Genomic DNA, 125,000 nt, shown 5'->3' on the forward strand with positions numbered 1-125,000 from the left:
GGTTTCTGTGGTTTATCCTTTATCCGTTATACAGTGCTCAATATAGAGCAGAATATACGTTAGGTCAGAAAAAACATAGAGACTATATTAGGGGATTTTATAAAATTGTATTTAAAAAAAAGGGAAACCTGCGAAACAGGCTTGTAGGGATGATAGAGCCTCTGTGTTTTTTCCTGACTTACCCTTTTGACCTCCGTTACACAAACGTGATTGTTGGTCTTCTTGCTGGTCTGCTCTCAGCTGCATGAAGCACTCCTCTGATAACTAGCAGTTCAAGACTTTTCAAGCAGGCCAACGTTTGAGTTGATTGTTGTTGTCCTGCGGGAGCATCTTCATGCCAGCAAGCTGCTGAGAGCTGGCACCCGACTTTACTGCTCCATTATGCTAATTGATCATCACTAATTGACCCTCGCTTTGCTCATCGGAGGAGCTGACTGGATGCTTCAGCTTCAACCCAGAAACGGGTCAGAAGTGATACACACAGTCGCGGTCCAAAGTTGACATGTAAAGAACATCATGTCATGGCTGTCTTGACGCACCAATACTTGCTACAACTTGGTGATGTAGTGATTGGAGCACATACTTGTTGCTCACAAAAAACATTCATGAAGTTTGCTTCTTTTATGCATTTATTATTAATGTGAGGGTGAAAAGTATACATACAGCAATGTTAATATTTGCTTCCTTGGCAAGTTGACCTGCAATAAGGTGCTTTTGGTAGCCATCCACAAGCTTCTGCTTGACCACTTGACCACTAAATTGCTGCAGTTCAGCTAAATGTGTTGCTTTTCTGACATGGACTTGTTTCTTCAGCATTGTCCACACCTTTAAGTCAGGACTTTGGGAATTCTAAAACCTTCATTCTAGCTGTCATGATCCGTGGTCTGGATCATGTTTTTGTTATGTTCTGTTAGTTTTGGACTCTTTTAGTTCCTGTTTGACACCTGAGTTTGTTTTAGTTACCAAGGCTACTTATGATGTTCACCTGCCTCTGGTGTTCGGGACGCGCACCTGCTTCTAATCAGAGGACTATTTAAGCCAGCCTTTGCCAGTCAGTCGTCCTGGCGTCATTATTGGTTTCATGCCACAGTTCAGTGTTTGTTCTATGCCAAAGTTAATGCTATTGGTTACATGCCACAGTTTCGTGTTTGTTCTATGCCATAGTTAATGCTATTGGTTTCATGCCACGGTTCCGTGTTTGTTCTATGCCATAGTTAATGCTATTGGTTTCATGCCACAGTTTTGTGTTTGTTCTTTGCCATAGTTAATGCTAGTTGTTTGCCTCATGCCTGGACTACGTAAGTCTTAATTGTTTTATGCCACAGTTTGGTATTGGTTTCATGCCACAGTTTGGTATTGGTTTCATGCCACAGTTTGGTATTGGTTCTATGCCTCAGTTTGGTATTGGTTTCATGCCACAGTTTCGTGTTTGTGTCATGCAATGCCATAGTTTATGCTAAGTGTTTACCTCATGCCTTGCCAAGTAAGTCGTGTTTGTTCCATGCCATAGTCCATGCTAAGTGTTAGCTTCTATGTTTCCTCCGTTAAGTTTTTTTGTTCTCTAGCTTCTCGTGCGAACGGCGCACTTTCCTTTTGTTTGGTTCCTGTCTTTTGTGATGTGTAGGATTAATTGAGGAATAAATCATGTTTTTACCTGCACGCCTTGTCCGGAATAGTCAGTTTGCATCCCGGGGGAACAAACCTTGTAGTAAGCTGCGAAAACCTTGTCATGACACTAGCCTGATTTAGCCATTCCTTTACCACTTTTGAGGTGTGTTTGGGGTCATTGTCCTGTTGGAACACCCAACAAGACCCAACCTCCGGGCTGATGATTTTAGCTTGTCCTGAAGAATTTGGAGGTAATCCTCCTTTTTCATTGTCCCATTTACTCTCTGTAAAGCACCAGGCAAGACAATTACTATGAAGCCTAAAATACCACAACGGTTATTAAAATAACATAAAAAATAACATTTTGTGACCGGCTGAGTCATATATAATACAAATTGAAATTTTTGTTAAAAATTTTAATATAAAACATTTTCAAAAAGTTTCAAATAACTGAAATTTCCTGTCAATTATTTAGTGGTTTGGGCTTTAAGGGGTTAAGCATTTTAACAAAAAAGTGTTCAAAGGGAAGAAAGGAACATTTTTAATTGACTTTTAGCTCCACTGGCAGTCTGCACGTGTTTCAATTCTGTGTGTGTGTGTGTGTGTGTGTGTGTGTGTGTGTGTGTGTGTGTGTGTGTGTGTGTGTGTGTGTGTGTGTGTGTGTGTGTGTGTGTGTGTGTGTGTGTGTGTGTGTGTGTGTGTGTGTGTGTGTGTGTGTGTGTGTGTGTGTGTGTGTTTCTACCCTTCTTGAGACATGAAGAAGGAAAAAAGTATCTTCCATATGAGGAGGTGTCCATGGCGACAAATAAAGTGAGTGTCTTACAAGAATAGCTAAACAGGCGTCACTACCCACCGTAGGAGGATACAATAGCTCACCGCTAACAGCGAGCTGGCGCTCCTCAATGTAAGCAAATGGTTGGATCTACACTTGACATCCACTGTAATGATACCAAGTACAAGAGCGTGTATGTTTTTTCCATGTGTTCTTGTTTTCAAAAGTTTTTTGTGTGTTTTTTGTATGTTTTCCATGTTTTTTGTGTGATTTTTGAAATGTTTTTTGTGTTTTTTGTATTATCCATATTTTTTGTAGGATTTTTGCGAGTTTTGGGTGTATTTTCAGTTTTTTATGTTTTGTTGTATGTTTTCCATGTTTTTTGTATGTTTTTCTATGTTTTCTATGTTTTTCTATGTATGTTTTTGCCATTTTTGTAAAAATGTTTTTCGTTTTTTTATTTTTTTTTCCCATGTTTTTTGTATGTTTCTTCCATGGTTTTCTTGTATGTTTTTTTCCTGGTTTTTTTCTGTTTTTTGCATGTTTTTCCATTTTTTTAATTGTTTTTGGATGTTTTTTCCTTTGTTTTTTGTATGTTTTTAAAAGTGTTTTGTGGTTTTTGTATGTGATTTCCATATTTTTTGTAGGATTTTTGCAAGTTTTTTGTTTATTTTCTGTTTTTATATGTTTTTTCCATGTTTTATGTGGGTTTTCCATGGTTTTTTTGTATGTTTTTTTCCTATGTTTTTTTTCTGTTTTTTGCATGTTTTTCCATTTTTTAAATTGTTTTTGGACGTTTTTCCCTTTGTTTTTTGTATGTTTTTAAAAGTGTTTTGTGGTTTTTGTATGTGATTTCCATATTTTTTGTAGGATTTTTGCGATTTTTTTGTGTATTTTCTGTTTTTATATGTTTTTTCCATGTTTTATGTATGTTTTCCATGGTTTTTTTGTATGTTTTTTTCCTATGTTTTTTTTCTGTTTTTTGCATGTTTTTCCATTTTTTAAATTATTTTTGGACGTTTTTCCCTTTGTTTTTTGTATATTATTTAAAAGTGTTTTGTGGTTTTTGTATGTGATTTCCATATTTTTTGTAGGATTTTTGCGAGTTTTTTGTGTTTTTTCTGTTTTTATATGTTTTTTCCATGTTATATGTATGTTTTCCATGTTTTTTGTATGTTTTTACTATGTGTTTGTATGTTTTTGGGGTTTTTTTTGTATGTTTTTTCATATTTTTTGTAGGATTTTTGCGAGTTTTGAGTGTATTTTCAGTTTTTTTATGTTTTTTCCATGTTTTTTGTATGTATCTGTTTACAAAAATATTTTGACATTAAGGGCAGACAATAGATATATGATTTATGTGAATATGATGTAATGAATAGGAATGTCTGATGCTGGATGTCAATAAAAATAAGATGAAAATAAATAAATAAATTATTAACTAAAATCTTACCTTTTTTATATTTGCATAGTATGTATGTATTATTAATGTTGTAAACACAAATCTTTATATATCTAGCAAGGCTGGTCCTAAAGAAGTAGGAATTATTCGGAGGTCTTATGAAGGTAGAAAATATAAGAACGTGTGTGTGTGTGTGTGTGTGTGTGTGTGTGTGTGTGTGTGTGTGTGTGTGTGTGTGTGTGTGTGTGTGTGTGTGTGTGTGTGTGTGTGTGTCACAACGTTGGTTTGGACAGAAAGTGTGCTTGAATTCATTCAGCGGCTGCCCGACTAATTGCATTGATTGGTCACTCCTGGCACCTCCTAATCCAGGATTATGATGATGCATTAACAGCTGCCAGCGACTGTTTACAAGACATTTATTAGCCGCTGTCAACATAACGAGACAAATTCCACCCCTGGCATGAATCACCTGATTGCCGGGAGCACAGCTGACGAGTGGAGGAGGCTGCTTCCCATTTGCTGGCATTAGAGAGATAGGAATCCAACTCGCGCCCCAGGATTATAAATCAGGAGGAATTATTGGAGGTTAAGTGAGGAAAATGAAAAGTGGAGGGAGTAAAACCTGGTGAAATGTTTACGGGGACTCTGTCAATCATCACTAATGCCAACACACAATGTTGTGTCGGTCCTGCAACACAAACTTGGCAATATTGTTAGCATTTATTTCACACATGTTTGAAAAACAGAGGGAAAGAAAACAACATAGTTTTCACATTGAAAAGGAGTAGGAAGAAGCAGAGCTGATTGGAGAGCTAGCTTGCGTCGCCAGCGGGTCCATGACGATGACTTCCGTTTTGTTTGGTCAGCCCTTTTACTGCCGTGTTGCAGACACAAATAAAACGTATCGTATTTTCAGCAATATCATGTTATAATGTTTTGGCCTGTGGATGACTTAGGAGACTGATTGATTCATTGATTTGTTTTGGAGTCTGTTCATTTTTAATGGCAATATAGCAGGGGTGTCCAAAGTGCGGCCCGCAGGTCATTTTTTAACGGCCTAAAAATACGATTAAAAAAATAAAAAACATAAAAAGTGGTATAAAAACAGCAAAAAGGTGAAATGTAAGAAGAACATGTTGCAATGTTTACTCTAAGGACACAAAGCTGCCATGCAGGCTGTTTCTTTCTTTAAAAAATAATAATGAATCAAAATCAATGTCATTATGAATTATTGGCCTATTCAAAGCTCCAATTACGTCACATTAAATATTCCACTTTGGAATATTTTTTGGGGGAAAATATTTTGTGTCTGCCATGTAAAAAACTAAGCTGTTTTGTTTAAAGAAGGGCCTAAAACGAACAAACAAAAAACATAAACAACAACAAAAGTAATAATTGACGGATAGATCTGAAGTTGATCTTGAGACTATTGTGTTAAAAGTTTTTTAAAAAGTATGATTTATTTTTTAATACTTTACTGAGCAGGACCCTTTTGGATCCCCAATCATTTTAGTGGGACTTCTTTTTTTTTAAAGTGTCTATTTAAGTTGCTGAAAAATAATAATGAATTATTGTTGTTATGAGTTATGCTTTGAACTGCATTTATTATATAATCTCAAATATTCCACGAAAATATTGCATATTTTGTGTTTTTTTCCATTAAAAAAATGGGTTTTCTTTGACAAAAAGAGCATACAACTTAAATCTTGAAGAAACACTTCATATTGACAGATAGACCTAATGTTGATCTGGAGATTTACACCTTGAATAATAATAATAATACTAAATAATGACACATTTTTTATATTTTTTTTTACCTAAACCCTTTGGGGTCCCCAGGATCAAGCCTGAGTGGAGGCCTAAATGTATATTTTTGTATACATACATTGTATTGTTTTTTAAAATAAAAAATATCAAAATGGCTTTCATATTTCAGTGTGCGGCCCTCAGTGGAAAAAGTTTGGACACCCCTGCAATATAGGATTATTAAAGGGACAAGCGGTAGAAAATGGGATTATTAATAATGTATCCCTTATGTGACAAAACATTTCTTGCCACATGCATTTTCTTGTGCCTGGCTCATTCCAGCACACAAATTATTGTTTGTGTTTTTGGCACAAAGGTGCTACCTAAAAATGGTGTCAGCTGGGCAGAACGTGCTTCAATTTTGCCTGGAAAAGATGTTCCAGATTAGATGTGTGTGCATTAGGGTTCTACTGTATACTGGTACTAATAAAGTACTAATTGATTGAAATCGGTACTATACTGCCTTTGGAATGTACCGGTATCGTTCTTTCATGTGCACACAAGTAATAACATCTTGGTGTGTGTGTGTGTGTGTGTGTGTGTGTGTGTGTGTGTGTGTGTGTGTGTGTGTGTGTGTGTGTGTGTGTGTGTGTGTGTGTGTGTGTGTGTGTGTGTGTGTGTGTGTGTGTGTGTGTGTGTGTGTGTGTGCGTGCTACTTCTCAATGGCAAATTCTGGCCTCCATGGCGACAAATAAAGTGAGTGTCTTACAAGAATAGCTAAACAGGCGTCACTACCCGCCGTAGGAGGCTACAATAGCTCACCGCTAACAGCGAGCTGGCGCTCCTCAATGTAAGCAAATGGTTGGATCTACACTTGACATCCACTGTAATGATACCAAGTACAAGAGCGTGTATGTTTTTTCCATGTGTTCTTGTATGTTTTCAAAAGTTTATTGTGTGTTTTTTGTATGTGTTTTCCATGTTTTTTGTGTGATTTTTTAAATGTTTTTTGTGTTTTTGTATTATCCATATTTTTTGTAGGATTTTTGCGAGTTTTGGGTGTATTTTCAGTTTTTTATGTTTTTTGTATGTTTTCCATGTTTTTTGTATGTTTTTCTATGTTTTCTATGTTTTTCTATATATGTTTTTGCCATTTTTGTAAAAATGTTTTTGGTTTTTTGTATTTTTTTCCCCATGTTTTTTGTATGTTTCTTCCATGTTTTTTTTGTATGTTTTTTTCCTATGTTTTTTTTCTGTTTTTTGCATGTTTTTCCATTTTTTAAATTGTTTTTGGATGTTTTTCCCTTTGTTTTTTGTATGTTTTTAAAAGTGTTTTGTGGTTTTTGTATGTGATTTCCATATTTTTTGTAGGATTTTTGCGAGTTTTTTGTTTATTTTCTGTTTTTATATGTTTTTTCCATGTTTTATGTATGTTTTCCATGTTTTGTGTATGTTTTTACCATGTGTTTGTACGTTTTTTGTTTTTTTTTGTATGTTTTTTCATATTTTTTGTAGGATTTTTGCGAGTTTTGGGTGTATTTTCAGTTTTTTTATGTTTTTTCCATGTTTTATGTATGTATCTGTTTACAAAAATATTTTGACATTTAGGGCAGACAATAGATATATGATTTATGTGAATATGATGTAATGGATAGGAATGTCTGATGCTGGATGTCAATAAAAATAAAATGAAAATAAATAAATAAATTATTAACTAAAATCTTACCTTTTTTATATTTGCATAGTATGTATGTATTATTAATGTTGTAAACACAAATCTTTATATATCTAGCAAGGCTGGTCCTAAAGAAGTTGGAATTATTCGGAGGTCTTATGAAGGTAGAAAATGTAAGAATGTGTGTGTGCGTGTGTGTGTGTGTGTGTGTGTGTGTGTGTGTGTGCGTGTGAGTGTGTGTGTGTGTGTGTGTGTGTGTGCGTGTGTGTGTGTGTGTGTGTGTGTGTGTGTGTGTGTGTGTGTGTGTGTGTGTGTGTGTGTGTGTGTGTGTGTGTGTGTGTGTGTGTGTGTGTGTGTGTGTCCACTAATGAATCTCACAATGGGTTTGCTAAGATCCGCCTTCCAGTTAGAATTTGAGTCCGCCGATTTGTGACAATCTGGTTTCTTTATTATTAGTTTTGCAGGACACAACTGGACCCGTTCGTCACTCTACTGCGCAGTGCATGCGCTGCCTCTCTCTCTCTTTACTCGCCCACTCACTCACTGACGTCACTCAGACAACACGTTGCCGTTCTCACAAACTCACGTACTGTACATATTTAACATGTAGATACGTAACATGTAGAGACGTAACATGTAGATACTTAACATGTCGATACGTAACATGTCGATACGTAACATGTCGATACGTAACATGTCGATACGTAACATGTCGATACGTAACATGCACATACATAACATGTAGATACATAACATGTCGATACATAACATGTAGATACATAACATGTAGATACATAACATGTAGATACATAACATGTAGATACATAACATGTAGATACATAACATGTAGATACGTAACATGCACATACATAAAATGTAGATACGTAACATGCAGATACATAAAATGTAGATACATGACATGTAGATACATAACATGTAGGTACGTAACATGTAGATACGCAACATGTAGATATGTAACATGTAGATACGTAACATGTCGATACGTGACATTTTTAAAATGTTTTTTGTATGTTTTTTCCATGTTTTTTGTATGTTTTTAAAAGTTTTTTGTATGTGTTTTCCATGTTTTTGTGTGATTTTTAATGTTTTTTATAGGATTTTTGTGAGTTTTGTGTGTATTTTCTGTTTTGTATATGTTTTTCCCATGTTTTATGTATGTTTTCCATGTTTTTTGGATGTTTTTACCATGTTTTTTGTCTGTTTTTTTCCATTTTTTATATGTTTTTGTATATTATTGCATATTTTTGCTGGTGTTTGGGGCACGTCCGACCGGCAGGAGGCCACGGGGAAGACCCAGGACACGTTGGGAAGACTATGTCTCCCGGCTGGCCTGGGAACGCCTCGGGATCCCCCGGGTGGAGCTGGACCAAGTGGCTGGGGAGAGGGAAGTTTGGGCTTCCCTGCTTAGGCTGCTGCCCCCGCGACCCGACCTTGGATAAGCAGAAGAAAATGGATGGATGGATTGTCAGAGGCGTTGAGGAGTGTCTGCTTGACAAAAGACATTCCAAGTGGCCTTTTCCATGTTTTTTGTTTGTTTTTTCCATGTTTTTTGTTTGTTTTTTCCATGTTTTTTTGTTTGTTGTGTTTTTTGTATGTTGTATGTATATTTTTGCCATTTTGGTAAAAAAAATTCGTTTTTTGTATTTTTTTCCATGTTTTTGTATGTTTCTTCCATGATTTTTTGTATGTTTTTCCTATGGGGTTTTTTCTGGGTTTGTTTCTGTTTTTTCAGTTTTTTGTATGTTTTATGTATGTTTGATGTATGTTTTTCCATTTTTTAAAATGTTTTTTGTATGTTTTTTCCATGTTTTTTGTATGTTTTTAAATGTTTTTGTATGTGTTTTCCATGTTTTTGTGTGATTTTTAATGTTTGTTGTGTTTTCCATATTTTTTGTAGGATTTTTGCGAGTTTTGTGTGTATTTTCTGTTTTTTATATGTTTTTTCCATATTTTATGTATGTTTTCCATGTTTTCACCATGTTTTTTGTCTGTTTTTTTCCATTTTTTGTATGTTTTTGTATATTATTGCATATTTTTGCTGGTGTTTAGGGCACGTCCGACCGGCAGGAGGCCACGGGGAAGACCCAGGACACGTTGGGAAGACTATGTCTCCCGGCTGGCCTGGGAACGCCTCGGGATCCCCCGGGTGGAGCTGGACCAAGTGGCTGGGGAGAGGGAAGTCTGGGCTTCCCTGCTTAGGCTGCTGCCCCCGCGACCCGACCTTGGATAAGCGGAAGAAAATGGATGGATGGATTGTCAGAGGCGTTGAGGAGCGTCTGCTTGACAAAAGACATTCCAAGTGGCCTTTTCCATGTTTTTTGTTTGTTTTTTCCATGTTTTTTTGTTTGTTGTGTTTTTTGTATGTTGTATGTATATTTTTGCCATTTTTGTAAAAAAAAAATTCGTTTTTTGTATTTTTTTCCATGTTTTTTGTATGTTTCTTCCATGATTTTTTGTATGTTTTTCCTATGGGTTTTTTTCTGGGTTTGTTTCTGTTTTTTCTGTTTTTTGTATGTTTTATGTATGTTTGATGTATGTTTTTCCATTTTTTTAAATGTTTTTTGTATGTTTTTAAACGTTTTTTGTATGTGTTTTCCATGTTTTTGTGTGATTTTTAATGTTTTTTGTGTTTTCCATATTTTTGTAGGATTTTTGCGAGTTTTGTGTGTATTTTCTGTTTTTTATATGTTTTTTCCATGTTTTATGTATGTTTTCCATGTTTTTACCATGTTTTTTGTCTGTTTTTTTTCCATTTTTTGTATGTTTTTGTATATTATTGCATATTTTTGCTGGTGTTTGGGGCACGTCCGACCGGCAGGAGGCCACGGGGAAGACCCAGGACACGTTGGGAAGACTTCCCACCTTCTACCTTCCTAGTCACGTCCGTTGTGTCCTTGGGCAAGACACTTCACCCTTTGCCTCTGATGGCTGCTGGTTAGTGCCTTGCATGGCAGCTCCCGCCATCAGTGTGTGAATGTGTGTGTGAATGGGTAAATGTGGAAATATTGTCAAAGCGCTTTGAGTACCTTGAAGGTAGAAAAGCGCTATACAAGTATAACCCATTTCATTTATGTCTCCGGGCTGGCCTGGGAACGCCTCGGGATCCCCCGGGTGGAGCTGGACCAAGTGGCTGGGGAGAGGGAAGTCTGGGCTTCCCTGCTTAGGCTGCTGCCCCCGCAACCCGACCTTGGATAAGCGGAAGGAAATGGATGGATGGATTGTCAGAGGCGTTGAGGAGCGTCTGCTTGACAAAAGACATTCCAAGTGGCCTTTTCCATGTTTTTTGTTTGTTTTTTCCATGTTTTTGTATGTTATTTTGTTTGTTGTGTTTTTTGTATGTTGTATGTATATTTTTGCCATTTTTGTAAAAAATGTTTTCGTTTTTTGTATTTTTTTTCATGTTTTTTGTATGTTTCTTCCATGATTTTTTGTATGTTTTTCCTATGGGTTTTTTTCTGGGGTTTTATGTATGTTTGATGTATGTTTTTCCATTTTTTTAAATGTTTTTTGTATGTTTTTTCCATGTTTTTTTGTATGTTTTTAAAAGTTTTTTGTATGTGTTTTTCATGTTTTTGTGTGATTTTTAATGTTTTTTGTGTTTTCCATATTTTTTATAGGATTTTTGTGAGTTTTGTGTGTAGTTTCTGTTTTGTATATGTTTTTTTCATGTTTTATGTATGTTTTCCATGTTTTTTGGATGTTTTTACCATGTTTTTTGTCTGGTTTTTTTCCATTTTTTGTATGTTTTTGTATATTATTGCATATTTTTGCTGGTGTTTAGGGCACGTCCGACCGGCAGGAGGCCACGGGGAAGACCCAGGACACGTTGGGAAGACTATGTCTCCCGGCTGGCCTGGGAACGCCTCGGGATCCCCCGGATGGAGCTGGACCAAGTGGCTGGGGAGAGGGAAGTCTGGGCTTCCCTGCTTAGGCTGCTGCCCCCGCGACCCGACCTTGGATAAGCGGAAGAAAATGGATGGATGGATTGTCAGAGGCGTTGAGGAGCGTCTGCTTGACAAAAGACATTCCAGGTGGCCTTTTCCATGTTTTTTGTTTGTTTTTTCCATGTTTTTTTGTTTGTTGTGTTTTTTGTATGTTGTATGTATATTTTTGCCATTTTTGTAAAAAAAAAATTCGATTTTTGTATTTTTTTCCATGTTTTTTGTATGTTTCTTCCATGATTTTTTGTATGTTTTTCCTATGGGGTTTTTTCTGGGTTTGTTTCTGTTTTTTCTGTTTTTTGTATGTTTTATGTATGTTTGATGTATGTTTTTCCATTTTTTAAAATGTTTTTTGTATGTTTTTTCCATGTTTTTTGTATGTTTTTAAACGTTTTTTGTATGTGTTTTCCATGTTTTTGTGTGATTTTTAATGTTTTTTGTGTTTTCCATATTTTTTGTAGGATTTTTGCGAGTTTTGTGTGTATTTTCTGTTTTTTATATGTTTTTTCCATGTTTTATGTGTGTTTTCCATGTTTTTACCATGTTTTTTGTCTGTTTTTTTTCCATTTTTTGTATGTTTTTGTATATTATTGCATATTTTTGCTGGTGTTTGGGGCACGTCCGACCGGCAGGAGGCCACGGGGAAGACCCAGGACACGTTGGGAAGACTATGTCTCCCGGCTGGCCTGGGAACGCCTCGGGATCACCCGGGTGGAGCTGGACCAAGTGGCTGGGGAGAGGGAAGTCTGGGCTTCCCTGCTTAGGCTGCTGCCCCCGCGACCCGACCTTGGATAAGCGTTAGAAAATGGATGGATGGATTGTCAGAAGTGATGTGAGGAGCGTCTGCTTGACAAAAGACATTCCAAGTGGCCCTCGGGGCGTCTAATGTTGCATCTTCACACCCACAGAGGAATATCATCAACACTCATTTTGTCTCGGCACTAAACTCTTTTATTGTTTTTCCTGATTTATGACTAAATGTGAGGTCTGACATCACTTCTGGGTGCAACGTCTTGTTATTGTCAGCGTAAGACGAGCGGCACCACAACAAGACCACTTTGTCGCAGCAGAAGAGTGAATCTGAACGTTGGTGACGTATCACTCCCGCAGATGGGAGGTCATCCGTAACAATTTGCAGAGAAGCATCATTATGACGACACGCATTCATAACCGCAGCCTGCCTTGAAGCACGGCAGGAGTCTTCACTTTTATGCTGACGTGCCGGGGACTGGGTTTTGAAAAGAAAGTGTGAGTGTGTCTGCTTTAGCGATAAGAAGCGCATGAGAGATATGACACAATGAAGCAGCACATCTGCCAGACAAGCTGTTTCACTCCTCACTCGTCGGCACTACACAACTCTGCTGGCCTGCACCAGCATGCAAATATTATTAACACCTTAACGCATGTCTTTAACACGCGTGTGTCTACAGGAGGCCTTCTCTGCTGGCCTAACATAAATCATGATCATAGATTAATGAAAATTAATTTGAATCTACAAACCCCAAAAAGCAGTGAAGTTGTCACGTTGTGTAAATGGTAAATAAAAAGAGAATACAATGATTTGCAAATCCTTTTCTTTTTTTTTTTTCTTTTTTTTTTGCAAATCCTTTTCAACTTATATTCAATTAAATAGACTGCAAAGACAAGATAGTTAAAGGCCTACTGAAAGCCACTACTAGCGACCACGCAGTCTGATAGTTTATATATCAATGATGAAATCTTAACATTGCAACACATGCCAATACGGCCGGGTTAACTTATAAAGTGACTTTTTAAAATTCCTGGGAAATATCCGGCTGAAACATCGCGGTATGATGACGTATGCGCGTGACGAAGTCCGAGTAACAGAAGTTATGGTACCCCGTAGAATCCTATACAAAAAGCTCTGTTTTCATTTCATAATTCCACAGTATTCTGGACATCTTTTGCAATTTTTTTAATGAACAATGAAGGCTGCAAAGAAGACAGTTGTAGGTGGGATCGGTGTATTACCAGCGGACTACAGCAACACAACCAGGAGGACTTTGTTGGAGCGCTAGCCGCACTAGCCGCCGACTTCACCTTGACTTCCTACGTCTCCGGGCCGCCAAACGCATCGGATGAAGTCCTTCGTCCTTCTGCCGATCGCTGGAACGCAGGTGAGCACGGGTGTTGATGAGCAAATGAGGGCTGGCTGGCGTAGGTGGAGAGCTAATGTTTTTATCATAGCTCTGTGCAGTGCGGTTGCTAAGTTAGCTTCAATGGCGTCGTTAGCACAGCATTGTTAACCTTCGCCAGCCTGGAAAGCATTAACCGTGTATTTACATGTCCACGGTTTAATAGTATTGTTGATTTTCTATCTATCCTTCCAGTCAGGGGTTTATTTCTTTTGTTTCTATATGCAGTTAAAGCACGATGCTATCACGTTAGCTCGTAGCTAAAGCATTTCGCCGATGTATTGTCGTGGAGATAAAAGGCACTGAATGTCCATTTGGCGTTCTGGACTCTCATTTTCAAGAGGATATAGTATCCCAGGTGGTTTAAAATACAAATCTGTGATCTACAATAGAAAAAGGAGAGAGTGTGGAATCCAATGAGCCAGCTTGTACCTAAGTTACGGTCAGAGCCAAAAAAGATACGTCCATCACTGCCTCTCAAGTCCTTCACTGTAACGTTCCTCATCTACGAATCTTTCATCCTCGCTCAAATTAATGGGGTAATCATCACTTTCTCGGTCCGAATCTCTCTCGCTCCATTGTAAACAACGGGGAATTGTGAGGAATACTAGCTCCTGTGACGTCACGCTACTTCCGCTACAGGCAAGGCTTTTTTTATCAGCGAGCAAAAGTTGCGAACTTTATCGTCGATTTTCTCTACTAAATCCTTTCAGCAAAAATATGGCAATATCGCAAAATGATCAAGTATGACACATAGAATGGATCTCCTATTCCCGTTTAAATTATAAAAAATCATTTCAGTAGGCCTTTAAAGGCCTACTGAAATGTGATTTTCTTATAAAGTTCGCAGCTTTTGGTCGCTGATAAAAAAGCTTTGCCTGTACCGGAAGTAGCGTGACGTCACAGGTTGTGGAGCACCTCACATCTGCACATTGTTTACAATCATGGCCACCAGCAGCAAAGCGACGATTACCCCATTAATTTGAGCGAGGATGAAAGATTTGTGGATTAGGAAAGTGAGAGTGAAGGATTAGAGGGCAGTGGAAGCGATTCAGATAGAGAAGATGCTGTGAGAGGCGGGTGGGACCTGATATTCAGCTGGGAATGACTAAAAGAGTAAATAAACACAAGACATATATATACTCTATTAGCCACAACACAACCAGGCTTATATTTAATATGCCACATAACAAACACCTCCCTCCTCCCGTCCATATAACCCGCCAATACAAATCCAACACCCGCACAACACACTCAATCCCACAGCCCAAAATACTGTTCACCTCGGCAAAGTTCATACAGCACATATATTTCCCCAAAGTCACGTACGTGACATGCACATAGCGGCACGCACGGACGGGCAAGCGATCAAATGTTTGGAAGCCGCAGCTGCGTACTCACGGTAGCGCGTATCCAACTCCAAGTCCTCCTGGTGAGAGTCTCTGTTGTCCCAGTTCTCCACAGGCCAATTGTAAAGCTTAACTATCATATTTCGGGAATGTAAACAATGAAACATCGGCTATGTTTGTGTTGCTGCAGCCGGCCGAAATACACCGCTTCCCACCTACAGCTTTCTTCTTTGCAGTCTCCATTGTTCATTAAACAAATTGCAACAGATTCACCAACACAGATGTCCAGAATACTGTGGAATTTTGCGATGAAAACAGACGACTTAATAGCTGGCCACAATGCTGTCCCAAAATGTCCTCTACAATCCGTGACGTCACGCGCAAACGTCATCATACCGAGACGTTTTCAGCAGGATATTTCGCGGGAAATTTAAAATGTCACTTTACTAATCTAACCCGGCCGTATTGGCAAGTGTTGCAATGTTAAGATTTCATCATTGATATATAAACTATCAGACTGCGTGGTCGCTAGTAGTGGCTTTCAGTAGGCCTTTAACGTTCGAACTGGTAAACGTTGTTATCTTTTGCAAATGTTAGCTCATTTGGAATTTGATGCCTGCAACATGTTTAAAAAAAGCTGGCACGAGTGGCAAAAAAGTTGAGGAATGCTCATCAAAGACTTATTTGGAACATCCCCCAGGTGAGCAGGCTAATTGGGAACAGGTGGGTGCCATGATTGGGTATAAAAGCAGCTTGCATGAAATGCTCAGTCATTCACAAACAAGGACGGGGCGAGGGTCACCACTTTGTCAACAAATGCGTGTCCAACAGTTCAAGAACAACATTTCTCAAGCAGCTATTGCAAGGAATTGAGGGATTTCAGCGTCTACGCTCCGTAATATCATCAAAAGGTTCAGAGAATCTGGAGAAATCACTGCACGTGACATTGAATGCCCGTGACCTTGGATCCCTCAGGTGGTGATGCATCAAAAAGCCACATCAGTGTGTAAAGGATATCACCACATGGGCTCGGGAACACTTCAGAAAACCACTGTCAGTAACTAGAGTCGGTCGCTACATCTGTAAGTGCAAGTTAAAACTCTACTACGCAAAGCCATTTATCAACAACACCCACTTAACATCTGTGAAGACCAAGTCCCGCAAGAAGATACCGCAGCTGATTTGTCGTACCTTGAAGAGGCACAATTACAACAACTGTACTCAAGGTTGGCGCCGATAGCATGAATGCTACATCGACAACAAGCAGAAAACCACAAATGACGCTGGCAAAGTCGACCGCGTCAATGTTGTCGACAAAAGTACCACAGATAAGTTCAACTTATGCCTTTTCTTACCGGACAGCCACCACATCTGTGAACACCAAGTCCTGCAAGAAGATAATAAGTCCTTCATCGACGTCCCACTGGGGTGAGTTTTTCCTTGCCCGGATGTGGGCTCTGTACCGAGGATGTCGTTGTGGCTTGTGCAGCCCTTTGAGACACTTGTGATTTAGGGCTATATAAATAAACATTGATTGATTGATTGAGTGATTCATTTCACCACAGCTGATCTGTCGTACCTTGACGAGGCACAACTACACCCGCCGTACTGTGCAAACAAGAGCATCAAGTTGCAACTACAGGCTGAGAGTGCATGTATGTTGCTTCGTGGAGAAGGCTGGACATCCGTGAGTGATCACACAGATCACATTGTCATCTGAAAAGGTAAATAAGTCAACTTGTTTCAACAACTGAGGAAGAGTAAATGGTGCATTGTTAAGATGTTTATGAGTGTGTTTACTACATTATCCACCGTGTGCTGGTGTCAGGGCTTGGTAAAAGGATTGGACTCAGATGCAGGGTAGGGAACTTGACAGGCTTTTATTTTGGCAGCTTCCTTTCACCTCCAAAGTCAAGGAATACAATACTATAATTTAACCAAAAAACTAATCGATGAAAAAAGGTTCCAAAAAATAGGAACAACTGAAAATCACTCCGAACGGAGGAAAACACAAAACCAAAGACGAACTAATAATTGGCGCAGTAAATGCTATAAAATGTATAAACAAAAAACGCTCCAACGGGAGGAATAAACAACAGCTATGAAAAATTCTACACTATCTTAATTAATAAAGTTTAACAAAAATAGTCACTCAAAAATTGAGGAATTTAACTAATAACTTACCACTTCGGCTGAATGAAGTCAATAACAAAAAATCACACTGCTGAGGAGGAAAAAGGAAAACTCCAAATAGCCACGAAGGGATTGAAGAACATGGAACATAGACTGGATACAAGGCATGGACATGGACGTAGACGCTGGAAAGTACCAATGAACCAAACAATCTGGCACAGAACAAACGGAGGAGTGGGCTTATAAGACACATGAGGGTAATAGGGAACAGGTGGAAACAATGAGGTAACAGGGATGACGTCAGACTGATGACACAGAAGGAAGGGCAAGTGACCTGAAACGAGAGGAGAGTTACTTTTCAAAGTAAAATATGCAAATCACAAGACAGAAAAAACCAAGACAAGACATCCCTCACCACGGTGTGACAGCTGTATTATTCCAAATCATTTGAAAAGTATGCACTTATTTGCATTTTTATCCAAATATTGGGGTATTCTCTGAAACAAATGGTATGTATACAAGCAAATAACCTGTGATTAATCGTGATTATTCGCAGTTTTGATTAATCTGATTGATAAAATGGTCATTTTAAAAGCCCTAATTATTAATAAACAGTGTTTTCTCTAGGCTTGGGCAAACGTACACAAAAGTCTTGCAAAAATGAATAATGAATGCTCTTCTATTGAAAACAGGTATTTATTTTGTGCTTAAAAATAACATAAAAATACTTAATAAATCATAAATGTGTGGACAGTCCCCCGCCCCAAAAAAATCCTGCTGTTGTTTGGAGAGGTTTAATGATAATAATAATGGATTATAATTACATAGCGCTTTTCTATGGACTAGATACTCAAAGCACTCACAGAGAATTAAGAAGTCATTACTCATTCCTTCACATTCAAAGTGAAGCAGAGAAGAAACAAACAGGTTTTGGTTTTGGTTTTTGTGATCAAAACTAGCCAACATGTCAGCCTTTTTTCTCACTCACAGCAAATGTGTGTTATTGTAGTATCTGCTAAGCTACATAATAACATGTTTCGCCAGATTGCTGTCGTCTACATTCTTGGGGGCAGCTCTGGTAAACACTGGTCCCTGATTGTGGGCAGGAAATAAAGTATGGCCACTGAGTGTGCCGTGCCCATGTGGGCTGGCACACATCCCACGAGAGAAAGGCTGGCACACATCCCAGAATGACCTTCAGATCCATTGTGAGCGGGCGTTCATGTTTTGGATAAGGGCGAGCTAACGGTTAGTTTTGTTATGGCCTAAGCCTGATGCTGATGCTTAGGGTGCACTCACATACACGAACATGCCTTTGCATGGCCATGATGGAGTCACCTTCTGGACCGCCACCCTAATGGACTGAGATGACAGAGCTGGTTGTCTGGCCGCCCCTGAGAGAGAGAGAGAGAGAGAGAGAGAGAGAGAGAGAGAGAGAGAGAGAGAGAGAGAGAGAGAGAGAGAGAGAGAGAGAGAGGTATCATTTGGCTCAAACCTCTCCAGGTGCTGCGGTGATGCCTGCTTGATCAATAAGGGAGTCTTTGTGCAACCGGCGTCATCCTTGATCCTGCACACACCCGGGCCACCCCCCTGGTGGCTAAGTCAGAGCAACGATGTGATCCACTACAAAAGAAGTATGTGGAGAGAGAATCTTTTCATCACAAGTATGTGAGTACTAAAGTGCTTGATGTAGTCAACTATTTGTCGCTTTACAACAGCTCTCATTTTCCCACCAGTCACACACTTCCAGCCTTCACCATAATAGCGCTGCTCGACACATCCAGTCCAACTGGCCTAGCACTGTTATTGACAACAATGTATCTGACAACAACGTTATTGGCAATGCTATTAACAACACTCATTGACAACGTATTTGACAACATTATTGACAACAACATTATTGATGTAATTTACAACATTATTGACAACAACGTTCTTGACATAATTGACTACAGTATTGACAACAGTGTTATAGACAACAATGTTTCTGACAACAATATTATTGACAACAATTTGACTGACAACAACTTTATTGACATAATTGACAACATTATTGACAACAGTGTCATTGACAACAATATTTCTGGCAACAACATTATTGACAACAACATTATTGATGTAATTTACAACATTATTAACAACAACGTTATTGACATAATTGACTACATTATTGACAACAGTGTCATAGACAACAATATTTCTGGCAACAATATTATTGACAACAACATTATTGACAACAACATTATTGATGTAATTTACAACATTATTAACAACAACGTTATTGACATAATTGACTACATTATTGAGAACAGTGTCATAGACAACAATATTTCTGGCAACAATATTATTGACAACAACATTATTGACGTAATTTACAACATTATTGACAACAATGTTATTGACATAATTGATTACATTATTGACAACAGTGTTATAGACAACAATGTTTCTGGCAACAATATTATTGACAACATTATTGACGTAATTTACAACATTATTAACAACAACGTTATTGATATAATTGACTACATTATTGGCAACAGTGTTATAGACAACAATGTTTCTGACAACAATATTATTGACAACAATTTTACTGACAACAATTTTATTGACATAATTGACTACATTATTGACAACAGTATTATAGACAACAATGTTTCTGACAACAATATTATTGACAACAATTTGACTGACAACAACTTTATTGACATAATTAACAACATTATTGACGTAATTTACAACATTATTAACAACAACGTTATTGACATAATTGACTACATTATTGACAACAGTGTTATAGACAACAATGTTTCTGACAACAATATTATTGACAACAATTTTATTGACAACAACTTTACTGACAACAACTTTATTGACATAATTGACTACATTATTGACAACAGTGTTATTGACAACAATGACAATAACGTTATTGACAATGTTATTAAACAACAGTATCGACAACGTATTTGACAACATTATTGAAGCTGCCTTTTTATCCCAGAAGTTGTGAAAAGGATCAAATCTGAGTTCTCTCCAAAGTAATCCAGATATTATTTTGACAAACCAAACTAGGCATATTTAATATTGTTTTTTTGACGTGTGACTTTTTTTTGACGTGTGACTTTTTTTTGACGTGTGTCTTTTTTCCCCAATGCAAAGTAGAAATTAGGTGATTAACCCAAGTGGTGTCTTCTCACAAGAGATTCCACAAGACGAGATGGAGGGTTTTTTTCACCTTGTCAGAATTATGAGTGATGAAAGTCCAAAAGCCATTTCCTGTACAGAAACCCTGAGACGTAGTGGGATATCATCTCTGTGTCCTAATAAAGACGCTACACGCCTCATAAATCAACTTGGTGTCTTCATGCTTCGCCGTTCCAACAATGTATGATTAAAAAGTCCTGTTCAATTCATCAAGGGTGCACTTCATTAAGTAGGACTCGCCGTCTCACTTGGCTCCTGTCAGAAGCAGCAGAAAGGAGGACAAGATGAAAGGAGTGCAAATGGTGGCTTGTTTCTTGCTGTCAGCTGCTTTAAGTCCAAGTCTCTCTTCTGATGGACGTCCTCCTCTGCAGCACGTCCACCATCGGAAGGCTTGTCCAGATCACTTCACTTTACTACACAAATGTTTGGTTCCAACAGTAAATATTGATGTATTTATTGTCAACATGTTAACAACTTACATATTGTCTTTTCCTCCCTTGGTTCCTTTCTCATTGCTAGGAGCGCTGGTTGTGCACACCTGTCACTGAACACGAGTCAGAGCCTCGCCATCCAGTCCTCCCTGGGCCATTACTAACTTTGTGCTACTGTTTACGTTTCATGCTAGCTGTATGCTATTGTCGACGTTTCATATTTGCTTTGCTATGTTTCACATGCTGCTTCCCAGAGGCACCACTTGTTGTAGTTTTGCTGCTTAAAGAAGTCTATAACTCATAATAATGTTGTCAATAATGTTGTTATCAATATTATTGTCGAATACGTTGTCAATACTGTTGCTAATAACATTGTCAATTACGTTATTGTCACTAATGTTGTCAATTATGTCAATAATGTTGTCAATACTGTTGTTAATAACTTTGTCAATTACGTTATTGTCACTAATGTTGTTGTCTATAACACTGTTGTCAATAATGTAGTCAATTATGTCAATAATAGTGTTGTCAATAATGTTGTTGTCAATATTGTTGTCAATTATGTCAATAATGTTGTTGTCAATAATGTTGTCAAATACGTTGTCAATACTGTTGCTAATAACATTGTCAATTACGTTATTGTCACTAATGTTGTTGTCTATAACACTGTTGTCAATAATGTTGTCAATTATGTCAATAATGTTGTTGTCAAATACGTTATTGTCAATAATGTTGTTGTCAGAAACATTGTTGTCTACAACACTGTTGTCAATAATGTTGTTGTCAATAATGTTGTGAAATACATTGTCAATACTGTTGCTAATAACATTGTCAATTATGTTATTGCCACTAACGTTGTTGTCTATAACACTGTTGTCAATAATGTTGTCAAATAGGTCAATAATAGTGTTGTCAATAATGTTGTTGTCAATATTGTTGTCAATTATGTCAATAATGTTGTTGTCAATAATGTTGTCAAATACGTTGTCAATACTGTTGCTAATAACATTGTCAATTACGTTATTGTCACTAATGTTGTCAATTATGTCAATAATGTTGTCAATACTGTTGTTAATAACATTGTCAATTACGTTATTGTCACTAATGTTGTTGTCTATAACACTGTTGTCAATAATGTTGTCAATTATGTCAATAATGTTGTTGTCAAATACGTTATTGTCAATAATGTTGTTGTCAGAAACATTGTTGTCTACAACACTGTTGTCAATAATGTTGTTGTCAATAATGTTGTGAAATACGTTGTCAATACTGTTGCTAATAACATTGTCAATTATGTTATTGCCACTAACGTTGTTGTCTATAACACTGTTGTCAATAATGTTGTCAAATATGTCGATAATAGTGTTGTCAATAATGTTGTTGTCAATATTGTTGTCAATTATGTCAATAATGTTGTTGTCAATATTGTTGTCGAATACGTTGTCAATACTGTTGCTAATAACATTGTCAATTACGTTATTGTCACTAATGTTGTCAATTATGTCAATAATGTTGTCAATACTGTTGTTAATAACATTGTCAATTACGTTATTGTCACTAATGTTGTTGTCTATAACACTGTTGTCAATAATGTTGTCAATTATGTCAATAATGTTGTTGTCGAATACTTTATTGTCAATAATGTTGTTGTCAGAAACATTGTTGTCTACAACACTGTTGTCAATAATGTTGTTGTCAATAATGTTGTGAAATACGTTGTCAATACTGTTGCTAATAACATTGTCAATTATGTTATTGCCACTAACGTTGTTGTCTATAACACTGTTGTCAATAATGTTGTCAAATATGTCAATAATAGTGTTGTCAATAATGTTGTTGTCAATATTGTTGTCAATTATGTCAATAATGTTGTTGTCAATAATGTTGTCAAATACGTTGTCAATACTGTTGCTAATAACATTGTCAATTACGTGATTGTCACTAATGTTGTCAATTATGTCAATAATGTTGTCAATACTGTTGTTAATAACATTGTCAATTACGTTATTGTCACTAATGTTGTTGTCTATAACACTGTTGTCAATAATGTTGTCAATTATGTCAATAATGTTGTTGTCAATTATGTCAATAATGTTGTTGTCAAATACGTTATTGTCAATAATGTTGTTGTCAGAAACATTGTTGTCTACAACACTGTTGTCAATAATGTTGTTGTCAATAATGTTGTGAAATACGTTGTCAATACTGTTGCTAATAACATTGTCAATTATGTTATTGCCACTAACGTTGTTGTCTATAACACTGTTGTCAATAATGTTGTTGTCAATAATGTTGTGAAATACGTTGTCAATACTGTTGCTAATAACATTTTCAATTATGTTATTGCCACCAACGTTGTTGTCTATAACACTGTTGTCAATAATGTTGTCAAATATGTCAATAATAGTGTTGTCAATAATGTTGTTGTCAATATTGTTGTCAATTATGTCAATAATGTTGTTGTCAATAATGTTGTCAAATACGTTGTCAATACTGTTGCTAATAACATTGTCAATTATGTTATTGCCACTAACGTTGTTGTCTATAACACTGTTGTCAATAATGTTGTTGTCAATAATGTTGTGAAATACGTTGTCAATACTGTTGCTAGTAACATTGTCAATTATGTTATTGCCACTAACGTTGTTGTCTATAACACTGTTGTCAATAATGTTGTCAAATATGTCAATAATAGTGTTGTCAATAATGTTGTTGTCAATATTGTTGTCAATTATGTCAATAATGTTGTTGTCAATAATGTTGTCAAATACGTTGTAAATACTGTTGCTAATAACATTGTCAATTACGTTATTGTCACTAATGTTGTCAATTATGTCAATAATGTTGTCAATACTGTTGTTAATAACATTGTCAATTACGTTATTGTCACTAATGTTGTTGTCTATAACACTGTTGTCAATAATGTTGTCAATTATGTCAATAATGTTGTTGTCAAATACGTTATTGTCAATAATGTTGTTGTCAGAAACATTGTTGTCTACAACACTGTTGTCAATAATGTTGTTGTCAATAATGTTGTGAAATACGTTGTCAATACTGTTGCTAATAACATTGTCAATTATGTTATTGCCACTAACGTTGTTGTCTATAACACTGTTGTCAATAATGTTGTCAAATATGTCAATAATAGTGTTGTCAATAATGTTGTTGTCAATATTGTTGTCAATTATGTCAATAATGTTGTTGTCAATAATGTTGTCAAATACGTTGTCAATACTGTTGCTAATAACATTGTCAATTACGTGATTGTCACTAATGTTGTCAATTATGTCAATAATGTTGTCAATACTGTTGTTAATAACATTGTCAATTACGTTATTGTCACTAATGTTGTTGTCTATAACACTGTTGTCAATAATGTTGTCAATTATGTCAATAATGTTGTTGTCAATTATGTCAATAATGTTGTTGTCAAATACGTTATTGTCAATAATGTTGTTGTCAGAAACATTGTTGTCTACAACACTGTTGTCAATAATGTTGTTGTCAATAATGTTGTGAAATACGTTGTCAATACTGTTGCTAATAACATTGTCAATTATGTTATTGCCACTAACGTTGTTGTCTATAACACTGTTGTCAATAATGTTGTTGTCAATAATGTTGTGAAATACGTTGTCAATACTGTTGCTAATAACATTTTCAATTATGTTATTGCCACCAACGTTGTTGTCTATAACACTGTTGTCAATAATGTTGTCAAATATGTCAATAATAGTGTTGTCAATAATGTTGTTGTCAATATTGTTGTCAATTATGTCAATAATGTTGTTGTCAATAATGTTGTCAAATACGTTGTCAATACTGTTGCTAATAACATTGTCAATTATGTTATTGCCACTAACGTTGTTGTCTATAACACTGTTGTCAATAATGTTGTTGTCAATAATGTTGTGAAATACGTTGTCAATACTGTTGCTAATAACATTGTCAATTATGTTATTGCCACTAACGTTGTTGTCTATAACACTGTTGTCAATAATGTTGTCAAATATGTCAATAATAGTGTTGTCAATAATGTTGTTGTCAATATTGTTGTCAATTATGTCAATAATGTTGTTGTCAATAATGTTGTCAAATACGTTGTAAATACTGTTGCTAATAACATTGTCAATTACGTTATTGTCACTAATGTTGTCAATTATGTCAATAATGTTGTCAATACTGTTGTTAATAACATTGTCAATTACGTTATTGTCACTAATGTTGTTGTCTATAACACTGTTGTCAATAATGTTGTCAATTATGTCAATAATGTTGTTGTCAAATACGTTATTGTCAATAATGTTGTTGTCAGAAACATTGTTGTCTACAACACTGTTGTCAATAATGTTGTTGTCAATAATGTTGTGAAATACGTTGTCAATACTGTTGCTAATAACATTGTCAATTATGTTATTGCCACTAACGTTGTTGTCTATAACACTGTTGTCAATAATGTTGTCAAATATGTCAATAATAGTGTTGTCAATAATGTTGTTGTCAATATTGTTGTCAATTATGTCAATAATGTTGTTGTCAATAATGTTGTCAAATACGTTGTCAATACTGTTGCTAATAACATTGTCAATTACGTGATTGTCACTAATGTTGTCAATTATGTCAATAATGTTGTCAATACTGTTGTTAATAACATTGTCAATTACGTTATTGTCACTAATGTTGTTGTCTATAACACTGTTGTCAATAATGTTGTCAATTATGTCAATAATGTTGTTGTCAATTATGTCAATAATGTTGTTGTCAAATACGTTATTGTCAATAATGTTGTTGTCAGAAACATTGTTGTCTACAACACTGTTGTCAATAATGTTGTTGTCAATAATGTTGTGAAATACGTTGTCAATACTGTTGCTAATAACATTGTCAATTATGTTATTGCCACTAACGTTGTTGTCTATAACACTGTTGTCAATAATGTTGTTGTCAATAATGTTGTGAAATACGTTGTCAATACTGTTGCTAATAACATTTTCAATTATGTTATTGCCACCAACGTTGTTGTCTATAACACTGTTGTCAATAATGTTGTCAAATATGTCAATAATAGTGTTGTCAATAATGTTGTTGTCAATATTGTTGTCAATTATGTCAATAATGTTGTTGTCAATAATGTTGTCAAATACGTTGTCAATACTGTTGCTAATAACATTGTCAATTATGTTATTGCCACTAACGTTGTTGTCTATAACACTGTTGTCAATAATGTTGTTGTCAATAATGTTGTGAAATACGTTGTCAATACTGTTGCTAATAACATTGTCAATTATGTTATTGCCACTAACGTTGTTGTCTATAACACTGTTGTCAATAATGTTGTCAAATATGTCAATAATAGTGTTGTCAATAATGTTGTTGTCAATATTGTTGTCAATTATGTCAATAATGTTGTTGTCAATAATGTTGTCAAATACGTTGTAAATACTGTTGCTAATAACATTGTCAATTACGTTATTGTCACTAATGTTGTCAATTATGTCAATAATGTTGTCAATACTGTTGTTAATAACATTGTCAATTACGTTATTGTCACTAATGTTGTTGTCTATAACACTGTTGTCAATAATGTTGTCAATTATGTCAATAATGTTGTTGTCAAATACGTTATTGTCAATAATGTTGTTGTCAGAAACATTGTTGTCTACAACACTGTTGTCAATAATGTTGTTGTCAATAATGTTGTGAAATACGTTGTCAATACTGTTGCTAATAACATTGTCAATTATGTTATTGCCACTAACGTTGTTGTCTATAACACTGTTGTCAATAATGTTGTCAAATATGTCAATAATAGTGTTGTCAATAATGTTGTTGTCAATATTGTTACTTTATCGTCGATGTTCTCTACTAAATCCTTTCAGCAAAAATATGGCAATATCGCGAAATGATCAAGTATGACACATAAAATGGATCTGCTATGCCCGTTTAAATAAAAAAAATATCATTCCAGTAGGCCTTTAAAAAGTTATCGGTGATGTTTAAGTTCATTCTTATAATTAGGATGGATTGTTTACATTTAATTTCATTTATATTGTTGGAAATGTTTAAGTTTATTCTTAAACCTAGGCCCTATCAGTGGAAATTAATTTTGGTTGGATTGATTTAAAGGAAAGCAAAGCATGTATTATGGTGTATGTTTATGAAACACTAATGTGGTTTTTTTCTCCGTTTGATTAAGGTTATCAACCTATTCGACTATTCATTCTGTTCATCCATTCATTTACACCGATAACCCACTTTATTTTATTGCTTCAAATCAAACATCAATAAATCACAAGGAAAAAGGATATAGTTGTCCCTTTGTGTCCTTCTTGAGTCCAACTGGCCCTTTCAAGTTTGGGCACGGCTGGGAAAAAAGCTGAAGAAGTCGACAGTATCCAATTATGATCAATAAATCATCTCCTACCTGCACGCTTTCGTCCGGAGTGTTCGTGTTGCGCCTGGAGGAACTATCCCGCATAAAGATGCAACCCCCACGTGACAGAAATAGAAATGCAGAATTGTAGACAACTTTATTGATAGTCAGCTGAACACACCACTAAAGGCCTACTGAAATGATTTTTTTTATTTAAACGGGAATAGCAGATCCATTCTATGTGTCATACTTGATCATTTCGCAATATTGCCATATTTTTGCTGAAAGGATTTAATAGAGAAAATCGACGATAAAGTTCGCAACTTTTGCTCGCTGATAAAAAAAAGCCTTGCCTGTAGCGGAAGTAGCGTGACGTCACAGGAGCTAGTATTCATCACAATTCCCCGTTTGTTTACAATGGAGCGAGAGAGATTCGGACAGAGAAAGTGATGATTACCCCATTAATTTGAGCGAGGATGAAAGATTCATAGATGAGGAACGTTACAGTGAGAGGCAGTGATGGACGTATCTTTTTCGCTCTGACCGTAACTTAGGTACAAGCTAGCTCATTGGATTCCACACTCTCCTTTTTTTATTGTGGATCACGGATTTGTATGTTAAACCACCTGGGATACTATATCCTCTTGAAAATGAGAGTCGAGCACGCGAAATGGACATTCACAGTGACTTTTATCTCCACAACAATACATCGGCGAAATGCTTTAGCTACGAGCTAACGTGATAGCATCTTGCTTTAACTGCATATAGAAACAAAAGAAATAAAGCCCTGACTGGAAGGATAGATAGAAAATCAACAATACTATTAAACCGTGGACATGTAAATACACGGTTAATGCTTTCCAGGCTGGCGAAGGTTAACAATGCTGTGCTAACGACGCCATTGAAGCTAACTTAGCAACCGGACTGCACAGAGCTATGCTAAAAACATTAGCTCTCCACCTACGCCAGCCAGCCCTCATTTGCTCATCAACACCCGTGCTCACCTGCGTTCCAGCGATCGGCAGAAGGACGAAGGACTTCATCCGATGCGTTTGGCGGCCCGGAGACGTAAGAAGTCAAGGTGAGGTCGCCGGCTAGCGCGGCTAGCGCTCCAACAAAGTCCTCCTGGTTGTGTTGCTACACTGATCCCACCTACAATTGTCTTCTTTGCAGCCTTCATTGTTCATTAAAAAAATTGCAAAAGATGTCCAGAATACTGTGGAATTATGAAATGAAAACAGAGCTTTTTGTATAGGAATCTACGGGGTACCATAACTTCCGTTACTCTGACTTCGTCACGCGCATACGTCATCATACCGCGACGTTTCAGCCGGATATTTCCCGGGAGATTTAAATGTCACTTTATAAGTTAACCCGGCCGTATTGGCATGTGTTGCAATGTTAAGATTTCATCATTGATATATAAACTATCAGACTGCGTGGTCAGTAGTAGTGGCTTTCAGTAGGCCTTAAATATTCCAATAGAAACATATTTGACTGATATTCATAAACATTAAAAAAAGGTTGTTTTTAAATGTCTTCAATAATTCAGACAAATGGAAACCCCACCCAACTTCCTTCAATTGCAACATATTCAGAGCCTGATGTACTAAAAGCTGTGTGTGTGCCCTTGATAGCACATCGTTGTGGATCTTAGTAGATCAGGGTCTAAGTTTAATGCAAACTGTAGGTTCTTGAGTAATAAAAAGATGAATAGATAATATAGAACGCATACGTCTTGCAACATGCCGATTTATTTCATTTCGGACTTTGTGCGACTGACGTCAGTGGCCGTCTGGAACCACACCTCCTCCACCCGCTCCTTTCCCAGATCCAAAAGTTGCTGCAGAATCAGACGGTCGTTCTTGGTGATGTGCTCGAAATATACCTCGTTCTCGGGCTGCACCGTCAGAATCTGCACGCACAGCACCACCGACTGGCAGAAGCGGGCCAGAACCAACCAAAAGAGACAATCCCTCTCCGCCTGGTTCAGAGGAAGGACACTTTCCCAGCCTGCCAGGATGGCTCCGCCCACCTCCATGGGGTTTGGGCGCGCCAGCATGGCGTGCATGATGCTGATGGCCAGCTCGTGCACAAAGTACCCCAGGCTCATATACCCGAAATCAATGATACCGGACAGCTTGTAGGCGTGGCTCTCGTCCGCTTCAACCAGCACGTTGAGATGATTCAAGTCGCCGTGTATCACACCTGTAGAGACAAAAATGTATCACACCTGTGGAGACAAAAATAGTAATTGTCAAAAAGTCAGGATTTTTTGTAAGTGTCAAAAAACACTTGGAAAAAAATTCAGATTTTTTGACACTTAGACAAAATCCAGACTGTTTGACAATAAAAATTCCGTCTTTTTGACCCAAAAATTTCTGACTTTTTGACACCTATAAAAAATCCTGACTTTTTGACAAAAAAAATTCAGACTTTTTGACATTTACAAAAAAATCCAGACTTTTTGACACTAAGAAAAAATCCCAACATTTTGACTCTGAGAAAAAAATCCAGATTTTTTGACATTTACAAAAAATCCCGATTTTTTGAGAAAAAAAAATCCGACTTTTTCACAACTAGAAAAAATCCGGATTTTTTGACAGTTACAAAAAAATCCAGGTTTTTTTGACAGTTACAAAAAAATCCAGGTTTTTTGACACATACAAAAAATCTGGACTTTTTTCAAACAATTTCTGACTGTATGACACTTGGAAAAAAATCCCGACTTTTTGACCAAAAAAATGCAGACTTTTTGACACTTAGAAAAAAATGTCGACTTTTTGACACTTGGAAAAAATCCAGACTGTTTGACAATAAAAATTCTGACTTTTTGACCCAAAAATTTCTGACTTTTTGACACCTATAAAAAATCCTGACTTTTTGACAAAAAAAATTCAGACTTTTTGACATTTACAAAAAATCCAGACTTTTTGACACTGAGAAAAAATCCCAACATTTTGACTCTGAGAAAAAAATCCAGATTTTTTGACATTTACAAAAAATCCCGATTTTTTGAGAGAAAAAAATCCGACTTTTTCACAACTAGAAAAAATCAGGATTTTTTGACAGTTACAAAAAAATCCAGGTTTTTTGACACATACAAAAAATCTGGACTTTTTACAAACAATTTCTGACTTTTTGACACTTAGAAAAAATCCCGACTTTTTGACCAAAAAAATTCAGATTTTTTGACACTTACAAAAAAATGTCGACTTTTTGACACTTGGAAAAAATCCAGACTGTTTGACAATAAAAATTCAGACTTTTTGACCCAAAAATGTCTGACTTTTTGACACTTGTAAAAAATCCTGACTTTTTGACAAAAAAAAATCCGACTTTTTGACATTTACAAAAAATCCAGACTTTTTGACACTGAGAAAAAATCCCAACATTTTGACTCTGAGAAAAAAATCCAGATTTTTTGACACTTACAAAAAATCCAGATTTTTTGACACTTACAAAAAATCCAGATTTTTTGACAAAAAAAAATCTGACTTCTTCACACCTAGAAAAAATCCGGATTTTTTTGACAGTTACAAAAAAATCCAGTTTTTTTGACGCATACAAAAACTCTGGACTTTTTACAAACAATTTCTGACTTTTTGACACTTAGAAAAAATCCCGACTTTTTGACCAAAAAAATTCAGACTTCTTGACACTTAGAAAAAAATGTAGACTTTTTGACACTTAGAAAAAATCCCAACATTTTGAGAAAAAAAAATCCGACTTTTTGACACTTACAAAGAATCCTGACTTTTTCAAAAAAAAAATTCAGACTTTTTGACACTTGAAAAAAATGTCGACTTTTTAACACTTGGAAAAAAATCCCGACTTCTTGACACTTAGAAAAAATCCTGACTTTTTGACCAAAAATTTCTGACTTGTTGACACTTAAGTTGCTGTGTATCACACCTGTGGAGACAAAAATAAATTGTGGTGTATCACATCTGTGGACACAAAAATACCACTTTGTCCTTATTGCGTGTGAATGCTGAAAAGCCAAAGCTGGACGGTAATGCTAACAGTTAGCATGCTAGCCAGATAGTGACTGGAACTGCACAATTAGCATTCAAGCTAGCTTGTTTACATGCAAATGCTAACAGTTAAATGAGTAGAATGGGAATACATGTGACTCTGAGGTGTGTAACAGCAAACATTACCTAAGATGCTAATATTAGCATGATAGAATGCTAGCAAATTACATACATACTAACAAGGAGGATTTTGAGTTTGGAACGGGTTTAATTTTACGGAAGTTGTGGGGAATCAGATAATTTTTGTTAGTTTGAACGTCCAGGATGAATGGGTTAGGGTTAGAGGGTTAGAGTTTGAGGTTGGGGTTGGGGTTAGGGTTGGGTTAGAGGGTTAGGGTTAGGGTTGGGTTAGCGGGTTAGGGTTAGGGTTGGGTTGGGTTGGATTAGGGTTAGAGGGTTAGTGTTAGAGAGTTAGGGGTTTTAGGGTTGGGGTTGGGTTAGGGGGTTAGGGTTAGAAGGTTAGGTTAGGGGGTTAGGGTGTTAGGGTTAGAGGGTTAGGTTTAGGATTGGGGTTAGGGGGTTAAAGGTTAGGGGTTAGGGTTAGAGACTTAGGTTAGGGTTGGGGCTAGGGTTAGGGTTAGGGTTAGGTTAGAGGGTTAGTGTTAGAGGGTTAGGGTTAGAGGGTTCGAGGGTAGTGTTAGAGGGTTAGGGGGTTAGGGTTAGGGTTGGGTTAGCGGGTTAGGGTTAGGGTTGGGTTGGGTTGGATTAGGGTTGGGTTGGATTAGGGTTAGAGGGTTAGTGTTAGAGGGTTAGGGGGTTAGGGTTGGGGTTGGGTTAGGGGGTTAGGGGGTTACGGTTAGGTTATGTTAGGGGGTTAGGGTGTTGGGGTTAGAGGGTTAGGTTTAGGATTGGGGTTAGGGGGTTAAAGGTTAGGGGTTAGGGTTGGAGACTTAGGTTAGGGTTGGGGCTAGGGTTAGGGTTAGGTTAGAGGGTTAGTGTTAGAGAGTTAGGGTTAGAGGGTTCGAGGGTAGTGTTAGAGGGTTAGGGGGTTAGGGTTAGGGTTGGGTTAGGGGGTTAGGGTTAGAGGGTTAGGTTTAGGATTTGGGTTAGGGGGTTAAAGGTTAGGGGTTAGAGGGTTAGAGGGTTAGGGTTAGGGTTAGGGTTAGGATTAGGGTTAGGGTTAGGGTTAGGGTTAGGGTTGGGAACATCATACTTACACTTGCGGAAAGCAGAGTATTTAGGGGCCACATAGGTCTTGTACTGATGGAGAACCGTCCTCACGCCCGCCTGGAGAGGATGTCCATCTAGAACGTTCATGTGCTCCTCCAGGAGAAGAACATTTGACAAGTTCCATTTGAAGTCGTCTTTCTGCAACGCTGAGAGTTGAGGATGTTCTATCTTGGACAAAAATGGACAAAAATAGTCTGGTACTCAGTAAGATGTTCTCAGTCATAAAATATGTTGCAGACCTCACACATGTAGACAAAAACGTTGAACAGTTTTCATGTTCATGCATGCGTCATGTTAGAGAATATACATTCAATGATAGCTAATGCTAACTATCCAAATTGCTATCATTAGCTAACAACAGCTAAGGCTAACATGCATGCACGTGTTACGTACGTACGTAGTTACCTCATCACGTCCTAGAAGTCGTACGAGGGCAGGATGTAATTGTAAAGTTAGCGCCCTCTAGGGATATGTATAAATGTTGCAAACAGCCCCTTTAAAGGTGAACTGAACTTTTTTGTCATTCATTCACAATGCTATGTAAGACAAGAACACATATGTTTTTATTTGTTTATGCATTCTAAGTCGTAAATAAATGCTAGCAAAAGTCAGCTATATACCGCCTACACAATGCCCTAAAAACATCCAAAACCTCCATCAATGTTTTATACACACGCTGTAAGTATATATGTAGTATCTAGTAACATTCATAATAACATGTAAAATATACATGATGTAAGTATATATGTCATGTAGTAACATTCATAATAACATGTAATATATACATGATGTAAGTATATATGTCATGTAGTAACATTCATAATAACATGTAATATATACATGATGTAAGTATGTATGTCATGTAGTAACATTCATAATAACATGTAATATATACATGATGTAAGTATATATGTCATGTAGTAACATTCATAATAACATGTAATATATACATGATGTAAGTATGTATGTCATGTAGTAACATTCATAATAACATGTAATATATACATGATGTAAGTGTATATGTCATGTAGTAACATTCATAATAACATGTAATATTTACATGATGTAAGTATATATGTCATGTAGTAACATTCATAATAACATGTAATATATACATCATGTAAGTATATATGTCATGTAGTAACAGTCATAATAACATGTAATATATACATGATGTAAGTATATATGTCATGTAGTAACATTCATAACATGTAATATATACATGATGTAAGTATATATGTCATGTAGTAACATTCATAATAACATGTAATATTTACATGATGTAAGTATATATGTCATGTAGTAACATTCATAATAACATGTAATATATACATGATGTAAGTATATATGTCATGTAGTAACAGTCATAATAACATGACATATATACATGATGTAAGTATATATGTCATGTAGTAACATTCATAATAACATGTAATATATACATGACGTAAGTATATATGTCATGTAGTAACATTCATAATAACATGTAATATATACATGATGTAAGTATATATGTCATGTAGTAACATTCATAATAACATGTAATATATACATGATGTACGTATATATGTCATGTAGTAACATTCATAATAACGTGTAAAATATACATGATGTAAGTATATATGTCATGTAGTAATATTCATAATAACATGTAATATATACATGATGTAAGTATATATGTCATGTAGTAACATTCATAATAACATGTAATATATACATGATGTACGTATATATGTCATGTAGTAACATTCATAATAACATGTAATATATACATGATGTAAGTATAGATGTCATGTAGTAACATTCATAATAACATGTAATATATACATGATGTAAGTATATATGTCATGTAGTAACATTCATTAACATGTAATATATACATGATGTAAGTATATATGTCATGTAGTAACATTCATAATAACATGTAATATATACATGATGTAAGTATATATGTCATGTAGTAACATTCATTAACATGTAATATATACATGATGTAAGTATATATGTCATGTAGTAACACTCATAATAACATGTAATATATACATGATGTAAGTATATATGTCATGTAGTAACATTCATTAACATGTAATATGTACATGATGTAAGTATATATGTCATGTAATAACATTCATAATAACATGTAATATATACATGATGTAAGTATATATGTAGTATCTAGTAACATTCATAATAACATGTAATATATACATGATGTAAGTATATATGTCATGTAATAACATTCATAATAACATGTAATATTTACATGATGTAAGTATATATGTCATGTAGTAACATTTATAATAACAGCGTTCACTTCTCCTTCAACAACAACAAGACTACTAATCATGGCAGACTTGATGAGAGACAACAAACACTATTTTAGGACAAATGATGATCCAGAAACTTCTATTTTTGAGCCTGAACATAAGGAGGATGATCTACAAGTTTTAGAAGCTGTGTGCTAAACAGATGCAGCTTTAGTAAAACACTAAGCATAATGTAGCAGTATTGCTAAGTGCTAAACAAAATACTGTATACAAACATTAAAACAAGTCTCTTACTGTACAATGTTTGCTCTCACTGGGATAAAGACTGATGTTTATATCTTCCAGTTTACATCAACAATTCATCATAATCTTCACAAATGATTAAAAAACGAGTGTGTTTTCGTGTTTTTCTGGCCATCTCCGGGTCTAAGTTGGATGTCAAAGTTGACCAACTTGTGGGTTTATGTCCACAACCTTCTACTATCCAGGTGAGAGACATGATTTATCATCTTCAATTAACTTTCACCAACTCAGAGGCGATGCAGCAGCTCAATATGTCGATATAGCAGCATAAGCTAGTTAGCTCTCTAAACGTAGTTCCTCTGTGTTAGAACTTATAATAACAATATTGCTGATACTTAGTAATATTCAGGTCACCACATGTAAATGTAGTATTGTTGTTAAGACTTTCGAGAATTGTTGGTTTCCTTCCCTGACCATGACGACACTGACGTGGACTCCCTCCATCTATCTCCCATGTAAATATGCTGTTGTTTTATTGCTAGCTTGCTCAAAGAAAAAAAAACAGCACCTACTTTAATGTGGGGCGTGCTTTATAAGTTTTGTACAAGTAATAAAGATCTTATTAGAAGATCTTAAAGGGGGACTTGTTGGAACCAGATCTTTTCCATATATCCATATTTAAGTGTTACTTCTTTCTAAATTCCTATAGTCATATTTTCATCAGCTAATGTCTCGTCTGGTAAAAAAGTGCTTGTATTCGAGTGTCCTTGATGAGAGGGTCAGAGCGTTGAATATTCTCTCTGTTGAGACTGCCATAACATTCCTGAGATAAGGGCACAGCGCGGGGCTAGGCTGGGGGACAGCAGGTGGGGAGGAGGAAGGAGAGGATCACAGCACTTCCATGGGTTTGAGGGGAGACCGATCTAGGCTGAGCTAGGAAACGCTGGTGTACTGGATTTGGTCTCACGATTGTCTTTAAAGCTTTAACAATAAACCACAAAATACCAACTACTGCCTGGTGTTCAATTTAACTCCAGTTTATGTGTCATTCAAAGAATCTGGGAGAGACTAGCAATTTGAATTCCCCATTGGAGGAAGAGCTGGTCAACGCAACACTCTCTAAACGTAGTTCCTCTGCGTTAGAACTTATAATAACAAGATTGCTGATACTTGGTAATATTCAGGTCACCACATGTAAATCTAGTATTGTTGGTGTTTTTAGATGTTTTAAAACAATATCATGACTCCTACTGACTCCATTGATAGCTGACTTTTACTTACGTTCATTTACGAGTTAGAATGCATAAAAAACTCACATGTGTTTTTGTTGATTGATTGTTTGATTCTGAATAATGGGCAACATTCAAAAAAAGTGCAGTTCCTTTTGAAGACCAGCCTTTAAAAGCACAAACGTTGTGATAAACACAAAAATGAGCCTCAGGATCCGATCAGTCCGTCAAGACACGGGAGGAACGTGGGCGAAAATGAAGGTGGTGACTCGTCCAGTAGGCATTAGACACCTGGGAGAGAAATTTCACAGGTGACATTGAAAAGTGGAGGAAAGTTTTATTGTTTGATTATAAAAAAACGTAACTTGACGGTCCTGATGGCTTCCAACTGTCACGTCGTGGTTTTCACAGCTTACTGCGAGGTTTGTTCTCCCGGGATGCAAACGGATTATTCCGGACAAGGCTTGCAGGTAGGAACATATTTATTAATCTAACTACAAAATAACAGGCAAACAACAAAGGCCTATCGCACGCGGAAGCTAAGGCAAAAACTTAGCGCAGGAAACATGGAACTATGGACAAGGCAACAACTCTCTAACTGGCATGAAATAAAACAAGACTTACGTAGAGGGTTGCGTGAAGCAAACAAATGACGCCAGACTGAGCGAGGCCAGGGCATAGCCTAAATAGCCGTCTGATTAGTGCCCGGGCAACAGGTGAGCGTCCCGAACACTAACCAGAGGCAGGTGAATGCAATACGTAACCATGGTGACTAAACAAACTCAGGAGGTGCACAAACAGGAACTAAAAGAGTCCAAAACTAACAGAACATAACAAAAACATGATCCGGATCTCGGATCATGACATAACCACCTCCTCAAAGACAGATTCCAGATGTCCAAAAAAACAAAACAATGCAAGATCAAGAGTCATGGGAGGGCGGAGGGGGGACTTGGCGGTGGGTCGCAAGACCAAGTGTCCCCGCAACCAGCGAGGGAGAGTCAGGTGGCGGCGACGCGTTGAACGCCGCTGCACTTGGCGAGGCGGGCGACCCGGGAATGGCCACATGTGTGGCCGACGGGCAGGTGGGTACACTTGGCAAGGCGGGCGACCAAGGAACGGCCACCTCCGTGGCCGACAGGGAAGTGGGCGCGTCGTCGGTGTGGCAGGCATGGAAGCAGGGCGCGTCAACGGCGTGGCAGGCGTGGAAGCAGCGCGCGTCGTCGAGGCAGGCGTGGAAGCAGTGGACGTCGTCGAGGCAGGCGTGGAAGCAGCAGACGACGAGGCAGGCGTGGAAGCAGCAGACGGTGCTTGGCGTGGTGCAGCAGACGGTGCTTGGCGTGGTGCAGCAGACTGGCGCTAGCCGTGGAGCGGCTACTGGCGCTAGCCGTGGAGCAGGTGCAGGTGCTAGCCTAGGAGCAACTGCAGGTGCTAGCCTTGGAGCAGGTGCTAGCCTTGGATCAGGAAGGGTTGCTAGCCTTGGATCAGTAAAGGTTGCTAGCCTTGGATCAGGAAGGGTTGCTAGCCTTGGATCAGTAAGGGTCGCTAGCCGTGGAGCAGGATGGGTCGCTAACCGTGGAGCAGAAAGGGTCTCTAGCCGTGGAGCAGGAAGGGTCGCTAGCCGTGGAGCAGGAAGTTCGGTTGCTAGCCGTGGAGCAGGAAGTTCGGTTGCTAGCCGTGGAGCAGGAAGGATTGCTAGCCGTGACTTTTGCGGGGGTGGCCTCGCTGGAGGTTGTGGCTTGACATGCCGAAAAACTGGTGGTGGTGGCCGGGCCGGAGGTTGCTGCCTGGCTGGGCGCAGCTGAGCCACCCCACTAGCACAGCTCCCGGCACTAGTCCCCCCCCCTCAAGGAGCGGGTACCAGACGCGCTTCTTGCGGTCTGGACCCGTCTTTAGGGGTGGGTGGAGGGAGGTCAGGAGGGGGGTAGACTCCTCCCCTTTAAATTGTCCAAAATGTATTTTTGTATCCCCCACCTGAGGTTGTGTGGGCGGACAAAAAGAAAAGGTCAGTGACGTGGGCGGGGCTTGAGTGTTGGGGGGCGGAGCTTGAAAATTAGGTGGCTTAGATTGACTAGCTGTAATTTTCAAAAACATGTCTTGATAATGTTCTATTCTTGTCATGGAATTAGAGTCTTTTGGGGGCGGCTGACAAAAAAAAAACAGAATTGAAAAAAAAATCTTCGACTGTGACGTCATCACAATGCGGCGGCGTGACGTCATCAGGGGGTGGCCTGGCTGCCTGCAGCTTGCTTCGGTCCGGAGGAGGAGGGGCTTGCGGGAGCGACGCGTCCTGACCGCGAAGCGAAGCCCTTCTGGATGGCTTCAGTCCTTGCGGACGCGTCCAGTACCGCGGTGGCGCGGCAACGTCCCCGGGCCACACGGAGCTGATCGGGACCAGCGTACCGTTAGGACCCCACATTAGGTCCTGGCGCTCCATAGGGGAATGGCGGAGCGTCTCAGCCTCCATTGCGCGTAACACCTCCCACGTACCTTCATCCAACTCCTCCAAGTCCGTTGCGGGAGAACGGACTGCTGTCACGTCGTGGTTTGCGCAGCTTACTGCGAGGTTTGTTCTCCCAGGATGCAAACGGACTATTCCGGACAAGGCTGGCAGGTCGGAACATATTTATTCATCTAACTACAAAATAACAGGCAAACAACTAAGGCAAGCGTGCCTATCGCACGCGGAAGCTAAGGCGAAAATTTAGCGCAGGAAACATGGAACTATGGACAAGGCAAAAACTCTCTAACTGTGGCATGAAATAAAACAAGACTTACGTAGAGGGTTGCGTGAAGCAAACAAATGACGCCAGACTGAGTGAGGCCAGGGCATAGACTAAATAGCCCTCTGATTAGTGCTTGGGCAACAGGTGAGCGTCCCGAACACTAACCAGAGGCAGGTGTGTGCAATACGTAACCATGGTGACTAAACAAACTCAGGAAGTGCACAAACAGGAACTAAAAGAGTCCAAAACTAACAGAACATAACAAAAACATGATCCGGACCCCCGGATGTTTGTTTTTTAAATGTTTTTCTAGTTTTGACTTTTGATCAGCTATAAACAGATTATTTCACTTTAAGACTTTGATGCTCGGATGTATTTTTGTCTCACTCCCATTTCTTTGTTTTGCATTTTGAAGGTCTGCTTAGAACCTTCTTTAAATTCAACAAGGTAAAAAAGTCAATCCTTGCAAATCTGCTCTTGTGTGGCTCTCTCTTGAAAACGTTTGTGTTTTTCTCCTCGCTCGCCCTAAAAAAGCCATAGTCCGTCAAATTGGAAAGTCTTCTGTAGACACCAGATCAGGTGGGAGGGCATGAAATGAGAAGGAATAACAGCAGAGACCCCAACAGTCTTCCGGGCTGACGCCAAGGAGGAGGAGTCTGGTAGACGGCGGATGCTCGAAAACCCATATAAGTACGTCCGTCAATCTGTGACCTCTCTTGACCTAATATTCTAAAATGGAGCATTCAGAGGCATCCCGAACTGTCTGCAAGGCTAACCCGGCTGTCAGGCTTGTTTGGTTAGGTTTGGGTTTTCCTCTGTTTGTTTATTTCCTGTCAGCGCTCTTATTTTGGTTCCATTTCCTGCATATTTCCCTCACCTACCCCTGATTGGCAGCCTGGCACACCTGCCCGCCTCGCCCTCCAGCCAGGGCTCTGTGATTGTATCCTGTTGCCTGATTCCTGTCTCCTGTTATCCTGTTTCCTGGTTCCTGTTGGCTGTTTCTTGTTGCCTGTTTCCTGGTTCCTGTTTTCCCTGCATGTGCACTTACCAGTTGCACTATTTGTTTTTTTGGTATTAAAGTCATGTTTTCCTGCACTACACCTGCCATCTATGCATCTTGGGGTTCAAGGCCGACAGCAGTCCCTGACACCGGCTGGATTGGTCCCTGCACCCAAGACTCCAACCTGGGTCTCCCGCATGAGAGACGAGCGTGCTAGCTACCGAGCTATCAACCCGATAGCCAGCACTGCTCTTGAGGTCGTCAGTGAGTGAGGTTTTACTCATGACACAGCCACGCTGCAAGAACCTCATGATTTGACACTTTTGAACACGACCATCCAACATTGTACCAACATTTATCAGTCTGACAAGTGGACAATCATCATCTTTAACAATGGAGTTAGTTGTACCTCTTTGAGGACCAGGTCCATCCTGGCTGCTGTCTGGCCCAAGTCATAAAGCAGTTCTGGTGAGAGAGGAGCCTTGGCGATTTGGATACCTGGCAAATAAGTCAACAGGCGCACCAGGAACTTCTGTAGACCATGGCCACAATCTGCCAAAGGCAACAAGTCAACAATTGGAAGAGTTTGTCTGTCTCCACTCCTGTTACTTGACATCATGTTGTGTGTACTACCCATACTACACCTTGTTTACACTCTATACTTCTGCATTGTTCAGGTTCTCCTATATAAATGAAGTGGATTGGATTGGATTTACCAAGTTTTAGACCACAACCTCATAGTTTAGTGTAATTGTGACCTGTGCACCCTGGTTGGCTAATAGTTAAATATCTTATGGCAATCTTTAAGCCAGCTAGAAGTAACTAATTACAATAACGGTGCATACACAACACAAAACACACACAAAGAGCAACTTCTTGTAAGCAAGCATCATTTCCTCTGGCCATTTGCTGGGGAACTCAACTGAGTCAAAATATATCATGTTTACATCCAATTCTATTTCTATAATGAATGACTTAAGCTCAGAGTCACCACATATAACTATTTTATCAAACTTAGTCACTTGGTAAAAACTTAATTCTGAAATGAATACTTGGTGTCAACCTGGCTGTAGATCTAGGTGAATAGAGTTTGGGACCCCTGCACTAGATAGGTATTCCAAACCACTAAATCCGATACGGTTGTCTGAAACAACCTATTGTCTCTTCGGGCTCCAGTACTCTGGAATGCCATCTATGCTACTTCAGTAGAAGCATTTAAGTACCATCTTAAATCTCATTTGTATACTCTAGCCTTTAAATATACCCCTTTTTAGACCAGTTGATCTGCTGTCTCTCTTCTCTGCTCTGCCCCCCTCTCCTGCGTGGAGAGGTTATCAGGTGGCCACAGGTAACGTTCAAAATCGGGACCCGGGGCGGACCACTCCTCTGTGCATCAGTCGGTGACGTCTCTGCGCCCCGACATGTCTACATACAAGAGGATCCCCTGCTGGCCCCACTATGGACTAGACCAGGGGTGTCCAAACTTTTTCCACAGAGGGCCGCACACGGAAAAATTAAAGCATGCGGGGGCCATTTTGATATTTTTCATTTTCAAACCATAACAAAATATATGGATTTTGTTTGTTTTTTAACTTTAGGGCTCCCGGGGTCTAAGTCATTAAAATGTTAAAAACAAGTCAAATTATTATTTATTTATTTATTTAACACTTACAGTAAATCTCTACAGTGTATCAACTTCAGGTTGATATAAAGTTTAAAAAAACAAAAAGGTTTTATGCCTTTTCTGTCAAAAAAACTTATTTTTTTATAATAAAACTGAAATATGCAGTATTTCCCCCACCGCCCAAAACATTCAGAAAGCAATGTTTGATGTGAAGTAATTAGAGCCTTAAAAAGATCAATAATGCAGGACACCATTGATTTTAATTCATTATTATTTTTGAGTAATCACAGTGAAAAGAAAAATAAAATCCCATTAAATATATTTGGGATCCAAAAGGTGCCCCACTCAGAAAGTGATACATTTGTATTAGTTTTTTTATTTACTTTCAACACTTAAGTTACGAGATCAACTTCAGATATATCTGTCCATTTTACGTTTGAACTATTATTTTGTTTGTTTTATGCTCTTTTGTCAAATAAAATGTTGATGTTTTTGTATGGCAACCACACAATATTTCCAACATAAAACATTTGAAAGTGAGATATTTGAAATAATTGGAGCCTTGAATAGGTCAATAATTCATTATAACATTGATTTTTTATTTTTTTGGAGCAATGGCAAAAAAAAGAAAAATAAAGAGACAAAAGAAAAATAAAAGCCTGCATGGCAGCTTTGTGTCAACATTGCAACTTTTTATAGTTAGATTTCACCTCATTACACTTTTTTAAATGTTTTTTTTAATTTTTGCAATAGCATTTCCAGAATGTGTGGCGGGCCGGTAAACAATTAGCTACGGGCCGCAAATGGCCCCCGGGCCGCACTTTGGACACCCCTGGACTAGACGCTCACATTATTAACTGTATCCATCCGGCATCCATTGCACCGGTCATCCAGGGGGCGGGGGTCCACATCTGCGGTCCCCTCCAGGGTTTCTTATCATGCCCAATGGGTTGAGGTTTTTTTTTTGCCGTGATGTGGGATCTGAACTTAGGATGTCATTGTGGCTTGTGCAGCCCTTTGAGACACTTGTGATTAAGGGTTGTATAAATAAACTTTGATTGAATAATTGATTGATTGATTGATTGAAACAAGTGCACACATTACCTTTCATAGTTCAGAGGCACGTCCGTCCCTTTATTTCACACCAACAGGTAGAATCTAGGTTCTGTTCCTAAAATTAATATTTCCTTGTCTCTGGCACAAAATGCTTTCTCATATGGGGTTAAATTGTTTTTGTATCTATAAGGAGCATTGGTTTCATGTTGTGAGTTGCCTCTGTAACCTTCCTGGTCCAGCCCTTGCTTTTGTTTCGCCCGGGACTTGAACTTAAGTCTGCAGAATGAGCGTTTAGAGTGCTAGGCACCAAGCGAAGAGCCTAAGCTGTCAACTCAGAGTCCAGCACAAGTTCTTAAGGTATCAGGGAGTGAGGTTTCCTCATGTCCACAATGGCTGGCTTTTGTTACATCTCTAGGTACGTAAAAACAGACGTGAAATCTCGTTTTGACGTACACACATTTACATACTCATCAATTCAAAGGCAATGAAGTCGTGAGTGACTGGTGTCCTACCGATGTCTTCCAGGAACATGACCTGTCCTGTGGTGGTTTTCAGTACTTTCTGTGTAGGAAGTCCCTTCTCCTGCAGAAAGTTCATGGCATACGTCTGCACTTCAGTCATGGCGGGGTTCTTATTGGTCTTGGAATTCATAATCTTCAGCACAAACTGTCCCCCGTCCACCGTCACAACGCGGAGGTTCTGGTCGTCCCAGCTGGGCAGACAGTGGACTTCAGAGGGAGTCAGGTCGTAGCGTCTCTTCACGAGTTCTGCGGCCTGAGCCTGGCTGAGTTTGGGTATGGCATGCTTGGTAGACATCTTGATGGAAAAAAACACGTACATGGTAATCATACCTGGACTCGTACTAGTTTTGACTTGTTGGTTTGGCTGGTTGGCTGGTTTAAAAACAAGTCTGACTTCTGCTCCAAATTCATTTTGTACAATACTACTGAAAATAATGATCCTCATAGGCTAATAATAAACTATCAATGCGTCGTCTTTCTTTACCTTTATCAAACGACATTGCAAGCTACAAACATTCACAGTCAAAGATGATAACTATAAAGATATGTTAAAAAGAGATATCAGAAGATGCCCTTTTTTGGAAATTCCCAATTCTACGCTAGACAAGAACCCATACGTTCTTTTTTTATGCATTGTAATTTGTAATATAAAACAGTGCAGTTGCCCTTTAAATTGTTGAAGTTTTTACTTCTCAAATCATTCCAAAAGTGAGTAATACTCAATAGTATTAAATGCAGTTTCTGACGGAAGAGTTAACCATGCCAACAATAAAGTCCTATATATACACAGATTAAGTAAATATAAACATTTTTGAACTTACCTCACCTCAGTATGAATGTGATCAACCAACCAAACTTGCTAAACAAGAAGGACCTGCCTTTTATAAAGTAGGAGGTGGGTACATCTGTAATGGAAGGGTTTATTGTTTGCACTCATCATGTCTTTAAATATTCCAAACATTCTTGTGTGCAGACTCCATACCAATATGTTGGTACAAAAGCAGTGAAGTTGTCACGTTGTGTAAATGGTAAATAAAAAGAGAATACAACTAATCCTTTTCAACTTATATTCAATTGAATAGACTGCAAAGACAAGATATTTCATGTTCACACTGAGAAACTGAATGTTTTTTTGCAAATAATCATGAACTTAGAATTTAATGGCAGCAACACATTGCAAAAAAGGCCTTTTTACCACTGTGTTACATGGCCTTTCCTTTTAACAACACTCAGTAAAGGTTTGGGAAGTGAGGAGACACATTTTTGAAGTGGAATTATTTCCCATTCTTGCTTGATGTACAGCTTAAGTTGTTCAACAGTCTCCCTTCTCATATTTTAGCCTTCAACATTTTCAATGGGAGACAGGTCTGGACTACAGGCAGGCCAGTCTAGTACCCGCACTCTTTTACTATGAAGCCATGTTGATGTAACACGTGGCTTGGCATTGCCTTGCTGAAATAAGCAGGGGCGTCCATGGTAACGTTGCTTGGATAGCAACATATGTTGCTCCAAAAGCTGTATGTACCTTTCAGCATTAATGGCACCTTCACAGATGTGTAAGTTACCCATGTCTTGGGCACTAATACACCCCCATACCATCACACATGCTGCCTTTTACACTTTCACCCTAGAACAGCTTTTCCCCTTTGGTCCATAGTTTCCTAAAACAATTTGAAATGTGGACTCGTCAGACCACAGAACACTTTTCCACTTTGCATCAGTCCATCTTAGATGAGCTCGGGCCCAGTGAAGCCGGCGGCGTTTCTGGGTGTTGTTGATAAATGGCTTTGGCTTTGCATAGTAGAGTTTTTACTTGCACTTACAGATGTAGCGACCAACTGTAGTGACTGACAGTGGTTTGCTGAAAAACAAAACAAAAAAACTTCTGACGTGTCACGGGCCAATTTGAAGACGCAGGCGGGCCGGATTTGGCCCGCGGGCAATACTTTGGACACCCCTGGTGTAGGTAGTGAAATACATCAGTTACAATGGTGTAAGTAGTGAGATACATCAGTTACAATGGTGTAAGTAGTGAGATACATCAGTTACAATGGTGTAAGTAGTGAGATACATCAGTTACAATGGTGTAAGTAGTGAGATACATCAGTTACAATGGTGTAAGTAGTGAGATACATGAGTTACAATGGTGTAAGTAGTGAGATACATGAGTTACAATGGTTTAAGTAGTGAGATACATTAGTTACAATGGTGTAGATAGTGAGATACATCAGTTACAATGGTGTAAGTAGTGAGATACATCAGTTACATTGGTGTAAGTAGTGAGATACATCAGTTACAATGGTGTAAGTAGTGAGATATATCAGTTACAATGGTGTAAGTAGTGAGATACATCAGTTACAATGGTGTAAGTAGTGAGATACATCAGTTACATTGGTGTAAGTAGTGAGATACATCAGTTGCAATGGTGTAAGTAGTGAGATACATGAGTTACAATGGTGTAAGTAGTGAGATACATCAGTTACAATGGTGTAAGTAGTGAGATACATCAGTTACAATGGTGTAAGTAGTGAGATACATGAGTTACAATGGTGTAAGTAGTGAGATACATGAGTTACAATGGTTTAAGTAGTGAGATACATTAGTTACAATGGTGTAGATAGTGAGATACATCAGTTACAATGGTGTAAGTAGTGAGATACATCAGTTACAATGGTGTAAGTAGTGAGATACATTAGTTACAATGGTGTAAGTAGTGAGATACATTAGTTACAATGGTGTAAGTAGTGAGATACATCAGTTACAATGGTGTAGGTAGTGAGATACATCAGTTACAATGGTGTAGATAGTGAGATACATCAGTTACAATGGTGTAAGTAGTGAGATACATGAGTTACAATGGTGTAGATAGTGAGATACATCAGTTACAATGGTGTAAGTAGTGAGATACATCAGTTGCAATGGTGTAAGTAGTGAGATACATGAGTTACAATAGTGTAAGTAGTGAGATACATCAGTTACAATGGTGTAAGTAGTGAGATACATCAGTTACATTGGTGTAAGTAGTGAGATACATCAGTTACAATGGTGTAAGTAGTGAGATACATCAGTTACAATGGTGTAAGTAGTGAGATACATCAGTTACAATGGTGTAGATAGTGAGATACATCAGTTACAATGGTGTAAGTAGTGAGATACATCAGTTGCAATGGTGTAAGTAGTGAGATACATTAGTTACAATGGTGTAAGTAGTGAGATACATCAGTTACAATGGTGTAAGTAGTGAGATACATGAGTTACAATGGTGTAAGTAGTGAGATACATCAGTTACAATGGTGTAAGTAGTGAGATACATCAGTTACATTGGTGTAAGTAGTGAGATACATCAGTTACAATGGTGTAAGTAGTGAGATACATCAGTTACATTGGTGTAAGTAGTGAGATACATCAGTTACATTGGTGTAAGTAGTGAGATACATCAGTTACAATGGTGTAAGTAGTGAGATATATCAGTTACAATGGTGTAAGTAGTGAGATACATCAGTTACAATGGTGTAAGTAGTGAGATACATCAGTTACATTGGTGTAAGTAGTGAGATACATCAGTTGCAATGGTGTAAGTAGTGAGATACATGAGTTACAATGGTGTAAGTAGTGAGATACATCAGTTACAATGGTGTAAGTAGTGAGATACATCAGTTACAATGGTGTACGTAGTGAGATACATGAGTTACAATGGTGTAAGTAGTGAGATACATGAGTTACAATGGTGTAAGTAGTGAGATACATTAGTTACAATGGTGTAGATAGTGAGATACATCAGTTACAATGGTGTAAGTAGTGAGATACATCAGTTACAATGGTGTAAGTAGTGAGATACATTAGTTACAATGGTGTAAGTAGTGAGATACATTAGTTACAATGGTGTAAGTAGTGAGATACATCAGTTACAATGGTGTAGGTAGTGAGATACATCAGTTACAATGGTGTAGATAGTGAGATACATCAGTTACAATGGTGTAAGTAGTGAGATACATGAGTTACAATGGTGTAGATAGTGAGATACATCAGTTACAATGGTGTAGATAGTGAGATACATCAGTTACAATGGTGTAAGTAGTGAGATACATGAGTTACAATGGTGTAGATAGTGAGATACATCAGTTACAATGGTGTAAGTAGTGAGATACATCAGTTACAATGGTGTAAGTAGTGAGATACATTAGTTACAATGGTGTAGATAGTGAGATACATCAGTTACAATGGTGTAAGTAGTGAGATACATTAGTTACAATGGTGTAGATAGTGAGATACATCAGTTACAATGGTGTAAGTAGTGAGATACATCAGTTACAATGGTGTAAGTAGTGAGATACATCAGTTACATTGGTGTAAGTAGTGAGATACATCAGTTACAATGGTGTAAGTAGTGAGATACATTAGTTACAATGGTGTAGATAGTGAGATACATCAGTTACAATGGTGTAAGTAGTGAGATACATTAGTTACAATGGTGTAGATAATGAGATACAACAGTTACAGTGCAAAGAGGTCGCCGACTTTCTGCACAGTCAGTTGCTACAGAGCTCCAAACTTCATGTGAGCTTCCAATTAGCCCACGTACAGTACGCAGAGAGCTTCATGGAATGGGTTTCCATGGCCGTGCAGCTGCATCTAAGCCATACATCACCAAGTCCAATGCAAAGCGTGGGATGCAGTGGTGTAAAGCACGTCACCACTGGACTCTAGAGCAGTGGAGACGCCTTCTCTGGACTGATGAATCACGCTTTTCCAATCTGATGGACCAGTCTGGGTTTGGAGGTTGCCAGGAGAACGCTACATTTCGTACTGCACTGAGCCAAGTGTGAAATTTGGTGAAGGAGGAATTATGGTGTGGGGTTGTTTTTCAGGAGTTGGGCTTGGCCCCTTAGTTCCAGTGAAAGGAACTTTGAATGCTCCAGGATACCAAAACACTTTGGACAATGCCATGCTCCCAACCGTGTGTGAACAGGATGACATGGATGACGGAGTCTGGTGTGGATGAACTTGACTGGCCTGCACAGAGTCCTGACCTGAATCCGATAGAACATGTGGATAATGCATATGTTTAAGAGTTATTTCTTTATTCATAATCATGTTTGAATCAGCTCATATTTTTCCATGTATACTCTGTATACCAGTTTCTCTTTGTCTTCAGATTGCCTGTTTAGACAGGGTCGTAAACCATCAGGAATGTGAACACAACCCCCAAGTCTCTCTTCTTATCAGTGTTGAGAGGAGGTGGGGGGGGGGAGATGGGGGCTTTCTTTGTGTGAAAAGAGTTGCTTTTTTCCTTTGGAATGCCAGATCAACTTGGGCTACGCATTTGTATGCGTTGTTTGAGGCTGGTCTCTATTGTCAAATATTTCACAATAAATTACAAAATACCTATTCTGTGCTTGGTGGTACCTTTGAGTCAGTTTTTATGTCATCTAAGGAACTTGGGACTGACCAGCGTTTTACATCCCACTTGGAGGAACATCTGGTCAAACGCAACAAACACCTTTGGGATGACTTAGAACGGAGACCGAGAGCCAGGCCTTCTCCACCAACATCAGTGTGTGACCTCACCAATGCGCTTTTGGAAGAATGGTCGACAATACCTATAAACTCACTCCGCAACCTTGTAGACAGCCTTCCCAGAAGAGTTGAAGCTGTAATAGCTGCAAAAGGTGGACCACAGGACATCTGCTGATTGGAGTAAGCGTTGCTCTGGTTTGTCGACAAATTGGAAGTTGCTGGCAGTCTTCAAAGTAGCCCAAAGCTGCCACAAATGATTGGAGGATGCGGGAAGAACTGTGGAAACTCTTGTGATTTGGATCACATCGGACTGTTTGCCCCACAGGTTGAATTTGAGGACCAGTCATAGACAATTTAGAGTGAAAAGCACATTTTATTTTCACTCGCATACAAAACATTCTAACTTGGATTGTTTCCCTGGCTTGGAGACTCTCCCGAAGGACAGTGCGGCGAAGACACAACAAACTCCCTTCTTGTCTCTCATGGACACACACCTGTTGTTGTTGACTTTGGACTTATCGGCTGCACGACATAAAGGCCGCGGAACAGAGACACACTGCAGGCTTACACACACACATGTATCCACAAAAAAATATACGCCACACACAGATACCCCACCCCCAATAAAAGTCACCATAAAAGTAGGTGACAGTGTCATCACCAGGAAAGATGAGGTCACCTACCTAGGTTCCATTCTAGAGGCTAACCTTTCCTGTGACAAAATGGCAACCAAGGTAATCAAAAAGGTTAACCAACGAACGAGATTTCTCTACAGAATTTCCTTTCTGGTCAACAAAAGCACCTTGAGGATTCTGGCGGGAACTCTCGTTCAACCCTTTTTCGATTATGCATGCACCTCCTGGTACCCTAGCACCTCCAAAACCCTCAAATCTAAACTCCAAACATCTCAGAACAAGCTAGTCAGGTTACTTCTAGACCTCCACCCCAGATCCCACCTCACTCCTACCCACTTCTCTAAAGTGGGCTGGCTCAAGGTGGAGGACAGAGTTAAACAACTTGCACTGAGCCTAGTCTATAAAATCCGCTACACCTCCCTGATACCGAAGTACATGTCAAACTACTTCCTTAACGTAAATGACCGCCATAACCACAACACCAGGGGGTGCTCCACTAACCACGTTAAACCCAGATTCCGAACCAACAAAGGTCTTAACTCATTCTCTTTCTATGCCACATCAATGTGGAATGCGCTCCCAACAGGTATAAAAGAAAGGGCATCTCTATCCTCCTTCAAAACCGCAATAAAACTTCACCTCCAGGCAGCTACAACCCTAAACTAACACCCTCCCCGGATTGCTAATAATCAAATGTAAACAATCAAATGCAGATACTTTTTCTTTTTCTTGTGCCTTCTGATCTCTCTCTCTCTCTCTCTGTATGTCCACTACTTGATGTCCATATCCCCCCCCCATCCCCCCCCCCCCTCCACACCCCTGATTGTAAATAATGTAAATAATTCAATGTGATTATCTTGTGTGATGACTGTATTATGATGATAGTATATATGATAGTATATATCTGTATCATGAATCAATTTAAGTGGACCCCGACTTAAACAAGTTGAAAAACTTATTCGGGTGTTACCATTTAGTGGTCAATTGTACAGAATATGTACTTCACTGTGCAACCTACTAATAAAAGTCTCAATCAATCAATCAATCAATCAATCCAACGCCCTTGACGCAAATCCCATAGGAGTGATGGAAGGATGGGCAGTGCCTGAGAGCTGCGGCCCGCCACCATGGCTCTCCACTCCCTCCCCTCTGTTGCTAGATATCTGGAGATGTACGTTGTAATATGTATATGTGCTTTGCTATGGAGGTTTTTGCCCACTCCAGACTGGGCCTCATTAGGAGCCAAGTCTAGATTGTATTTTTTTACTCATCCTTCCCCAGCGTTTAACCTTTTTCCCATCTTTTACGGGGCGCCTTGTGGCGACCCATCAGCGTTCCTGTTCTGTAACCCTGTACACTGTTTGTTTGTTTGTCTCATCTTCAACGGGTTTGTGCTGAAAACAAAGTTTTGTTGTACTTGTGCAAAGACAATAAAGACCTGTCCTATCCTATCCAAAAAACTTTTTGCAATGCTTGTAATGTAAGACCATTTTCTTCATTTATTTAGAAACATGGACAATGATATTTGTTACACATTTGTCTCTACTACAAAGTTGTGTGCAATATCTTGTTCGTAAAAAGATGAAGAGATATTGCGGAGTGCATACATGTGTGTGGAGGTCATACGTGACTCAGTTAATTACTTGGTTTTATTTCTGTCTTTTTGTGATTGAGGTCAGCAGCTGTTTGGAACCACACCTTCTCCACCTGCCCCTTCCCCACCTTTAAAAGTTCCAGTAAAATCCGAACGCCGTTCTTGGACGTGTACATCAGATATTCCTCATTTTCCGGCTGCAGGGTCACAGCGTACCTGGAGAGCACCAAGGTCTGGCAGAAACGGGACAGAACCAACCAAAACAGACAATCTTTCTCCGTCTTGTTGAGAGGAAAGATGCTTTCCCAGCCGGCTAAGATAGCTCCGCCCACCTCAATGGGTTTAGGGTGTTCCAGCATCATGTACATGATGGTGATGGCCAGCTCATGCACGTAATAGCCAAAGTGGATCTCCCCAAAATCAATGATACCGGAAATTTTGTAAGCGTTGCTCTCGTCAGCTTGGACCAGCACATTGAGATCATTTATGTCGCCGTGTATCACACCTGCGGAGACAAAGAAAATAGATATGTCACACATTACTTAAGGCATTGACGAGTCATTTGAAGTTTCAGTACATTAATGGTTGTCCCACACATACTTTTGGTCTTGGCATAGGACGGTCATCCTGGTTTCACATCTATGTTAGTCAGTGCCATTTTACACATCAATGATTCCATTCCTCACATGTCTTTCACTTAAGAGACAGTGATGAATGGAAAAAAAAAATACATATATATAAATATACACAGTCGTGGTCAAAAGTGTACATACAGTTGTAAAGAACATCATGTCATGAAATGCTATCAATTAGCATGTGTCAAAAAACACAATGTTTGACTCTGAAGTGTATACCAGGAAAATATTTGCAAATAAATCTAACATGTTAGCGTTAGCATGCTAAAATGCTATCAGTTAGCATGTGTCAAATAACACAATATTTGACTCTGAAGTGTATACCAGGAAAAGATTTGCAAAGAAATCTAGCATATTAGCATTAGCATGCGAAATGTTATCAGTTAGCATGTGTCAAGTAACACAATATTGGACTCTGAAGTGTATACCAGGAAAATATTTGCAAATAAATCTAGCATTTTAGCATTAGCATGCTAAAAGGCTATCAGTTAGTATGTGTCAAATAACACAATATTTGACTCTGAAGTGTATACCAGGAAAAGATTTGCAAATAAATCTAGCATATTAGCGTTAGCATGCGAAATGTTATCAGTTAGCATGTGTAAAGTAACAAAATATTTGACTCTGAAGTGTATACCAGGAAAATATTTGCAAATAAATCTAGCATTTTAGTGTTAGCATGCTAAAATGCTATCAGTTAGCATGTGTAAAGTAACAAAATATTTGACTCTCAAGTGTATACCAGGAAAAGATTTGCAAAGAAATCTAGCATATTAGCGTTAGCATGCGAAATGTTATCAGTTAGCATGTGTCAAGTAACACAATATTGGACTCTGAAGTGTATACCAGGAAAAGATTTGCAAAGAAATCTAGCATATTAGCGTTAGCATGCGAAATGTTATCAGTTAGCATGTGTAAAGTAACAAAATATTTGACTCTGAAGTGTATACCAGGAAAATATTTGCAAATAAATCTAGCATGTTAGCGTTAGCATGCTAAAATGCTATCAATTAGCATGTGTCAAAAAATACAATGTTTGACTCTGAAGTGTATACCAGGAAAATATTTGCAAATAAATCTAGCATTTTAGTGTTAGCATGCTAAAATGCTATCAGTTAGCATGTGTCAAGTAACACAATATTGGACTCTGAAGTGTATACCAGGAAAAGATTAGCAAAGAAATCTAGCATATTAGCGTTAGCATGTGAAATGTTATCAGTTAGCATTTGTAAAGTAACAAAATATTTGACTCTGAAGTGTATACCAGGAAAATATTTGCAAATAAATCTAGCATGTTAGCGTTAGCATGCTAAAATGCTATCAATTAGCATGTGTCAAATAACACAATATTTGACTCTGAAGTGTATACCAGGAAAATATTTGCAAATAAATCTAACATGTTAGCGTTAGCATGCTAAAATGCTATCAGTTAGCATGTGTCAAATAACACAATATTTGACTCTGAAGTGTATACCAGGAAAATGTTTGCAAATAAATCTAACATGTTAGCATTAGCATGCTAAAATGCTATCAGTTAGCATGTGTCAAATAACACAATATTTGACTCTGAAGTGTATACCAGGAAAAGATTTGCAAAGAAATATAGCATATTAGCGTTAGCATGCAAAATGTTATAAGTTAGCATGTGTAAAGTAACAAAATATTTGACTCTGAAGTGTATACCAGGAAAATATTTGCAAATAAATCTAGCATATTAGTGTTAGCATGCTAAAATGCTATCAGTTAGCATGTGTCAAGTAACACAATATTGGACTCTGAAGTGTATACCAGGAAAAGATTTGCAAAGAAATTTAGCATATTAGCGTTAGCATGCGAAATGTTATCAGTTACCATGTGTAAAGTAACAAAATATTTGACTCTCAAGTGTATACCAGGAAAATATTTGCAAAGAAATCTAGCATTTTAGCGTTAGCATGCGAAATGTTATCAGTTAACATTTGTCAAGTAACACAATATTGGACTCCGAAGGGTATACCAGGAAAAGATTTGCAAATAAATCTAGCATTTTAGCGTTAGCATGCTAAAAGGCTATCAGTTAGCATGTGTCAAGTAACACAATATTGGACTCTGAAGTGTATACCAGGAAAAGATTTGCAAAGAAATCTAGCATATTAGCGTTAGCATGTGAAATGTTATCAGTTAGCATGTGTAAAGTAACAAAATATTTGACTCTCAAGTGTATACCAGGAAAATATTTGCAAAGAAATCTAGCATATTAGCGTTAGCATGCGAAATGTTATCAGTTAGCATTTGTCAAGTAACACAATATTGGACTCCGAAGGGTATACCAGGAAAAGATTTGCAAATAAATCTAGCATTTTAGCGTTAGCATGCTAAAAGACTATCAGTTAGCATGTGTCAAGTAACACAATATTGGACTCTGAAGTGTATACCAGGAAAAGATTTGCAAAGAAATCTAGCATATTAACGTTAGCATGTGAAATGTTATCAGTTAGCATGTGTAAAGTAACAAAATATTTGACTCTGAAGTGTATACCAGGAAAATATTTGCAAATAAATCTAGCATGTTAGCGTTACCATGCTAAAATGCTATCAATTAGCATGTGTCAAAAAACACAATGTTTGACTCTGAAGTGTATACCAGGAAAATATTTGCAAATAAATCTAACATGTTAGCGTTAGCATGCTAAAATGCTATCAGTTAGCATGTGTCAAATAACACAATATTTGACTCTGAAGTGTATACCAGGAAAAGATTTGCAAAGAAATCTAGCATATTAGCGTTAGCATGCGAAATGTTATCAGTTAGCATGTGTCAAGTAACACAATATTGGACTCTGAAGTGTATACCTGGAAAATATTTGCAAATAAATCTAGCATTTTAGCATTAGCATGCTAAAAGGCTATCAGTTAGCATGTGTCAAATAACACAATATTGGACTCTGAAGTGTATACCAGGAAAAGATTTGCAAAGAAATCTAGCATATTAGCGTTAGCATGCGAAATGTTATCAGTTAGCATGTGTCAAGTAACAAAATATTTGACTCTCAAGTGTATACCAGGAAAATATTTGCAAATAAATCTAGCATTTTAGTGTTAGCATGCTAAAATGCTATCAGTTAGCATGTGTCAAGTAACACAATATTGGACTCTGAAGTGTATACCAGGAAAAGATTTGCAAAGAAATCTAGCATATTAGCGTTAGCATGTGAAATGTTATCAGTTAGCATGTGTAAAGTAACAAAATATTTGACTCTGAAGTGTATACCAGGAAAATATTTGCAAATAAATCTAGCATGTTAGCGTTAGCATGCTAAAATGCTATCAATTAGCATGTGTCAAAAAACACAATGTTTGACTCTGAAGTGTATACCAGGAAAATATTTGCAAATAAATCTAACATGTTAGCGTTAGCATGCTAAAATGCTATCAGTTAGCATGTGTCAAATAACACAATATTTGACTCTGAAGTGTATACCAGGAAAAGATTTGCAAAGAAATCTAGCATATTAGCGTTAGCATGCAAAATGTTATCAGTTAGCATGTGTAAAGTAACAAAATATTTGACTTTCAAGTGTATACCAGGAAAAGATTTGCAAAGAAATCTAGCATATTAGCGTTAGCATGCGAAATGTTATCAGTTAGCATGTGTCAAGTAACACAATATTGGACTCTGAAGTGTATACCAGGAAAATATTTGCAAATAAATCTAGCATTTTAGCATTAGCATGCTAAAAGGCTATCAGTTAGCATGTGTCAAATAACACAATGTTTGACTCTGAAGTGTACACCACGAAAAGATTTGTAAAGAAATCTAGCATGTTAGCGTTAGCATGCAAAGATTTGATCAGTTAGCATGTCTAGGACAATGTTGGATTCCTTCAAATGTGACAGTTTTTTAAAATATCATAAATGAGTTGAATATTTTGAAAGTGTTGTATGGTTTCGGACCAAAATGCTTTTCAGCATTCACAAAATTGAAGAACAAAAACGATATCAATTTCATTTCAAGCACCAATTGACATGCGATACATGCAGGATGAACATGATACTTACACTTGCGGAAAGCGGAGTATTTAGGGGCCACACAGGTCTTGTACTGGTGGAGGACCGTCCTCACGCCCGCCTGGAGAGGATGTCCATCTACAACGTTCATGTACTTTTCCAGAAGAAGAACATTTGACAGACTCCAAGTTAAGTCGTCCCTCTGCAACACTGACAGTTGAGGATGCTTCATCTTGGACAAAAATGGGGAACAAAATACTTAAGAGAGCAGCTTTGACGTGTTGCCTGGCAGCAGGAGGGTTCGGGGTTGGTAGTTTAGGTCCAGCAGTGCACATGGACTCATCCACACCCCGACCCTTTGCTAAAGTAGAATGTATCTTATATATCTTGAAGACCAACACAACTGCTATGTTCTGAATCTGAATTGTCATTTATTATGTAGTAGTAGTATTTATTAGGTTTGATAGCTAACAGTTCAGTGTAATAATAATAAAAGAAACACTAAAGTCTTTCTTTTATTGCCATCAGAGCAGGTGGGAGGGCACTAAAGGGGAAAAAATTAGACTCCAACTGTCTCTCAGGCTGTAACAGAAGAGAGGTAAGGGTGGCCTAACTAGTAGTAGTTTAATGTTGTGAGTTGCCTATCCAGTAGTAGTTGTGTGTTGTGAGTTACCTAACTAGTTGTAGTATCATTTTGTGAGTTGCCTAACTAGTAGTAAGTTCATGTTGTGAGTTGTCTAACTTGTAATAGCTACATTTTGTGAGTTTTCTAACTAGTAGTAGTTTTGTGTTGAGAGTTGGCTAACTAGTAGTAGTTTAATGTTGTGAGTTGCTTAACTTGTAGTAGTTTCATGTTTTGAGTTGTCTAACTAGTAGTAGTTTTGTGTTGTGAGTTGTCTAACTATTAGTAGTTCCGTGTTATGAGTTGTCTAACTAGTAGTAGTTTTGTGTTGTGAGTTGTCTAACTAGTAGTAGTTTTGTGTTATGAGTTGTCTAACTAGTATTAGTTTCGTGTTGTGAGTTGTTTAACTAGTAGTAGTTTTGTGTTGTGAGTTGCCTAACTATTAGTAGTTTCATGTTATGAGTTTTCTAACTAGTAGTAGTTTTGTGTTGTGAGTTGTCTAACTAGTAGTAGTTTAATGTTGTGAGTTGCCTAACTAGTAGTAGTTTCATGTTGTGAGTTGCCTAAGTAGTATTAGTTTCATGTTGTGAGTTTTCTAACTAGTAGTAGTTTTGTGTTGTGAGTTGCCTAACTATTAGTAGTTTCGTGTTATGAGTTTTCTAACTAGTAGTAGTTTTGTGAGTTGTCTAACTAGTAGTAGTTTAATGTTGTGAGTTGCCTAACTAGTAGTAGTTTTGTGTTGTGAGTTGTCTAACTAGTTGTAGTTTTGTGTTGTGAGTTGCCTAACTAGTAGTAGTTTCATGTTGTGAGTCGTCTAACTAGTAGTAGTTTCATTTTGTAAGTTGCCCAACTAATAGTAGTTTCAGGTTGTGAGTTGTCTAATTAGTAGTAGTTTCATGTTGTGATTTATCCAACTAGTAGTAGTTTCATGTTATGAGTTGCCTAACTGGTAATAGATTAATGTTGTGAGTTGCCTAACTAGTAGTAGTTTAATGTTGTAAGTTGCCTAATTAGTAGTTGTTTCAATTTTTAAATTGCCTAACTTGTAGTAGTTTCATGTTGTGATTTGCCTATCTAGTAGTAGTTTCATGTTGTATATTGCCTATCTAGTAGTAAATTCATGTTGTGAGTTGCCTAACTAGTAGTAGTTTAATGTTGTGAATTTCCTAACTAGTAGTAGTTTCATGTTGTGATTTGTCCAACTAGTAGTAGTTTCAAGTTGTGAGTTGTCTAATTAGTAGTAGTTTCATGTTTTAAGTTGCCTAACTAGTAGTAGTTTCGTGTTGTGATTTGTCCAACTAGTAGTAGTTTCATGTTCCAAGTTGCCTAACTAGTAATAGATTCATGTTGTGAGTTGCCTTACAAGTATTAGTTTTATATTGTGACGTGTCTAACTAGTAGTAGTTTCATGTTGTGAGTTGCCTAAGTAGTATTAGTTTCATGTTGTGAGTTTTCTAACTAGTAGTAGTTTTGTGTTGTGTGTTGCCTAACTATTAGTAGTTTCGTGTTATGAGTTTTCTAACTAGTAGTAGTTTTGTGAGTTGTCTAACTAGTAGTAGTTTAATGTTGTGAGTTGCCTAACTAGTAGTAGTTTTGTGTTGTGAGTTGTCTAACTAGTTGTAGTTTTGTGTTGTGAGTTGCCTAACTAGTAGTAGTTTCATGTTGTGAGTCGTCTAACTAGTAGTAGTTTCATTTTGTAAGTTGCCCAACTAATAGTAGTTTCAGGTTGTGAGTTGTCTAATTAGTAGTAGTTTCATGTTGTGATTTATCCAACTAGTAGTAGTTTCATGTTATGAGTTGCCTAACTGGTAATAAATTAATGTTGTGAGTTGCCTAACTAGTAGTAGTTTAATGTTGTAAGTTGCCTAATTAGTAGTTGTTTCAATTTTTAAATTGCCTAACTTGTAGTAGTTTCATGTTGTGATTTGCCTATCTAGTAGTAGTTTCATGTTGTATATTGCCTATCTAGTAGTAAATTCATGTTGTGAGTTGCCTAACTAGTAGTAGTTTAATGTTGTGAATTTCCTAACTAGTAGTAGTTTCATGTTGTGATTTGTCCAACTAGTAGTAGTTTCAAGTTGTGAGTTGTCTAATTAGTAGTAGTTTCATGTTTTAAGTTGCCTAACTAGTAGTAGTTTCGTGTTGTGATTTGTCCAACTAGTAGTAGTTTCATGTTCCAAGTTGCCTAACTAGTAATAGATTCATGTTGTGAGTTGCCTTACTAGTATTAGTTTTATATTGTGACGTGTCTAACTAGTAGTAGTTTCATGTTGTGAATTTCCTAACTAGTTGTAGTTTCATGTTGTGATTTGTCCAACTAGTAGTAGTTTCAAGTTGTGAGTTATCTAATTAGTAGTAGTTTCATGTTTTAAGTTGCCTAACTAGTAGTAGTTTCGTGTTGTTTTTTGTCCAACTAGTAGTAGTTTAATGTTCCAAGTTGCCTAACTAGTAATAGATCCATGTTGTGAGTTGCCTTACTAGTATTAGTTTTATATTGTGACGTGTCTAACTAGTAGTAGTTTCATGTTGTGAGTTGCCCAACTAGTAGTAGTTTCATGTTGTGAGTTACTTAACTAATAGTAGGGGAGAAAGAGGCAGACAGCAAAGATTACAATGCCCATATAAGTACGTCCACCACACTGTGACATCACACTGTATCCACTGGTAAAAACTCCACATGAGAAACATCCGACATACAATTGTTGGACCCTTTTGAACACAACCATCCAACATTGTAACAACATTTACTAGTGTGACAAGTAAACCATCCAACATTGTAACAACATTTACTAGTGTGACTAGTAAACCATCCAACATTGTAACAACATTTACTAGTGTGACAAGTAAACCATCCAACATTGTAACAACATTAACTAGTGTGACAAGTAAACCATCCAACATTGTAACAACATTTACTAGTGTGACAAGTAAACCATCCAACATTGTAACAACATTAACTAGTGTGTCAAGTAAACCATCCAACATTGTAACAACATTTACTAGTGTGACAAGTAAACCATCCAACATTGTAACAACATTTACTAGTGTGACAAGTAAACCATCCAACATTGTAACAACATTTACTAGTGTGACAAGTAAACCATCCAACATTGTAACAACATTTACTAGTGTGTCAAGTAAACCATCCAACATTGTAACAACATTTACTAGTGTGACAAGTAAACCATCCAACATTGTAACAACATTTACTAGTGTGACAAGTAAACCATCCAACATTGTAACAACATTTACTAGTGTGACAAGTAAACCATCCAACATTGTAACAACATTTACTAGTGTGACAAGTAAACCATCCAACATTGTAACAACATTTACTAGTGTGACAAGTAAACCATCCAACATTGTAACAACATTTACTAGTGCGACGAGTAAACCATCCAACATTGTAACAACATTTACTAGTGTGACAAGTAAACCATCCAACATTGTAACAACATTTACTAGTGTGACAAGTAAACCATCCAACATTGTAACAACATTTACTAGTGTGACAAGTAAACCATCCAACACTGTAACAACATTTACTAGTGTGTCAAGTAAACCATCCAACATTGTAACAACATTTACTAGTGTGACAAGTAAACCATCCAACATTGTAACAACATTTACTAGTGTGTCAAGTAAAACATCCAACATTGTAACAACATTAACTAGTGTGACAAGTAAACCATCCAACATTGTAACAACATTAACTAGTGTGACAAGTAAACCATCCAACATTGTAACAACATTAACTAGTGTGTCAAGTAAAACATCCAACATTGTAACAACATTAACTAGTGTGACAAGTAAACCATCCAACATTGTAACAACATTTACTAGTGTGACAAGTAAACCATCCAACATTGTAACAACATTAACTAGTGTGACAAGTAAACCATCCAACATTGTAACAACATTTACTAGTGTGACGAGTAAACCATCCAACATTGTAACAACATTTACTAGTGTGACAAGTAAACCATCCAACATTGCAACAACATTTACTAGTGTGACAAGTAAACCATCATCTTCTTTAACTAGGGAGTTAGTTACCTCTTTGAGGACCAGGTCCATCCTGGCTGCTGATTGGCCCACGTCATAGAGCAGTTGTGGTGAGAAAGGAGCCTTGGCGATTTGGATCCCTGGTAAATAAGTCAAGAGGCGCACCAGGAACTTCTGTAGACCATGGCCACAATCTGCCAAACACAACTAGTCAACAACGAGAAGCCATTTTCTATCTCTTATTGAAAATGTCTTCAATGTTTCAAATGTGAACAGAATTCAATTCCAGCTAAAAAGTTGCTTACACTTTATTCAAATACCATGTGAATGCATTGTTTACTTGTGTCATAATTCATGTATTCATCATTCCTTACAAGAAATGACATTATTGATGTTCACTTGTTTTTTATATCATAATTCATGTATTCATCATTCCTTACAAGAAATAACAATTATTGTTATTTACATGTTTGTTTGTATCATAATTCATGTATTCATCATTCCTTACAAGATATAACATTAATTGTTGTTTACTTGTTTGTCTGTATCATAATTCATGTATTCATCATTCCTTACAAGATATAACATTAATTGTTGTTTACTTGTTTGTCTGTATCATAATTCATGTATTCATCATTTCTTACAGGAAATAACATTTATTGTTATTTACTTGTTTGTTTGTATCATAATTCATGTATTCATCATTCCTTACAAAAAATAACATTCATTGTTGTTTACTTGTATGTTTATATCATAATTCATGTATTTATCATTCCTTACAAGAAATAACATTTGTTGTTGTTTACATGTTTGCTTGTGTCATAATTCATGTATTCATCATTCCTTACAAGAAATAACATTATTGTTGCTTACTTGTTTTTTTATATCATAATTCATGTATTCATCATTCCTTACAAGAAATAAAATTAATTGTTGTTTACATGTTTGCTTGTATCATAATTCATGTATTCATCATTCCTTACAGGAAATTACATTATTGTTGTTTACTTGTATGTTAATATCATAATTCATGTATTCATCATTCCTTACAAGAAATAACATTAATTGTTGTTTACATGTTTGTTTGTATCATAATTCATGTATTCATCATTCCTTACAGGAAATGACATTAATTGTTGTTTACTTGTATGTTTATATCATAATTCATGTATTTATCATTCCTTACAAGAAATAACATTTGTTGTTGTTTACATGTTTGCTTGTGTCATAATTTTGTTGAAATTGCTGACTTTGTGATGTCTTTTGTATTGGTGTTGTTTTGTTGTCTGAGAGTAACATTTGAACCTTTTTGATACTGACACTACACTTTATGATAGTCACACTACACTTTATGAGAGTGACACTACACTTTATGATACTGACACTACGCTTTATGATAGTCACACCACACTTTATGAGAGTGACACTACACTTTATGATAGTCACACTACACGTTATGATACTGACACTACAGATTATGATAGTGACACTACACTTTATGAAAGTGACACTACACTTTATGATACTGATACTATACATTATGATAGTGACACTACACTTTATGATGTTGTGAGTTGCCTAACATATTTGTGACACCATAATTAATGACAGTGACACTAAACATTATGAATGTCACACTAAACTTCATGGTAGTGACACTTCACTTTATAGTAGTTACAGTGACTTGCCTAACTAATAGTAGTTTGAATGTTGTAAGTTCCCTAAGTAGTTTCAAGTTGCGAGTTGCCTAACAAGTAGTAGTTTCATGTTGTGAGCTGTCTACTAGTAGTAGTGGCATGTTGTTAGTTCCCTAACTAGTGGTAGTTTTGTGTTGTGAGTTGCCAAACTAGTAGTAGTTTTAATGTTGTAAGTTCCCTAACTAGTTGTAGTTTCATGTTGTGAGTTGCCTATCTAGAAGTAGTTTCATGTTGTGAGTTGCCTATCTAGCAGTAGTTTCATGTTGTAATTTGCCTAACTAGTATTAGTTTCATGTTGTGAGTTCCCTAACTAGTGGTAGTTTCCTGTTGTGAGTTGCCCATCTAGAAGTAGTTTCATGTTGTGAGTTGCCTATCTAGCAGTAGTTTCATGTTGTAATTTGCCTAACTAGTATTAGTTTCATGTTGTGAGTTCCCTAACTAGTGGTAGTTTCATGTTGTGAGTTGCCTATCTAGAAGTAGTTTCATGTTGTGAGTTGCCTATCTAGCAGTAGTTTCATGTTGTAATTTGCCTAACTAGTATTAGTTTCATGTTGTGAGTTCCCTAACTAGTGGTAGTTTCATGTTGTGAGTTGCCCATCTAGAAGTAGTTTCATGTTGTGAGTTGCCTATCTAGCAGTAGTTTCATGTTGTAATTTGCCTAACTAGTATTAGTTTCATGTTGTGAGTTCCCTAACTAGTGGTAGTTTCATGTTGTGAGTTGCCAAAATAGTAGTAGTTTTAATGTTGTAAGTTCACTAACTAGTTGTAGTTTCATGTTGTAATTTGCCTAACTAGTAGTAGTTTTATGTCATGATTTTCCTAACTAGTAGTAGTTTCATGTTGTGAGTTGCCTAACTAGTAGTAATTCCATGTTGTGAGTTGCCTAACTAGTAGAAAGTTCATGTCCTGAGTTTCTTAACTAGTGGTAGTTTCATGTTGTGAGTTGCCTATGTAGTAGTAGTTTCATGTTGTAATTTGCCTAACTAGTAGTAGTTTCATGTTGTGAGTTCCCTAACTAGTGGTAGTTTCATGTTGTGAGTTGCCAAACTAGTAGTAGTTTTAATGTTGTAAGTTCACTAACTAGTTGTAGTTTCATGTTGTAATTTGTCTAACTAGTAGTAGTTTAATGTCATGATTTTCCTAACTAGTAGTACTTTCATGTTGTGAGTTGCCTAACTAGTAGTAATTCCATGTTGTGAGTTGCCTAACTAGTAGAAAGTTCATGTCCTGAGTTTCTTAACTAGTGGTAGTTTCATGTTGTGAGTTGCCTATCTAGTAGTAGTTTCATGTTGTGATTTGCCTAACTAGTAGTAGTTTAATGCTGTGTGTTGCCCAACTAGTAGTAGTTTCATATTGTGAGTTACCTAACTAGTAGTAGTTTCCTGTTGTGAGTTGCCTATATAGTAGTACTTTAATGATGTGAGTTTCCTAACTAGTAGTTTAATGCTGTGTGTTGCCCAACTAGTAGTAGTTTCCTGTTGTGAGTTGCCTAAATAGTAGTAGTTTCATGATGTGAGTTGCCTAGCTAGTAGTAGTTTCATGTTGTGAGTTGCCTAAATAGTAGTAGTTTCATGAGGTGAGTTGCCTAACTAGTAGTTTAATGCTGTGTGTTGCCCAACTAGTAGTAGTTTCATGTTGTGAGTTGCCTAACTAGTAGTAGTTTCCTGTTGTGAGTTGCCTATATAGTAGTAGTTTCATGATGTGAGTTGCCTAAATAGTAGTTTAATGCTGTGTGTTGCCCAACTAGTAGTAGTTTCCTGTTGTGAGTTGCTTAACTAGTAGTAGTTTCATTATGTGAGTTGCCTATATAGTAGTAGTTTCATGATGTGAGTTGCCTAACTAGTAGTTTAATGCTGTGTGTTGCCCAACTAGTAGTAGTTTTATGTTGTGAGTTGCCTAACTAGTAGTATTTTCCTGTTGTGAGTTGCCTAACTAGTAGTAGTTTCATGATGTGAGTTGCCTAACTAGTAGTTTAATGCTGTGTGTTGCCCAACTAGTAGTAGTTTCATGATGTGAGTTGCCTAGCTAGTAGTAGTTTCATGTTGTGAGTTGCCTAAATAGTAGTAGTTTCATGTTGTGAGTTGCCTAAATAGTAGTAGTTTCATGAGGTGAGTTGCCTAACTAGTAGTTTAATGCTGTGTGTTGCCCAACTAGTAGTAGTTTCATGTTTTGAGTTGCATAACTAGTAGTAGTTTCCTGTTGTGAGTTGCCTATATAGTAGTAGTTTCATGATGTGAGTTGCCTAACTAGTAGTTTAATGCTGCGTGTTGCCCAACTAGTAGTAGTTTTATGTTGTGAGTTGCCTAACTAGTAGTAGTTTCCTGTTGTGAGTTGCCTAACTAGTAGTAGTTTCATGATGTGAGTTGCCTATATAGTAGTAGTTTCATGATGTGAGTTGCCTAACTAGTAGTTTAATGCTGTGTGTTGCCCAACTAGTAGTAGTTTCCTGTTGTGAGTTGCTTAACTAGTAGTAGTTTCATTATGTGAGTTGCCTAACTAGTAGTAGTTTCATGATGTGAGTTGCCTATATAGTAGTAGTTTCATGTTGTGAGTTGCCTAACTAGTAGTTTAATGCTGTGTGTTGCCCAACTAGTAGTAGTTTCCTGTTGTGAGTTGCCTAACTAGTAGTAGTTTCATGATGTGAGTTGCCTATATAGTAGTAGTTTCATGATGTGAGTTGCCTAACTAGTAGTAGTTTCATGATGTGAGTTGCCTATATAGTAGTAGTTTCATGATGTGAGTTGCCTAACTAGTAGTTTAATGCTGTGTGTTGCCCAACTAGTAGTAGTTTCATGATGTGAGTTGCCTAAATAGTAGTAGTACGTAAACAACAAGTGAACTGTGGTTTTGAGGCTCACATACTTTAGCAATGAAAGCGCATGAAGTGGTGAGTGACTTATCAGGCGGCTGCGCTGGTATGGCCACGTCATCATAGTTTTTAATCCCCAGTAGACACGGCCCACAGGTCCGTGTCCGTGGCTGGATGTATTCGTCCAGGACCTTAAAGAATGGAACATGACTCCGGCACAAACACAACACCTTGCCCACAATACACCCAAAGTTAGAGTCCTGGTTGCCCCGGTTGGCTCTACGTGCCTTGAGGTGCAAGAGGACTATGGAAAGAAAAGGTAAGTGTCCTACCGATGTCTTCCAGGAACATGACCTGTCCTGTGGTTGTTTTCAGGGTATTCTGAGTAGGAAGTCCCTTCTCCCGCAGGAAGTTCATGGCGTAAGTTTGCACCTCAGCAACGGCGGGCTTCTTACTGTCCTCGGAGTTCATAATCTTCAGCACAAACTGCCCCCTTTCCTCAGTCACCACGTGAAGGTTCTGGTCTTCCCAGGCGGGCAGAAAGCTGACTTCAGAGGCAGTCAGGTTGTAGCGTTTCTTCACGAGTTCTGCGGCCTGCGACTGGCTGAGGTTGGGCTTGGTGCTCTTCTCCGACATGTTGCTACCAAGAACACACAACAAAGAAGACAGGGTATAATACCTGGACTCAGCCCAGGTGCGCCTAATTATGGACGCACTTCTTGTTTGGTGTGTGGAATGTAGCAAGTCTTGTCCTGTTCGTCAGCAAAGCCCCCTGGGGAGGTGTGGCTCTGATGCCAACCAGAAACTTGAGGGCTCTCGGGTGGAATTCAGCTTTTGCCATCCTGATCACTGCCATTGTGTCCTTGGGCAAGACACTGTACCCACTTTGCTCCCAGTGCCACCCACACTGGTGTAAATGTAGACTGCAAAGTACTTTGAGTCAAAGAAACATGACTCACTGAGCGGCTATTACGGAATATGAAAAACATATCTGAGCGTGTGTAACAGACAGAAAAAGGAAACAGCATATTTTGGTATTTTTTATTTTATATTGTTATTAATTTCACCAAAATCCATCACATGATGTGCTATAGTTTCTTTTTACTTTAAATACGGTATATCAGTAATATAATTCACGTTTTTGTGGATTTATTTTTGTATTTCTTCTATTTTTTCAAATCTGAGCTTTTATTTTGAAAGCCTGTAGCGGAAGTAGCGTGACGTCACAGGAGCTAGTATTCCTCACAATTCCCCGTTGTTTACAATGGAGCGAGAGAGATTCGGACCGAGAAAGTGATGATTACCCCATTAATTTGAGCGAGGATGAAAGATTCGTAGATGAGGAACGTTACAGTGAAGGACTTGAGAGGCAGTGATGGACGTATCTTTTTTCGCTCTGACCGTAACTTAGGTACAAGCTGGCTCATTGGATTCCACACTCTCCTTTTTCTATTGTAGATCACAGATTTGTATTTTAAACCACCTGGGATACTATATCCTCTTGAAAATGAGAGTCGAGAATGCAAAATGGACATTCAGTGCCTTTTATCTCCACGACAATACATCGGCGAAATGCTTTAGCTACGAGCTAACATGATAGCATCGTGCTTTAACTGCATATAGAAACAAAAAAATAAACCCCTGACTGGAAGGATAGATAGAAAATCAACAATACTATTAAACCGTGGACATGTAACTACACAGTTAATGCTTTCCAGGCTGGCGAAGGTTAACAATACTGTGCTAACGACGCCATTGAAGCTAACTTGGCAACTTAGCAACGGGACCTCACAGAGCTATGCTAAAAACATTAGCTCTCCACCTACGCCAGCCAGCCCTCATCTACTCATCAACACCCGTGCTCACCTGCGTTCCAGCGATCGGCAGAAGGACGAAGGACTTCACCCGATGCGTTTGGCGGCCCGGAGACGTAGGAAGTCAAGGTGAGGTCGGCGGCTAGCGCGGCTAGCGCTCCAACAAAGTCCTCCTGGTTGTGTTGCTGTAGTCCGCTGCTAATACACCGATCCCACCTACAACTGTCTTCTTTGCAGCCTTCATTGTTCATGACACAAATTGCAAAAGATGTCCAGAATACTGTGGAATTATGAAATGAAAACAGAGCTTTTTGTATAGGATTCTACGGGTACCATAACTTCCGTTACTTTGACTTCGTCACACGCATACGTCATCATACCGCGACGTTTCAGCCGGATATTTCCCGGGAAGTTTTAAATGTCACTTTATAAGTTAACCCGGGCGTATTGGCATGTGTTGCAATGTTAAGATTTCATCATTGATATATAAACTATCAGACTGCGTGGTCGCTAGTAGTGGCTTTCAGTAGGCCTTTAAAGAGCCATTTTGAGTGAGAGAAGAGTGAACGCAGAGTACTATACACGAACAGCGTAGGACCCTGCAGACCCTTTCCGGCTACACGTGGACAACCCTGCTCTAGGGGTTCTTTCCTTCTGGTGCAAACATTCGAACTTCAACTGTCTAAAAATACATTATGAAGAGACAGCTAATTAGAAGTGACGATATTTGTTAGTGGTGCTTATGCTAATTGAAGCTTCATTTGCACTGGTGTTTACTTCTCAAAACAATTACAAAAGGGAGTAATTCATTATTATTACTAGGGTATGTTATTTGTACAACGTTGGGCCAACAATGAAGAGCTAAATCAGCAATACAAAAAACCCCACAAATGTAGAAAATGTGAAAACGTAGGTATGTGTTCAAGCAGAATCTGGACTGACCTGCTGATCAAGAAAGATCTCCATGGTCACGTCCGGCATCGCCTACAAGGTGTGTGCTGCACCACACTTCAAAGTGTGGCCCGCAGAACTTGACTTGAACTGTAAAAATGTTAAAGGAGCCAGAAGTAGTACTCTGACACTGTAGTCCTCACAGCTGCTTCGCTTGGACTCAAAATCAACACATCAAAATCTAAGTTAATGTGTATCAACAACAAGAACAACTCCCCAATAAACATTAATCATAACCAGTTAGACGAGGTTGCCACCTTTACATACCTAAGAAGCATTATTGCTGTGGACGGTGGAACGGAGGAGGATGTCAGTGCCAGAATTGGAAAAGCAAGGACCATATTCACTATCCTAAATAAAATCCATCCATCCATCTTCTTCCGCTTATCCGAGGTCGGGTCGCGGGGGCAGCAGCCTAAGCAGGGAAACCCAGACTTCCCTCTCCCCAGCCACTTCGTCCAGCTCCTCCCGGGGGATCCCGAGGCGTTCCCAGGCCAGCCGGGAGACACAGTCTTCCCAACGTGTCCTGGGTCTTCCCCGTGGCCTCCTACCGGTCGGACGTGCCCTAAACACCTCCCTAGGGAGGCGTTCGGGTGGCATCCTGACCAGATGCCCAAACCACCTCATCTGGCTCCTCTCCATGTGGAGGAGCAGCGGCTTTACTTTGAGCTCCCCCCGGATGGCAGAGCTTCTCACCCTATCTCTAAGGGAGAGACCCGCCACCCGGCGGAGGAAACTCATTTGGGCCGCTTGTACCCGTGATCTTGTCCTTTGGGTCATAACCCAAAGCTCATGACCATAGGTGAGGATGGGAACGTAGATCGACCGGTAAATTGAGAGCTTTGCCTTCCGGCTCAGCTCCTTCTTCACCACAACGGATCGATACAGCGTCCGCATCACTGAAGACGCCGCACCGATCCGCCTGTCGATGTCACGATCCACTCCCCCCCCACTCGTGAACAAGACTCCAAGGTACTTGAACTCCTCCACTTGGGGCAGGGTCTCCTCCGCAACCCGGAGATGGCACTCCACCCTTTTCCGGGCGAGAACCATGGACTCGGACTAAATAAAATCTGGAAAGCAAAAAACATATCACTCAAGACCAAACTGCAAATCTTCCACTCAAACGTTAAATCCACCTAACTCTACAGTTCAGAAACCTGGAAGATCACCGCCAACATACTCAACAAAATACAGACATTCTTCAACCGCTGCCTCCGTCGCCTCCTAGGTATCTACTGGCCTAATACCATCTCCAATGCCAACCTGTGGGACCTCACTAGACAAGACACAGTAGAAACACAAATGAGGAGGAGGAAATGGAACTGGATCGGTCACACACTGCGTAGACACAATACATCAATCACAAAATATGCTCTAACATGGAACCCGCAAGGCAAGAGGAAGAGAGGAAGGCCTAGAGCCACCTGGAGAAGAACCACAGAGCAGGAGATGAAGGCGCAAGGGCTGTCATGGCAACAACTGGAGCGGAGGGCACAAGACTGAAGGGGATGGAGAAGTTTCATCAATGGCCTATGTTCCTTAGGGAATTTAAAGGCCTACTGAAATGAATTTTTTTTATTTAAACGGGGATAGCAGATCCCTTCTATGTGTCATACTTGATCATTTTGCGATATTGCCATATTTTTGCTGAAAGGATTTAGTATAGAACAACGTCGATAAAGTTCGCAACTTTTGGTCTCTGATAAAAAAAAACCTTGCCCCTACCGGAAGTAGCGTGACGTTGTCAGTTGTTCACTCCCTCATATTTTCCTATTGTTTTCAACGCAGCTAGAGCTATTCGGACCATTACCCCATTAATTTGAGCGAGGATGAAAGATTTGTGGACGAGGAACGTTAGAGTGACGGACTAGAATGCAGTGAAATACATATTTTTTTTCGCTCTGACCGTAACTTAGGTACAAGCTGGCTCATTGGATTCCACACTCTCCTTTTTCTATTGTGGATCACGGATTTGTATTTTAAACCACCTGGGATACTATATCCTCTTGAAAATGAGAGTCAAGAATGCGGAATGGACATTCAGCGCCTTTTATCTCCACGACAATACATCGGCAAAACGCTTTAGCTACGAGCTAACGTGATAGCATCGTGCTTTAACTGCATATAGAAACAAAAAAAATAAACCCCTGACTGGAAGTATAGATAGAAAATCAACAATACTATTAAACCGTGGACATGTAAATACACGGTTAATGCTTTCCAGGCTGGCGAAGGTTAACAATGCTGTGCTAACGACGCCATTGAAGCCTACTGAGCAACCGGACCTCACAGAGCTATGCTAAAAACATTAGCTCTCCACCTATGCCAGCCAGCCCTCATCTGCTCATCAACACCCGTGCTCACCTGCGTTCCAGCGATCGACGGAAGGACGAAGGACTTCACCCGATGCGTTTGGCGGCCCGGAGACGTAGGAAGTCAAGGTGAGGTTGGCGGCTAGCGCGGCTAGCGCGGCTAGCGCGGCTAGCGCGGCTGCTCTCCAACAAAGTCCTCCGGTTGTGTTGCTGTAGTCCGCTGCTAATACACCGATCCCACCTACAACTGCCTTCTTTGCAGCCTTCATTGTTCATTAAACAAATTGCAAAAGATGTCCAGAATACTGTGGAATTATGAAATGAAAACAGAGCTTTTTGTATAGGATTCTACGGGGTACCACAACTTCCGTTTAACTGACTACGTCACGCGCATACGTCATCATACCGAGACGTTTCAGCCGGATATTTCCCGGGAAATTTAAAATTGCACTTTATAAGTTAACCCGGCCGTATTGGCATGTGTTGCAATGTTAAGATTTCATCATTGATATATAAACTATCAGACTGTTTCAAACCTTTCAGATTGCCATATAACTTGGTACATGTAGTCCAATGAGGAATTATTTCATCATGTGATTTGGCTGTCTCCATACATTTCACATTGCCATGATGACATACAGTACCTGGCATTTTTTGACACGGTGTATTGTAATTCAGTAACCCCCCACTATCCAGTTACTGGTAGTGTTCTTCCAGGAAGTATTCTCCATTTTCTTAGCTACCTTCTTAACTAAGTCTCAGTTTCTTCTTTCCCTCCCACGGATGCAATTCAAAATGTTCAGTTCTTGTAAGTTGTGAAGTAAGTCGTCGTCTGTGTTTTGATTGAAGGGTATCTGCTTTCGGGTTATATCCCGCGCATTAAGACTCCTTCGGCAGCATACACCCTTCAGAGATCTGGTTCTCAATCGAATAATCCCGTCGGGGGGACTAGTGATCCCAGCTGACCTGGGAATGCCTCGGGATCCATCGGGAGGAGCTGGACCAAGTGGCTGTGGAGAAGAAAGTCTGGGATTCTCTGCTTAGGCTGCTGCCCCCGCGATTCAACCTTGGATAAGCAAAAGAGGCTGGATGGATGAATGTGTGAATGCTCCAAAGCATTCACACATATGGTTTTCTACACCAAAATTCTTCTTCTTCTTCTTCTTCTTCTTCTTCTTCTTCTTCTTCTTCTTCTTCTTCTTCTTCTTCTTCTTCTTCTTCTTCTTCTTCTTTTTCTTCTTCTTCATCTTCTTCTTCTTTTTCTTCTTCTTCTTCTTCTTCTTCTTGGTTTTCTTCTTCTTCTTCTTCTTCTTCTTCTTCTTCTTGGTATTCTTCTTTTTCTTCTTCTTCTTCATCTTCTTCTTCTTCTTGGTCTTCTTCTTCTTCTTCTTCTTCTTGGTTTTCTTCTTCTTCGACTTCTTCTTCTTCTTCTTCTAGGTCTTCTTTGTCTTCTTGATCTTCTTATTCTTCTTCTTCTTCTTGGTCTTCTTCTTCTTCTTTTTCGTCTTCCTCCTCTTCTTCTTCTTCTTCTTCTTCTTCTTCTTCTTCTTCTTCTTGGTCTTCTTGGTCTTCTTCTTGGTCTTCTTGGTCTTCGTCTTATTCTTTTTGGACTTCTTCTTCTTCTTCTTCTTCTTCTTCTGCTTCTTCTACTTCTTCTTCTTCTTCTTCTATTTGGTCTTCCTCTTCTTCTTCTTTTTCTTCTTCTTCTTCTTCTTCTTCTTCTTCTTCTTCTTCTTCTTCTTCTTCTTCTTCTTCTTCTTCTTCGTCTTCTTCTTCTTTTTCTTCTCCGGATTTTGGCGCGCTCCACCTTTTACATTTTTCACCCGATTCAAACCGTCCCAAGTTCAAAAAAATTCAAGGAATTTTGCTCCCCTCTCCATGCAGGAGAGGGGTGCAGATCAACTGGTCTAAAAGGGGGGTCTATTTAATGGCTAGCATATACAAATGAGTTTTTAAGGTATATAAAGGTATATACAAGATAGGTATATATTTAGGTATATATGTATATAGGTATATAAGGGTATATACAGTATAGGTATATATATATATATATATATATATATATATATATATATATATATATATATATATATATATATATATATATATATATATATATATATATATATATATATATATATATATATATATATATATATATATATATAAAGGTATATACAGTATAGGTATATATATATAGGTGTATATATACAGTATATATAGGTATATAAAGGTAGTATATACAGTATAGGTATATATATATATAGATGTATATAGGTATATAAAGGTATATTCAGTATAGGTATATATATATATATAGGTATATATGTATATAGTATATAGAGGTATATACAGTATAGGCTTAATATGATCAAACTAGATAAAAGGGCTTTCTTGACAAGAAAATGACAGTAAAACTATTTTCAAGGCTGAAATGAAGGAAGGAGACTTGCGATGACGGAGAGAACACTTTAGGTCAAATATGGCAAGCACATGGTCCGACTACTTTGAAGAGGACTTCCTTTTTGGTAGTAGAACCAGTTTTTAAAGCTTGCTCATCAGGCTCAGTGGGGGCACAAGTACTTACGACAGGGCTATCAACTGCAGACCCACGGGGCAGATCCAGGCTGGGAATGATCCCAGACCACTTCCAAAACCTGCAAGTGTGACCATTTTCAACAGACTCCTAAAAACACTGAAGTGCTGTCAAAAAGATGTTTTATTTTGCAGTTGGTCTTTAAAAACGACAAAGTGCTTCTCCTGCTTGGTTCTTGGACAAACTGTTGGTGTTTTATTTCCTGCCTAACGACCTTGAGGTCCGGCAGACCCTTGCATGCGTGTTGACCTCCTTAGAGCCGGCGTCCTCTGCTGTCCAACCTTTGCAGAACACTTTCTGAGGGTTTGTCCGTCTGACCAGAGGAATGGACCCCATCAAATGTCCACTGGAGAGGACGCTGGCTCTCGAAATAAACATAATCATTCAAAAAATAAGAATAACATTAAGATACTTACTGTACAGCAGGGGTTCTTCAACTTTTTTTGACCTTGGGGCCCAACTTTTCCACTACACAGGGAAACGGGACCCACTCAAATATTACAATAACATTATTATTAATTAGTATTATTATTATATTCTAGTTATGTTATTATTATCATCATAGTTATTATTATAATTATTAGCAGTAGTGGTAGTAAGCATACTCTTGATTTTAATTACTTTTAACCAATTTACTGTTTACAACCTTGTCAAATGACAAAGAGTATTATTTATTGTACTCATAAACCTTAGGCTTAGGTCAGGCTGATTAGAAAAATAAGTACTGACCAAATATTCTGCATAAGAATTGACTCATAAATAACTGCCGAAAAAATAAAACAATTTAAATACATAAACTAAATTAATAGACTTAGACTTAGACAAACTTTATTGATCCAATGTTGGTCATTATGGTGGTACTTAATGAGTACTTAGGTCTACTACACTACTGTATTTAATGTTGTCATTATGGTGGTACTTAATGAATACTTAGGTCTACTACACTACTGTATTTAATGTTGTCATTATGGTGGTACTTAATGAATACTTAGGTCTACTACACTACTGTATTTAATGTTGTCATTATGGTGGTACTTAATGAATACTTAGGTCTACTACACTACTGTATTTAATGTTGTCATTATGGTGGTACTTAATGAATACTTAGGTCTACTACACTACTGTATTTAATGTTGTCATTATGGTGGTACTTAATGAATACTTAGGTCTACTACACTACTGTATTTAATGTTGTCATTATGGTGGTACTTAATGAATACTTATGTCTACTACACTACTGTATTTAATGTTGTCATTATGGTGGTACTTAATGAATACTTAGGTCTACTACACTACTGTATTTAATGTTGTCATTATGGTGGTACTTAATGAATACTTAGGTCTACTACACTACTGTATTTAATGTTGTCATTATGGTGGTACTTAATGAATACTTAGGTCTACTACACTACTGTATTTAATGTTGTCATTATGGTGGTACTTAATGAATACTTAGGTCTACTACACTACTGTATTTAATGTTGTCATTATGGTGGTACTTAATGAATACTTAGGTCTACTACACTACTGTATTTAATGTTGTCATTATGGTGGTACTTAATGAATACTTAGGTCTACTACACTACTGTATTTAATGTTGTCATTATGGTGGTACTTGATGAGTACTTAGGTCTACTACAGTACTGTATTTAATGTTGTCATTATGGTGGTACTTAATGAATACTTAGGTCTACTACGCTACTGTATTTAATGTTGTCATCATGGTGGTACTTAATGAATACTTATGTCTACTACACTACTGTATTTAATGTTGTCATTATGGTGGTACTTGATGAATACTTAGGTCTACTACACTACTGTATTTTAATGTTGTCATTATGGTGGTACTTAATGAATACTTAGGTCTACTACACTACTGTATTTTAATGTTGTCATTATGGTGGTACTAAATGAATACTTAGGTCTACTACACTACTGTATTTTAATGTTGTCATTATGGTGGTACTTAATGAATACTTAGGTCTACTACACTACTGTATTTTAATGTTGTCATTATGGTGGTACTTAATGAATACTTAGATCTACTACACTACTGTATTTTAATGTTGTCATTATGGTGGTACTTAATGAATACTTAGATCTACTACAGTACTGTATTTTAATGTTGTCATTATGGTGGTACTTGTTGAATACTTAGGCCTACTACACTACTGTATTTTAATGTTGTCATTATGGTGGTACTTAATGAATACTTAGGTCTACTACACTACTGTATTTAATGTTGTCATTATGGTGGTACTTGTTGAATACTTAGGCCTACTACACTACTGTATTTTAATGTTGTCATTATGGTGGTACCTGGAAATGATGTGTTAATAAAGTACTTTATATTTTCTTACTAAATGTATTCATTATTTCCCGATGGCAGAAGAAACTATATGTACTACATGAAATTGCACATCTTTTAAACATTGACATTATCTTATATTTGCAACAATTATTATTATTGTAAAATATTCCAAACGTGTTTTTGTTTTTTTATAAAAGTTAAATACTTACCATCTGCTTGACTGCCGAAATCAAAATGTACACAGTAAAAATGACAATGATTTTGTGTTAAAAAACAAACAAACAGGAAGCTCAGTTGCCACAACTTTACTGTAAAAAATTTTTTTAATAATATTCTGTAAAAACAACTGTAGATTTTACATTTTAAAAAAACCCAGCAGTTTAGTTGCCAGAATTATACTGTAAAGTAAAACCACATTTTTTTAATTTACAGTAATACATGGTAAAAACAACATCATTTTACAGTAAAAAATAAATAAATAAAATGTTACTCAAACATCTGCTTGACCGATGGAATCAAAGCAAGTTATCCATCAAAATGTAAATAATCTCTGAAGTCACACGAATATTATATATTAGAATATATTAGATCCTGTGTTCAAAAGGAGATATTTTATTTCTGTGACTAAAAAAATACATTCAGACAAAAGGTTGAAAAATTTTTATTTTTTTTTAAATAGAGTGTTAGTTATTTTTACACTTGCCAGGATGGTAATAATATAAACACAAATAAAACTAATGAAATGAATAATAGTTGTAATAATAATAATTACAATAATCATACATATTTAAAGTAATATTATTTTTTTATTAATTATTTTTTATTTAATTTTGTTTAACATTGGCATTTCCACAGAAGCATTAATGCATCAAATAAGTATCATTTATGTTGTATATACAGTATTTTGCTTAGGTTGTTGGATATTACATATCTTTTACATAAATGGCCTAACTCTTTCTATCACTGTGTGTGTTTGTGTTATGTTTGTGTGATTATTTCCCACTTTATAATATAATGGTTGATATTTGAATCATAGAGATATGATGGTAGAGTATGCTGCATATTTATTTTCAAGATAAACGTATCTGGTTTTCTGGAAGTGCAATGTTTGGGTAACTCACTGAATGGATGAATAAAATACATTTGAGGAAAATAGATTGTTTATATCTTAGCATCACGTGACATCTAGTGGTCATGTGTGAAAGTTGTAGAGAAGAAAATGTTCAAATGTTGCATTTTCATTCTAAACTCATTATTAATATTAACACCTATTGGTGTAAAATACGTATTGAGCAATCTCAATAAATTAAAAAGTAAAAATATTGTTTTATTCAAATGTTGTATGACCAATGACTGTAACGGTGCGTTTAGGTGTTGTAAGACATTTCTCCACTCTTTGGGGAATACACATTTGTACACTTCAGGTGTGCCTATATCTAAAAGAATCGCAGCCATTTATAAAAAATAAAATAAAAACATTTTAAAAAATGAACAATAGTGTGACAGTGACTTACACTTGCATCACATCTCATAAACTTGCGACTACACGTTGTGTCCAATATTCACCACAATGATACAAGAAGTCATATTTTAATATTTATCATATTTAATAGTTCAAACACATTTAAATAATGGATCCCATATTCCAATATATGACTCATTATTATCTACACTAAATGCAGTTTTTTCTACTGATATCATCTCCATAGCTTGTGTATACCAGTCAGTATTTATTATGTGTGTGTATACCAGTCAGTATTTATTGTGTGTGTATACCAGTCAGTATTTATTATGTGTGTGTATACCAGTCAGTATTTATTGTGTGTGTATACCAGTCAGTATGTATTATGTGTGTTTATACCAGTCAGTATTTATTATGTGTGTATACCAGTCAGTATGTATTATGTGTGTATACCAGTCAGTATGTATTATGTGTGTTTATACCAGTCAGTATTTATTATGTGTGTATACCAGTCAGTATGTATTATGTGTGTATACCAGTCAGTATGCATTACGTGTGTATACCAGTCAGTGCTTATTATGTGTGTATACCAGTCAGTATGTATTACGTGTGTGTATACCAGTCAGTATGAGTTGGACTATCAACATTCATCCATTTTTACCCTTAGAAATGCATTTTACTTTTTGATGAAACGTTACGAAATTGCTTTTGGTCCTGATTTTTATTCAAGTGCAAAAATTTTGCTAACAGAGTATTTTATTTTTATTGTTTTATTTAACTTGGATATTTAAAAGCTTACATTCCAATTGCAATGTCAAAATATACAAAGAATATTACCGCATTTGAAAGGGTATACTTCATTCTAGACACATTATTAACCTCTATTAGTGTCAAATACTTTTTGAGCAATCTCAATAAATTAAAAAGTGAAAATATAGTTTTATTTTTGTATTTTTTTTAATACAACTTTATTTATAATATGCAACATTTAACAGGTCGGGTATTGAGAAACTTACATTTATGAATGTAAAACTTAGCCAATAATATAATGAGGTTGCAAAGGTAAAATTCATTTTCATATTTTTTTCATACAGTGTAAATCCAAATAGCAAAAAATATTGTTTTATTCAAACGTTGTTGTATGACCAATGACTCTAACGGTGCGTTTGGGTGTTGTAAGACTTTTCCCAACGATTTGGGGAACACACATTTGTACACTCCCGGTGTGCCTATATTTAAAATAATTGAGTTTATGTGGCTGTTAAATAGGCATGTGCATTGACTCCACGTCACGCTGCGTGTTTATAAAGTGTACTTGGACTCCGTGAAAAAAGCGACAGAATCGGAGATGGCGCACAGTCCTTGAAGGCACCACTGGGTGTTGAACACGTCCAGCTCGCCAGCCTGCTCCGCGCCGACACACAACGTAATGTCGACCAAGAGCTTCCGAGTGAGCGACGGGGACTGGATATGTCCTGATAAAAAGTAAGTTAGTATAAACGAGAATAACAAAGTGTGTTTGTTCGCTCCAGGGCCAAGTATATCTGGAAGCAGCTGATGGTGCTAACAGGGCAACTTTCTTTAGCTTGCTAGGCCCTGCGCCGTTAGCATAGCATAGCTAGCATCGTCATTGTTTGTTTTATTGCACCTATGTTGGTTTTTTTATTACATCTACGTTGTAGGCGAGGACGCCGAATTAAAAACATCAAATGGTACGTGTTTGTGGGAAATGATGGGGGGATTAAGGGCGTAAGCAGTCTGTGACCGCTAGCTAGCAGACTAGCTAACGTTAGTTCAAAATTGAAAGGGACAAGCGGTAGGAATGGATGGAAGCCAAGATCATGTCCTGGGGGCCGGGGGCCTGCATATCGGATTTTTAGGAACACTAATACAAAACCTCACATTAATGTCCGAATGCTAAAAACGTTATGACAGACCACCTTAACCCTTGTGTGGTGTTCGGGTCTGTGGGACCCGTTTTCATTTTTTATATTAAAAGAAAAATTATACAATTAATTAATTTTTTCAAACTGAGACTCACTGACTTTGGCTCATTTTCTGTGAAGAACATATATCAGAATACATATTTAATAGGGATGTCCGGTAATGGCTTTTTGCCGATATCCGATATTGTCCAACTCTTTAATTACCGATACCGATATATACCGTCGTGGAATTAACACATTATTATGTCTAATTTGGACAACCAGGTATGGTGAAGATAAGGTCCTTTTTAAAAAAAGGTATAAAATAAATACATTTAAAAAAAATTCTTGAATACAAAAGAAAGTAAAACAATATAAAAACAGTTACATAGAAACTAGTAATTAATGAAAATGAGTAAAATTAACTGTTAAAGGTTAGTACTATTAGTGGACCAGCAGCACGCACAATCATGTGTTCTTACGGACTGTATCCCTTGCAGACTGTATTGATATATAATGTAGGAACCAGAATATTAATAACAGAAAGAAACAACCCTTTTGTGTGAATGAGTGTAAATGGGGGGAGGGAGGTTTTTTGGGTTGGTGCACTAATTGTAAGTGTATCTTGTGTTTTTTATGATGATTTAATAAAAAATAAACGATACCGATAATTTCCGACATTACATTTTAAAGCATTTATCGGCCGATAATATCGGCCTGCCGATATTATCGGACATCTCTAATATTTAATGACCACACACACCATACACCCCCCTACACATTTCTATTACATATAAGATGTCCGGGTCCACTGGACCCGGGCTAATAGAAGTGTGGAAATTGATGTTCTGTGTACCACACACACACAAACAGCAGGCCTAGACAGGAGGAGGACAGAGTGTAGGTACACAAAACATCAGAGGGTCAAATGTGCGAGAAAATGAGAGCAGACAATGTTGCAACCTTGTGTGGGAACCGCAGGTGCAGAAACACAAAAGAAGAATCCCTGTGGGATGCAGAAACTGGTAGAGAAATGTTCCGTGCAACGTTCATATTGTTGTTACTCAGCCAGCGTTTGTGGGTCTGATGGACCCGTTGCATTTTGTGGTTTTTAATGCCTCACAATCAAACACTTTTTTGTTAAAATACTGAACCAATGTTTATTGGGATAAGGTAAACATCTGTTCAGTATTTTAACATTCTATACTGTGTTTTGGAAAAAGGTTGTCATCGTTTATTAAAAAAATAATACAAAAGAAAACAAATTTGTATACATATGTAAATGTATTCAGTTATAAACATTCATTCACTTTCTTCTTTCCTTCATGGATTTCAACTTTACCGCTGCCGGTAGTTTTTGTTTCTATATTTGTATTTAATAAGTTGCAGGTGTATTTATTTCAGTATAAAGGTGTAAAAAGTGGTTTGCTTGGGTCATGAAATGATGCATTATTTATTCAACGCTTAAATCTGTAGTTTTTTTGTTGTTTTTTGTTTGTTTGTTATCTGACCTCTTTTGTCAAAGAAAACTATGGCACAAACACACAAAATATGCAAAATCTTCCACCAAAATATTTTTCAAAGTGTAATTGATGTGAAGTAATCGGACCCTTGGATAGGTCAATAATTCATAAAAGCATTGATTTTGATTCAATATTATGTTTTGAGCATTGACAGTGTTAAAGAAAAAAAAAACAGCTTTGTTTTATTAGTCAACATTGCAACTTTTTCTAAATTACATTTCACCTGTAAGCTTTTTTATTCCACTTTTGTTTATTTTAATATGTTTAGAATGTGCCTTGGGCCTTTAAAACATTAGCTGCGGGCCGCAAATGGCCTCCCGGCAACACTTTTGACACCCGTGCTATAGATAATAAAAAATAAATCAGCTAAGTCTATGGATAAAATGTTTATCATAACGCACAGTCAGCATCTCTGCTTCAGTAAACAATGACAGTGATGATGTCAGCGATGCGAGCGACACTTGCTAACTTGTCAGCCACTTCTCCAAGAGACTCCTTTTCAACACTCCTCTCACATTAACACTTCAAAAGGCACATATTTGTTGACCTGTAAAGTATGTTTTTGGGGTGGAGGAGTCTGGTCGGGTGCTGGTTAGCTTGAAGCTAACAGCTAGCCTGTCTCCATCCTTGCAACAATGTCACTTCAGGGGGAGATTAAAGTGAAGTTTCCATGGACTCACAAAGACTAAAAAGTCATTTACTGGAGACATGGCACAGGATGAAGTTAAAAAGGTTGACTTTACACTCACCTTAGTGTTTACCATCAAGTCTTTCTTTTGACAGCCCCTCGCGGTAAAGTTGTCCCAGTCAAACTGAGGCAGTATTTGTCATTGGTAAAAGTTTCGGCAAATCAAAATTCACGACCAGTGAAAACGCAATAAACGGGGATGGAAATTTGATCTGGTAAATATAAACAAAACAAAACACCGACGGAAAGCGATAACCAATCAAAATTAAAAAAACAAGCAAACGGGCAGTAAAATTCCAGAGGCTTCTGGAATTGCGTGTGCTTTTTTATTTCGATGCGTAAAAAGACACAAAAAGTTTGTTAATGCCAACACTGGTGTGACAGACAACTGCGCTATTTATTGCCCAGTTTCCCCACTCCCTCAGTGAATGAAAGTCATATTACTCCTGGGTGTGCACAAAGTCGTCCTTGTGTGTGATTCCACATAGAAGGTGTTTACATCCATGCCTCTTCTGCTTGACCAGGTGTGGAAATGTCAACTTTGCAAGAAGAACAAGTTGTAATAGATGTGGGAGAGGTGAGACACACACAGAGCGATCAATTCTCAACATGTAATCCAAGAAATGCAGCCTAACATGTTAGATTTTTGTTTTCGTGCAGACAAAACCACAGAGGCCAAGATGATGAAAGCGGGAGGAACGGAGATCGGGAAGACACTGGCCGAGAAGAGTCGAGGTCTTTTCAGCGCAAATGATTGGCAGTGCAAAACGTAGGTCCCAAGTGTGATGCTTCACCAGACCTGGGCCGATATTCCATAAGTCAATAACTTTGCCAGGCGTTGATACGGGCTGCAGGAGCTTTCAGTCTTTGAATAGGTTTATTACACCAAAACGGTAATAACGGACAGGCTAGCGCCAGCTAGTTTAAATGCTAACATGAAAATAAGAAGCCTTAATGTCTAAACTTGTGTGAAGACATTACTGTGTAAACAACTCACACATTAAAGCATAAAGGCGGTGTTGTCTTTGCATAAAGTGATCGATATAAACTCAAGTTGAAACGGACGACCGTCCGATCAACAAAGTGAACTCGCGTGACGTCACATAAACCGGAAGTGAAACGAAGTGATCACCTAATTTGCATTTATGAAAATTATTCGAAAAGGTTAAGTTAAAATGGAAGATCGACTCCAATTAAAATAAGGCTCTTATGAAGCCAGAACAATGTTTAATGCTACTTCTGCCAATATTGTGTAGCTATTTATTTGAGTTATTAAAAAAATACAACTTGGTTAAAATATATGCATGTGTGTTTAAGTACTTTTTGAGCACATTTACTAATACTGCAATAATTATGATAACCGTGATCATTTTGGTCACAATAACTTTATTTAGGCATTTTCTTAATTGTTTTGCTTGTGTGTATCCTCCCTTTACAGAGACAAAACCTATTTTCTTGCTTTTGGGTGTGATTTTTATGTTTTTAAATAATCAGTCCAACAAAATACTGTATAACGCACTAACACAATTCCAAAACCAAACCCGGCCCAGCAACATTCAGAATAGCAACCAACAGAACAATTGAGAGGACACACAAACATGACACAAAACAATCCAAAAGTAGTTAATCAAAAACGAATATCAACAACAGTATCAATGTTAATAAGAATTCCAACATAGCAGTGATAAGAAATCTCTCATTATCATCGCAGCCATTTATAAAAAATTAAATAAAAACATTTAAAAAATGAACAATAGTGTGAGAGTGACTTACACACATCAGTGTGTGAATGTGTGTGTGTGAATGGGTAGATGTGGAAATAGTGTCAAAGCGCTTTGAGTTCCTTAAAAGGTAGAAAAGCGCTATACAAGTACAACCCATTTACCATTACCATTTACTTGCATCACATCTCATAAACTTGACTACACATTGTGTCCAATATTCACCACAATGATACAAGAAGTCATATTTTAGGTTCATTTAATAGTTCAAACACATTTTAAATAATGGATCCCATATTCAAATATATGACTCATTATCGACACTAAATGCAGTTTTTTCTACTGATATCATCTCCATAGCTTGTGTATACCAGTCAGTATTTATTGTGTGTGTATACCAGTCAGTATTTATTGTGTGTGTATACCAGTCAGTATTTATTGTGTGTTTATACCAGTCAGTATTTATTCTGTGTGTATACCAGTCAGTATGTATTATGTGTGTATACCAGTCAGTATTGTGTGTATACCAGTCAGTATTGTGTGTATACCAGTCAGTATTGTGTGTGTATACCAGTCAGTATTTATTAAGTGTGTATACCAGTCAGTATTTATGTGTGTGTATACAGTCAGTATTATGTGTGTATACCAGTCAGTATTTATTAAGTGTGTATACCAGTCAGTATTTATGTGTGTGTATACAGTCAGTATGTATTATGTGTGTGTATACAGTCAGTATGTATTGTGTGTATACCAGTCAGTATTTATTGTGTGTGTGTATACAGTCAGTATTTATTGTGTGTATACCAGTCAGTATGTATTATGTGTGTGTGTACAGTCAGTATTTATTGTGTGTGTATACTAGTCAGTATTTATTGTGTGTGTATACCAGTCAGTATTTGTTATGTGTGTGTATACAGTCAGTATTTATTGTGTGTGTATACCAGTCAGTATTTATTGTGTGTGTATACCAGTTAGTATTTATTGTGTGTATACCAGTCAGTATGTATTATGTGTGTGTGTACAGTCAGTATTTATTGTGTGTATACTAGTCAGTATTTATTGTGTGTGTATACCAGTCAGTATTTGTTATGTGTGTGTATACAGTCAGTATTTATTGTGTGTGTATACCAGTCAGTATTTATTGTGTGTGTATACCAGTTAGTATTTATTGTGTGTATACCAGTCAGTATGTATTATGTGTGTATACCAGACAGTATGTATTATGTGTGTATACCAGTCAGTATGTATTGTGTGTGTATACCAGTCAGTATGTATTATGTGTGTATACCAGTCAGTATGTATTTTGTGTGTGTATACCAGTCATTGTGTATTGTGTGTATACCGGTCAGTTTGTATTGTTAGTACACTGGTCAGTGTGTATCGTGTGTACAATGGTCAGTATGTATTGTGTGTGTACACTGGTCAGTATGTATTGTGTGTGTTTACCGGTCAGTATGTATTGTGTGTGTGTGTGTGTGTATACCAGTCAGTATGAGTTGGACTATCAACATCTATCCATTTTTTTAATATTACAGTTTGTTATTATGCATATTGAACCAAATGCATTTTTACTATTTGATGACACGTTACTAAATTAATTTTGGTTAAGATTTTTCTTCAATCTATTTCTATTTTTATTTGTTTTATTGAACTTGGATATTTAGAAGCTTACATTCCAATTGCAATGTTAAAATATACGAAGAATATTACTGCATTTGTAAGGGTATACCTGCATTATTATTATGTAGTATCTTTACATCAGTGGTTAATTTGGATGTCGTTTATCAGCATTAAATTGTAGGTCAAAATATCATTGAGCAGATTGTGTTATCAGCCCAGGCCTATGAATTACATAATAATACTTGTTTATTTCCCCCTCCTGCCCTCCCCATGCAGGTGTGGTAACGTGAACTGGGCACGGAGGTCAGAGTGCAACATGTGTAACACTCCAAAATATGCCAAGCTTGAAGAGAGAACAGGTAATGTTTCCCAGGTGTCATCATTTTTATTATGCAACACAGTTCTTCTCATTTTCTCCCCCACATGTTTCTAGGCTATGGTGGAGGTTTTAATGAAAGGGAAAATGTGGAGTACATTGAGCGAGAGGAGTCTGACGGCGAGTATGATGAGGTGTGTACTACTTTATAATAACCATGTTTGTCACATTTGTCTTTATTTGAGGAGGAGTTCTTTACAAACTGTCAGTTCCAGTAACGACTTTCGGTCGTAAGTTAGCCTGGGTTCACCTCGACAAATGTTTTGAAGCCGGATTGTAACAAACTTGACTACAAAGTTATTTTTTGCTTTAGGTTTGTACGGTATTCCGGTACTAGTGAAGTACCGCGATACTAATGAATCATATTCGGTACTAGTGAAGTACCGCAATCATATTCGGTACTATACCGCCTCTAAAAAGTCCCGTTTTAGTGGGCATGACGGTGCGTTGTCGTCACGTCGTGACTTTTCTGGTTTTGCGAGCAGAGGAGCATGTTGGGCAGCGCACACACAGAGTACTTACAAGCAGACACAGTGTGTAGACAGAAAGGGGAGAACGGACGCATAAAAAGTAAAGATAAAGGTCAAGTTATAACACTGAACAGGAAGAGGTGCTTTAAGACATGGCAAGCTCGCTAGCGGCTAACGTCCAGTCGCAGTGTGCACTGTTTTAGCTACTTCTAAATCACTAATCCTGGCCTCCATGGCGACAAATAAAGTATTATTATCACTGGAGGACGAGCAATAGCTAAACATGCTTCACTACACACTGTAGGAGGATACAATAGCTCACCGCTAACAGCAAGCTAGCACCCCTGAATGCACAGAAAATAATCAGATATTAACAGTAAATGAACAAGTAGATTAATAATATTTTTTTACAGTTTGTCCCTCATAATGTAGACAAAATAATAGGTGTATAAATGACACAATATGTTACTGCATACGTCAGCAGACTAGGAGTCTTTGTTTGGTTACTTACTACTAAAAGACAAGTTGTCTAGTATGTTCACTATTTTATTTGAGGACTAAATTGCAATAATAAACATATGTTTCATGTGGCCTAAGATTTTTTGTTAAAATAAAGCCAATAATGCAATTTTTGTGGTCCCCTTTATTTAGAAAAGTATCGAAATACATTTTGGTACCGGTACTGGTACCAAAATATTGTTATTGGGACAACCCTAGTTTGCATACACACAGTGTGCTGCCATCGTGCATGTGTTGGTTTTTGGGATGCAACAATATGAGCTTGTAATATCACAGTTATTGTCACCAAAATGATCACTGTATATTTCAATGTGCTCAAAAATTATATTAAATCATTAAATAGCCTCTCAATACACTTTCTAGGCGGAATAAATATTATATAATAATATTATAATAAACGTTATTGTAAACATAAACGTGGACGCATGTGGAAAAGTGCAATATATTTATCTGTACAGTAATCTATTTATTTATTTATTTTATATATATATTTATGTAACGTAATTTCGTTCTTACCTGTGCTGTAAAGTTAAAATTTGAATGACAATAAAAAGGAAGTCTAAGTCTAATAATATTGTTCTGCTACTTGAGCCAAATATTTTTTATTTGAGTGTTTAAAATAGTTGTCTTTTTCCGTGGTTATTTGTTAAAGTTTTAGTGTTATTTTAATAATAAAGAAAAAACATGTGCTTTGTGTATCACGTCCTTCTAAGTCGATTATTTTCAATAATCGTTTTGGGTGGAAAAAATTGGTTTTTTTTGTCTTTAATAGGAATACATTTTTTAATAACATTTTAGGTCATCTCCTTGCAACCAGAAGGAGCTTTTTTTAATCCTGCAACCTGTTATGTCATTATAATTGATTATAGCAATTAACACATTGCGAGAATTGGTTTGATTCAAGAATCAATTCTAAATCGGATCAAGTCCTTTTGGTTCCCAAAGATTCCCACCCCTGCAAGTCAACACCCATAGGCTATGTCTACACTAAGTCGTTTAACCCCATAAACAAATGATTATTTAGCCTAAGCCCCGTTTCAGCCACACTAAACCAGCGTTTAAGGTCCCCCTCCTCGGACAAATGCGCGTTTAAGGTCCCCCTCCTCGGACAAATTTTTACATGGGTAAGTGCGCCGTGTATTTCTTGAATCTCCGGCTCTTAGCTTTGTATGGACTCATTGATCGTTTACAAACTGAGTTCGGAGAGGAAGTGAAGTCAGAAAGACACAGGAAGTGACATCAGAAAGAACACGCCCCAGCCAGCTTCATTATAAAGCGGTTTCGTAACCACTGGAAATATGAAGGCGAGTCATCCAGACATGGCCGTGTTTCTCCTTCTTCTACATGTACAGACGCTTGTGGAAATCACACATGAATATCTTAAGAGAAAGCCATTGCCGCTATTTGGGATACAACACTTCTCAGACGGCAAGAGGACTTTCCAATGTCAGCTGTGATTCTACTTAGCGAAAAACTTTGTGCATTTGTCAAAGGAGAGACAACGAGAATGCGAGCTCCCGTGGATGTGATAAAAAAGGTAGCGTGTGCTTTGTATTACCTGGCCGTCGAGGGAAGACTAACTACGGAAAACGGCGAATGCTTTTGGACTGGCAAAGCAGACTGTATCAGTTATTGTCCGCCATGTATGTCGCACACTCAACGACTAGGTCCAGAGTATATAAAGTCACCACAGTGTTTCCCATAAACTGCCAAGATACCTGTGGCGGTGGGGGCGTGGCTATGGGCGTGGTCACCATGACATCGAGTAATTTGCATAGTTTACTACAATGATATTATTTTCTCTAAAAAGGCTCAAAAAATGTATACTTACTAATTAATAACAGTTTTGTTTTAAACGTCCATCCATCCGTCCATTTTACAATATAATTACAACACTTTATGTACATATTTATATACAGATTTGAACAATAAGTTATTCACTGAAATATATTTATTAATTGTGGTTCTTACAAAAAATATATCTTATAAAATATAAAAGTTAAAATGTCTCTTAAAGCTCTGCCCCTTTAATTAGTGCATACTAAATAATTTAACTTTAGCCTACTACTGCAACCATATTATTTACCAGCAACATAAAGTGAAACAGAGGCAGAGGTGTCCTGCCACAGTCAGTAACAAATAAACAGAAAACAGTAGTGGTCAAATACAAATAAGGCAACAAAAGAAGTATCCTACACTTTTGTAAAGTGAAGTGAAGTGAATTATATTTATATAGCGCTTTTCTCTAGTGACTCAAAGCGCTTTACATAGTCAAACCCAATATCTAAGTTACATTTAAACCAGTGTGGGTGGCACTGGGAGCAGGTGGGTAGAGTGTCTCGCCCAAGGACACAACGGCAGTGACTACGATGGCGAAAGCGGGAATCAAACCTGGAACCCTCAAGTTGCTGGCACGGCTGCTCTACCAACCGAGCTATACCGCCCAAGTAAATCTGAACAGCCTATATGGGCATCTACATCAACTATATGATTTGCCTGAGAAGTTGGACAGGACATAAAAAATAAAAAAAAATTTAATTTGTGGCGGACGTAATTCTTTCGTGGCGGGCCGCCACAAATAAATGAATGTGTGGGAAACACTGCACCAAAAAGGAATGGACAATGAAGGTGAAGGCAAAAGAGTGAGGAGTATCCTGACCAGATATCTAGATCCCTAGATTGATTGATGTTTAATGTTCTTTATCACATTGTTTACGTGTCTACTAAAGATTTGATTAATTGATGATGTCTCAGGTGTGATTCACTACAATAGGGCCCCACAACACACTGGATTCCAGTTCATTGAAATACCACAACACTGGATATTGTTCATATAAGTTACATTTAATTTAAGAACTTGCACACAAAGCAACACTGGAGGTGACTATGACGTGCGCATTTTCCGCGCATGCGTACTAGGTCTCGTTGCGCTGGCGGACGGAGGTTGGGAGAGGGTCTTAAACGACCATTGTGTGTGTGTGGACACGGATAAGGTTAGGTGGGATTTACCCTGATAACCTTATCCGGCTTAGTGTAAACGGGGCCTAAGAAACACTTTGTGAAATATGTTTACTATACAGTTTGGGAGGAAAAAGAAGAAGTATCGTGGGAAGAACGAGGGAAAGTCTTCCTCAAAAGGAAGTGAAAAGAAAGTAGAGGTCAAGAAAGTGGAGGTGGTGGAAGAAGAGGATGACGACGACGAAGACGGCGACCTGTCCAAGTACAAACTGGATGTGAGCAAACTTCACAAATATAACTATTTTTTTGATAGTGTTACAGGCAAAGTAGTGCATGACTATTTATTTCGAGCATGCAACATTTTTAAAGTGTTATTTTTCCAACACTTGGTGTCCAGGATGAAGACGAAGATGACGGCGATGGCGACCTGTCCAAGTATGACCTAGACGCCAGCGATGAGGAGAAGGAGAAGGAGAAGGAGCAGGCCAAGAAAGATGGCAGCCACTCGGCGAGCTCCCGCTCGTCCTCGCCCTCATCCGGCTCCAGTTCTCGGTCGAGGTCCAGGTAAACGGGTACAGGTCAATCCGGGCAAAATGTCAGTATCAGTTCAACTTCCTTCTGATTTAATGGTCAACATATTTATTTTCTATTTGTCATGTTTCAGACACGTTAATGTGTGATGATCATTCTCCTGGGGTTTTTTTAAGGAAAGGAATAATTGAATGTCATCTTAGGCCATGTAAATATTCAACTCCACTGTTAAACATCTCCATAAAACACATTACAGATGGAAAGATTCTGATGCTCCTTCATGAAATAGTGGCATATTACAGATACAGTATGACATGTTCATTGATATAAGCGTCAGCTTTAAAAGCATCACTTGTCTTCAGAGCTTGGAAACTTCATTATCATTGAAGTATTAGGTCATCAGGCACACAATCAAAAGAATGCATAGAAGTCTACTAACCTAATCATGTTTTTTAAATACAAAACAATATCGCACATTTCCTGAGCATATGAAAATCTAGTTTTATAAATGCAGGACAACATAGAAGGCTTGACTCTGCCAAATGAGTTAGTAAATTGTAATAACTATTTGACTATTGTTAAATTTGTGCTTGACTTTTGGAAATGTACCTTTTTCTATTCCATTCTAAGAAGCATTCATTACATGTTAGACATACCTATGAAGGTTCTCATTCCTCAGGTCGTTGTCATCGGAGGTCGCTCAATCGATTGCATAGACTTAGATTGGTCAGATCTAGTCCGGACTAGATCTGACCAACCTAAGACTAGATCTGACCAATCCAAGTCTATGAGCACGAACTGATGAAGCCTACTCGGGTAAGCTGCGAAATGTCTTCTAAGACAAACCTAGCAGTCCAGTTGCGGACAATTGAACGCCCTTGTTAGACATTTTGTACACAGATGTACTATTTTACTATTATTTCTGTGTTTTAGGTCATCTTAGTCCTATTATGTCATAATGAGGAAATAACTGCACAGTCACAAATGTGAGGCAGTACTTGGAAAACAGATTTTAAAAGTTTTTAAGGTGAAGCTGTAGAGCTCAGCACAAATGTACGTTAAACACTAGATCCTACTTTAGACTCCAAAGGGTTTAGAACAAAAATATGTTTGTGTGTAGATGACATGACAAAATGCTAGAAACACATTTGTTACCGAAATGTGTATATGGTCATTCACTGGCTGTCAATCACCTGCAAAAGCAACAGATGGCGCTGTCATCCTTAACTTTGAAGCTGTGACAGCAGTCTGATGCATTTTCTGTCAACAACCTTTTATAACTTCTGATATGGAGAGAGATAAATCATAAAATCACATTGTTGTTTGCAACACGCCTGATACCATGTATCAGTTGTGCTTCTTCCAAAATATATCTTATGAAATAAAAGTTAAAAAAATAGCTCCTGAAGCTCTGTTCCTTGAATTAGTGTAAACAAAAATGTGTTATGAATTACAGTCAACATAAAGTGAAAGACAGGCTTTCTTGACAATAGTTTTCTTTGTATATATCAAAACAAGCAACGTCAACATCTTATAATCTGCTTTTTTACAATGTGCTACAATCCCACACCCTCCACCTCAGCATGAGGTGCCTCTCCATTCATCGCAGTCTTTGCCAACCAGTCTTTAGTACTTTAGTTGGAGTGTTAGTCCTGTCCCAGTCACCCCTCTTAAAAGATGCAGGGATTGAACGTTGTTTTGCTGGTGACTCTATTCCTTGTCATTTGGCACACTTGGATGACATGTAGGATGTTACTGACAGCTGGCCCTCCCCTGTGGTGGTCCAGCACTCAGTTACACAGTAGAAGCGTGCAGCCTTGGTCCTCAGTAATTCCAAGCCACCAAAGCAGCAGTTTCATCTCCAACTTTCTTGCCGCTGTAATAACATGTCTGCAACTTCTACGGCACCAACGCCTCTGAACTCTCCTGCTTCTCTATCACTTCATGATGGCGCCCGCCGCCTACAAAGTTATTAGCACAAAGGAAAAACATGATTTTAAACATCACTTTTTGGAATTTTTCTTATTCAGAAAAAGAATTGTCCAGAGAAAAAAATTATATTCTTAAGTATTTATTTGAGATCTCTAAAAACATCAGATTGCAAAGGAGAAAGTTGACGCTGCTACAGAAAGAAATAAGGAGAGGAAAACGAGGTGAGAGAGGCAAATAAATCTTTAAGATGTTTATATCTGCTTTGGGTAATGTGAGGAAGAGGAGGGGTTGGGTAAAACATCCTGTCCTGTCAGGGGGGAAGGAAGATGTGCAAAACACACCATCTCATTGTGACCAGGAATGTTTTGATTAAACATGGTCCTCAATCATACGGGAAACCCCTTTTTGACCAAAAGACAAATAACTATTAAATTAGTGATCTTCGAACATCACAGCAATCTCTGTCATACTTGAAGAGGGGGGGTTAGGGCAAGCTCGTAAAATGTGTAAGGGTCATAAAAGTGTTTTATTTTAGGACAAAACCAGACTGATGACAAAGCAGCGCACAAAAACAGTTGCACTCAAATTGTGGTGACAGATTATTCAAATCATAATTTTGCCATAACACACACTCTGAAACGTGTTCAGTCATCTGAACTCTTTACTTTGTATTTAACTGTTCCATCCCAAGTAAAAACTTTGCACATTAGAACAACTTTATAATGGAATAATGTTAAAAAAATCAGTAGACATCTACACAAAAGACAATTGTTTTTTTCAAAGATTGTTTGGTCGGTCTTGCCCCAAATTTCCACTGAATACGTTGCGGCAGAAGAACGGTGATTCTTTCATTTTGGACCTCTAGAATCAGCATGTCCTCCTCCATTTGTGTCATGGTGAAATTACCTCCTTAGACAACCTGACTTGAAATGTATTTTATTTTGAAAGCAAACAGGATCATTTGTTTAGTGTCTGTGCATGACTAGCTGTCCAGCACAAGCAGATTAAAGCTAAATTGACCCACCGTGTTGTTGCGACCGACAAATATAGAAGCGCAGAGATGTGGAACACATTGACTACGTCCACACTGCAGGATGTTTTTATATAGTCCATAAAAATGTCATGTTTAACGTGAACACAATCTGACCTGCATGCAGACGTGACGTCATGTGCTTACGGAAGTAAACATGGCTCCAATTTGTGGCAATTCCAGGGATTTTGTGCAATCAAAGTCAACATTTTCTGCGTGTAGAAGATTAAAAAGGAAGAGTCTGAGCATTTTGTCTCTCACCGTTTGTAGGACATTAACTTGGACATCTGCTCTGAGCTGTCTGAGACAGGAGTGGTGGAACATTGGCTTGACTTCCTAAAACATTTGATTTCCGCCTGTTTTCTGCTCATTTGTCCACTATTTTGTAACCGTCTATTAGGGTTGTACGGTATACCAGTACTGGTATAGTATCGCGGTACTAATGAATCAAAGACTGTACTATACTCTTTTTGAAAAGTACCGGTTCTCCATATATATATATATTTATTTATTTTTAATTGCTGGTTATACAAGCAGGGGAACATGTTCGGCAGCGCACACACACAGAGTACTTACAAGCAGACACAGTGTGTAGACAGAAAAGGGAGAATGGACGCATTTTGGTTTAAAAAGTAAAGATAAAGGTGAAGCTATAACACTGAAACACCCTCAGGAAGAGCTAGCTAGCAGCTAAAATCCATCTGCAGTCTGAAGTGTTTTAGCTGCTTCTATATCCCTAATCCTGGTCTCCATACAAAGTAAGTTTCTTACAAGTATCATTATCACTGCAGGACGAGGAATAGCTAAACATACTTCACTACACACGGTAGGAGGATACAATAGCTCACCGCAAACAGCAAGCTAGCATTCCTGAATGTAAACAAACGCCATGGGTGGATCTACACCTGACATCCACTGTAATGATACCAAGTACAATAGCGTATTGAGTCGATATTACTATGATTACATCGATATTTTTTATCGTCACAAAATATTTTTTCCTTTTTTTTAACATTCATTTTATGTTTATAAAGTCAGGAAATATATCCCTGGACACGAGGACTTTGAATATGACCGATGTATGATCCTGTAACTACTTGGTATTGGATCGATACCTAAATGTGTGGTATCATCCAAAACTAATGTAAAGTATCAAAGAAGAGACGAATAAGTGATTATTAAATTTTAACAGAAGTGTAGATAGAACATGTTAAACTGGAAATTAAGCAGATATTAACAGTAAATGAACAAGTAATATTTTATAATAATAATAATATTTTTTTACAGTTTGTCCCTTATAATGTGTACAAAATAATAGGTGTATAAATGACACAATATGTTACTGCATACGTCAGCAGACTAATTAGGAGTCTTTGTTTGTTTACTTACTACTAAAAGACAAGTTGTCTAGTATGTTGACTATTTTCTTTAAGGACTAAATTACAATAATAAACATATGTTTCATGTACACTAAGATTTTTTGTTACAATAATGACATTGTGGTCCCCTTTATTTAGAAAAGTATCAAAATACATTTTGGGGACAACTCTACCGTCTGTCTTCGTGACCAATAATGACTCTTACCGACCTGCTGTGGCATGGCAGACATATCAGATTCATATCCACATACAAAAAAGGCCTGGGTCTGAAATGAAAAATTCAAATTGACATGCAAATGTCCGATACAGGTTGCATATGGACAAAAAAAATGGGAATTGACTTGAATAAAAACGGAAAGAGTCCGCTGCCGGCGCCGTTACGCATCCAGTGGAAATCCGGGGTTGAACTTTGCAGCCACCTTCAAAAAATATTGGACAGTTTTTGTGTTTTTGTCTTTCAGGTCCCGTTCGAGAAGCTCCTCTAGTTCCCGATCTGGATCTCGTTCGAGGTCCCGCTCCAGGTGAATGAGGTGACTCTCTCCCTGCAGAGAGTGTAGTGTGATGCCCAGGCTCTTTACACTGTTGTACGCTAGTTTGATGACCTTTTAACTTGAAATGTTGCCCTTACTTCAAATACTAATGGAAGAGCTCAGAAGTCCTAGCTTGTCATCCTGGTGACGTTCTTTCCAGCTTGCCCACTGACCTCACTGCTTGGTTTATCCCTCCAAAAGATCCAGCTCCAGGTCTGGAAAGGGCTCCTCGCCCCGGAAGAAGCCCGTCTCTCCTCCCTCCTCACCTGAGGTGGGACAGAAGCGCAGTCGCTCCCGCTCGTCATCTGCAGGGAGAAAACGGAAGCGTTCGAGATCCCGTTCGTCCGAAAGGTTTGGGTTTAAAGTGGAATACCACAGTGGCACTCACTATGATTAGCCATCTTTAAGCTCCCGGCCTTGTCCTGCTGGTTTTCATGCTCCTCTGACTTTGACGTGTATGCACAGACCTGCTAACTTCTACCTTCCCCTGGTGTTTGTGTGCTTCCAGGCGCAGCAACCGCTCCTCCGGCTCCTCCCACTCCGGCTCCAGTAGTAAAAAGAAATAACTTACTGTAAGACGACGAGAGGAACCTCAGTCCAAGTGCATGTCAACATGTGAAGATCCTGCATAAAGTACGCCGTTCATTTTTTAATTTAGTTTCATTTTTAGAAGCTTGGCTCTCAATTGTCTCCCGACTAAAGTTACCAATATTCACACAGCCGTAAAATGCAAATACTGGCTGTGTTCCTGTTGAGGAGCATTGATAACTTCTTAAAGGTTTAGCAACAGTGCCTGATAAATTAATTACTCTTTTTAAGGTAAGTATTACAAACTTTTTGTTCTCACTCAATGGCACAAATCTCACCCTAATTTGGCTTGGATGTTTATCGTTTGTCAAACGCTGGTCATAAACTGGAGGACGCCACAACTATTAGTGTTACAAGACTTTGACAGTAGATTGTGCCGAGTCAGGCTTTCTACCAGGAAACGTGTGTGTAAATAAAAGTCTTGTCAACATTATTTCTTGTCAATTCTAATTTGAAGACCATTTATGATGAATACAAATGTCCAAACTTTTTTTCACAGACAAATTCACCTTTTATAAAATTGTATTTTATGTCAATAAGTCATTGTTGTTGTGAGATCTTCAAATATTTCCACTTTCCCGTTTGCCTCTGTTATGTTTCATGTTTCATTGTAGGTCTTGAGCAGTCAACTGTATAACTGTATAACTTTCTTTGAACCCGTAAGTCAAGCTGACAAGCAGATGATTATTTTTCATAACTGGAACATCAGATAATATTCACGTGTATACAGGACTGAAAATAAGAATATTGTGATAAAGTCCTTTATTTTCTGTAATGCAACTAAAAACATGATAATGTCATACATTCTGGATTCATTACACATCAACTGAAATATTGCAAGCCTTTTATTATTTTAATATTGCTGATTATGGCATACAGCTTAAGAAAACTCAAAAATCCTATCTCGAAAAATTTGAATATTTCCTCAGACCAAGTAAAAAAAAAAGATTCATAACAGCAAAACAAAATCAAACATGAAAATGTCAATGAATGCACTCAGTACTTGGTTGGGCAACCTTTTCCACGGATTACTGCATCAATGCGGCGTGGCATGGAGGCAATCAGCCTGTGGCATTGCTGAGGTGTTATGGATGCCCAGGATGCTTCAATAGCAGCCTTTAGCTCATCTGCATTATTGGGTCTGGTGTCTTTCAGCTTCTTCTTCACAATACCCCACAAATTCTCTATGGAGTTCAGGTCAAGGGAATTGGCAGGCCAATGGAGGACAGTAATGCCATGGTCAGTACACCAGTTACTGGTGGTTTTGGCACTGTGGGCAGGTACCAGATCATGCTGGAAAATGAAATCATCTCCATAGAGCTTTTCAACAGATGGAAGCATGTAGTCGTATTCCCATGGTCAAGCCACTCCTGAACTCGAGACAACGGAAGAAGCGTCTGACTTGGGCTATGGAAAAGAAGCACTGGACAGTTGCAGAGTGGTCCAGAGTCCTGTTTTCAGACGAAAGCAAGTTTTGTATTTCATTTGGAAGTCAAGGCGCTAGAGTCTGGAGGAAGGCTGGAGAGGAGCAAAATCCAAGTTGCTTGAAATCTAGTGTGAAGTTCCCACAGTCAGCAATGGTTTGGGGAGCCATGTCAGCTGCCGGTGTTGGTCCACTGTGTTTCATCAAGTCCAGAGTCAATGCAGCTGTGTACCAAGAGATTTTAGAGCACTACATGCTTCCATCTGTTGAAAAGCTCTATGGAGATGATGATTTCATTTTCCAGCATGATCTGGTACCTGTCCACAGTGCCAAAACCACCAGTAACTGGTGTACTGACCATGGCATTACTGTCCTCCATTGGCCTGCCAACTCCCCTGACCTGAACCCCATAGAGAATTTGTGGGGTATTGTGAAGAAGAAGCTGAAAGACACCAGACCCAATAATGCAGATGAGCTAAAGGCTGCTATTGAAGCATCCTGGGCATCCATAACACCTCAGCAATGCCACAGGCTGATTGCCTCCATGCCACGCCGCATTGATGCAGTAATCCGTGGAAAAGGTTGCCCAACCAAGTACTGAGTGCATTCATTGACATTTTCAAATGTTTGATTTTGTTTTGCTGTTATAAATCTTTTTTTTTTTTTACTTGGTCTGAGGAAATATTCTAATTTTTTGAGATGGGATTTTTGAGTTTTCTTAAACTGTATGCCATAATCAGCAATATTAAAATAATAAAAGGCCTGCAATATTTCAGTTGATGTGTAAATTAATTCAGAATGTATGACATTTTCATGTTTTTGGTTGCATTACAGAAAATAAAGGACTTTATCACAATGTTCTAATTTTCTGAGACAGTCCTGTATACACTGCAATTGCATGTGCAACATTTTGCTGGGAAAATGAAAACAACAAATATATTTAGCCGGAAAATGCGTTTCGCAGGCCACATACAAATGTTACGGCCAACCATATAGAATTATGTGGGGGGCCATGATAAAATGTTATGGCAAACAGTATAAAAAATATGTGGTGGTCCACCATGAAATGTTATGGCCAAACACTTAAAATTGTGTGGGGGCCACAAAATGTTATGGCCAACCATACAGAATTATGTGAGGGGCCACAATAAAATGTTATGGCAAACTGTATAAAAAATATGTGGTGGTCCACCATGAAATTTTATGGCCAATCACATAAAAATGTATGGGGGGGCCACAAAATGTTTTGGCCAACCATACAAAATTATGTGAGGGGCCACGATAAAATGTTATGGCAAACCATATAGAATTATGTGGGGGGGGCCACAATAAATTATCGCCAACCACATAAAATTATGTTGGGGGCCACAATAAAATGTTATGGCCAACCATGTATAATTATGTGGGGGGCCACAAAATGTTATGGCCAACCATACAGAATTATGTGAGGGGCCACGATAAAATGTTATGGCAAACCATATAAAAAATTATGTGGTGGGCCACAATAAAATGTTATGGCAAACCGTATAAAAAATATGTGGTGGTCCACCATGAAATGTTATGGCCAATCACATAAAATTGTATGGGGGGGCCACAAAATGTTATGGCCAACCATACAAAATGATGTGAGGAGCCACGATAAAATGTTATGGCAAACCATATAGAATTATGTTGGGGGCCACAATAAAATGTCATGGCCAACCATATAGAATTATGTGGTGGGCCACAATAAAATGTTATGGCAAACCATATAAAAAATTATGTGGTGGGCCACAATAAAATGTTATGGCCAACCATACAAAATTATGTGAGGGGCCACGATAAAATGTTATGGCAAACCATATAGAATTATGTGGTGGGCCACTATGAAATGTTATGGTCAACCACGTAAAATTATGTGTGGGGGGTACAATAAAATGTGACGGCAAACCATATAGAATTATTTGGGGGACCACAATTAAATGTTATTACCCACCACATAAAATTATGTGGGGGGCCACAATAAAATGTTATTGCCAACCATATAGAATTATGTGGGGAGCCACGATGAAATATGGCAAACCATACAAAAACTATGTGGTGGGCCATGATTAAAATGTTATGGCCAACCACATAAAATTACGTGTAGGGCCACAACAAAATGTTATGGCAAACCATATAGAATTATGTGGGGGGCCTGATAAAATGTTATGGCCTACCACATAAAATTATGTGGTGGGTCATGGTAAAATGTTAGGGCCAACCATATAGAATTATGGGAGGAGCTACTATAAATGTTGTGGCAAACCATCTACAGAATCATGTGGGGGGCCAATATAAAATGTCATGGCAAATAATGCAAAGATTATGTTGTGGGCCATGGTGAAAAGTTATGGCCAACCACATAGGACTATGTGGGTGGCCACGATGAAATGATATGGCAAACCATATAGAAGTATGTGGGGGCCACAATGAAATGTAATGGCAAACCATATAGAATTATGTGGAGGGCCACAATGAAATGTAATGGCAAACCATATAGAATTATGTGGGGGCCACATTTAAAATGTTATGGCAAACTATATAGAATTATGTGGGGGCCATGATTAAAATGTTATGGCACACTATATAGAATTATGTGGGGGCCATAATAAAATGTTATGGCAAACCATATAGAATTATGTGGGGGCCATGATAAATGTTATGGCAAACCATATAGAATAATGTGCGGGGCCACGATAAAATGTTATGGGAAACCATATGGAATTATGTGGGGGCCACAATAAAATGTTATGGGAAACCATATAGAATTATGTGCGGGGCCACGATAAAATGTTATGGCAAACCATATAGAATTATGTGCGGGGCCACAATAAAATGTTATGGGAAACCATATGGAATTATGTGGGGGCCACAATAAAATGTTATGGGAAACCATATGAAATTATGTGCGGGGCCACAATAAAATTTTATGGGAAACTATATAGAATTATGTGTGGGGGGGCCACAATAAAATGTTAAGTCAAACCATATGGAATAATGTGGGGGCCACAACAAAATGTTTGTGCTTAAAACTAATTTCCGTTGTACTTGTGCAATGACAATAAAGACCTTCCTATCCCTTATGGCCAACCACATCTAATGATTTGGAGAACAGAATGTGGTAGTCCACTATAAATTTTATGGCCGACCACATGTGCGGTCAGGGTAATGTGGTGAGTACATCTCCTCCCCAAGGACTACTTTACACCGTGAAATCATCTTTGATTGACATCAAATGGTGTGTGCCACTTCAAAATGTCACCGCAGATCACATAACATGACGTGGCGGCCCAGATTTGGACACCTGGGGTCCAAAATATTCCAAATGGCCCCTACTGTGCTGTCATAAGAAGGCCTTGAAATAAAAACAAGCACTTTAACAGTGTGTCCCTAATTATTTAAATTCAATCCATTTCTTTGATTATTAGTGTGGCACAGTATTTACCCTGCATCACTATTTGTCAGACATGAAACATTATTCAAAGTGCATGGTTTTCACTCAAACGAGTCAATAATGTTTGCCTGCAAGCTGGTATGTTATTAATGTTGCTACACCGGTTTCTTCAAATCAATACAAAAAAAGAAAGCTACAACAAAAACGGCAACATGAACTGTTTCATACTTTCTGTTTACAACAGTCAGGCAATAGATGCACTCGTCATAGATAGATAGTACTTTATTGATTCCTTCAGGAAAATTAAAATGTCAGCAGCAGTCATACTCGCCAACCTTGAGACCTCCAAATTCAGGAGATTGGGGGCGGGGGTTGAGGTGGGTGGGGTCAATCAATCAAAAAAGTCGGGGGCGGGGTTAAGGGTGGAGGAGTATATTTACAGCTAGAATTCACTGAAATTCAAGTATTTCTTATATATATATATATATATATATATATATATATAAATAATAAATACTTGACTTTCAGTGAATTCTAGCTATATATATATATATGTGTATTTTATTTATATATATATACACATAAATAAAATAAATACTTGAATTTCAGTGTTCATTTATTTACACATAACACTCCTCTCTACTCATTGTTGTATTTGAAAGTGCAATGCTTTGCCGCCAGTAGCACAGCCTTAGAAGGAGCATATAGGTATGGGCAGTGTAATATTCTGGGTTGGAGTCAATAACCAGGCGAGGTGATGAAGTTACGTCTCTTTACTTCAGAACTGACTCCCCACACTTGCCGTCAGGGTGCGCGATACAACGTAAACCGTTGGCCAACCAAAAAGTAACCACGGAACACTATAGTGGTCTGTGGTTACTTTTTGGTTGGCCAAGCGGACGTGACGACAGGCTGTCCTCATTCAGGTCCGCATGGACCTGGAGGGGGCGTGCCTTAAGTCCGGCTGGAAATCGGGAGAAATTCGGGAGAATGGTTGTCCCGGGAGATTTTCGGGAGAGGCACTGAAATTCGGGAGGTTTGGCAAGTATGGCAGCAGTTTACAAAATTGAGATCTAATTTAAAAAGTAAATAATGGGGGTATAAATGGAAAGAAAATAGAACAATATTACAATAAGAATAAAAATAAAAAGCAACATCATCATGTCATGTCGCTGCTACTAGTATAACAGTCAATGGGAGATGTAGCACCGCTTGAAGGACATTTACTAAAAGAATTCATGTTTGGTGTTTGAATGAATGAAGGTTTGGTGTATGAATTAATTAATGTTTGGTGTATGAATGAGTATTTGCAGTATGAATGAATGTTTGGTGTATGAATTCATATTTGCTGGATGAATGAATGTTTGGTATGTGAATGAATGAATGAAGGTTTGGTGTATGAATGAATATTTGCTGTATAAATGAATGTTTGGTATATGAATGAATGTTTGGTATATGAATGATGAAGGTGTGGTGTATGAATGAATTAATGTTTGGTGTATGAATAAATATTTGCTGTATAAATGTTTGGTATATGAATGAATGTTTGCTACAGTATATGAATGAATGTTTGGTGTATAAATGAATTAATGTTCGGTGTCTGAATTAATATTTGCTGAATGAATGAATGTTTGGTATATGAATTAATATTTGCTGTATGAATGAATGTTTGGTATGTGAATTAATATTTGGTGTATGAATTAATGTTTGGTATATGAATGAATTAATGTTTGGTGTATGAATAATGAAGATTTGGTGTATGAATGAATTAATGTTTGGTGTATGAATGAATATTTGATGTATGAATGAATGTTTTGTAAAATGAATGTTTGGTGTATGCATGAATTAATGTTTGGTGTATGAATTAATATTTGCTGTATGAATGAATGTTTGGTGTATGAATTAATATTTGGTGTATGAATGAATGAAGGTTTGGTGTATGAATGAATTAATGTTTTCTGTATGAATTAATGTTTTGTATATGAATTAATGTTTGTTGTATGAATTAATTAATGTTTGGTGAATTAATGAATATTTTCTGTATGAATGAATGTTTGGTATATGAATGAATGAATGTTTTGTATATGAATGAATGTTGGTGTATGAATGAATGAATGTTTAGTGTATGAATGAATGTTGGTCTATGAATGAATGTTGGGTATATGAATGAATGTTTGGTCTATGAATGAATGTTTAGTGTATGAATGAATGTTGGTGTATGAATGAATGTTTAGTGTATGAATGAATATTTGCTGTATGAATGAATGTTGGGTATATGAATGAATGTTTGGTCTATGAATGAATGTTTAGTGTATGAATGAATATTTGCTGTATGAATGAATGTTGGGTATATGAATGAATGTTTGGTCTATGAATGAATGTTTAGTGTATGAATTAATACATGTTTGGTTTATGAATTAATGTAAGGTGTACAAATGAATATTTGCTGTGTGAATGAATGAATGTTTGGAGCAGGGAAGTCCCAATTAAAATGTATACTCTTTGATTGGTTATTTTTGGCTACAGATCCGCTCTGATTGTGAGTCCTGATGTTGTACTTTGATGTACTTTGATGGATCATGACAGCGAAAATGTTTCTAGCGAGTCACTAACGTAAACAACTTATTCTACATATTACATTTAGAATATAATATTGTTTCAATCATTATTAAACATATGTTATTACATGTAGAATATAATATTGTTTAAGTCATTATCAAACATATCTTATTACATGTAGAATAAAATATTGTTTAAATCATTATCTTATACATGTAGAATATAATATTGTTTAAATAATTATTAAACATATCTTATTACATGTAGAATATAATATTGTTGTAAATCAACATATTTTATTACATGTAGAATATAATATTGTTGTAAATCAGATATAATCAACTGGTGATCATGAAAAATACAGACAATATTTTTAGCAAAATAAATTGTCTATTGAACAATAAGTAAACAAAAACTACTTTTTTGTTTCCTTTTAAATCATTTAAGTTTTGCCCTCAAAGTTTTCCTGTATCAAACACTTTTTATTCCTTCACTTTTATTAAAAGATGCTGGTCAGAAAGATGATTTTAATTTTAATTTATGTAATTGATTTGACTTGATATTACAGATAAGACCACCAGGTGGCGCCTGTGCTTTAACAATGTTTTACTGTAGTAGTTTTTAGTCATAAAACCCGGATTATATCATCCATCCATCCATTTTCTACCGCTTATCCCTTTATATCAATCAGTATGAAATGTATCCTGGGGGCGAAAAGCTAACAAATGTGAAATATTTTTGACTTTTATTTCATGAGTTTTTTAAAAGTAGAACAGTGAAGGAATATATTAATATTAGTGCATTGGTACAGTTACAGATTGTATTTATATTTTGGTGAAGTGTTGTAAATAACAATAAAATAGTATGGCCAACCATATAGAATTATGTGGGGGCCACAATGAAATATTATGGCAATTCATACTAAAACTATGTGGTGGGCCACCACATACAATTATGTGGGGGGTCACAATAAAAAGTTAGGGCAAACCATATAGAATTATGTGGGGGGCCATGATAAAATGTTAGACCAAACCATATAGAATTATGTGGGAGGCCACAATGAAATATGGCAATTCATACTAAAACTATGTGGGGGGGCATGATAAAATGTTATGGCCCACCACATACAATTATTTGGGGGGCCAAAATAAAATGTTATGGCAAACCATATAGAATTATGTGGGGGGCCACAATAAAATGTTATGGCAAACCATATAGAATAATGTGGGAGGCCACAATAAAATATGGCAAACCATATAGAATTATGTGGGGGGCCACATTGAAATACCATGGCAATTCATACTAAAACTATGTGGTGGGCCATGATAAAATGTAATAGCCCACCACATACAATTATGTGGGGGGCCACCATAAAAAGTTAGGGCAAACCACATACAATTATGTGGGGGGCCAAAATAAAATGTTATGGCAAACCATATAGAATAATGTGGGGGGCCACTATCAAATGTTAGACCAAACCATATAGAATTATGTGGGGGCCACAATAAAATATGGCAAACATATAGATAAGCGGAAGAAGATGGATGGATGGATGGCATATAGAATTATGTGGGGGGCCCACAATGAAATATCATGGCAATTCATACTAAAACTATGTGGGGGGGCATGATTAAATGTTATGGCCCACCACATACAATTATGTGGGGGGCCAAAATAAAATGTTATGGCAAACCATATAGAATAATGTGGAGAGCCAAAATAAAATGTTAGACCAAAGCGTATAGAATTATGTGGGGGCCACAATAAAATATGGCAAACCATATAGAATTATGTGGGGGGCCACAATGAAATATCATGGCAATTCATACTAAAACTATGTGGGGGGCCATGATAAAATGTTATGGCCCACCACATACAATTATGTGGGGGGCCACAATAAAAAGTTAGGGCAAACCACATACAATTATGTGGGGGGCCAAAATAAAATGTTATGGCAAACCATATAGAATAATGTGGGGGGCCACTATCAAATGTTAGACCAAACCATATAGAATTATGTGGGGGCCACAATAAAATGTTATGGCAAACATATAGATAAGCGGAAGAAGATGGATGGATGGATGGCATATAGAATTATGTGGGGGGCCACAATGAAATATCATGGCAATTCATACTAAAACTATGTGGGGGGCCATGATGAAATGTTATGGCCCACCACATACAATTATGTGGGGGGCCACGATAAAAAGTTAGGCCAAACCACATACAATTATGTGGGGGGCCAAAATAAAATGTTATGGCAAACCATATAGAATAATGTGGAGGGCCAAAATAAAATGTTAGACCAAAGCATATAGAATTATGTGGGGGCCACAATAAAATATGGCAAACCATATAGAATTATGTGGGGGGCCACAATGAAATATCATGGCAATTCATACTAAAACTATGTGGGGGGCCATGATAAAATGTTATGGCCCACCACATACAATTATGTGGGGGGCCACAATAAAAAGTTAGGGCAAACCACATACAATTATGTGGGGGGCCAAAATAAAATGTTATGGCAAACCATATAGAATAATGTGGGGGGCCACTATCAAATGTTAGACCAAACCATATAGAATTATGTGGGGGCCACAATAAAATGTTATGGCAAACATATAGATAAGCGGAAGAAGATGGATGAATGGATGGCATATAGAATTATGTGGGGGGCCACAATGAAATATCATGGCAATTCATACTAAAACTATGTGGGGGGCCATGATAAAATGTTATGGCCCACCACATACAATTATGTGGGGGGCCACCATAAAAAGTTAGGGCAAACCACATACAATTATGTGGGGGGCCAAAATAAAATGTTATGGCAAACCATATAGAATAATTTGGGGGGGCACTATCAAATGTTAGACCAAACCATATAGAATTATGTGGGGGCCACAATAAAATATGGCAAACCATATAGAATTATGTGGGGGGCCACGATTAAAGATGGCAAACCATACAGAATTATGTGGGGGGCCACTATAAAACATGGCAAACCATACAGAATTATGTGGGGGGCCACAATAAAATGTGTGCCTATAATCTATCCTGTGTTTTATACATTCATGCCTTGTCTTCATACTGTAAAATCTGACTTTAATGAGGAGAGAGACCTCCCCTGCTAGTCCCGCCTCCCGCGCGTAAAAGGACCGGGGGCGCTTTTACGCACGGGCATTAGTGTGTGTGTGTGTGTGTGTGTGTGTGTGTGTGTGTGTGTGTGTGTGTGTGTGTGTGTGTGTGTGTGTATAGGGAGTGGGGGGGGCACACACACTCTGTGTTTCTGCTCCATCTTTAGCGTGATCAGACTGTCCGGAGGGATGGCGTCAGACAGGTGCGACCTCCCGGACGGGCTGGCGACCATGCTGGGCTCCAACACCTCCATGAACGCCAGCAGGAGCGAGTCCGGCTGCGGCTCCGTGTCCGTGGTGTTCCCCATCACCATGATGCTGACCGGCATGGTGGGCAACTCTCTGGCTCTCGCCCTGGTCTACGTGTCCTACAGGAGGAAGGAGAACCGCAGGAAAAAGTCCTTCTTGCTCTGCATCGGCTCCTTGGCGCTGACGGACCTGTTCGGCCAGCTCCTGACGAGTCCCATCGTCATCTCCGTGTACCGGGCCGACCTGCGGTGGGAGCGCATCGACTCGTCCGGCAAGCTGTGCGCCTTCTTCGGCGTGTGCATGACCACCTTCGGCCTGTGCGCGCTCTTCATGGCCAGCGCCATGGCGGTGGAGCGAGCCGCGGCCATCACCAGCCCGCACTGGTACTCCAACCACATGAAGAGCAGCCTCACCAAGCAGACCCTGGCGCTCATCTGGTGTCTGGTGCTGCTCTTCGCGCTGCTGCCCGTGGCGGGGGTCGGCCAGTACACGCGTCAGTGGCCCGGGACCTGGTGCTTCATCAGCACCGGGGACCGCCGAGTGCCGGGGAACATCTTCTTCTCCTTCACCTTCGCCCTGCTGGGCATCTTCTCGCTGCTCGTCACGCTCTCCTGCAACGTGGTGACCATCAGAGGTCTGATCGTCCGCTGCAAGACCAAGTCTGGATCTTCTCAGGCCTCCAAGCACTGGGAGAGACTCACCACGGAGACTGTGGTCCAGCTGCTGGGCATCATGTGCGTCCTGCTGGTGTGTTGGTCTCCTCTGCTGGTACGTCATCACGCACTACCACATTATCACGTCATCGCCACGCACTACTGCATTGCACGTCATCAGCACGCACTGCTGCTACAAGTACAATGTGACGTCATCATCACACACTACTGCTACAAGTACAATGTGACGTCATCAGCACGCACTACTACAAGTACATTATGACGTCATCAGCACGCACTACTGCACAAGTACAATGTGACATCATGCACTACTGCTACAAGCACATTATGACGTCATCATCACGCACTACTGCGACCAGTACATTCTGATGTGGTCATCACGCACTACTGCACAAGTACAATGTGACTTCATCAGCACGCACTACTGCTACAAGTACAATGTGACATCACGCACTACTGCACAAGTACATTATGACGTCACACACTACTGCTCCAAGTACATTATGACGTCATCAGCACGCGCTACAAGTACAATATGACATCACACACTACTGCTACAAGTACATTATGACGTCATCAGCACGCACCACAAGTACAATATGACATCACACACTACAGCACGCACTATTGCTACTAGTTCAATATGACGTCATCATCATGCAGTACTGCTACTAGTACAATATGACGTCATCATCACACACTACTGCTACAAGTACACGATGATGTCATCATCACGCACTACTGCTACAAGTACATTATGACGTCATCAGCACGCACTACAGCACAAGTACATCATGACATCATCATCACGCACTACTGCACAAGTACATTATGACATCACGCACTACTGCTACATGTACATTATGACGTCATCATCACACACTACTGCTACAAGTACACGATGACGTCATCATCACGCACTACTGCTACATGTACATTATGACGTCATCAGCACGCACTACTGCTACAAGTACCTTATGACGTCATCATCACGCACTACTGCACAAGTACAATATGACATCACGCACTACTGCTACAAGTACATTATGACGTCATCAGCACGCACTACTGCTACAAGCACACAATGACGTCATCAGCACGCACTACTGCTGCAAGTACAATGTGACATCACGCACTACTGCTACAAGTACACGATGACGTCATCATCACGCACTACTGCTGCAAGTACAATGTGACATCACGCACTACTGCTACAAGTACACGATGACGTCATCAGCACGCACTACTGCTACAAGCACACAATGACGTCATCATCACGCACTACTGCTGCAAGTACAATGTGACATCACGCACTACTGCTACAAGTACACGATGACGTCATCATCATGCAGTACTGCTACTAGTACGATATGACATCATCGTCATGCAGTACTGCTACCAGTACATTATGACATCATCACGAGCGGCACTACTGCCACTAGTACAATATTACATCAACATGCAGTACTGCTACTGGTACAATATGACATTATCGTCATGTAGTACTTCTACCAGTACAATATGACATCATCACGCACTACTGCCACTAGTACAATATGACATCAACATGCAGTACTGCTACTGGTACAATATGACATCATCATGTAGTAGTTCTACCAGTACAATATGACATCATCACGCACTACTGCTACTAGTACAATATGACATCAACATGCAGTACTACTACTACTACAATATGACATCATCCTCATGCAGTACTGCTACTAGTACAATATGACATCATCATGTAGTACTTCTACTAGTACAATATGACATCATCATGTAGTACTTCTACTAGTACAATATGCCATCATCATGTAGTACTGCTACTAGTACAACATGACATCATCATGTAGTACTGCTACTAGTACAATATGACATCATCATGTAGTACTTCTACTAGTACAATAAGACATCATCCTCATGTAGTACTTCTACTAGTACAATATGACATCATCATGTAGTACTTCTACTAGTACAATATGACATCATCATGTAGTACTTCTACTAGTACAATATGACATCATCCTCATGTAGTACTTCTACTAGTACAATATGACATCATCATGTAGTACTTCTACTAGTACAATATGACATCATCATGTAGTACTGCTACTAGTACAATATGACATCATCATGTAGTACTGCTACTAGTACAATATGACATCATCCTCATGCAGTACTTCTACTAGTTCAATATGAGGTCATCCATTGAGTCCAACTGTAAATACATGTACAGTACAAGCAATTGGCCACATTACATCATTTGAATAATGGACACGCCCATGAAAAGTCCATCCAACCATTGAGCAGCAGTGAGTCAGGTGGATCAATGAGCGCAGGTTTGAATCCCACGTCATCTGTCCTACTCACTGCTCTCGTGTCCTTGGCAACACACTACACTACACTACACTACACTACACTACACTACACTACACTATACTACACTACACTACACTATACTATACTACACTACACTATACTACACTACACTACACTATACTATACTACACTACACTATACTACACTACACTACACTATACTATACTACACTACACTACACTACACTACACTACACTACACTACACTACACTACATTACACTACACTACACTACACCCACTTGTCCTCCACTGCAGCCACACTGCTGGATGAGTGAATTACTTTCTGGTGTACAAATTCATGTCTAGTATATGAATGAATGTTGAGTGTATGAATGAATATTTGCTGTATAATATTACTTTCTCACTTTGTAAACAATAACTTTGCTTTCTCACTTTGTAAACAATAACATCACTCCCTCAATTTGTAAACAATAACTTTGCTTTCTCTCTTTGTAAACAATAACATCACTCCCTCACTTTGTAAACAATAACATCACTCCCTCACTTTGTAAACAATAACATCACTCCCTCACTTTGTAAACAATAACATCACTCCCTCACTTTGTAAACAATAACATCACTCCCTCACTTTGTAAACAATAACATCACTCCCTCACTTTGTAAACAATAACATCACTCCCTCACTTTGTAAACAATAACATCACTCCCTCACTTTGTAAACAATAACATTACTATCTCACTTTGTAAACAATAACATCACTCCCTCACTTTGTAAACAATAACATTACTATCTCACTTTGTAAACAATAACATCACTCCCTCACTTTGTAAACAATAACATCACTCCCTCACTTTGTAAACAATAACATTACTATCTCACTTTGTAAACAATAACATCACTCCCTCACTTTGTAAACAATAACATTACTATCTCACTTTGTAAACAATAACATCACTCCCTCACTTTGTAAACAATAACACCACTCCCTCACTTTGTAAACAATAACATCACTCCCTCACTTTGTAAACAATAACATCACTCCCTCACTTTGTAAACAATAACATCACTCCCTCACTTTGTAAACAATAACATCACTTCCTCACTTTGTAAACAATAACATCACTCCCTCACTTTGTAAACAATAACATCACTTCCTCACTTTGTAAACAATAACATCACTTCCTCACTTTGTAAACAATAACATCACTCCCTCACTTTGTAAACAATAACATCACTTCCTCACTTTGTAAACAATAACATCACTCCCTCACTTTGTAAACAATAACATCACTCCCTCACTTTGTAAACAATAACATCACTTCCTCACTTTGTAAACAATAACATCACTTCCTCACTTTGTAAACAATAACATCACTCCCTCACTTTGTAAACAATAACATCACTTCCTCACTTTGTAAACAATAACATCACTCCCTCACTTTGTAAACAATAACATCACTTCCTCACTTTGTAAACAATAACATCACTCCCTCACTTTGTAAACAATAACATCACTCCCTCACTTTGTAAACAATAACATCACTCCCTCACTTTGTAAACAATAACATTACTATCTCACTTTGTAAACAATAAAATCACTCCCTCACTTTGTAAACAATAACATTACTATCTCACTTTGTAAACAATAACATCACTCCCTCACTTTGTAAACAATAACATTACTATCTCACTTTGTAAACAATAACATCACTCCCTCACTTAGTAAACAATAACATTCCTATCTCACTTAGTAAACAATAACTTTGCTTTCTCACTTAGTAAACAATAACATCACTCCCTCACTTTGTAAACAATAACATCACTTCCTCACTTTGTAAACAATAACATTGCTATCTCACTTTGTAAACAATAACATCACTCCTTTACTTTGTAAACAATGACATCACTCCTTTATTTTGTTAAGGTGGTATTATTAAAAAGGTGTATAATTGTTTGGTTGTCAAATGAAGATGAAGAAGCAGCAACATGGATGACATCCATCGTTAGCAACAGATCATTAGTCATTTTTAGCGAAGGTTGTCTCCGTAGAGTCATTTGCTGAAAGAGTTCACAGAGATTGTTAGACACTAAGTGTTCATTTAGCTGCTGTGCAACTATTTTTTCAAGGATTTTCGAGATAAAGGGAAGGTGCGCGATCAGCCGGTAGTTTACCATGAGGTCAGGATCGAGGTTAGGTTTTTTGAGCAGAAAGTCCTAATATTAACAAAAAGCTCCTTGACAAATTTCCCAGGAAGTGGGTCAAGTAAACATGTTGTTTGTTTTATCCCACTTACACGCCGGAATAATTCCTCTAATGTTATTTCATCAAAAAGAGAGAGACTATTTTGGAGGGCAATATCCGTCGTATCAATGTTAATAGAACCCAGTTGTAGCTTTAATCTCCTTTCTTTCTGAGTTCAATTTCCTTATTAAAGAAATTCATAAAGTCATCTGCCGAGTGGGTGGAGCTACCGGGAGGAGTCCCTTGTTGGGTTAGCGATGCTTCTGTACTGAACACATTTTTAGGATGGTTTTTGTTGAGGCGGATGAGATTGTAGTAGTAATTAGTTTTAGCTAAGGTAAGCGTGTGTTTATAAGTTATTAAACTATCACTCCAGGCTTGATGGAAAACCTCAAGTTTAGTCGCGCACCGTTTGTGTTCCAGCTTTCTAGATGATAGTTTAAGAGCTGAAGTTTCTTCTGTGAACAAGGGGGTGCGCCTTTTAGGGGCCCTTTTTAGCTTTAGTGGTGCTATACTATCAATGGTGTCGCACAGGGCATCCATAAAGTTGTTAGTGAGGTTATCAATAGAGCCCACATCATTTGGGAATGTTGCCATTACCGAAGGCAGTAGACCACAAGAGTCATAGTTGTGACAGCATTAATGTTGCGGCTGCTAAAGCATTGGTTATTAGTAACTTGTTGACAATGAGTCACAACTTTTATAAGGTTATGATCAGACATTACTTTAGTGTACCATAACTTTAGAGGTAGTGACACCCCGGACAAGGACTAGATATATTGTATTACCGTTGTGATGTGTGGGTTCATTTATTTGTGTAAGACCACAGCTATCAATTATAGTCTGGAGCGTCACACACAGAGGGTCTGATGGGGTATTCATATGGATATTAAAATCCCCCATTATAATTATATTATATGCATGCGTCACTTTTGTTAATGGTATCCGTAGTAGTGATATTATTTAACGTTACGTTTATTTTGTGTAGTGCGCCTTAAATAATTTCCATCACATCTAGGAATAGATAGGATGGGGACCTTGAGATTGTTACGTGTACGACTATGTTGGCGTAGTTAGTGGTGCGATTAGCTTGTCCTATGTGTTTACTAGGGCCTGTTGCCAGTCAGCTCCCTAAGACTAGATTCCGTTTGGCCACTCTACCATACAGGCCTGATTGGTGGATTGTCCTTCTGGAAGGTTCTCCTCTCTCCACAAAGGAATGCTGTAGCTCTGACAGAGTGACCATGGTTTTGGTCACCTCCCTGACTCGGGTCCTTCTCGCTCGATCGCTCAGATTTGTGCCTGGAGACCATCCTGTGTCAGAGGGCTACAGACAATTCCTTGGACTTTGTTCTTGGTTTGTGCTCTGCCATGCACTATCAGGTGTGGGCCTTATATACCGACAGGTGTGGGCCTTATATACAGACAGGTGTGGACCTTATATACAGACAGGTGTGGGCCTTATATACAGACAGGTGTGGGCCTTATATACAGACAGGTGTGGACCTTATATACAGACAGGTGTGGGCCTTATATACAGACAGGTGTGGGCCTTATATACAGACAGGTGTGCGCCTTATATACAGATAGGTGTGGACCTTATATACAGACAGGTGTGGACCTTATATACAGACAGGTGTGGGCCTTATATACAGATAGGTGTGGACCTTATATACAGACAGGTGTGGACCTTATATACAGACAGGTGTGGGCCTTATATACAGATAGGTGTGGACCTTATATACAGACAGGTGTGGACCTTATATACAGACAGGTGTGGACCTTATATACAGACAGGTGTGGACCTTATATACAGACAGGTGTGGACCTTATATTCAGACAGGTGTGGACCTTATATACAGACACGTGTGGACCTTATATACAGACAGGTGTGGGCCTTATATACAGACAGGTGTGGGCCTTATATACAGATAGGTCTGGACCTTATATACAGACAGGTGTGGACCTTATATACAGACAGGTGTGGACCTTGTATACAGACAGGTGTGGGCCTTATATACAGACAGGTGTGGACCTTATATACAGACAGGTGTGGACCTTATATACAGACAGGTGTGGACCTTATATACAGACAGGTGTGGACCTTATATACAGACAGGTGTGGACCTTATATACAGACAGGTGTGGGCCTTATATACAGACAGGTGTGGACCTTATATACAGACAGGTGTGGACCTTATATACAGACAGGTGTGGACCTTATATACAGACAGGTGTGGACCTTATATACAGACAGGTGTGGGCCTTATATACAGACAGGTGTGGACCTTATATACAGACAGGTGTGGGCCTTATATACAGACAGGTGTGGACCTTATATACAGACAGGTGTGGACCTTATATACAGACAGGTGTGGACCTTATATACAGACAGGTGTGGACCTTATATACAGACAGGTGTGGACCTTATATACAGACAGGTGTGGGCCTTATATACAGACAGGTGTGGACCTTATATACAGACAGGTGTGGACCTTATATACAGACAGGTGTGGACCTTATATACAGACAGGTGTGGGCCTTATATACAGACAGGTGTGGACCTTATATACAGACAGGTGTGGACCTTATATACAGACAGGTGTGGACCTTATATACAGACAGGTGTGGGCCTTATATACAGACAGGTGTGGGCCTTATATACAGACAGGTGTGGGCCTTATATACAGACAGGTGTGGGCCTTATATACAGACAGGTGTGGACCTTATATACAGACAGGTGTGGACCTTATATACAGACAGGTGTGGACCTTATATACAGACAGGTGTGGACCTTATATGCAGACAGGTGTGGGCCTTATATACAGACAGGTGTGGACCTTATATACAGACAGGTGTGGACCTTATATACAGACAGGTGTGGGCCTTATATACAGACAGGTGTGGACCTTATATACAGACAGGTGTGGACCTTATATGCAGACAGGTGTGGGCCTTATATACAGACAGGTGTGGACCTTATATACAGACAGGTGTGGACCTTATATACAGACAGGTGTGGACCTTATATACAGACAGGTGTGGGCCTTATATACAGACAGGTGTGGACCTTATATACAGACAGGTGTGGACCTTATATGCAGACAGGTGTGGGCCTTATATACAGACAGGTGTGGACCTTATATACAGACAGGTGTGGACCTTATATACAGACAGGTGTGGGCCTTATATACAGACAGGTGTGGACCTTATATACAGACAGGTGTGGACCTTATATACAGACAGGTGTGGACCTTATATACAGACAGGTGTGGACCTTATATACAGACAGGTGTGGGCCTTATATACAGACAGGTGTGGACCTTATATACAGACAGGTGTGGGCCTTATATACAGACAGGTGTGGACCTTATATACAGACAGGTGTGGACCTTATATACAGACAGGTGTGGACCTTATATACAGACAGGTGTGGACCTTATATACAGACAGGTGTGGACCTTATATACAGACAGGTGTGGGCCTTATATACAGACAGGTGTGGACCTTATATACAGACAGGTGTGGACCTTATATACAGACAGGTGTGGACCTTATATACAGACAGGTGTGGGCCTTATATACAGACAGGTGTGGACCTTATATACAGACAGGTGTGGACCTTATATACAGACAGGTGTGGACCTTATATACAGACAGGTGTGGGCCTTATATACAGACAGGTGTGGGCCTTATATACAGACAGGTGTGGGCCTTATATACAGACAGGTGTGGGCCTTATATACAGACAGGTGTGGACCTTATATACAGACAGGTGTGGACCTTATATACAGACAGGTGTGGACCTTATATACAGACAGGTGTGGACCTTATATGCAGACAGGTGTGGGCCTTATATACAGACAGGTGTGGACCTTATATACAGACAGGTGTGGACCTTATATACAGACAGGTGTGGGTCTTTACAAGTCATGTCCAACCAACTGAATTCACCACAGGTGGACTCCAATGAAGCTGTAGGAACATCTCAAGGATGATTAGTGGAAACAGGATGCTCCTCAGCTCATTTTGGCTGTAGGTCCTTTTATATATATATATATATATATATATATATATATATATATATATATATATATATATATATATATATATATATATATATATATATATATATATATATATATATATATATATATATATATATATATATATATATATATATATATGTATATATATATGTATATAATGTCTTACTTTTTTATTTGGAATAACTTTGCAAACATATTTACATTGTCATTGTGGGGTATTGTGTGTAGAATTTTGAGGACCAACATTAATGTAGACTATTTTGGAAGAAGGATGCTCATTTAGTCCCAGGTACCAAATCTGCTGTAACGTTCCATTATGCTAATGTTACAATATGACAGCCAGACACACACAGTGTGTGTGTGTGTGTGTGTGTGTGTGTGTGTGTGTGTGTGTGTGTGTGTGTGTGTGTGTGTGTGTGTGTGTGTGTGTGTGTGTGTGTGTGTGTGTGTGTGTGTGTGTGTGTGTGTGTGTGTGTGTGTGTGTGTGTGTGTGTGTGTGTGTGTGTGTGTGTGGCTAACAAGAGCAGACAATCTCCTCTTTGATCCAACACTGCCACAAATAAAGGCCTCCATCTTTGTATAAAGGACAAAGATTGTTTTTAAGACGAGCTGAGAAATGTGCAACACCATGTTGGAAATCAAACAGAAGCAATGTCCTCTGCAGTGGACGTTTGTGTTTTGCATTGCATCAACTTGTGAGTTTATGAATATTTTATCCATGTTGCAACTTTATTTTACAATATCATATATATATATATATATATATATATATATATATATATATATATATATATATATATATATATATATATATATATATATATATATATATATATATATATATATATATATATATATATATATATATATATATATATATATATATATATATATAACAAAAAACAACCATTGTACTTTTTGAGGATAAAGTTGCAACATGGATAAAATATTCATAAACTCACAAGTTGATGCAATGCAAAACACAAACGTCCACTGCAGAGGACATTGCTTCTGTTTGATTTCCAACATGGAGTTGCACATTTCTCAGCTCGTCTTAAAAACAATCTTTGTCCTTTACACAAAGATGGAGGCCTTTATTTGTGGCAGTGTTGGATCAAAAAGTACAATGGTTGTTTTTTGTTATATATATATAATATTGTAAAATAAATACTGTATTGATGTTTTACTCGTTTTATTTTTAGTGATGTTTCTACATTTTTAGTGATATTGTAGTAATATTTTAGTGATATTTTAGTGATGTGTCTACATTTTAGTGATATTGTAGTAATATTTTAGTGATACTTTCAGTGATGTTTCTGCATTTTTTGTGATATTGTAGTAATATTTTAGTGATGTTTCTACATTTTTTGTGATAATGTAGTAATATTTCAGTGATGTTTCTACATTTTAGTGATATTGTAGTAATATTTTAGTAATATTTTAGTGATACTTTTAGTGATGTTTCTACATTTTTAGTGATATTCTATTAATATTTTAGTGATACTTTTAGTGATGTTTCTAAATTTTTAGTGATATTCTAGTAATATTTTAGTGATACTTTTAGTGATGTTTCTACATTTTTAGTGATACTTTTAGTGATGTTTCTAAATTTTTAGTGATATTGTAGTAATATTTTAGTGATTTTTCTACGTTTTAGTGATATTTTAGTAATATTTTAGTGATGTTTCTACATTTTTAGTGATATTGTAGTAATATTTTAGTGATGTTTCTACATTTTAGTGATATTTTAGTAATATTTTAGTGATGTTTCTACATTTTTAGTGATATTGTAGTAATATTTTAGTGATGTTTCTACATTTTAGTGATATTTTAGTAATCTTTTAGTGATGTTTCTACATTTTTAGTGATATTGTAGTAATATTTTAGTGATGTTTCTACATTTTAGTGATATTTTAGTAATATTTTAGTGATGTTTCTACATTTTAGTGATATTTTAGTAATATTTTAGTGATGTTTCTACATTTTTAGTGATATTTTAGTAATATTTTAGTGATGTTTCTACATTTTTAGTGATATTGCAGTAATATTTTAGTGATGTTTCTACATTTTAGTGATATTGTAGTAATATTTTAGTGATATTTTTAGTTTGATGTTTCAAACATTTTAGTGATATTTCTGTAATATTTTAGTGATGTGTCTACATTTTAGTGATATTGTAGTAATATTTTAGTGATTTTTCAAAATGTTAGTGACATTGTAGTAATATTTTAGTGATGTTTCTATATTTTTAGTGATATTGTAGTAATATTTTATTGATGTTTCTACATTTTAGTGATATTGTAGTAATATTTTAGTGATATTTTTAGTGATGTTTCTAAATTTTTAGCGATATTTCTGTAATATTTTAGTGATGTTTCCACATTTTAGCGATCTTGTAGTAATATTTTAGTGATGTGTCTACATTTGTTGTGATATTGTAGTAATATTTTAGTGATACTTGTGGTGATGTTTCCACATTTTAAGTGATATTTAAGTAATATTTTAGTGATACTTTTAGTGATGTTTCTACATATTTAGTGATATTTTCGTACTATTTTAAGAAGAAGAAGTTCTTTATTGTCATTGCTTACAATAAACAATCATTTTCAACAAAACCCCATTGTAGATTATTGATATTTGTGTAGATGGATCAGATAAAACTGCATAATCTCTTTCTGTGTCGGACTTATCCTGTCAGAATGTTTTATTTACACTTTTAGTGAGGCAGGAGGTAAAAAATACAACCCAAATTGTGCAGTTTGATCAAAAAAGAGTCAATATTTTGTTGTTGTTCCTGCTTTGTCTGCACAACAAACAAACAACAAACAAACAAGTTTAGATGACAAAGTTGACCTGAGAGTTTTAGCGCCACTCAGAGAATCATTCTGTTACCAAAAAAGTTGCTGATTGGACAAAATGGTGCAGGAAGTTTTTGGACAAAGTTAATATCCTAAATAATATCCTTATAATTAATGTCCTAAATAATTGATCTGGTCAGTTTTAGTGGTGAGTCACAGTCTGCATGCACAGCTGCACACTGACTACTCTAAACGTGTCTCCTCAGCTGCACACTGACTGCTCTAAACGTGTCTCCTCAGCTGCACACTGACTGCTCTAAACGTGTCTCCTCAGCTGCACACTGACTGCTCTAAACGTGTCTCCTCAGCTGCACACTGACTACTCTAAACGTGCCTCCTCAGCTGCACACTGGCTACTCTAAACGTGTCTCCTCAGCTGCACACTGGCTACTCTAAACGTGTCTCCTCAGCTGCACAGTGGCTACTCTAAACGTGTCTCCTCAGCTGCACAGTGGCTACTCTAAACGTGTCTCCTGTTGCGTTTGACCAGATGTTCCTCCAAGTGGGATGTAAAACGCTGGTCAGTCCCAAGTTCCCTAGATGACATATAACTGAACTCAGAGGTACCACCCAGCACAGAATAGGTATTTTGAAATTTATTGTCAAATATTTGAGAATAGAGACCCATCTTAAGAAGAGAGACTTGGGGGTTGTGTTCACATTCCTGATGGTTTACGACCCTGTCTAAACATGCAATCTGAAGACTAAGAGAAACTAGTATACAGAGTATACATGGAAAAATATGAGCTGATTCAAACATGATTATGAATAAAGAAATAGCTCTTAAACATATGCATTATCCACACTCCTCAGCTGCACACTGACTGCTCTAAACGTGTCTCCTCAGCTGCACACTGGCTACTCTAAACGTGTCTCCTCAGCTGCTCACTGGCTACTCTAAATGTGTCTCCTCAGCTGCACACTGGCTGCTCTAAACGTGTCTCCTCAGCTGCACACTGGCTACTCTAAACGTGTCTCCTCAGCTGCACACTGGCTACTCTAAATGTGTCTCCTCAGCTGCACACTGACTACTCTAAACGTGTCTCCTCAGGTGCACACTGACTACCGGTACTCTAAACGTGTCTTCTCAGGTGCACACTGACTACTCTAAATGTGTCTCCTAAGCTGCACACTGACTGCTCTAAACGTGTCTCCTCAGCTGCACACTGACTGCTCTAAACGTGTCTCCTCAGGTGCTGATGCTGAGGATGATCTCCAGCCAGGTGTCGTCTCACGAGTGCAACTCAGCGGCCGAGTCGTCGTCCACGCGAGACGTGCACCTGGACTGCAACTTCTTCCTGACCGCCATCCGCCTGGCGTCCTTGAACCAGATCCTGGACCCGTGGGTCTACCTGCTCCTGCGGGAGATCCTCCTGCGTAAGTTCTGCCTGGTGGCCAACGCCGTGTCCAACTGCTCCCTGGAGGAGCAGAAGGAGACTCAGACGCCTTTGAACACGCTCCACAAGAAGACGCAGGAGAAGTGCAGCAAAGTCGCCTTATGACCGTTCAAAGATCATCTCCTGCCAGGAGGTCTCACTCCAACACTTTTGAAGAAGACTTCTTCCACTGGAACACATTCAAAGATCATCTCCTGCCAGGAGGTCTCACTCCAACACTTTTGAAGAAGACCTCTTCCACTGGAACACATTCAAAGATCATCTCCTGCCAGGAGGTCTCACTCCAACACTTTTGAAGAAGATTTCTTCCCCTGGAACACATTCAAAGATCATCTCCTGCCAGGAGGTCTCACTCCGACACTTTTGAAGAAGACCTCTTCCACCGGAAGTCATTCAAAGATCATCTCCTGCCAGGAGGTCTCACTCCAACACTTTTGAAGAAGACTTCTTCCACTGGAACACATTCAAAGATCATCTCCTGCCAGGAGGTCTCACTCCAACACTTTTGAAGAAGACCTCTTCCACTGGAACACATTCAAAGATCATCTCCTGCCAGGAGGTCTCACTCCAACACTTTTGAAGAAGACCTCTTCCACTGGAACACATTCAAAGATCATCTCCTGCCAGGAGGTCTCACTCCAACACTTTTGAAGAAGACCTCTTCCACTGGAACACATTCAAAGATCATCTCCTGCCAGGAGGTCTCACTCCAACACTTTTGAAGAAGATTTCTTCCACTGGAACACATTCAAAGATCATCTCCTGCCAGGAGGTCTCACTCCAACACTTTTGAAGAAGATTTCTTCCACTGGAACACATTCAAATATCATCTCCTGCCAGGAGGTCTCACTCCAACACTTTTGAAGAAGACTTTTGACTTCTTCCAATGGATGACATTCAAAGATCATCTCCTGGCAGGAGGTCTCACTCCAACACTTTTGAAGAAGATTTCTTCCACTGGAACACATTCAAAGATCATCTCCTGCCAGGAGGTCTCACTCCAACACTTTGAAGAAGACTTTTGACTTCTTCCAAAAGATGACATTCAAAGATCATCTCCTGCCAGGAGGTCTCACTCCGACACTTCTGAAGAAGACCTCTTCCACCGGAAGTCATTCAAAGATCATCTCCTGCCAGGAGGTCTCACTCCAACACTTCTGAAGAAGACCTCTTCCTCCGGAAGTCATTCAAAGATCATCTCCTGCCAGGAGGTCTCACTCCAACACTTTTGAAGAAGACCTCTTCCACTGGAACACATTCAAAGATCATCTCCTGCCAGGAGGTCTCACTCCAACACCTTTGAAGAAGATTTCTTCCACTGGAACACATTCAAAGATCATCTCCTGCCAGGAGGTCTCACTCCAACACATTTGAAGAAGACTTCTTCCACCGGAACACATTCAAAGATCATCTCCTGCCAGGAGGTCTCACTCCAACACTTTTGAAGAAGACCTCTTCCACTGGAACACATTCAAAGATCATCTCCTGCCAGGAGGTCTCACTCCGACACTTCTGAAGAAGACTTCTTCCACTGGAACACATTCAAAGATCATCTCCTGCCAGGAGGTCTCACTCCAACACTTTTGAAGAAGATTTCTTCCACTGGAACACATTCAAAGATCATCTCCTGCTAGGAGGTCTCACTCCAACACGTTTGAAGAAGATTTCTTCCACTGGAACACATTCAAAGATCATCTCCTGCCAGGAGGTCTCACTCCAACACTTTTGAAGAAGACTTTTGACTTCTTCCAATGGATGACATTCAAAGATCATCTCCTGCCAGGAGGTCTCACTCCAACACTTTTCCCAGGAAGAAAACGGTCTTCTTCAGCACATCTTTGTTTCCATTGTGGAATCACAAACATCTTGTGAAGAATGTAAATGTTGTTGGTGAGAAACCAGGGAAGTAAGATTTATTATTATTATTGATCGTCATATTATTATTATTATTGGTCATCATATTTATTATTATTATTGATTGTCATATTTATTATTATTATTATTGATTGTCATATTTATTATTATTATTATTGATAGTCATATGAATTATTATTATTGATTGTCATATTAATTATTATTATTGCTCGTCATATTTATTATTATTTTTGATCTTCATATTCATTATTATTATTGATAGTCATATGAATTATTATTATTGATTGTCATATTAATTATCATTATAATATGTTCATTATTATTATTGATCGTCATATTTATTATTATTATTGAGCGTCATATTTTTTATTATTATTGATCGTCATATTAATTATTATTATTGATTGTCATATTATTAATTATTATTATTGATCATCATATGCATTATTATCATTGATCATCACATGAATTATCATTATTGATGGTCATATTTATTATTATTATCGATTTTCATATTTATTATTATTATTGCTCGTCATAATAATTATTATTATTTATCGTCATATGTATTATTATTATTATTGATCGTCATATTAATAATTTTTATTGATCATCATATTAATTATTATTATTGATCATCATTCTAACTATTATTGATCGTCATATTAATATTTATCGTCATATGTATTATTATTATTGGTCGTCATATTAACTATTATTTTTTGTCATATTATTGTTATTGATCGTCATATTTATTATTATTATTGGTCATCATATTTATTATTATTATTATTGATAGTCATATTTATTATTATTATTGGTCGTCATATTTATTATTATTATTATTGATAGTCATATTTATTATTGTTATTGATTGTTGTGATTCATACGATGATTTGTTATTGATCACCCTCATATATAAGATGATTTATCATTGATTGCTGTGATTCATAAGATGATTTATTATTGATCATCATATGTATTATTATTGATCGTCATATTTATTATTATTATTGATCATCATATTAATTATTTTTATTGATTGTCATATTTATTAGTATTATTTATCGTCATATTAATTATAATGATTGATAATCATATTCATCATTATTATTGATTGTCATATTTATTTTTATTATTATAGATCATTATTTTCTGCACGTTTTATTGTAGATAAAATGTAACTTGTCTTCATATTTTGGGAAATCATTTATTCGTAATTCTCTTAGAGAAAAATGTTCCGTTTTCCTGCATCGATACGAGAATGTCACAAAAAAATGATTGCCTTATTTTGGTGCATCCAAAATGTTAATTGTGCAAAATAAGAAATGCAAGAGCTGCGATCCGACATTGATCAGTAAAAAGTAAAGAAATATCGCTACAGATGGTATCGATACCATCGATATGATACATATGGTATCGATACCATCGATATAATACAGATGGTATCGATACCATCGATGTTTGTTTTTGTTTTTTGAGGGAGAACAAATATTTTATTTGGTTTTCTGATTTTAAAAAAAAGTGAATTTATTTGTCATTTTTGTACAAAAAGTTTCCTTTCTTTATTTTTGATCAAAAGAAAATGTGATGTTTTTTTTGTCCACAAAAAAATGACCAAAATCTTTGTTTTTGGATTTTATTTTATTTTGAAAAACAAAAAAAGTGTCATATTTTCCCCCAAATAAAATAATAAAGATTTCAAACCTCAAAAATATTTTTTTCTTATATTTTTCTTAAAAAGTGTTTTATGGTATTTTTATTTGAAACCAACAATGTCGTAAATTAATATTATTGCATGTTTGTCTGAGTCACTTTCATTCAAAATAAAAGTATTTGTAAAATACTTGACATGAAAGTGAAAATTGTCTCCATACAAGAAAAGAATAATTGATTTAAGTTTGATTGATTATTGATTGCTGACTGTAATAAAAGAAATGAGATGATTAAAAATCCTCTTCTTTGTTTGAAATGATTCTTTATTACATTTTTCATGACACACATTTTGTTGAAATGGACTGTTACCCAGTTTTTAAGGTGGAATGGTCCACTCTAGTGGACTGATATCTAGTTTTTAAGGTGGAATGGTCCACTCTGGTGGACAGTTATCTAGTTTTTAAGGCGGAATGGTCCATTCTAGTGGACAGTTATCTAGTTTTTAAGGTGGAATGGTCCACTCGAGTGGACAATTTCCTAGTTTTTAAAGTGGAATGGTCCACTCTCGTGGACAGTTATCTAGTTTTTCAGGTGGATTGGTCCACTCTAGTGGACAATTTCCTAGTCTTTTAAGGTGGAATGGTCCATTCTAGTGGACAGTTATCTAGTTTTTAAGGTGGATTGGTCCACTCTCGGTGACAATTTCCTAGTTTTTAAGGTGGAATGGTCCACTGGAGTGGACAGTTATCTAGTGTTTAAGGTGGAATGGTCCACTCTAGTGGACAGTTACCTAGTTTTTAAGGTGGAATGGGCCACTCTAGTAGACAATTATCTAGTTTTTAAGGTGGAATGGTCCACTCTACTGGACTATTATCTAGTCTTTAAGGTGGAATGGTCCATTCTGCTGGACTGTTATCTAGTTTTTAAGGTGGAATGGTCCACTCCAGTGGACAGTTATCTAGTGTTTAAGGTGGAATGGTCCACTGGAGTGGACAGTTATCTAGTGTTTAAGGTGGAATGGTCCACTCTAGTGGACAGTTATCTAGTGTGTAAGGTGGAATGGTCCACTGGAGTGGACAGTTATCTAGTGTGTAAGGTGGAATGGTCCACTGGAGTGGACAGTTATCTAGTGTAAGGTGGAATGGTCCACTGTAGTGGACAGTTATCTAGTGTTTAAGGTGGAATGGTCCACTGGAGTGGACAGTTATCTAGTGTGTAAGGTGGAATGGTCCACTGGAGTGGACAGTTATCTAGTGTGTAAGGTGGAATGGTCCACTGGAGTGGACAGTTATCTAGTGTGTAAGGTGGAATGGTCCACTGGAGTGGACAGTTATCTAGTGTGTAAGGTGGAATGGTCCACTGGAGTGGACAGTTATCTAGTGTTTAAGGTGGAATGGTCCACTCTAGTGGACAGTTATCTAGTGTGTAAGGTGGAATGGTCCACTGGAGTGGACAGTTATCTAGTGTGTAAGGTGGAATGGTCCACTGGAGTGGACAGTTATCTAGTGTGTAAGGTGGAATGGTCCACTGGAGTGGACAGTTATGTAGTGTTTAAGGTGGAATGGTCCACTGGAGTGGACAGTTATCTAGTGTTTAAGGTGGAATGGTCCACTGGAGTGGACAGTTATCTAGTGTTTAAGGTGAAATGAATGAGCTGACATATCTTCCTCCTCCTCCAGAATGATGGCGACTAAGACCTTGCGTGCTGACAGTGCAGTTTTTGATGTGAAGAAGTACTTATGAGGCGAAGGAGGTCCAGGTCGTTAAATCTAGACCACGTGGTCACATGATGGCAGCCAGACGTGCGTCCAGAAGAATAAGTCATGTGACCTGATGATGTCGTGGTCGGAGAGGAGGAGGAGGAGCTTCAGGAGTGCAGGTCATCAGCAAGGTGAGGATTGTAATATTTCATATCTTCCACGTCTGTGCTGCTGTTACTTCTGTCAATGTGGAAAAAGCAGGAATGAAAAGAAAAGAATGTTCCTGCCAGGAAAGTCCAACTGTAATATTCACTTCAAAGTACAAGTCAGACTTTCATTCAAGCAAAAGTCATGTCAAATGTTCATTTCAACTTTTTATTCATCAATATGTGATTTGGTTTCCTGCATTTAAAACTATAGTTATTCATATTTTTTATTATTCATAGTTTTTATTACTCACAGTTTTAATAACGATTTGGATATCAGTCATTTTTTATGAAAACTTTCCATTTCCCTTTAATTTGATTTTTGTGGGAACTTTTGGAAGAGATCAGAATGAACCACTGAGTACACTAGTAGTACTAAGTACACTAGTAGTACTAAGTACACTAGTGATACTAGTACTCAAACTATACATTAGTACTACTAGCACTTAATAAGTACACTAGTACTACTAAGTACACTAGTAGTACTAAGTACACTAGTGATACTAGTACTCAAACTATACATTAGTACTACTAGCACTTAATAAGTACACTAGTACTACTAAGTACACTAGTACTACTAGTGTACTTATTAACTTATACTTAATAGGTACACTAGTACTACTAGCACTTAATAAGTACATTAGTACTACTAGTACTTAATAAGTACACTAGTACTACTAGTGTACTTAATCACTAGTACTTAAAGGCCTACTGCAGGGGTCACCAACGTGGTGCCCGCGGGCACCAGGTAGCCCGTAAGGACCAGATGAGTAGCCCGCTGGCCTGTTCTAAAAATAGCTCAAATAGCAGCACTTACCAGTGAGCTGCCTCTATTTTTTAAATGTTATTTATTTACTAGCAAGCTGGTCTCGCTTTGCCCGACATTTTTAATTCTAAGAGAGACAAAACTCAAATAGAATTTGAAAATCCAAGAAAATATTTGAAAGACTTGGTCTTCACTTGTTTAAATAAATTCATACATTTTTTTACTTTGCTTCTTATAACTTTCAGAAAGACAATTTTAGAGAAAAAATACAACCTTAAAAATGATTTTAGGATTTTTAAACACATATACCTTTTTACCTTTTAAATTCCTTCCTCTTCTTTCCTGACAATTTAAATCAATGTTCAAGTGAATGTATTGTTTTTATTGTAAAGAATAATCAATAAATTTTAATTTAATTCTTCATTTTAGCTTCTGTTTTTTCGAAGAAGAATATTTGTGAAATATTTCTTCAAACTTATTATGATTAAAATTCAAAAAAATTATTCTGGCTAATCTAGAAAATCTGTAGAATCAAATTTAAATCTTATTTAAAAGTCTTTGAATTTCTTTTAAAATGTTTGTTCTGGAATATCTAGAAGAAATAATGATTTGTCTTTGTTAGAAATATAGCTTGGTCCAATTTGTTATATATTCTAACAAAGTGCAGATTGGATTTTAACCTATTTAAAACATGTCATCAAAATCTTAAAATTAATCTTAATCAGGAAAAATTACTAATGATGTTCCATAAATTCTTTTTTTAATTTTTTCTAAAAGATTCGAATTAGCTAGTTTCTCTCTCCTTTTTTTCGGTTGAATTTTGAATTTTAAAGAGTCGAAATTGAAGATAAACTATGTTTCAAAATTTAATTGTCATTTTTTTCGTGTTTTCTCCTCTTTTAAACCGTTCAATTACCGTATTTCCTTGAATTGGCGCCGGGAATATAGTATTCGCCTGCCTAGAATTACAGCCGGGTCAAACTCGTTTCGCAAAATAATTAGCGCATGCTTGGCACTTC

The 125,000-nt window shown here is 37.7% G+C and overlaps 4 protein-coding genes across 4 annotated transcripts; 2 read left to right on the top strand and 2 right to left on the bottom strand.

Annotated features, from left to right (window-relative positions):
• Positions 1 to 28,487: 28,487 nt before the first annotated feature.
• Positions 28,488 to 43,528, bottom strand: LOC133634942 (hydroxylysine kinase-like). The gene is made up of 5 exons (XM_062027602.1): positions 43,509 to 43,528; positions 42,679 to 42,982; positions 39,896 to 40,038; positions 32,009 to 32,189; positions 28,488 to 29,022 (listed from the first exon to the last, which is right to left on the bottom strand). The coding sequence occupies exons 2-5, from the start codon at positions 42,980 to 42,982 to the stop codon at positions 28,568 to 28,570; spliced, it is 1,083 nt and encodes a 360-aa protein (XP_061883586.1). The 5' UTR covers positions 43,509 to 43,528; the 3' UTR covers positions 28,488 to 28,567.
• A 6,805-nt stretch (positions 43,529 to 50,333) lies between these two features.
• LOC133634943 (hydroxylysine kinase-like) lies at positions 50,334 to 64,952 on the bottom strand. The gene is made up of 4 exons (XM_062027603.1): positions 64,521 to 64,952; positions 59,734 to 59,876; positions 55,107 to 55,287; positions 50,334 to 50,938 (listed from the first exon to the last, which is right to left on the bottom strand). Exons 1-4 carry the CDS (start codon positions 64,822 to 64,824, stop codon positions 50,475 to 50,477), a joined length of 1,092 nt encoding a protein of 363 aa, XP_061883587.1. The 5' UTR covers positions 64,825 to 64,952; the 3' UTR covers positions 50,334 to 50,474.
• Positions 64,953 to 76,984: 12,032 nt separating this feature from the next.
• zranb2 (zinc finger, RAN-binding domain containing 2) lies at positions 76,985 to 93,870 on the top strand. The gene is made up of 10 exons (XM_062028537.1): positions 76,985 to 77,122; positions 80,298 to 80,350; positions 80,434 to 80,542; positions 83,391 to 83,473; positions 83,548 to 83,624; positions 87,560 to 87,712; positions 87,835 to 88,001; positions 92,771 to 92,830; positions 93,041 to 93,190; positions 93,348 to 93,870. The coding sequence occupies exons 1-10, from the start codon at positions 77,067 to 77,069 to the stop codon at positions 93,403 to 93,405; spliced, it is 966 nt and encodes a 321-aa protein (XP_061884521.1). The 5' UTR covers positions 76,985 to 77,066; the 3' UTR covers positions 93,406 to 93,870.
• A 10,319-nt stretch (positions 93,871 to 104,189) lies between these two features.
• On the top strand, positions 104,190 to 118,019 carry ptger3 (prostaglandin E receptor 3 (subtype EP3)). The gene is made up of 2 exons (XM_062027604.1): positions 104,190 to 104,981; positions 117,575 to 118,019. The coding sequence occupies exons 1-2, from the start codon at positions 104,196 to 104,198 to the stop codon at positions 117,881 to 117,883; spliced, it is 1,095 nt and encodes a 364-aa protein (XP_061883588.1). The 5' UTR covers positions 104,190 to 104,195; the 3' UTR covers positions 117,884 to 118,019.
• Positions 118,020 to 125,000: the final 6,981 nt, after the last annotated feature.

The sequence above is a fragment of the Entelurus aequoreus genome, linkage group LG19, assembly GCF_033978785.1.
Source record: "Entelurus aequoreus isolate RoL-2023_Sb linkage group LG19, RoL_Eaeq_v1.1, whole genome shotgun sequence".
Classification (NCBI taxonomy): Eukaryota; Metazoa; Chordata; class Actinopteri; order Syngnathiformes; family Syngnathidae; genus Entelurus; species Entelurus aequoreus.

What these genes read in the sequence shown, in the direction of transcription:
- LOC133634942 (XM_062027602.1), bottom strand. Translation starts at nt 42,982, where the DNA reads ATGTCTACCAAGCATGCCATACCCAAACTCAGCCAGGCTCAGGCCGCA. An exon ending in CATGTTCCTGGAAGACATCG is followed by an intron (nt 40,039 to 42,678) that starts GTAGGACACCAG and finishes TGCCTTTGGCAG; the next exon opens with ATTGTGGCCATGGTCTACAG. An exon ending in TGGACCTGGTCCTCAAAGAG is followed by an intron (nt 32,190 to 39,895) that starts GTACAACTAACT and finishes TTTTTGTCCAAG; the next exon opens with ATAGAACATCCTCAACTCTC.
- LOC133634943 (XM_062027603.1), bottom strand. Translation starts at nt 64,824, where the DNA reads ATGTCGGAGAAGAGCACCAAGCCCAACCTCAGCCAGTCGCAGGCCGCA. An exon ending in CATGTTCCTGGAAGACATCG is followed by an intron (nt 59,877 to 64,520) that starts GTAGGACACTTA and finishes TGTGTTTGGCAG; the next exon opens with ATTGTGGCCATGGTCTACAG. An exon ending in TGGACCTGGTCCTCAAAGAG is followed by an intron (nt 55,288 to 59,733) that starts GTAACTAACTCC and finishes TTTTTGTCCAAG; the next exon opens with ATGAAGCATCCTCAACTGTC.
- zranb2 (XM_062028537.1), top strand. Translation starts at nt 77,067, where the DNA reads ATGTCGACCAAGAGCTTCCGAGTGAGCGACGGGGACTGGATATGTCCT. An exon ending in CAAGCTTGAAGAGAGAACAG is followed by an intron (nt 83,474 to 83,547) that starts GTAATGTTTCCC and finishes ACATGTTTCTAG; the next exon opens with GCTATGGTGGAGGTTTTAAT. An exon ending in AGATCCCGTTCGTCCGAAAG is followed by an intron (nt 93,191 to 93,347) that starts GTTTGGGTTTAA and finishes GTGTGCTTCCAG; the next exon opens with GCGCAGCAACCGCTCCTCCG.
- ptger3 (XM_062027604.1), top strand. Translation starts at nt 104,196, where the DNA reads ATGCTGGGCTCCAACACCTCCATGAACGCCAGCAGGAGCGAGTCCGGC. An exon ending in TGTGTTGGTCTCCTCTGCTG is followed by an intron (nt 104,982 to 117,574) that starts GTACGTCATCAC and finishes GTGTCTCCTCAG; the next exon opens with GTGCTGATGCTGAGGATGAT.